Here is a 144,179-nt window from a genome sequence, read left to right on the forward strand (position 1 = left end):
TCTCACGATCACCCTCCTGTCCCACTCAAGTCTCATGATCACTCTCCTGTCTCACTCAACTGTCATAATCACCCTCCTGTCCCACTCAACTGTCATAATCACCCTCCTGTCCCACTCAAGTCTCACGATCACCCTCCTGTCCCACTCAAGTGTCATAATCACTCTCCTGTCCCACTCAAGCCTCACATTCACTATCCTGTCCCACTCAAGTCTCACGTTCACTCTCCTGTCCCACTCAAGTCTCACGATCACCCTCCTGTCCCACTCAAGTCTCATAATCACCCTTCTATCCCACTCAAGTCTCACAACCACTCTCCTGTCCCACTCAAGTCTCACAATCACTCTCCTGTCCCACTCAAGTCTCACGATCAACCTCCTATCCCACTCAAGTCTCATAATCACCCTTCTATCCCACTCAAGTCTCACGATCATCCTCCTGTCCCACTCAAGTCTCATGATCACTCTCCTATCCCAATCGAATCCCAAAATAACCGTCCTATCCCACTCAAATCCTACAATAACCCTCCTATCCCACTCAAGTCTCATGATCATCCTCCTATTCCACTGAAATCCCATAATAACTCTCCTATCCCATCATGTCTCACAATAACCGTCCTTTCCCACTGAAATCCCACAATAACCCTCCTATATACTAAATTCTCACGATTACCCTCCTGTCCCACTCAAGTCTCACGATTATTACTCTCCTATTCCACTCATGTCTCACGATTACCCTCCTATCCAAATCACCTCTCACGATCCTCGTCCTTTCCCTATCATATTTCACGATCATCCCACTATCCGAACCATGCCTCACGATCATTATCCCATCCCACACATCTCAGGATTAACCCCTATTCCACTCACCTCTCACGATCATCTTATCACACTCAACTCACGATCATCCTCCTATCCAACTCCTGTCTCACGATCATTCTATACCACACATGCCTCGCGATTACCATCCTATCCACTCAAATCTCAGATCATCCTGTTATTCCACTCATGTCTCACGATCACCCCTATCCAACTCATGTTTCACGATAATCCTCGTATCCCATTCATGTCTCACGTTCATCCCCCTATCCCACTCATGTCTCACGATCATCCTCCTATCCCACTCATATATCACGATACCCTCCTATCTCACTCACGTCTCACGAATATTCTCCTATCCCACTCAAGTCTCACGATTATCCTCATACCACACTCACGTCTCAAGATGACCCCCCTATCCAACTCATGGCTCACGATCATCCTCCTATCCAACACATGTCTCACGATCATCCTCCTATCCAACTCATGTCTCACGATCATCCTCCTATCCAACACATGTCTCACGATCATCCTCCTATCCAACTCATGTCTCACGATCATCCTCCTATCCAACACATGTCTCACGATCATCTTCCTATCCAACTCATGTCTCACAATCAATCAATACTGATCTGCATTTAGGGCAGGAATCAATCAATCAATCAATCAATCAATCAATCAATCAATCAATCAATCAATCAATACTGATCTGCATTTAGGGCAGTCGCCCAGGTGGCAGATTCCCTATCTGTTGCTTTCCTAGCCTTTTCCGAAATGATTTCAAAGAAATTGGAAATTTATCGAACGTCTCCCTTGGTAAGTTATTCCAATCCCTAACTCCCCTTCCTATAAATGAATATTTGCCCCAGTTTGTTCTCTTGAATTCCAACTTTATTTTCATATTGTGATCTTTCCTACTTTTATAAACGCCATTCAAACTTATTCGTCTACTAATGTCATTCCACGCCAACTCTCCGCTGACAGCTCGGAACATACCACTTAGTCGAGCAGCTCTTCTTCTTTCTCTCAATTCTTCCCAACCCAAACATTGCAACATTTTTGTAATGCTACTCTTTTGTCGGAAATCACTCAGAACAAATCGAGCTGCTTTTCTTTGGATTTTTTCCAGTTCTTGAATCAGGTAATCCTGGTGAGGGTCCCATACACTGGAACCATACTCTAGTTGGGGTCTTACCAGAGACTTATATGCCCTCTCCTTTACATCCTTACTACAACCCCTAAACACCCTCATAACCATGTGCAGAGATCTGTACCCTTTATTTACAATCCAATTTATGTGATTACCCCAGTGAAGATCTTTCCTTATATTAACACCTAGATACTTACAATGATCCCCAAAAGGAACTTTCACCCCATCAACGCAGTAATTAAAATTGAGAGGACTTTTCCTATTTGTGAAACTCACAACCTGACTTTTAACCCCGTTTATCATCATACCATTGCCTGCTGTCCATCTCACAACATTTTCGAGGTCACGTTGCAGTTGCTCACAATCTTGTAACTTATTTATCACTCTATAGAGAATAACATCATCTGCAAAAAGCCTTACCTCCGATTCCACTCCTTTACTCATATCATTGATATATATAAGAAAACCTAAAGGTCCGATAATACTGCCTTGAGGAATTCCCCTCTTAATTTTTACAGGGTCAGATAAAGCTTCACCTACCCTAATTCTCTGAGATCTATTTTCTAGAAATATAGCAACCATGGGCGCCCGCAGGATCTTTTCCAGGGGGGGGGGGTACATTAACAATTTTCTTGAATATAAAAACCAATATAACGTCAGCAACATTAAATTGTTTACAGAAACTTGCAGTTATAAATATGCTAGATGACTGTCAGTAATTTCAGTTTATGAAATAATCTGGTATGATATTAAACAATTGAACATCACCATCTTTAGAATTCCAGGGGGGGGGGCAAGTGCCCCCCTTGCCCCCCTTTGCGGGCGCCCATGATAGCAACCCATTCAGTCACTCTTTTGTCTAGTCCAATTGCACTCATTTTTGCCAGTAGTCTCCCATGATCCACCCTACCAAATGCTTTAGACAGGTCAATCGCGATACAGTCCATATGACCTCCAGAATCCAAGATATCTGCTATATCTTGCTGGAATCCTACAAGTTGAGCTTCAGTGGAATAACCTTTCCTAAAACCGAATTGCCTTCTATTGAACCAGTTATTAATTTCACAAACATGTCTAATATAATCAGAAAGAATGCCTTCCCAAAGCTTACATACAATGCATGTCAAACTTACTGGCCTGTAATTTTCAGCTTTATGTTTATCACCCTTTCCTTTATACACAGGGGCTACTATAGCAACTCTCCATTCATCTGGTATAGCTCCTCCGACCGAACAATAATCAAATAAGTACTTCAGATATGGTACTATATCCCAACCCATTGTCTTTAGTATATCCCCAGAAATCTGTTCAATTCCAGCCGCTTTTCTAGTTTTCAACTTTTGTATCTTATTGTAAATGTCATTGTTATCATATGTAAATTTTATTACTTCTTTGGCCTTAGTCTCCTCCTCTATCTCGACATTTTCCTTGTAACCAACAATCTTTACATACTGCTGACTGAATACTTCTGCCTTTTGAAGATCCTCACATACACACTCCCCTTGTTCATTAATTATTCCTGGAATGTCCTTCTTGGAACCTGTTTCTGCCTTAAAATACCTATACATACCCTTCCATTTTTCACTAAAATTCGTATGACTGCCAATTATGCTTGCCATCATGTTATCCTTAGCTGCCTTCTTTGCTAGATTCAATTTTCTAGTAAGTTCCTTCAATTTCTCCTTACTTCCACAGCCATTTCTGACTCTATTTCTTTCCAGTCTGCACCTCCTTCTTAGTCTCTTTATTTCTCTATTATAATAAGGTGGGTCTTTACCATTCCTTACCACCCTTAATGGTACAAACCTGTTTTCGCATTCCTCAACAATTTCTTTAAACCCATCCCAGAGTGTGTTTACATTATTATTTACCGTTTTCCACCGATCATAATTACTTTTTAGAAACTGCCTCTTGCCTGCTTTATCAGCCATATGGTACTGCCTAATAGTCCTACTTTTAAGACCTTCCTTTCTATCACATTTATTTTTAACCACCACAAAAACAGCTTCATGATCACTAATACCATCTATTACTTCAGTTTCCCTATAGAGCCCATCTGGTTTTATCAGCACGACATCCCGGATATTTTTCCCTCTGGTTGGTTCCATCACTTTCTGAATCAGCTGTCCTTCCCATATTAACTTATTTGCCATTTGTTGGTCATGCTTCCTGTCGTTCGCATTTCCTTCCCAATTTACATCTGGCAAATTCAGATCTCCCGCTACAATCACATTTCTTTCCATGTCGTTTCCCACATAGCTGACTATCCTATCAAATAATTCCGAATCCGCGTCAGTGCTACCCTTTCCCGATCTGTACACTCCAAATATATCAAGTTGCCTATTATCTTTAGAAATGAGCCTTACACCTAGAATTTCATGTGTCTCATCTTTAACTTTTTCGTAGCTTACAAATTCTTCTTTCACCAGAATGAACACTCCCCCTCCCACCCTTCCTATCCTATCGATACACACTCCAGTGCCGTGAGAAAATTTCTGCATCCATTATATCATTTCTCAGCCACGATTCAACTCCTATTACAATATCTGGTAAATATATATCCAATAAATTACTTAATTCTATTCCTTTCTTTACAATACTTCTACAGTTCAACACTAACAATTTTATGTCATCCCTACTTGATTTCCAGTTCCCTGTTCCCTGTTCCCTTATCACCGCTCCCTAGGCCATCCCGTTTCCCTGAATGTACCTGCCTATTACCCTTCCAAACAAATTTCCTAACTTATACGTACCACTGCGGTTTAAATGAAGGCCATCTGAGCGCAGATCCCTATCTCCTACCCACCCATTAGGATCTAGAAATTTCACTCCCAGTTTCCCACATACCCACTCCATAGTCTCATTTAAATCCCCAATCACCCTCCAGTCAGTATCCCTCCTACACAGTATTCCACTAATAACAATCTCCGCTTTCTTAAACTTCACCCGTGCTGCATTTACCAGATCCCACACATCTCCAACTATGTTGGTACTTATATCAGCTTGCCTTACGTTGTTGGTACCAACGTGAAACACTACCACCTTCTCCTTCCCCTCCTCCCTCTCTTCTACTTTCCTCAACATCTGCCTCAACCTAATTACTGGATAACACTCTACCCTGGTACCCTTTCCTCCGCACACTTTCCCCACGTGTCTAATGATGGAATCCCCCATGACCAGAGCCTCAACCCTACCCACCTCATTTGATCCCCTCCCCTCGTGGTCAGCCCTATCTTTCCTGATAGCTGCAGAAGCTACTTCCTCCTCCCTTTTCTCCTTCCCATGACCCTGTTTCACCTGTCTTTTCCTATCCTCTACTCTACGTTTTCCTTTCCTACCTTTTCCCTTCCTCCTACTTCCACACATCTCAGCAACAGTTCCCTGTCCCTCATCTTCCCTCTGTTGTTCTACCTGGAGTGACTCGTACCGATTTCGCACAGACACCTGTCCTGAATTCTGATGCTGAATAGAGCCCTTAGGCTGCAATCTCCTTCCCCTTAGAACATTAGACCACCTGTCTTCTACAACTCCTCCCTTTCCTTCCCCTCCCTCTTGTACACCTACTGTAACCTGTACATTGTTTGAGGGAATCCTATCTTCCTTCCTGTCTTCTGTGAGAATCCTAATTATCTCCCTCAAACTTTCCAACTCCTCCCTCATACCCCTCAATGCCTCGCTACACCCACAGTAAGTACACTCGCGCTCCTTAGCCATTCTTTACGGGGAATAAATGAAATTAAAAATAAAATAACTTATTTGCAAAAAATTATTGAACGGAGGGATATATTGTCTGGGATAGTACACAGCAATAAGGTAATTTAATATACGACTACACTACAATATTACTTAGTCGTGCTCTATTTTTTTTATCCTACAACCCCTGACAGGATAAAAACTGCTGTTAATTACTGAATATCGAAAGTAATAGCCTACACAAGAACTACACAATTCCAAACTGCAATTAAGCCTATTCTAATTACAACAACAGTATTTTAGTGAGAGTTTCTACGGATACCTCTACTACACCAGTACTACACAAATATTTTACAATAATAAAATAATCACACTAAATTCTAATAGGATATTACTCGTATACTACTGTACAGTACACTACAGCAATTTTAAACTACTTTCAGACGTATCCTAATTACGATACCGGTACCGAACCGTATGTCACTAAACTGAGCACAACAGAAATGAAATTTGCAAGAACTACTGTACTCAAAGATTACCAACGAAGCTAAATGCTTAGACAAATTATTATTAGTATTACGGTCTAATAGATACACACGAAAGATAACACACGAATATAGCAGGCAAGATACGGCACTATCTAAATGTACTGTATCTATACTGCAATGTATCTACACTACACTACACTGCGTTTGGTTAAATGCTTAAGTATCGAGAGGATTGCCGTACACGAAGAAAAACACGAATATAACTGGCAAGATACTATCTAATATATTATACCTTATCTTCACTACAATTCTACTGAAATGTGGTTATGTGATTATTACAGCTGGTGGATTACTATTATTTTCCCTACTCCACGGGACGGAGAATAAAAGTGTCCTTAATTAGGCCTACTGAAAAATACGGGTTGTCTACAGTAATTTCTCAAATATTTTTATCAAAACAACTACTACTCCAGGGACTTGAACTGCAATTACTGGGATATATGAACTTTATTATTATTAGCTAACCGCTCATAAATACTGAAAGATCGAGGGAGCGAAATATAAATTACGGATACTAACTACCTACTCAGAAGTACAAATGAATGGAATACAAGGTCAGCTGATTTTTATTTATATTTACTTGACTACACTACACCCTTTGTTCACGACTGTAGCCAACAATGCAATATTTCAACATGAGGAGCGACAATAATCAATAACAATACAACTGTTAACTATACCGTGTAATCTCTTAACTTCTTTTTAAATGGAAGTTTACAGGAAGTTTCCAACTCATGTCTCACGATCATCCCCCTATCCAACTCATGTCTCACGATCATCCTCCTGTCCCACTTATGTCTCACGATTATCCCCTTATCCCACTCATGTCTACGATCATCCTCCCATCCCACTCATGCGTCACGATGACCCTCCTATCCCACTCAAGTCTCGCGATCACGCTCCTATCCCGCTCAAGTCTCACGATCACCCTCCTATCCCGCTCAAGTCTCACGATCACCCTCCTATCCAAGTCAAGTCTCGCGATCACCCCACTCATGTCCCACGAACATCCTCCTATCCCACTCAAGTCTCACGAACATCCTCCTATCCCACTCAAGTCACACGATCATCTTCCTATCACACTCATGTCTCATCATCACCCTCCTAACCCCCTCATGTCTCACGATAATCCTACTATCCCACTCATGTCGCACGGTTACCCTCCTATACCACTCAAGTCATACGATCATGCTCCTATGCCAGTCAAGTCTCACGATTACACTCCTCTCCCAATCATGTCCACGATCACACTCCTATCCCTGTCAAGTCTCATGATTACCCTCCTATCCCACTCAAGCCCACAATCATCCCTCTGTCCCACTCAAGTCTCACGATTACACTTCAATCCCACTCACGTCTCACGATCACCCTCCTATCCCACTCCAGTCTCGCAATCGCCTATATCACTCAAGGCTCACGATAAATCTCCTATCCCACTCAAGTCTCACAATCACCCTCCTATCCGACTCCAGTCTCGCAATCGCCTATATCACTCAAGGCTCACGATAAATCTCCTATCCCACTCAAGTCTCACAATCACCCTCCTATCCCACTCCAGTCTCGCAATCGCCTATATCACTCAAGGCTCACGATAAATCTCCTATCCCACTCAAGTCTCACAATCACCCTCCTATCCGACTCCAGTCTCGCAATCGCCTATATCACTCAAGGCTCACGATAAATCTCCTATCGCACTCAAGTCTCACAATCACCCTCCTATCCGACTCCAGTCTCGCAATCGCCTATATCACTCAAGGCTCACGATAAATCTCCTATCCCACTCAAGTCTCACAATCACCCTCCTATCCCACTCCAGTCTCGCAATCGCCTATATCACTCAAGGCTCACGATAAATCTCCTATCGCACTCAAGTCTCACAATCACCCTCCTATCCCACTCCAGTCTCGCAATCGCCTATATCACTCAAGGCTCACGATAAATCTCCTATCCCACTCAAGTCTCACAATCACCCTCCTATCCCACTCCAGTCTCGCAATCGCCTATATCACTCAAGGCTCACGATAAATCTCCTATCCCACTCAAGTCTCACAATCACCCTCCTATCCCACTCCAGTCTCGCAATCGCCTATATCACTCAAGGCTCACGATAAATCTCCTATCCCACTCAAGTCTCACAATCACCCTCCTATCCCACTCCAGTCTCGCAATCGCCTATATCACTCAAGGCTCACGATAAATCTCCTATCCCACTCAAGTCTCACAATCACCCTCCTATCCCACTCAAGTCTCACAATCACCCTCCTATCCCACTCCAGTCTCGCAATCGCCTATATCACTCAAGGCTCACGATAAATCTCCTATCCCACTCAAGTCTCACAATCACCCTCCTATCCCACTCCAGTCTCGCAATCGCCTATATCACTCAAGGCTCACGATAAATCTCCTATCCCACTCAAGTCTCACAATCACCCTCCTATCCCACTCCAGTCTCGCAATCGCCTATATCACTCAAGGCTCACGATAAATCTCCTATCCCACTCAAGTCTCACAATCACCCTCCTATCCGACTCCAGTCTCGCAATCGCCTATATCACTCAAGGCTCACGATAAATCTCCTATCCCACTCAAGTCTCACAATCACCCTCCTATCCCACTCAAGTCTCACAATCACCCTCCTATCCCACTCCAGTCTCGCAATCGCCTATATCACTCAAGGCTCACGATAAATCTCCTATCCGACTCAAGTCTCACGGCGACGTTAACTTGTAGAGCGAGTCCTCCGCAATCTGTACTGGGTGCGCGGTAGCGATATGCTCACCACAGTTGTACTCCGGCGTCGCTAAGCAGCTCCGCATGTAGAGTGAGTCCCCCGTACTCCGTTTTGCGTGTGCAGTAGCGATTAGTGCACCACAGTTGTATTCTGGTGACGTTAACAAGTTCCGCTTGTAAATTGAGTCCTCCGGTCACCGTGTTGCGTGCGCGGTAGTGATTTGCGAACCACTGAAAGTATTTCGGACAGTAACAACAAGATAGAGAAGCTGTGTTTGTATCTAAACTGCATGAAGGAGCCCCAGAACCGATATATCATATATACAAATGAAATATTATTTTCATAATACATGTTTAGAATTTAAGCATACACGAAGTCGTGAGGTGTGTTAATAACAAATTTGCACTTACCCTGTAAACTGCTACCTCTGTACATCTCCTCTTTGATTGTGTTTATTAAGTTATGGGACATGTTTGTTTCACTTTCAAATGTTGAACTTTATTCTTAGAGGGCATTACATTTATTTCACAGGAAATATACCATCATGCTTTCTTTTATATACAAGAATATTCGGAAGAGAGTTACGATCTCTAGCCGATGACAGATTTGAAAACCTAAAAAACGCCAATATTTGAACTTGCAGTTGAATGAGGCCGCTGATACAGTGGTAAGTCCATCTCACTGCGGCCTTTGATCTGGACAAGGCGAAGATCCTTTCCCCAGAGCGAACGGCGGCCTTGCTCTCGTCTTGACGTAGTAAACACCCCGCGCGCTGCAACACACAGTTACACTTCATATCCTGTGGCTGCTACATGCATCACTGAACTCGAGGATGGCTGCTTACCTTGGAGGAGTTTTTTCTCCCATGATGACGGGAACATCCGTGGTGCTATAGCAGCCCATCATCTTCGTGACCCAGGAACGACACCTGTATCCCCAGAAACTGCTCTCTGAACTTATAGACTCGGCGTAGAAGGCTGGAGCTCTCGCGTGCGAGCAGCTGTCCGCTCCGCCTGTGGTACACAAACAGTCATTTCTATATCCTGGTCGAAATTCCAATGAATTTACAATTACAATAATTCCGGAAATGTATGCTACCGTCAGGGTAACTGCTGTCACATCCCGGCTGACTGGAACCTCCGTTCACGTAAAAGTCGACGTCGCCGACCGCTGCGTACACGCCCTTGACTCCGCTGTTTGTGTGGATTACGTCCACAAAGTCTGCATCGTCTGCACTCAGCCTACTCGTCTCTTGAGCAGCAACGAACAGAGGCTGCGCTGGGTCCAGACCTGTAAGTAACCAGTACCAGGAAATCACTCACCTTTGTTCATATGAGAAGCAATCACTAACACGAAACAGACTTGCAAAATTATTGCTTCCAAGCAAAGTTTTCATGTCACATTCATTATTTTCAAGACAACTAATTAAAATCAACCGATCAACCAATATTGATCTGCATTTAGGGCAGTCGCCCAGGTGGCATTTTCCCTATCTGCATTTTCCTAGCCTTTTCCTAAATGATTTCAAAGAAAGGGGAAATTTATTGAACGTCTCCCTTGGTAAGTTATTCCAATCCCTAACTCCCCTTCCTATAAATGAATATTTGCCGCAATTTGTCCTCTTGAATTCCAACTTTATCTTCATATTGTGATCTTTCCTACTTTTAAAGACACCACTCAAACTTATTCATCTACTAATGTCACTTCACGCCATCTGTCACTGACAGCTCGGAAAATACCATTTAGTCAAGCAGCTCGTCTCCTTTCTCCCAAGTCTTCCCAGCCCAAACTTTGCAACGCTACTCTTTTGTGGGAAATCGCCCAGGACAAATCGAGCTGCTTTTCTTTGGATTTTTCCAGTTCTTGAATCAACTAAACTTGGTGAGGGTCCCATACATTAGAACCATACTCTAGTTGCGGTCTTGCCAGAGACTTATATGCCCTCTCCTTTACAACCTAACTACAGCCCCTAAACACCCTCATAACCATGTGCAGAGATCTGTATTCTTTATTTACAATCCCATTTCAAAAATCAAAATCAAATCAAAATCTCTTTATTTGCAAATGAGGTGTCTACCTCGGTGGCAAATGGTACACTAAAATACATTATTGTCAAGAACTAAATGTTAAATTAACAAGAGAAGAAAATTTTCCTATAATAGAATATTATACAATTTATGCTAACAATACAATACAATTTATACAACATTTAAACACACAGCTCATCCTTAATAAATTTATATTGTTTACAAAGTTCTACTTATAATATCTCCTGTACTACTTACAAATATAGTCAACTGATATACAGTATGTGGAATTACTTCAATGATACTATACAACTGGTATAAGATTAAAATTTACATTGAATTTATTTACTTTTATTTTTTTTCTTTACTCATTCTGGAACCTAAGTAGCATAACGACCTGCTGCATCTTAACCAGAGCCCCTTTTGCAACCACTTTTCAGAGTTCCTGAAGGGCCTTCACAGCTACCGTAGCGGTCCCAGGGCCCTCGAAATCCGCACTGTACTTTACCCCTACAGGCAGTCCCCTACTTTGGCTGTCAAAACTCCTTAGACAAGGGGATGGAATTAATTTATTCACACACATTTTTTATTTACATTAACCTGCACTGGTCGAGTGCCCTCTTAACATTTCATTTATTTTCTCTGTTGCTGTTTATTCTCTTCTTGAATATCTGTACAGATTTTGGGAAAGGATCACACACTACCCCTGGTAAACTGTTCCACTTCTTCACACCCTTCCCAATGAATGAAAATTTACCCCAATCGCTTCTGCTAAAATTCCTTCTAATTTTATATTTGTGGTCAGTCTTGCCGATATAATTATTTTCCAACTGAAGCCTCTCACGGATATCTCCCCATGCTTCTTCTCTTGTATAGGCTCTATATAATCCTATAAGTCTAGTTTTCTCCCTTCTCTCACTTAAAGTTTCCCACCCTAGTTCCTTTAACATTTCTGACACACTACTCTTTCTCCTGAAATCCCCTGTTACAAATCTTGCTGCTTTCCTCTGCACACTATCTATTTCTTTTATTAGGTATTCTTGGTGAGGATCCCAAACACTGTTTGCATATTCCAATAATGGACGAACCATACTTACGTAACTTTTCTCTTTTAATTCTTTGTTGCATCCTTTAAGTAGCCTCATTATGACATGTAACGATCTGTATGCTTTCCCAACAATGTCATCAACATGACCCTTCCAGTGCAAATTACTTTCAAATCTTACACCTAAGTATTTGCGCTTGCCATCTTTTGGGATAACTACCTCATCCAAAGTATATTCAAATTCAGTTTTAAAGCTCCTGTTTGTAAAAGTTGTAACAGTTGATTTGCCTCCATTAACTTTCATATTATTTTCTTCAACCCATTGTTGGACACTCTCAAGGTCCCTTTGTAATTCTGAACAATCCTCAATGGTATTTATTTCCCTATAAACAATTATGTCATCTGCATACAACCTTATTTTTGATGTTAAGTTATTCCCTAAATCATTTGCATATATTAAGAAAAGTAACGGACCGATTATACTGCCCTGTGCAATTCCCTTCCAAACTTTCTCTTCCTGCGATACGTTATTTCCTACTTTGACTTTCTGAACCCTTGGATTTAGAAATGTTTTCACCCAACGTGTAACCCTTAGGTCCAATCCTATTCTCTCCAATTTCTTTAATAATATTCCATGTTCCACTCTATCAAAGGCTTTGGAAAGATCTATGGCTATGCAATCTAACTGACCTCCTGAATCTAACTGATCTGATATGTCCTGCTGAAATCCCACCAGTTGTGCCTCACAAGAACATTTCTTTCTAAATCCACACTGGCTCCTCATGAACCAATTTTTATCATCACATATCCCTCTGATGTACTTTGCTATTAAACTCTCCAGTATTTTACAAACTATACTGGTCAGGCTGATTGGTCTGTAGTTCTCTGGTTTCCTTTATAAATTGGTATTATTATAGATTCCTTCCATTCCTTTGGTATTACACTATTATTTATGACATAGTCAAAGAGAAATCTTAAATATATATATATTTTTTTGCTAGGGGCTTTACGTCGCACCGACACAGATAGGTCTTATGGCGACGATGGGACAGGAAAGGCCTAGGAGTTGGAAGGAAGCGGCCGTGGCCTTAATTAAGGTACAGCCCCAGCATTTGCCTGGTGTGAAAATGGGAAACCACGGAAAACCATCTTCAGGGCTGCCGATAGTGGGATTCGAACCTACTATCTCCCGGATGCAAGCTCACAGCCGCGCGCCTCTACGCGCACGGCCAACTCGCCCGGTAAATCTTAAATAAGGCACTATGTACCACCCCATTGTCTTTAATACCTCCCAGTAATTTGATCACTTCCTGCTGCTTTTCCTTGCTGAAGCAGTTGGATTTCTTTGAAAATATCTTCATTTGTGAATGAGAAGCTTCTTGTTTCCCTCTGTGTCTGTCCCTCTGTAACTTCTGTTTCGGTTTCCAACTCCTGATAATCATCTACTGAATCTCTAAATTCCCTACTAAAGACGTTTGCTTTCTCAGTATCTGTTAAATAGTGTTCACCCCCTTCTCCCACCATTGTAGGAATTTGGATTCCTTTTCCTTTTTGATTCCTGATATATGAATACAGCTTTTTCCATTTCCCTTTGTGGTCATTACCCTCTTGAAGTATGTCATTCATATAATTCTCTTTTGCTTCCTTTTTCACTCTATTCAGTTCCCTCATTAGCTGTTTTCTACTTTCTCTACTCTCCCTACCTTCTTTGATTTTCCTGTTTACTATTTTACATTTTCTTTTTAATTTTCTCATTTCCCTTGTATAATAAACAGGGTCTGAGGTCATTTTACCCTTCTTAACAGGTACAAATCTCTTCTCTCCTTCCCAAATGATTCCTTTAAATTTAGCCCAAAGTGTATCCACATTACTCCGTTCACTTATCCAACAACTGAATTGTGATTTAAGGTAAGTCCCAAATTCATCAACTTTAGTTTTTCTGTACAATTTCTTGTCTTGTGTAACCCTCTTTTTAAGCCTTTTTGGTACGAGTCCTACATCCATTATTACAGCCTTATGGTCTCCTATACCTTCAATTAAGTCAGTTTTATCAACAATTTCCCATGGTTTAACCAAGACTATATCTAGCAAGTTATTGAGACGAGTCGGTTCTTGTACTACTTGTGTAAATCCTCCCTCCCAAATTAACTTATTTGCCAGTTTCTGTTCATGGGCTTCACTTGCAGCTCCATTCCATTCAACTTCAGGCAAGTTTAGATCTCCCCCAATTATTACCATATCATTATTATTGTTTTTATGAGTATAATCTATTATTTTCTCAAAGATTTCCACGTCTCTTTCCTCTCTTCCAGGCCTGTACGTTCCTATAATTCCCACCTCCTTCATATTATCACAAACTAATTTTATCCCTAATATTTCATCCCTTTCATGGATAAGACTGTGTACCCTTCTGGAAATACTTCTCTGTTACCCACCCCTTTTCTTAACCACGATTCCACTCCTATCACCACATCAGTCTCATCAAGATTCCATCAATGTACCGAATTTTAATTGTTTATTTACTACACTCTGACAGTTTACCAAGAGCAATCTCAGACCCCCTTCCTTCCTAAAACTTGACTGTTGCAATTGGGTAACTTGAAATTCCTTACTTTTCTGAGTTTCATTTTCTAGTTGGCTGAGCCAGCTTGTAGTACAGCTGGCTCTTTCTACTAGTTTTCCTGGTCAGTATTAAAACTCAATGGAGTTGCCTTTTTGCAGTACATATCTTATGATTAATAAAATCTGGAACAATATTTGCTATCTTTTGTTTACCTGAATTGTTTAGATGTTGTGTAACAGTGTCTCTCGAAACTGCTGCTATCAATTACCTGTGTATTACGAAAATGTTTACAAATTTTAACCATAATTATCTGCATTAACTTTGTCCACTTCAATGTTCACACACGAGACTCTAATCAAATCATGCCTGTGTCGCACGTTCACTACAAAGATGTTAGTGTAAGTCAGCTTACCTAGTGTACATTTAAGTTCAGAAATAACATTCTTAGCGTCATTGTGAGCTACGTCGTCCGTCCCGCCGATGATCACTACTGCATCACGACTTCCGAGATTTCTTGCCGTCTGCTGCGTGTTTTCCAATACCTTCTTCATTGGGGCCCCAGGATAGATGACAGCCGATGTTGCAATATCTTTATTGTTCATTTTCTCCGCAATTCCCCTCGCCTGGCTATCACCAAATATAAGAATGTTCGACACTTTCGCCGGTGCACTGTGTGGGATTTTAGGCCTAACTTTGCCGCTTCTCGTAACGGATTTTGCGCTATACGTTTGACTGCTTCCCATACAGATACCTTGCGTATCGCTTATTTCCCTCAGGGCTGAAAATCTAATTTTGGTGTCAATTACATAGTTGTCCTTATTTAACTGTACCGGTACACTTTTCCTCCTAGAATCTGAAGCAACTTGACACCACGCGCTAGAATTCACGGAGCCACCTGTGTTCTGAGTGTTTACTGGTACCGGTACTTTCGATTTCAGTAAATTTATCTTCTCCTTTATAATCTCATTCTCCGCTTTTAATGCTTGTAAATCCTGTTGCAATAAAGAGAGAATTACAAGTACATTATCATTACTTCCATCCTCCAAGGAATGAGACGCCAGCGATTCGTTGACCGTTGTAGGCCTACATGGGCGCCCGCAGGATCTTTTCTAGGGGGGGCACATTAACAGTTTTCTTGAATATAAAACCAATATAACGTCAGCAACATTAAACTGTTTACAGAAATGTCCAGTTATAACAGATGCTAGATGACTGTCAGTAAGTTCAGTTCATGAAATAATCTGGTATGATATTAAACAATTGAACATCAACATTTTTAGAATTCCAGGGGGGGGGCAAGTCCCCCCCCCCTTTCCCCCCTTGCGGGCGCCCATGTGGGCCTAGGTTTGTTACCGCTATTCAAATTGCTCTCGCCACAGCTAACACGGGTCCAAGTATCTTAAATTTTAGCAAAACCAGCACTACATATACACTCAAAATGGTACCAAATTAAACACTTTTCACACTGGATACCATTCTTCACTCGCTTCTTGTTTACACCACACTTATTCCCGATTATTTCGCAAGAGAACCGTGAGCTATCTTCACTTACATCTTTCGCTGACGCCATCTTGATATCCAGTCATATCCATTTATGTGATTAGTGTTGAAGATTCAGAACGAACACATCGGTTATCAAGTTGAAGCACCGTCACCTGTAAGGCGCCGGAGACCTCCCTCCGTATGTCTCGTTTGTTAATCGCAAACCACTACCTCAGGCCGCGCCAGGCCCATCCGGCCCGCTACACATAGTGATGACGTCAGCCGTTTAGTGCATTGGTATGGAGGTACGAGTCTTGTTTTCGTGGTAGTTTGGTAGCACGTTGATGTTATTTCAACGTTATTAGAGGTGTTCGTTGGTTTTACCAAGTGATAATTGTATGAAAACGCATCAGTCAAAGATGTATTTTCAGCAGTAGTGTGTGTTAAATGCTATAGCATTGTAATTTCAGCAGCCTGGTGTTAGGAAGTATTGCTAGGTTATGTGAACTCACTGAGCTATTATAAATTGTATAAAGTGCTCTAAGGTTTAAGTGTGATTATTATTATTATTATTATTATTATTATTATTATTATTATTATTATTATTATTATTATTATTATTATTATTATGTATTAGTGTAGTGTATGCTCCTTTTTTTGCAAAATGGGACGAACGTGTAGTGTGCCTGGATGTACATCCAATTACCGTTCAAACAAGGAGGTGGCTATATCAACATTTGCGTTTCCTAGCGATAAGGAGAAGTGAGCTAAATGAATTCAAGCTATACATCGAGCTAATTTTGACCCCACTAAATATGCCTGTGTCTGTATTAAACATTTTTCTAAAAAGAAATCACATAATTCGAGTTGACACTGCAAGAAGACCAGACGGTTCCGTTTTAACTGTGCCTAGGGTAAAGCCAAACTTAACTGACGATGCTGTGACAACTATACTTCCTGGGTAGCCGTCATATTATGTCTCAACCAACACCTGCCGAACGAAAATCGCCAGAAGAAAGAAGAGAGGATATTTTTCAGGTTGACGAAGTAACCTTCAAGACGATGTGTTCAAATAAGTGCAATATATTGGTATTTTGGAGACAGTAACAGTATGCCTAGTGACCATTATACTACTTTTCAAATTGTAGCGCCGCGCTGAGTGGCTCAGACGGTTAAGGCGCTGGCCTTCTGACCCCAACTTGGCCGGTGGTATTTGAAGGTGCTCAGATACCACAGCCTCGTGTTGGTAGATTTACTGGCACGTAAGAGAACTCCCACGGGACTAAATTCCGTCACCTCGCCGTCTCCGAAAACCGTAAAAGCGTAGTTAGTGGGACGTAAAACAAATAACATTATTATCAAATTGTAGTAGAGAGCTACACGTCAACTGAGTTCTTGAAACCTGATTCAAAGATGCATTTTTAAACACTAGAAATGTTTTGATAATGAAAGTTGAAGAACCTGTGACAAGTGTGGGTGTGCGCAGTAGAGTGAACGAGTGTTGTGGCCAGTATCTGGCATATCATTGCGAATATTTTTTTTACCTGTTATTCATAAATAATTAATAACTATATGTGCTCAAATAAGTGTAATATAAGCACATTTTAGAGACAGCAACGGTTTGCCTAGTGACCGTCATACTACTTTTTCAAATCGTGGAAAGCTACACATTAACTCAGACCTTGATATCTGATTTAAAGATGCCTTTTTAAACAGCGGAAATCGTAGGGATGTTTCTTTCAATGTTTTGGTAATGAAAGTTGAAAAACCTGTGACAAGTGTGGCTGTGCGCTGCTCAGTTTATGAGTGTTGTGACCAAGATCTGTCATATTTTGGGAAATACCTTTTTAACAGTTATTCATAAATAATCAACAAAATCATGTGCTCAAACAAGCATACAAGAATAGAATTATTTTGAGAGAAAACAATTCGCCTAGTCATCATCAGCGTACAGTCCAGGTGAGTAGCCTTTTACCATACGTACAGCAAGATAAATTATTTGTGTATTCGTATGTATTCTTTTGATAGTGTTAATTCGATGTTATGTGTTTATAGGCCTATTATGGCATTTACTTTGTCACATTGTGTGAAAAAGTATCGTATCAGCAATATAGGAATTACACGCGACGACGGAGACTGAGAACTATACGTAAGGCTCTATAAGATGGGTATGCTTAGCCGCCATTTTGGTTCATACATGCTCAATGGGCCATGTGATCAAACTCTAGTTTCTCCTACGAGCCCTTGCTTCGTCACATTGAATTTATTGCTTTAATCACCGCGTGCAGGGACAAAATAGTGCTATATTGGTGTGGATATTTGTTACACAATGGTGAGTTGTTCTACACGTAATTGTAGTAATGTTTCTACTGCGGGATACAGGTTGTTTATATTCCCTTCTGGTGCATTATGCCTCCACTGCCTCTGGTACACCTTCTACTACAACTGCTGACCTAAACCTGCATCCATCTCCCACTGACATTACTACAGCCCTTAATTCAGTCACATTGATCATTCAATATTCAATTCTGTCCCCGAAGTCCGGCAATAGGAGTTCAACATCCAAACACCACAGTTACAATATTTGTCAAAACTAACTTCATGTCAGAAATAATTTGTTTAACGTTGGTGGTAGTAGAACAAATGCATTATTGAAAACAAGATCTGTGGTAGGCCTATATGAAGACAGGTTTTAAACTGTGAGCTTTCTGACTCAAGTTCTGAAACATTAATATTTTTTAAAATTTGTTGGGTGGTCTAAAGAAACCAAATTGTGAAGTTATAGAATTAATTTGTAACTGTGAGGTCTTCTAGAGGGACTATAAGCATTATATTGCAAAATGGTGCAAATCTTGTAACGGAGAAAATTTCGAATGATAAATGTACCAGTACACGTTTTTCAAAGTGCTGTAATTTAAACGAAAAAAATGTCAGACACTTCTTCAAAATTCGATCCTATGCTGTTGTGGACTTTAACAAGAATGTACGGAAACGAGGTAAAATGTATGGGACTGCTTCGGAAAAGAAGAGAAAAATGTAAACAAGGAATTAAATATTATTGTTTTGTAAATACTGTAATAAAAGGACACAGCAAATTTGTAAAATATTACTTAAATATATATATTTTTAATGTGCTGCCTGAGCAAGTTAACCAATGTTGCAACCCTTTGAAGTTTACTAAGGTGAGTTGTGTTGAGAAATCATACTGCTTCTCCTAAAACCAGAGCAATCTCTGTTAAAATAAATAAAAAAACTGTTAACTTTGCCAGAGTCAAACATTGCCAGTACTCTCCACAGCTCGTGGGTCACTCCCCTTACAAGTCACTGTTGATTATCAGTGCAATACTTCAAGTTGGGAGAGAAGATACAGCTATTGAAGTAGTTACTCTATTTCTATTTTCTTCCCGAATGTAAGTTATAACAACATAACATTTGTTTCATGAATGCTCGATTGAATAAACTAAAATCTTCTGTTCATTACAACTGCATAAGCTGATGAGATTCATAACACTCACCAAACATTAATTTTATTTTACACATAGAATGTCTTTTTTTAAATACTGGTAAATAAGAAAAGGGACCAAATTTTAGAAGAAATAAACAAAGAATTCCCGTTACTTGAGTGTGTTCATCTTCGTACATCACATTTCAGCGTTATTTTTGTTCGAAGAATATTTTTCTTATTATTTCGACAACATTGAAAATAACGCTGAATCAGTTTCACGCAAGTATGGAATACCGACCGAGATCATATGGTATCAAAATCTTCTATCACAATTTATATCTTTTCGACACTGACCGATTACCACATCAAATTCCACGATTTAAGAATGACTAGTCTATATCAATACCACGATGCCCCTCACTTCATTTGACGGTACCGCGGCGCATAGCTTACGAACAACCTATTCTACTTATCAATATAATAATAATAATAATAATAATAATAATAATAATAATAATAATAATAATAATAATAATAATAATAATAATAATAAAACCGATTTATTAGGAAGTTTTTCTCTGGTACCCAGTGAGAGTACATGTCTAGTTTGTTTGCTTATTAAAAGGCAAATTATCAACGACTTTGCTTTTACAATCACCGTCTCGAGTAAAAATTACACAATAATGTACGAAATATACTCATATTTATGTTAACTAACCGTTTGAGTAATACCGAGAATGAGTATTTTTACAGTTTGTTAGTTCAGCATTATTTTCTAGCGCGGAGAACAGTAAAAAAAGAGGGATATACAAGGCTGGGGCGGTCAACTGCCTTACCAACGAAGCGCAGGAATGAACCATAATGGCGGGCGAGCATACCTAGTCTTTAGAGAGCCCTAACTATACGCGTTACGTCACAACTATTGGTAGCAGGCCTCTATATATCAAGATGGCCGTGATCGAGGCGTGCTAAGCGAATGTTACTGTGAATGTAATTCATAAAGACATAACGTTATATTTAAGAATACTACACGTCTTTTCTTTAAAATTGATCACATCAGGAACAGCTGTTATGTATGGTATCTTCACGTGTGAGTGAGACCTCTCTTGGAATTGTTATCGTATAACACGTTTTTATGAAAATATAATGTGTTGCGAATTGTGTGAAAGTTCGCAGTTGCCAACAATGCTGAGAACTTGTGCGTACCACGGCGAAGACAGGAAGAAAATGTTAGTGTACGGTATATTTACTTGTATAGTTGTAAGTTCGTAAGAGGCAGGTTACCTTTATGAAAAACGAATATCCCTGTTGTGATTTGGACTTGGAACACTGTGGGGTATTTTATATGTTCATGTATTAATTTTGTATGATAATGTGTTTATTTATTGTTTTTTTAGTATGAGTGGGGATATTTGGAATTGTTTGGTTATGACACTGCTTCAAGATTGTTTGGTTGTTGTGAAAAATTAGTCTTAAAAACGTTTAAAGGTAAGATGAAATGTTTGTGGGACATACGGTGACACACGTGCCAGGTCGGGTAGGATGCTTCCAGGAGTTTCTGGTTGTATCATTTTGCATCAGTTTGGAAATTTCTCGATGCTACACAAGGTAGTTTGTCCGGGCCCTCGTTGGCTATAATAAAACTATTTGTGATTGGCGAACGAAGGGAAATGAGGGACGCTCATTGGTTGTTTCACGATTTCACCATTTCCGGCAGCGGAACTCTTGGCGAGAGCCAAGCTCTTCCAAGCCGTCTTGTAATTTTGACCGCTGAAGGGAGAGGTTGCCTTCTCCAGGTGATGGGGCCTATTGGCCCCCTCCGATAAGGTAAACACTTTGCTATTTCATTTTTCGGCTAGTAATCTCCAAATGTAGTGCCCCGTTTAATTTCTTTTTGCCGGAGCTTGCCCGTTTTTTCCTTCAGTTGCCAAACTGTTCTTAAAATGACAGCCTTTCCGGCAAGTCACATCACATTTGTTAAGAGAGAGTTCCCTTTTCTTTTGTTTTCTTAAATTGTGCTAAATGCAAAATGTTCAACTCCTTTCGGTAGTAAATGTAAATCGTGATTTTTCCCTTGAGACTGTCTCGTAGGTCTGCTTCATCTTAGCGTATTCACATTTAAGGACGGGCACCTTTTCTCAGAACTGTTTATGAGGAGGCTGCCTCCTAAATGAGCTCTGCACTAAGATAATGATTTTAAATGTTGTGTCTTCCTTTCTTCCGTGTATATTCTTTCTAACAGTGTAATGTGACTTAAATATTGCGCCATGAACAACGAGCTAGAGGGGCTGTATGCCCGACATCAGCGCTCCCTGCGGAAGGGCAGCCATGTTAACGGTTGTCAAAACAAAGCGAGTTGGCGCGAGAGCATGTGTTGAGATGACAGGGAAATTGTGATAGCAATTTAATTTCGTAAGTTTTCGTAAGTTTTGAAGAAGGGAAAGGATAAATTCTCGCTTTCAAGAATGCCAGCCGTATGCTCAGTGTACGGGTGTACTAAGCGGAGTAATAAAACCAAGGATATATCGTATTTTAAATAAGTATTACGAAATGATTGCCGAGATCACTTTTTGTAATTTCTGTTTGTAATTAAATCCATTTTAATGCTTACACAGCGGAAGTACTGATAGCCACGGTAATTATTTATCGGATCATATTCCAGTTTTCCTTTAAAGAACAAGGGATTGACGGAACAATGGGTTGTGAGGACGAAAAGGTATAAATGCTATTCCAACAAATACAGTCGCTTACGCTCTGTACATTTCGAAGATAAGTACATGTACGAAACAAATGACCAACGGCGGTTACTGGCAAATGCCGTTCTAACCCTATTCAATTTTCCTTGACATTTACAGAGAAAGAAAATAGAGCGCCTACCGCCAAGGAAACGTAACCACGAAAAGTCTCCTATTTCGGTCAAACGTACACCAAACATGGTAAATACAGCATTTTACTGCTATTTGTGAAATTTATGCAGCCTTTATTGTAGATGTCAGTTGCATTGGTATTTAAAACTAGGCTACACTTCATAATGGACAACTTTCAAGGTTAGCTTTCATCTAGTAATCCCAGTATGATATGGTAATCGGAAAAAAAATGATATGCCCCCTATATTGTAACAAATAAATAATTACATAAAACAATTATAGTGGTACAGAACTCATGGACCGCCTCTGTGGTGTAGTGATTAGCGTGAGTATAGCTGCCACCCCGGGGAGGCCTGGGTTCGATTCCTGGCCCTGCCCACGAAATTTGAAAAGTGGTACGAAGGCTGGAACGGGCTCCACTCAGCTTCGGGAGGTGGACTGAGTAGAGGTGGGTTCGACTCCCACCTCAGCCGTCCTCGAAATAGTTTTCCGTGGTTTACCACTTCTCCTCCAGGCAAATGCCGGGATGGTACCTAACTTAACGCCACGGCCGCTTCCTTGTCTATCCCTTCCAAACTTCCCAACCCCCCACGAGTTAGTGGTCGTCCTCCCCAGTTGTATCCCCCGACGCAAAGTCCCACACTCCAGAGCACTGTAGAAGTAGGATCCCTCGCTGAGTCCGAGGGAAAAACCAACCCTGGAAGGTAAACAGATAAATAAATAAATAAATAAATGAATAAATAAATAAATAAATAAATAAATAAATAAATAAATAAATAAATAAATAAATAAATAAATAAATAAATAAATAAAGACACTGCTCATGGCGAAGCAATGCCTTTTAAAATATGATCAGAATAAGGTTGTAAACTATTCTACCGAGCTCGATAGCTGCAGTCGCTTAAGTGCGGCCAGTATCCGGTATTCGGGAGATAGTAGGTTCGAACCCCACTGTCGGCAGCCCTGAAAATGGTTTTCCGTGGTTTCCCATTTTCACACCAGGCAAATGCTGGGGCTGTACCTTAATTAAGGCCACGGCCGCTTTCTTCCCACTTCTATCCCTTTCCTGTACCATCGTCGCCATAAGACCTACCTGTGTCGGTGCGACGTAAAGCAACTAGCAAAAAAAAAAAAAAAACTATTCTAGGTCGCTTTCATTTTAAGATTTTCTGTCATAAATATTTATGTCCACGGTTTTTATTGTAATTTACGCTTAACCACAACAACCAAGCAGGGTAACGCTCTCGTTCCGATCTCGAGGCCTATTCCAGGGGCGTATTCTCCTTGAATGCAAGGCATTCATTGCATGCGTTATGATAACACAAAGAACTGTCTGATATACGATTTTAAGTTGTTTCAAGTCAAATATTAACGATTTCATCTCTCAGAAGTTCAAAATGTCCGCGCAACTGTACTAGTTCCGTTGCTTTTCTACGTGTGGTGCTGGTGTAGTCTCGCCGTCTATTCTACTCTAGAAAGAAAGAGACAGCAGATGGAGGAGTTAAGGATGTAAGGCATTCAATCTGAAAATTGCATTCGGTGGCAGACGTAGTTCTGAAACCCTCCGAATGATGTCGCTGCAATTGAAACTTGGTCAGAATTTGTCACCCCATACCCGTGCTACCCTCTGTCATCTGTTAGCAACTTGGAGAAAGTCGGCATCTTTACAGCAAACGGGACCCACAGATTACCCCCGAGCGAGAACCCAACGTGACGAAACTGACCAATACCACTGGGGTGACTTACCTCCAGTTCCAGTGCTTGAGTTGTGGCTAAGTAGTGAGTTAATGCATTGTGTGTTTTGCTGATTAGTTAGGTCATTCTGTGTGTGCTATTCGTCGTTTTCGGTGTTTTATTATATTTTGCGCACATGTGGTATTAAGGATGGATGGGTCTAAAACGGATATAATTGTAAATCAGTTTGAAAAGCCATTTACTGGCCGTTCGTTTGATGAAAAGATTCAAATAGTTAAAGCCGGGTGACCTCTACCTTCCCTCGTAAATTTAAAAACAGAAAACAAGAATTGTGTACGCACGTTCAATCCAGAAACAGTAAAGCTGTTCGGCTCGAATTCACCTACATGTAATTAGAGTGAGTAGAATTGAAATTTACTTAATACATTGTGTTAACTGCATAGTTACTAGTTGCATGCCTCAGTGGAGATTCCAGGATACGCCACTGGCCTATTCGTATGTCAAAGTGCAACGGTTTCGAACTACCCTACAATCAGCTGATCGTGATGTTGGCCTCGTGCCGCGAAGTGATAAAGAGGCGGTATTCGCAGTCTATGATTTTTAATGCTTTAAAGCGGTCTTTAATTCTGCCCCAGTGATTCTAAAATGCGTATTTTCTACACTTTTCTCCATTCAAGAGCCACGGCCCATTGCTTGTGTGACCGCAGGAAACATGGCGGACGTTCGTTCTATTAGCTTCACCCAGGCAGCGCTGTTATTCTAGCTCATTGGCGATGAAACTTGAACATTCTGTGATATGTTCCTTCCTAAAGTTATGTAAAGTAGCATCATTGAATTTGAACCTTCTGGGTAATTTTTCGTAATTATTGTTGGAATTATTTGCCGTTTTAAACGTATAATTTTGTTTGATCACATTTGCGTGTTATTTCCATCTAAATTATTAAGTACGCCATTGATTTCGCTTCTTCAGCACTGCCAATACCTTTCACCGCCTGAGTATGGTCCTAGCCGCGTTCCACTATGGCCGTCATGTTGGTTACTATTCGTTGTTTTCTTGTGAAAACGTGCATGTGTTTTTTGCGTCTAAACATTTTTAGTCTGTCTTTATTATTATTATTATTATTATTATTATTATTATTATTATTATTATTATTATTATTATTATCATCATTTATCATTTCGTTCATTTGTGTTTGTATGTAACGAACTAGAGGTTACAGTCCCAAACGAAAATGTACCTGTTATGAAGAATAAAGCAGCACGTTTCACTCATTTTCCCAAGCTAATGATGAGTTCTGCTTTTGACTTTCTTGTTACACAGACTTACCGCAGGGCGTTTTATTGTTTATAAAGAACAAGCATAAAAGTGGACAGTAACCGATCGAACCTACATATGGTTATATCTTGGGTTAATAACGTTGAGTACGCGCTGCTTTTCTCCCCTAAATTAATGCGAGTAAAATACAAAACCTCGTCTAAAAATGTAGAACTGAATGTAATTTATAAAACCTACCCTTCTGCTAAATTATTTTAGCATTTTCATGCATATATTTTAAAATTTCAAAATTAAAATTGCTGGTAGATAATATTTAGATGCTGGAAGCAATGCATCTTTATAATTAAGTACTTAATACTTAAGTTATAATTAAGGAATTATTCCTCGACAATTTCCGTGAATGTGGGAAGCAGGTAACTAACAGATTTTTCTGGTCAATGCATTGATATTTGGGAAAACGTGGGCTATTTCTAAAGTAAAAATGATAAAATTTATAGTGTGGAAGAAAGGGTCTCAGGAAAGTCTTCCAAGGATAGTGCCAGAAGTGTCAAGAAAAAAACAAAATAAGAAAGCTGCTGTATTTATGGCCGTCGAGAGTTATGGATGTAAGGTCTATTATTATTATTATTATTATTGTACGTTTGTTGTCTCCATATTTGTATTAATGCATAACCATCATTTGTTGGGTGTATTGACGAGTAAGTCACTCAAGTTTTGACCGCGTAGATCCTACTTCAAACCTATTTCTCCTAACATTATATAGACCTGACTTACGAGTTATTTATTTTTGCGATTACAGGTGTTAATCATCTCACCTGTTATATTAATACAACTAACTACACGGTACAGATGTATCAAGTCTTTGCATTGCACTTGTTACGGAGTTATCCGTGGAAGTCAGAGGTGAAAGAAGGTGCGGGCTGGAATGGGTCTAACTACAAGTCCGAAAGATGAATTTAAAATTTAAATAAAGGTTATATTTTCAATAGACAACAACAACAATAGACAACAATAGACAACAATAGACAACAAGAGGTAACAAAAGTTGCGTTTATAAAAGTAGGAAAGATCACGATATGAAGATAAAGTTGGAATTCAAGAGGACAAACTGGGGCAAATATTCATTTATAGGAAGAGGAGTTAGGGATTGGAATAACTTACCAAGGGAGATGTTCAATAAATTTCCAATTTCTTTGAAATCATTTCGGAAAAGACTAGGAAAGCAACAGATAGGGAATCTGCCACCTGGGCGACTGCCCTAAATGCAGATCAGTATTGATTGATTGATTGAAGTTTACATGGAATTTGAAAACGTAACAAGTCAATCAGTTACAAGACCAGAAAAGCCAGGATTTAGAGACAAATTAATGATCTGGGCTTCAAGCCCCACCTTTTACAATCTCTGAGCTCTCAGCTCACAACCACAAATTACCCCTCATTACATGGAGCACTTGCTCCCACGTAGTAATGCCAAGCCTCCTAGAGGCACCTTTACAAACACCATAAAGAGCTGACCGCTCTCAATCTTTCAAGCCTATTAAAGGCCACAACAACTTTCGTATTGCCTGCCTCTCAAGGCACGCTTACAAATGGACAGGGGTACCTTGTACCCATTCTACTGGACCTTCAATTAAAAAAACGGTTAATTTAAGCGGCCCTAAATACAAAAGGAATGGAGGCGAGAACTTGCACTCCTACATGAAACTAGTTAAAACCTAAGTGGTGCTAGGCCAATTCAACAGGGGCTATTCCCACACTTGGGAGGTGACTCGTATAAGAAAAATTTAATACATTAGGAAAGAGAAGAAAAGCGTTTATGAAAACATAGTCACCTCAGATCAAAATGAAGGGGAAGTCAAGAGGGTAAGGCACTCTCTATCCCCGATTTATAGTTAAAGTAACATGAAAATTTTTCATCGAAATGGTATAGGTTACATCAAAACGGTTTCGGACCTTCCCCGAAGATTAAACTGCTGAGCTAGCAAGAAATTAAAGATGTTAAACGGCCATTACCTTTTTGAAGGGCTGCTGACTGATGAAAGAGGCGCCTCCCGCCTCCTGCTATTCTTCCATACACTAAGATGTTGTACGAGTGGCGGAGAGCCCGGAAAATCAGCAGTTTTTATACTCTCGGGGAAGATCCGAGACCTTTCATGAATGATAAAGACACACCCACAGTCGTTTATTGGGTAGCTTACAGTTACACATCGACATTGGTAAAGAAAGACGCTATTGGCTGAAAATTAATGACAGAAATTTACGATTGGCTAATTTCAAAACTGGTGGAAAGAAAAGATTTATATTGCCAACCTACAAATGAAAGAACGAAATTTAGTTATAGGAAAACTTATGAGTATAAAATATCTTCAAGAAAAGTTCCATCACTTCGCACCAGGGTGCATGATCATAGTTTTTGGTAGAGACATCTGTGAGAGAATGTCTACACTTCTTGATAATTAGTAAACAAAGAAAAATTCGAAATTAACACAGTGACATCTTCTGATAAACACTTGAATTAATTCAGTTTTAGGGTTCAGAGTTTCAGCTGTAGAGGAGTACTTTAAGGCGGAAAATTCAAATGTGCGGCGTATAGGTGTACCAACCGGTACAATAATAATAATAATAATAATAATAATAATAATAATAATAATAATAATAATAATAATAATAATAATAATAATAATAATCATAGAGCAGCAATAGGGTTCCCAAACACTTGGCGACACCACTTTTTTCTGCTGCGTTAGCACATGAGGTCATTGACCCCGTGACGATGACCACGTGCCCTTGTTTTAAACAAAGTCACGTGCTTTTTTTGAGAAGCTGTCAGCTGCCTTTTTTCTATACAGGAGAGCACCGTGTTGGCATCTTGACGGGGCTAAATCATCATGGATGACACCTTAGGCACGTGGGCGCGCGAAGGGCTTGACTTCGGGGGAGTATAGAGGGGTTTGAAGAGGCAGTCCTCTTTCCCCTATCTCCTTTTACTAAAACTAAGGGACGGGTGAGTGAGAGATGTGCTCTCCCTAGAGGTCCACCGCCGTAGCGATCTCTCTTCTAGAGAAAATATTGCTCTGGGGCTAAGACACGGCCGCCTCTTACGAGACAAGCAAGGGACACATTGTTTTACACTCGTGGGTGGGAGAGAATGCTTAGATAAGAATGTGCGCGCGCACCTCCCGCTATCTACTGCTCATCGATCTGCGCGCGCACATGCGATCGTTGCACGCTCTGTCGGAAGAAGTTTAGTACGATAGTCGATACATGCATCTTCGATAGGTGTGCGCGCGTACATGGGATTGCCGCACGCTCTGGCGGAAGAAGTTTAGTACGATAGTCGATGCATGCATCATCGATAGGTGATGCGTGCAAACTCAAGCGGTAGAAAACAAGAAACTTGCTGCTGCTATTTTCACAAGATTTTTAAACTTCGCTATTCTTAGTGTAGCTATCTCGACAAATTTTAACCTTATTGCTACAATGTTAAATACTCGATGCCGTTACCTACAACACGTGTTCAGATTACTAAAGAAGTGACTGAAGCATAACAAGGCTAGAATCGAACACTGTACTCGATGGCGTTATCTACAACATGTGTTCAGAACACTGACTGATGTGTTCAGATCACTAAACAAGTGATTTAAACACAACAAGACTAGAATCGAACACTGTACTCGATGTCGTTAACTACAAAATGTGTTCAGAACAGTTAGACCTCTCACCACAGGACCAGAGACGCGCTCTACGTGCATTTTGGACAGGCAAGCAGGTAAGTCATCGAACCCTCCCATGTCTACTTGATTTATCCATTCACTTAAGCCCCTATAGAGTATATTATATTACTTGACGCACGCACGCTGGCTTTTGGCACACGTGTTGTTGCGAATGCAGTGAGGCAGAGAGCGGCGTGACCACGCGAGGTGTTGTCACACAACACCATTAGCCTATTGTCTAGTGATTGATCTTGTTTTTGTGATGGAGTAACGTGAGGATGGTGACTACACTGATGATCGATGGTGACATTCCAGTAACCTTATGTTGTACCGGAGGTACACCCGTCCCGCGCATTTAAATTAAGAGCCTTGGAGAATGCCTTCTGAAATATAAACCTTGCACCAACGAGTACAAGAGGTTTGAACATTTCTCAACAGATGTCGTTACTATAAACTTATGTTGTGCCCTCTGGTCTAAAGATGAACTATTAAAATTCTACATACATTTTGTATGTTAATGTTTCCTAAACTGGAATGTTTAGTGTTTGTTTTGATGTTCAAAAGTCTCTTCCCGCTAATTTAAGGCGTTGGCTATTCAGAAACTTTGTACATTTATTTATTCACAATGACAAAAAAATCTGATATTTATTTGATTATCCAATGAGAATGGGGTGCCCAGAGTTTTCTGGAACCTTCCCCTGTGCTATAAAAGGTTGCCTTAGTGATCGCTCCAGTCCAGAGTGTGGAGGTCCACCAGCTCGAGGGAACGTTTCAAATCTTTAGTAATGTCACTATTTCCTAGAATGAAAATTTCAAACAAGCCGAAATCAGGGAATGGAGAGTGCGGTACCCTCTCAACTTGATTTTGAGGTGACTATGACTTTGTAAGCTTTTCTATCTTGTAATTTCTCTAAATTAAATATTTTTCTCCATCTAGTCACCTCCGTAGTACAGGCTTAGCCTCTGTAACGGCAAGCCATTAGAACAAATAGAGTTTTATGCATTTTAAGGAGCGCGAGTCACCAGTAATTTCACCTTTTGTTGGCCTTGTAGAATGGCTACTGGTTTTCCCTGTTAAAGATATCAGACGGGTGAGCATTTAAGACAGGTTGTGCCTTTGATAGGCCTGGAAAGAGTGAATTTTCGGAAATAGATTCCTAAGTGTAAATTTGTAGAGCAAATAAGCTCTTACTAGGGGTGAAACAATTGGGAGATTCATCTCCTTGACTTTTGTCAGAAAAGAGCACTAGTGCTCAGGTAAAAATTGTAATTGGGAACTTCAAGCCCAGCCTGTAAAATTGATATCTGATTATTTTAGACCTCTCTGAAAGAATTTTTCAAGCTTACGTTTGTAACTAATTTTTAATTACTCGGCAACGTATTAAGATTCGAAAAGAGGGAAAGGATAAGAAAGGAAATTACGCTTCAAATTTTAAAGTTTAATCCAGTCTCCATGCATTAATGCCCGCGCCTTCCTGTGATCGACGGTGACAAACATTATTCCCGGTTTTAATAGTATCGAATTCTTTCTTGTGTCAGCTGAATTATAACGACCGAATTGAGTTATTTGAGATTAGTCTGCAACTTCTTCAGTCTTCATATAGAAGAAGGACTTTGTACGGTGATTCGTATCGTTCATTTTAAGATCTGTCCTACTCCGTTTTTAAAAACCTTAATGAAAACAATTTACCTGTAATGCGAGGTATTGCGCCTGTTTTGAGGAAGAGCGGGATCTGGCTCGCCACCTGGCCGCCGAGACTGAAGCCGATCACGTGTAGTTGAGACAGCTTCATCTTGTGGGCCGCCATGACAGCATCGAGCACCTGGGCAGTACAGTTGCCCACAATGGTGGTACTGTAGGCAGCGTGCACGTAGCAGCCTGGGAGCGCCAGCGGCTGGTAGTCCACACTGATGATGTTGTAGTCTCCGTGCGACAGATATGCTGAAACAGACAACACGGTATACACTCATGGTGTTGTAGTCTCCGTGCGACAGATATGCTGAAACAGACAACACGGTATACACTCATGGTGTTGTAGTCTCCGTGCGACAGATATGCTGAAACAGACAACACGGTATACACTCATGGTGTTGTAGTCTCCGTGCGACAGATATGCTGAAACAGACAACACGGTATACACTCATGGTGTTGTAGTCTCCGTGCGACAGATATGCTGAAACAGACAACACGGTATACACTCATGGTGTTGTAGTCTCCGTGCGACAGATATGCTGAAACAGACAATACGGTATACACTCATGGTGTTGTAGTCTCCGTGCGACAGATATGCTGAAACAGACAACACGGTATACACTGATGATGTTGTAGTCTCCGTGCGACAGATATGCTGAAACAGACAACACGGTATACACTCATGGTGTTGTAGTCTCCGTGCGACAGATATGCTGAAACAGACAACACGGTATACACTCATGGTGTTGTAGTCTCCGTGCGACAGATATGCTGAAACAGACAACACGGTATACACTGATGATGTTGTAGTCTCCGTGCGACAGATATGCTGAAACAGACAACACGGTATACACTCATGGTGTTGTAGTCTCCGTGCGACAGATATGCTGAAACATACAACAACCGACTTGGAACGAGGGATGATCATCTGCGCACGCACCACAGGTGTTTAACAAACGGACATCAAGTCGCCTCGGCAGAACCATACTGGGCGCTCGACGGGCTACTGTGAGTCAGATCACCACCCGGCTGCATGTTGGGAGTCAGGAACCCATTTAAGGAGGCAACTGCACCGCATAGGCTTCATCAGCCGACCATCAACTCGTGTCACTTTGCTGACACCTCGACGCAGAGCTCAACGTCGTACATGGACCATGGAACAGTGGTGGCGTGTGGTATGATCCCATGTATCTCGAGCTGATGGGCGCGTGAGAGTGTGGCGTATGCTCCATGAAGCAATGGATCCAGCGTGTCAAAAAGATTGTGTCCAGGCGGGAGGTGGCTCAGTTCTGGTCTGGGCGGCGTTATCATGGTCATAATTAGGCCCCAGTGTCCAGCTGCACGTTATGTGGACCGTGTCTGGCCCTAGAGTACCCTGTTAGAGATACCATGTTTTAACAGGACAATGCGCCACGTCACCGCTCCGTGGTGGAATGCAGATGGTTGGAGGAGCACAGTAGTGAAGTTACGACCATGCATTGGCCCTCCAGATCCCCCGATCTTAATCAACTCGAGGATTCATGGGACGCTGCCGCTGCTGGCGTACAATTCATGCATCCCGCACCAACTATAGAAGACGAATTGTGGGCAGCAGTGCAAGATGCGCGGGCCCAGATACCTCCAGAATGCGTGCCTCGACGTAGTGCTGCCCGTCCCCGACATACAAGTACGCTTCTTGGCTGGTGAAATGCACTTAACATATACATGTCCGGATGTATTCTCTCTTCTCTGCTACACATCCTAGTGAAGTACTACTGTGATTTATCTTCTCTGCTACACTCGTAGTGAAGTACTACTGTGATCTCTCTTCTCTGCACACATCCTAGTGAAGTACTACTGTGATCTATCTTCTCTGCTACACTCCTAGTGAAGTACTACTGTGATCTATCTTCTCTGCTACACTCGTAGTGAAGTACTACTGTGATCTCTCTTCTCTGCACACATCCTAGTGAAGTACTACTGTGATCTATCTTCTCTGCTACACTCCTAGTGAAGTACTACTGTGATCTATCTTCTCTGCTACACTCGTAGTGAAGTACTACTGTGATCTCTCTTCCCTGCACACATCCTAGTGAAGTACTACTGTGATCTATCTTCTCTGCTACACTCGTAGTGAAGTACTACTGTGATCTATCTTCTCTGCTACACTCGTAGTGAAGTACTACTGTGATCTATCTTCTCTGCTACACTCGTAGTGAAGTACTACTGTGATCTATCTTCTCTGCTACACTCGTAGTGAAGTACCACTGTGATCTACCTCCTCTGCTACACATCCTAGTGAAGTACTACTGTGATCTATCTTCTCTGGTACACTCCTAGTGAAGTACTACTGTGATCTACCTCCTCTGCTACACATCCTAGTGAAGTACTACTGTGATCTATCTTCTCTGCTACACTCGTAGTGAAGTACTACTGTGATCTATTTTCTCTGCTACACTCGTAGTGAAGTACTACTGTGATCTATTTTCTCTGCTACACACGTAGTGAAGTACTACTGTGATCTATTTTCTCTGCTACACTCGTAGTGAAGTACTACTGTGATCTATCTTCTCTGCTACACTCGTAGTGAAGTACTACTGTGATCTATCTTCTCTGCTACACTCGTAGTGAAGTACCACTGTGATCTATCTCCTCTGCTACACATCCTAGTGAAGTACTACTGTGATCTATCTTCTCTGCTACACTCGTAGTGAAGTACTACTGTGATCTATCTTCTCTGCTACACTCGTAGTGAAGTACTACTGTGATCTACCTTCTCTGCTACACTCGTAGTGAAGTACTACTGTGATCTATCTTCTCTGCTACACTCGTAGTGAAGTACTACTGTGATCTATCTTCTCTGCTACACTCGTAGTGAAGTACTACTGTGATCTATCTTCTCTGCTACACACCCTAGTGAAGTACTACTGTGATCTATCTTCTCTGCTACACACCCTAGTGAAGTACTACTGTGATCTACCTTCTCTGCTACACTCGTAGTGAAGTACTACTGTGATCTATCTTCTCTGCTACACTCGTAGTGAAGTACTACTGTGATCTATCTTCTCTGCTACACTCGTAGTGAAGTACTACTGTGATCTATCTTCTCTGCTACACACCCTAGTGAAGTACTACTGTGATCTATCTTCTCTGCTACACACCCTAGTGAAGTACTACTGTGATCTATCTTCTCTGCTACACATCCTAGTGAAGTACTACTGTGATCTATCTTCTCTGCTACACATCCTAGTGAAGTACTACTGTGATCTATCTTCTCTGCTACACACCCTAGTGAAGTACTACTGTGATCTATCTTCTCTGCTACACATCCTAGTGAAGTACCACTGTGATCTATCTTCTCTGCTACACTCGTAGTGAAGTACTACTCTGATCTATCTTCTCTGCTACACACCCTAGTGAAGTACTACTGTGATCTATCTTCTCTGCTACACTCGTAGTGAAGTACCACTGTGATCTATCTTCTCTGCTACACACCCTAGTGAAGTACTACTGTGATCTATCTTCTCTGCTACACATCCTAGTGAAGTACCACTGTGATCTATCTTCTCTGCTACACTCGTAGTGAAGTACTACTCTGATCTATCTTCTCTGCTACACACCCTTGTGAAGTGCTACTGTTATGTCTCCTTAATACTCGTCCTGGTGAAGTACTAGTACTCACCTGGGCGGATCTCCTTGTTGGGTGAGTAGTCGCGGTGCCCCGTGTAGCCGTGGATCAGCACGATGGCGGGCTTGCCAGCAGAGAATGGAGCTCCGGTGATGCTCTCCATTTTGGAGACATCCAGACGATGAGGGTTGTGCTCGTTCTCTCTACACAAACAAGATGAGGCTCCTATTAACCGGAATATGGATAAAGTTCTCCTTTGACCTGTGAGTTGCAGGGAACCCCGCACAATGATGGCCGATAGATTGTCTAGACCCAGTTAAGCGTTGTTTTACAGTTTACAGTGCCAAGAATGAGGAAAAACCCGGAATAAATTAATAGGAGTATGACTCGGATCCAGTGGCGGCTACGTGCTACAAAAACAAGCTAAATACGCTGTTTTAAATCTGCATATTGCCATGATGAACAACGCATACTTAAAACTTGGTAATACTGCTACTACTACTACTACTACTACTACTAATAATAATAATAATAATAATAATAATAATAATAATAATAATACAACTTTTCTCACAATTTATAACTCAGAACAAACAAAAACAACATTAATTTGGAAGCAGATGAATTCTTCAACTGTCTACGAGATAAATAATTCATTGGAGAAATATTGTTTTTACTAACCTAATGGCGCAACTTACATCAGTGCAAATAGAATCGTGGGAATATAGATCCCCACTAAGAACACTAATTTAATTTCACTTTATATACACTGCAGTGGATAAATAATTTGATAAATCTTCGTATAAACTTGAGCACTAACACAATGACAGAAGAAACACGCACCAGTAATATAACTGCGAGATTAAAAACCGCACAAAGCAACTGAAAGTGCTGCCAACTGATTCATTGAGACCTCCGCTATTACCAGAGTAAATGTCCGGCTCCATGGCTAAATGGTTAGCGCGCTGGCCTTTGGTCATAGGGATCCCGGGTTCGATTCCCGGCAGGGTCTGGAATTTTAACCATCATTGGGTGTACGTGTTGTCGTCATCATCATTTCATCCTCATCACGACTCGCAGGTCGCCTACGGGCGTCAAACCAAAAGATCTGCCTCTCGCGAGTCGAACATGTCCTCGGATACTTCCGGCACTAAAAGCCATACGCTATTTCATTTCACCAGAGTAAATTACATTGTAATGCGGGATAACATTTAGGGTCAGTCAAAGATTCTTTGACTCACCTACGAATTCCTTGTTTTTGACACAAAAGGAAGATGGATATTTTAATAAGCATGTGTGAGATAGATTGCCTCCACTTACGCTTTACTTTCGAACCCAGACGATGCTACTCTCTAGTGGCAGATTCGCTTACCACGTTCAACATAAGCACGGCCGACTGGATCCCTCGCTGCGCTCCGGGTAGCAGGAGACATCGAGTAATTCTACCCCCTTGCGGGAGAGGAAGTAACTATAAACGGGATCAGTGAAAGTTGATCCCGGTTTACGGTATACTCCGCCGGCTAGGGGGAGTGTTGCAAGCTTGGCCGCGCCTGCGTATTGCTTCCTTCAGGCTACAGGCAAGGGCTCACTTCACATGAGCACGAGCCTTGTTCCCCGGGAGAACGGCGCTAGGTGTTCGACAGATCTCGTCCTGATTTGCACAAAACACAAATTCATATCGTACTCAAAACAACGAAAAGGCACCAGGATAATTGTACTGTACATGAATAATATTCCTTACAGTTCCAAGCTACGTGCTGGAGCCCGGTAGCACTGCTCGGATCATGTGTATGTTGAGTATTGGCCCGAAGGTTGGTTCGATGTTCAACAGCTCCGCCATCAGCTGTCGTAGAACATGAGGAGTGCTCAGAAGTGTGACACTAAAATTTCATTGAACAAGTGAATCAACCAAGGCCTATCTGGAGCAAATTGACGTTGGTTTGTATGGAACTGGTGGAAAGTGAAGGAGCACATAAGACTGTAGGTCTCGAAGGTGCCTGTTTCACTCTATAACCATTTTGGTATGTTGCATCTAGGAAAACGGGGAATGCGAATCAGTTAGTCCTTCCTCTTCCATGACAAAGACTATGCCAGCTTGTAAAAGTGAACATAGAGTTAAGTCTGTACAGTGCTCAGAGCACAAAAGGAATAATTTCCGATCATTTATGTCTTATTCAGGTTTGCCATAACGATTGGTGGTGATGGAAGTACAACCATCCTCTAATAACACTAATCGGGGAGAAAAATGGAAGGGGTCCGACACTTCAAAGAAAGACAAGAGCCTCCATGGGTAATACTGTCAGGGTAGGTCGGATAGGATAGATGAAAGTGAAGGAATGCCACAAGTCAGCTAACGGCCAACCCACCCTCCCAAGTTGAGAGCCCCTGAGGCTACATTTAGTCGCCTCTTACGACAGGCACCCACACAGGGACGACTATAATAAGAGAATTCTGGAGTTTAGACTTTTGTTGCTTACATGGAAATAGTGTTGTCTTAACACATGGTCATCGGTCCAAATCGACAAGGAAAATTGTGAAAATCGTAAAGGAAGGATCGCTTTAGAGATCAGAGTGTCTAAATGTGAAGGCCTAGGATATAGAAAGCTCATCAAATTGCTCAACATTGTTTGTTGTGATGTGCTGCCACTCATCTCAGATAGATGGGATTACTGCTGCCTGAACCAGCTGGGCAGTTAGATCTCTCTCTCCCTCTGGTTCGTGAATGTGCTGAACACGCTGGTATTCGATCCCTACTCTGAGCCACCGATTGGAATGAGCAGTGCTTAACGGAAAATTGTCCGGCTCCATGGCTAAATGGTTAGCGTGTTGGCCTTTGGTTACAGGGGTCTCGGGTTCGATTCCCGGCAGGGTCGTGGATTTTAACCTTCATTGGTTAATTTCCCTGGCACGGGAGCTGGGTGTATGTGTTGTCTTCATCATCATTTCATTCTCATCACGATGCGCAGGTCGCCTACGGGTGTCAAATCAAAAGACCTGCACCTGGCGAGCCGAACCCGACCTGGGATCTCCCGGCACTAAAAGCCATACGGCATTTGATTTCATTTCAACGGAAAATTCACGGCCGTCTGCGGCCTGGTCATTCCAGCTCGGGAAATTTGCACTGTTAGATGGGCAGTGTAGTAAGTTCGTTTAAAAGTGGGAAAATGTGTGAGTTTTCATTCGAGTGAGCATTTCATATGATAGCTTGCTTCCTACTCACATTGCTGACTTCAGCTGGAGGGTGAGTGTCTGCCATTATGATGAAAACTCCCGAACTGGATTGTGACTGGCAGTAGGCAAGTCGGCTTGCCATCATAATGAAAACTGCCAAACTGGATTGTGACTGACCTGTCATTACACTAAAAATTCCCTAACCCAGTCTTCGCATGGTGATTTCCCCGTCGCGTTTCTGGGGTAACGTTAAGAGCTATGCAATTTGACGTGTACTCTACTTAATCTAGAATTCCGTAGTGAAGCACGGATACATGAGCTAGTGAATCTATAAATATGTTTGAATGAATAAGCTCACGCACATTCGAAGGGTTAGGGTCAAACTAATGCCTACCCCGCACTCGACGTGTATAATGACTAAATTAAATTAAATCTCGCATCTTGTGTCTTAATATAGAGACAGACTAAATTATCACACGGTTTGTTTTTCTAAGGTAGATGGTGTGAAAAAGAAATTTCGACTGCATTTGCTACCGGAAAATATTGAACATTCCTTCCATTCGAAGAAACTGAGTAAAATATCTCGTCGTGAGATGGGCAGCGGACAAGCTTCACCTCATAGGGAACAATGATCATATTAACAAGGTCACTTGACTCGAGCCAAGCAGTGTTGGTCTGTCGCTGTCGAGTTGGCGTGGAGCTTGGGAAAGAAAGAAAGATAAAGTTGGAATTCAAGAGGACAGACAAGTAAGAGACGTGTTCGATCCATTTCCAAGTTCGTTGAAAATACTTAAGAAAAAACTATGTAAACAATAGATAGGTAATCTCCGACTTCGCTTGCAGTATACATGGCAACAGAAATTTAGTGGTTTGCTCTCTTCCTGAAAGTGTTTGCTCATCACCGGAACACCGGAGCTACTGGTATCGACTTCAGAACATAAAGTTGACGTAGCGACTCTACTTACTGAGTATAGAGATAGAAGCTGATGTTACTGTTCGGACATGCTGCAGCAGGGACGGTGCATCCTTTCACGTTGGGGATGAAGTCTCGAAATGACCCTGAAACTAAACGCAATCACAAATCAGGAACACGGTAGCACAAACATGTTGTTCACTATGTAAATGACTGTTGCTGTGTGTTAAAAATGAATTTTATAAACTTCGGTACCAAACAATGAGGAATAACATTTGCTTTGCTATCAAAATATGAAATTAATACACTGCGAAGGACCAAACACTTCCCCTTATGCTCCCAATAGCCATCTGTCATAGTGTTGCACAATGGCCTGTTGTTGTCTTAAGTGGTGCTAGTGATTATTGTTTTAAGACGAACACTGATCAGAGATAGGTCTGCCCGGTCACGAGGAGCGTGCTGTTAACCAAGGGAGGAGCCTGGTGCAAGTACTCAGCTAAGGGATCCGTGGTCGCCTCTTACAAGAGGCAGTGGGAGGGAGAGAGAAGTGGCTCGACGAGGAATTACTTAGAGAAAGTTTCATTATAACAAATTTGGAAATTTTATTGAATTCCTTTCTTTTTTGGATAGAAAATCTGAATGAATAACAAACAAAGAGCTCATTAGGTACCAATAGTGGGAAGGAGACAAGTACAAGAGCAGGATTTGCTCCGATCCGTTGCACAACATAGGAGTCTGCGGTCCAAATGTCACAGTCTAGCTCCGCAGAGGCATCCGTTTCATACGGCGCACTATTCATACACAGTGGCCCAGTTGTGGGCTTCACAATAAAACTGATAACCGAAACAGATACAACACCAGTAAACAGCCACAGCATTGCCCATGCTACGTGGTCTTGGTTGCACATAACAAGCCATGAAGGACGCGAAACACCTCCACCTGCACTCCTTATAGAAATTGTTAAAACCCTAAGAGGAACAAGAGCTACGAAATTCTCAAGTTTGAATAACTCTAGTCACCCAATGCAAGGGAAACAGCACAGGACCTTCGCTCTTTGTTCCCTTACATTACATATTCCCAGTAGGGAATAGAACCAGAGTCTTCACACTTCGCGCCAAAGGTTCTACATTGAAACCACCAGTTTAAAAATAACATTAATTACATTTTAAAATACGTTAAAATCTTCCCCTCAAACTATCCGCAGGAGCTCGGTAAATTCTGCCATTACGTTGTGCCGCTGGATCTTCCTCACGCCTCCTACGTCAAGTCGCACTCCCAAGCACTGGATCAATTCAGATAATACGGCCCTTAAGTGTCCTGATTTTATAGTCCCATGAGGGAAAGCTTCCAGAACACTCTGCTGATAAGGCTGCACTTCTGTACACACCCACGATTTAAATTAGCTTGAGAACATATTTCCAAGTATCTGATAGGTAGGAACCAGCAACTTCGGCGCAACAAAACAATCCTTAGAAACAGGTTTACCAATTCCAAAATAAACATTACTCCATCAAGTAGTTACAAATCGATCGTCTAGCCATCTAACAGTAGACGACAAAATCTGTGGAAGTTTACAAGTTCAAGTCTGTTGGTGCGCAGTTTAAATAGCCGGGGAAGGTGTACAGACCACCAACCACGTCAGAGGAACAGCTTTGGAATTAGCCAATCGCTTTACAGAAATACATACGTGAACTGGGCTGAGTTCATTTCTGTTTGTTAGTTCTGAATTCTTGAAGTCTAGAATACCAGCACCGAAGTAGTCCAAGTTCGGCCTGCAGTGCCCAGCGTTGACGGTAGGAGCGGCCGTTGCTGCCGATGCTTGTATGGGGACACTCGGTCCCTTTAGGTACCCTGCGATACCATCCTCCCAACACAGTGAGGGCCTGAAGCCGAGGTAATAACCCGAGACCAAATCGTAGGGTCCCGCCCAAAGATAGAGTGAGAGGTTGAGTCCTACCTCCCAGCATCTTCGCACGCTGAGAGACACATAGGAGATAGTTTTCTGGAGTCTTAGTCGGAACGAGGTGGGCCCATACCCCGCGGCGGCATCTCTCCTAGGTTTATTTCACATGGGCTCTGATGTAATGTTGCGCACTGTAACATGGCAATTTTGTGGTGAAAGTAACTGTTGTACAAAGATGCTATATTGTGCCGTTTCCATGTGGAACATGCGCCATAGCGCGAGTAAAAATAGCAAGCACGAGGTCCTGAAACATGGCGATTATCAACTACATACGTTGAATACGCGAAGAAGTGATCGTGAAGAGAGAGACTTTGCTTTCATCTTTAAGCGGAAAGACGTGTAAATACATGTAAATAATATTAAAATTAAGTTAGATGTAAAATGTATGAAATAAGACGAAACCAAAGATCGTACATACAAGAGCAATATCAAACATCGATAGTTGTTAATAAGGACGGTGGCGACACCTAGGTATCGATAGATGTAAGTAGGTACTTAAGATAAACTTCCACATCTAGTGCGTAATTCTGTTATTCCGTGTCTTGTTTTAAAACGAAAAGGCGGAATACAAAGCCTGGTCATTGTTCATTGTAAATTGAATGTGAAAAGAAGTTATTAGGTGATATGTACGCAGTAAATGAGTGCAAATAGTGTGAAATAACAACGAAATACTTAGAGTCGTACAAGGCAAAGCCATTACAAGGAAACCAACGCGATACAAAATAGAAATTGTCGGTATCTCGCAAATATCTACATATGATTGGAAGTATATGCATTGTTGGTTCAGTAGTGATTGTGTGTGTATTGAATAATCTAATGTTAGCCTTTTTCAGGTGTGATATGCACGAAAGTAAAATAACAATGTCAGAAAGATATCCAGGAAATCCAAGTACACAAGAGAGCATGGAGAGTTAAACGGATACAAGCAGGTCCAGATGAGATGATGGCGTGGTTACGAGGAAGGATAACCTAGGCCATGTGCTTTCCGATACCCTGGCCATCCAAGTCAGTAGTTTCACATTCTTCTTAATAATAATAATCCTTTTTTGCATTTTATTTTATGCAGCATTTATTTGCATTCTATTTTATTTACTAGTATCCTCAATGTAGATAGTAGTGTATATACAGTACATGTCCTGAAGTAGTTCGTCAAGACGTAATAATAATTCTACAATGAGCGACGTGATATTATGTTATTTGGCCTGTAGTAATTCATATACGCGTTTGGTGACACGGTATTCGAAATTCTATGGTATCATGTGAGCGAACGATTAGTTATGTCAGTAGGCGACTTCGGCATTGTTTATATTATGTTGTGGTATCGTGATTACTGACAAGGATCATATAAGAGAAATAGATCCGTCACTCCTATATAATAAAGTTCACCGACAAAACAGGTCATGGAAGCTATAGTGGCCCCTGTTTCTCCGCCAACATAAGGAAATAAATACCACGATAATACCTCGTAATAAACTTGATAATAACAGTTGTTACTTTGTTAAAATTTTACTTGTGATAGAGATAATGATTGCATTTCGGTACGAAAGTTGTATCTAAAGCTTCTCTCGTGTCTTTTACTTGAAAAGTAAATTGCTATTACCGTTTTTGTATGTTGGCAATCCTTTTATAACGCTAGCTTGTATCATTGTTCCACCGTTCACATTTTAATGTAAATTTGCATCTATTAAATAATAAATGCAACATTGATTACTGAAAATGTTAATGCAATTCATATAAAAACCCAAAACTCCCATACTTGCCTAAATCACGATCTAACATAACCTCATTCTTTCGCTCGTTCGTTCGTTGACCCTTCCCACGACTTTTATGTATGGGAATGGAAAATAGGAGAAGGAAAGGAAGAAGTAAAACACAGCATAATTCACACAGTTTATATTTTGAAATTATTTATTCCAAACAACAGGTACGAAGCACACGTTTACTCGCAACAGCTAGGTAGTTCAATGTGAAGTAAGTTCATGATAATACTATTTCTTCACACTAAGAACACGTATAATTATAATTTCACTCCATACTCTCAAAAAACTGGATCAAAAATCTCGTTCAATCCGAAAGAATCTCAACAAATTTTCGTCTAACAAGCACTATTACTTACCGTACGACCAAGTTCCCTTCGCGCGCAACGGTAACAGTGTTGTGTTTTGAATTTGCTGTACCACGCAACTGAGTGCGTAATGCCAACCACTGCCTTATAAATTAACCAACTAAAAGGGAATTTTAGTTTTTACTAGTTGGCTGAGATTGAGGGGCCCATCTCGGAACTGCTTGGGGCGCTCCATATGAAGTGTCACACCCCTGATTACTGAAAGGCACGAGCTTATGTATGCATATGTAACATGCGTTAGCATAGAATCTGAGCATCTTTATTGTGAAGTTAACACAGGTAACGCAGGTTAATGGATACGTGATTTAATATAAGTACGGAGACAGCGAACGTTGTAAATTCAAGGGTACGTTGTTCTTCGAATGATAATTGCATCAGGTTCACTATAATTACGAGAATGGTCATGAAGCAACGGCATATCGAGGTATCAATGAAGATGTTCTGCAGGTAAGTGATACAGATATAACGAAGTTACGAGTGTTGATGCTAATGTGAATCGACGTGAAATAAATATAATAATAATAATAGTAATAATAATGATGTGAGTGCCAAGTGTATTAAGTGCCTGCGATGGTGATAGTTATTGTGTTGATAAATAGTATAGTGTAGGGTGATATCTTGATATGCTATTGATGCGTGGGCGAGCTCACGTGAGGTTAAATGATTCAAATAGTGAAAGGTGCTGCGCCATGAGAATTATACAATAACGTGAGATAAGATAGTGAAAATTCATCCTAAATTCGTTGCGCAGAACTTGCTATTTAACTGTGTTATGTTACTGTGAATTTAGATCATGTAAATGGAGTTGTGATGTTCATGTACAAGTTAATGCTGAGATTGTAATACCCATGTGTAAGTGAATGTTAAGGTTGTAATATTCATACATGAGTGAATGCTAAGATTGTAATGTTCATATGTAAGTGTAGGCTAAGATGGTGATGTTGATGATTATTAATTGCGATGCGATGTCGGCCACGGTTGTTCAATCGATTACCACGACACTTCGGATGCCATATTCGGAATTTACGTTCGGTTATTAGGATTTTCAGTTGTTATGATAGCGATACGCTTGCGGCGTGTAGAAAGCATGTCACGCAAATAACTGCGAGGACACACGCCATGACATTGGTTAGGTTAGGTGTTTTACTTTATGGACATAGTAGTTAAGTTTAAGTAGTAGAGATATCATGTGATGCTTTGTTGACATTTGAATGTACATATTTATTGTTCTTACATGTGTTGTTTCTTATTATTCATTTCATGCAGTAGTATTGAGTTAATACGATCCTCGAAGGTATGTGCGAGGATGGGCATATAGCTATGTTTGCGTCAAGACGAGCTTCGTCAGGATGTCATCAGTTAGTTAGGATAGTGATGATTATTGATTTTATTTAGGATATGTATCACATAAAAAGGCATTATTATTAGCTGGACTTATTGACGCATGTAAAATTAAACTTATCCTAATGTAAACATTGCATGCAAATAACCAAGGGTACCCAAAACAATGAAAGTAACAAAGAGTATGATCAGATAGGTGATATATGCAAATAGAACAGGTTAAGAACGACATCTCGAAAATAATTATTAATTTCAAGGTTCAGGTATATTAATGAATAAATGTAAACATGTGTTCGTAATTTCGAATAGTCCTTGGAAAATGAAGATTAATTAACTCAAGATCACTGCATTATGTTGAAATAGGTCTAAATTAATTGAATTACGTCAGCCGTCTTAGTGTCATTATCAATGATTTCAAGTATCTAAAATTAAGATCACGCTTTGGTTTCGTCTTAGTTAGGTAGGATCACTTAAATCAATAAACAGAATTCAATCCAGAATATCTCCATCCTTTCATTATAAAATAGATGTAAACAACCTTACCTGTAAACTGAATTCAAACCTCAACGTCATATTGAAATATGAGTAACAAAGTTACGGTCGTTACATGCATGGTACAAATTATAAAAATAGATCATGCAAACTGAACAGCGGCGGACTGAAAACCTCAATGCAGAGACTCAGAAACTATGTCACCCGATAGTATTCCAAATCCGATTTTCCACCACAAATGCGACACGTACACATGTAAACACATTAGCTAGCTGCGACTCTCTGAAATCGCCCCACAACAAGAACCGAGTGCAGAGAGCTCCCAGTGCTAATCGACGGGGCCAAGACCCGTAAGGAAGCATCGTGTCACTTAACAGTGGGGCTCGACGCGACTGCATGAGTAGTATAATAAGCGGGTTCTGCCGCCGCCTCCGCCTCCGGGCTCCCAGGGGCCCCTCCGCCTCCGCCTCACGGGAGGCCCTCCCAGAGGCCTCCTCCGCCTCCGCCTCCCGAGGGGCCTTCCCAGAGGCCTCCTCCGCCTCCCGCGGGAAATTTGAATTTGTAAACAAAGCCACGTGCTTTTTGACAGCTGTCATCGACAACAACGCATCGCTAACCTCACTGCTGCCATCTTGACGGGCCTAAACCTCAGTGGTACCAACTTAACCTAACTAGCGCGAGATTTGAATAGGTAAACAAAGCCACGTGCATTTTTGACAACCACGTGTTTTTGACAGCTATCATCGACAACAACGCATCGCTAACTTCAGTGTTACCATCTTGACGGACCTAAACCTTAGTGGTACCAACTTAACCTAACTAGCGCTAGATTTGAATCGGTAAACAAATCCACGTGCTTTTTGACAGGTGACATCCGCCATCTTTAATCCATAGAGCATAGTGCTGCCCTCTTTAGCTACTTACATTTGAAATGTGGTGGCGGATAATTTGAAAAATGCTTTTTGATAGCAGCCATCTTTAATCGACAGAGCACCGTGCTGCACTCTGGTGACAGACAATTCCACGTGACAGCAGCCATCTTTAATCAAGAGAGCACAGGGCTGCACTCTATATGGTGGCGGCAAATTCTACATTCTCTTGTTTGGAAACAAACCTATGCGCTTTTTTGGACAGCTATCATCCGCCATCTTTAATCCAGAGAGTATCGTGCTGCAGCTACCATCCGTCATCTTTAATCTAGAGAGCACCGAGCTGCACTCTCTTGTTGAAATGTGGTGGCGGCAAATTCCACGTGCTCTTGTTTGGAAACAAATTCTACGTGCTCTTCAGCTGTCATCTACCATCCTTAATCAAGAGAGCACCGTGCTGCCCTCTTTGTGGTGGCGGATAATTTGAAAAATTCTTTTTGACAAGCAGCCATCTTTAATCCAGAGAGAACAGTGCTGCCCTCTTTAGCTACTTACCTTTGAGGCGGTTAATTTGAAAAATTCTATTTGACAAGCTGCCATCTTTAATAAAAAGAGCATCGTGCTGCTATCTTGCGTATAATTTTTACGTCACAGCTGTCATCCACCATCTTGCATTGCTAACCTTAGTGCTGCCCTCTTTAGCTACTTACCTTTAAAAAAAATCTATTTGACAAGCTGTCACCCGCCATCTTGCATCGCAAACCTCAGTGCTGCACTCTTTAGTTGAAATGTGGTAGCGGATAATTTGAAAAAAATCTTTTTTGACAAGCAGCCATCTTTGAGCACCGTGCTGCTATCTTTATCGTAGTAGCGAGCAATTTAATATCTAGATGCTTTTCTAACAGCTGTCATCCATCATCTTGCATCGCAAACCTCAGTGCTGCATTCTTTAGTTGAAATGTGGTGGCGGATAATTTGAAAAAATCTTTTTGACAAGCAGCCATCTTTAATCCAGAGAGAACAGTGCTGCCATCTTTAGCTACTGCCATCTCACATCGCTTACCTCGGTGCTGCACTCTTTAGTTGAAATATGGTGGCGGTAAATTCGAACAAGTTTAATCATACATCGGGGGAGCTAGAGTAAGCACGTGCTGCAGTGATGACGTCATCATGCATGTTTAGACTTGTCCGTTTTCTTAAGAGTAAGTCGGTGTAAAGGAATGTGGTGGCGGTAAATTCGAACAAGTTTAAACATGCATCGGGAAAGCTAGAGTAAGCACGTGCTGCAGTGATGACGTCATTGTGCATGTTTAGACCTGATCGTTTTTCTTAAGAGTAAGTCTGTAAAGCAATGCAATAAGTACAACATTTTTGAATGCGATCAAATATTTATTTACAAATGTACTACAACAGTGTTCGTTTTTGCTGCTAACAAGTTTGGTATGCTTCTTAACAACGTATGCTTCTGAAATGCCTCCTGCAACATTCAAATTAAACAAAACATTTAGAAATATATTATACTAAGTATGTTATGCTTTACAGAGAAGATCATATACTTCTTACCTTGTTGTTATTCCTTTTCGGAATCATCATCATGAGGTACTAGAGAAAGTTCATTCATACACTGTGTACAGTGTTCAATCCTCGGATTTGGTCCATCCCAATCATCATCACCATTTTCACCTCGATGCTTGTAATGTCGTTCACAAGTTCTGCATAAAGCTACTTCGATCGACATCTTACTGTGTAGAGGAAGGATATCCCAAAAATTATGTACGTAAGAGGCAGCGTACGTAGATAAAAATCCTGGTGGTAAGTATTGAATAAGATGTTTCGGCATCGACGATCTATGTTTATAGAACATCTTAATAGCCTCACTCACTCGTGTAAGATAAATAAGATGTTGCGTATGAGCATGCAAACAGCATGCACATTTGCAGTTGTGTTCCATAGTGTAAGATGTCGAAGCACACACTAATGAAAATGATAAAAATCTATTCTTATTTATAGTCTCGTAACAATATTCGTTAGCGGATGGTAAGTAACATCACTCATATGAATAATAAGACAATAGGCTGCTGTGTTAGCAGGAATGTTTTCAGATGTTTCAAATTCTAAACGAATATCAGCTGGAGATTCTTTTATAGATTCTTCATGATAAGAGCAGTCTATAACTACAATCGGTGCTTTATTTTTAAATTCTTGAGGTGTGAATAGCGGACGATCTTTTTTTCTGATAATACGATGATTGAAATTTACAAAACATGTCATAGAGCATCCCAAACTTATTTTTCTCAAAGTTCATGTGTATGTTTTCGTAGGGATACGTAATTCCGTTGAGATATAGTCTAACGTGTCTTAATATACAGTGATCAAACTGTGAGCTATCTTTTTCGTGATTGAATTTACGATTAGTTTGAAATCCAAAAAAATGTACAAGGGCTTCTCAGTAAAACGTGATGTTTTAACAGCCTATTCTTGTTTGTAGGTGGTAACACAGGATATTCATGCAGCTCCCAACTTCTAAAACGTATAGGTAATGGTGTATCATTTTCTACAATCTTGAGCAATCGAAGTTTTTCACGATCAGATAAGGTTACATGTGGAATCCGCCACAGTATACGATGCAGTGTTATTTTCGATTCTACTGGTGTTTCTACTGCTTTAAGAGAATTGTAATCACTTCGATCACGGATTAGAATAAGCTCTTGTTTTGCGTTGATTATAATACGTGTAAAGTCTTCTGCGAATCCAAAAATATGTTTCAGTGATAACATACCCGTAAAAGTTCCATCCTCATTAATCATCCAGTTGTTAGTAGCTTTTGGACACCATCCAGCCATCCGCAAAAGATTACTTTCTTCATCACAGAAAGAAGGGTAGAGTTTCATTGCACTTGTAATACCAACATTCTTCGTTCGATCTATTTCAACATTATTTACTTCATATCGCGCTTCAGAAAAGAGAAAAGCTAGAGCATGGTTGTTTAGATGTGAAGTGCTTGGTCCACTTCCATCCGACTTTTCTGGTCGTCCTTCAATATAGAGCTAGCTTTCGTGTGGTAAGGTGTATACATCTTGCAGATTAATAATAAAATGAATTTCATCATTGTTATTTAATCCAAACGTAAAAGGTTGATAGGAATGAAGCTCACTTCGTACTACACTTTCACGACTTTCTACTGTATTCGTAATGTCTAGCATTTCTTCCATTCTGTTGTAGTAGTGTATATCCTAAATCTTGGAGTATCTGCCTATGGGTATCTGTTAACTCGATGAGTCTCTGCACACATGTAGTATGTCTTCGGAATGTACACCGTGTTTTATAGATGGTTTTCATACTGGTATAAGATGTAGTTTGTAAGCTACGTACGCGTGCTGATCTAAATGAATAAGCTGATTATGTTTATTTACAAGTCTAAGAGTAATGTTGCTAACGTGTTTTACAGACACAGGATGATAAAGAACTACTGTTGGTTTCTCACAAATAGTATATCCACGTTCCTCTGTAACAATAAAGAGCAGGACGTGCGAAGGTTGTAGATCACTATTCAAGTCTGTAATAATATTACAAGTAATGTTCACATTATAATCATCGAAGAGTTTTATAGGTTGATCAGACTCGTAACGTACGTTCGGTAGGAGCTCCCTCGATGAAAATCCAAGCAGTGGTCCAATCGAATCAGGTTGTGATTTGAAGTCAATCTTAAATGATGATTCAATAACACATTTATGCGTAATGTTGCTTATAGTGATTGAGAACTTGTAATTATGATTACTAAAACTATCTTCCCCAAACTGATCAATTAACGTACTTTCAATATAGTCGTGAATATCGTCTACTGTATAACTACCTGAGGGTAGTGTTAGCACATACTCATCGTAATAGAACTTGTTTACACCATCACGCACATTATAGATTTTATTGTAGCTTTCAAACGAGACTAGTCCAAGACTATGCGGCTGATAACCAAGTTCGATTGGTGGATTAAAATAGACGGTTGTTTCAGGTCCTTCTCCACGTACAGCAAACGTTCTTTCACTGTTCGTCATCACGTAGACACTAATGCACTTTCTCTACTGTCTGGGTTTGATATAAGAACATAATACATAATCGTCCGCACATGCGTGTACTAAAGTTTTGCACACGGTTTTTATTGTAAACAATGTCTGCACTGCTTCCGAAATAACGTATGAGCTCAAAAGGAGGAGGTAAGTCTCCATAGCTATCAAAATACCATACTTTAGATTTACGTTTTACATAAGCAACGTAATGAGTTCCAGGTCCACGACTGTCGTCCAAGTTAATTACGGCACTTTCACGTTCACATGGGCGCGCTGGTAGTTGATCGCGCATATACACTCCTCGAAAATAATAAATTCCTAGTTGTTTAGCAAACGTAAAAACTTCATCATGCGTTAGAGCTCGATATGGCAGTGCATTCAGTGGACTTTTTTTGGAGAAATGTAGATACCAAGCCCTTTCTTGTATGGTGCTAGCTTCATGTTTACACCTTTGCCTCGTAACGCAATTGCCTCCGTCGTCTTGTTATGACGTTCACTCTCTTTCAACTGTTGTTTCGCTTCTTCTACAGCTTTGACAGTTCTCGCTACAGCACTAGCACCACCTAGCAATGACCCTAAAGCTGCTAAGCCAGCAAACGGCGCAGGAAGAAATCCTCCTCGTTTTGGCACAGGAATAATTCGAGCACGTTTACTAAATATTGCTCTGCACTTTGGAGAAATTCTCGCTCTTGCTGCGCGTAACGCTTTAGTAATAGCTACACGAGGATTGTATTCCCCTCGAATAGCTTTTTGCGCAGCCTTTATAACATCTTTCCATCCAACAGTTTTTACTTTCTTCTTCTTCTTCATGTCGTTTGGATATCGTTGTTTCACCATGCTGTACACGACTTTACTAGTCAAGAGCAAATCATAAACTAACCGTTGCCTCTTGTTTCGTTTAATATATATATTACTATTACGTACTTTATGATTCAGTTATCATGAAGATTATAAAGCAGCAAGACACACTACCTGTTACAGACATTGTACCACATCTCTTACCTAGTTCTAGTACAACTACAAGAAAACGTCATGGAACGTTGTTTCCTTTTACTGTTCGATGTATTATATCAGGTCCGTCGGGATGCGGTAAAACAAATCTTTTACTTACACTTATTACTTCTGTAAATGGTGTACGCTTCGAGAATATTTACGTTTTCGCAAAGTCACTCTATCAGCCGCTATATACTATTCTACAAACTGTAATGCACGATCTAGTTAAAGATGGAATAAGATATTTTAAATTTAATTCGCATGAGCAAGTACCATCACCAGACGATGTGCTTCCTAATTCTCTTATGATCTTTGATGATGTCGCAACAGAACAGCAAAACGTTATTCGTGCATTCTTTAGTATGGGTCGGCATAAATACGTTGATTGCATCTATTTGTGCCAAACCTATTCTCGTGTGCCTAAGCAGTTGATACGCGAAAACGCAAATGTTATTGTGCTTTTTCGGCAAGATGTGCGCAACATGCGGCATGTGTATAACGATCATGTTAACACTGATATGACATTCGATGACTTTAAACGTATGTGTGCTAAATGTTGGTCATTACACCGTTACAGCTTTTTAGTTATTGATAAAGAAAGTGATGTACAGCATGGACGATATCGCATGGGTTTCGATCATTTTATATGAATTAACACAGAATTACAGTAACTACTTGATTAAAAACCATCATCATGTTAACATCTAGCAAGGAGATCCCAAAACATATCATCCAAGCTCGAAACAATACTCGACGGAAATTTAAAGAGCTTAAACGTATTCAAGCAGACACGGATTTATTTTTAAAAACACAATTAAGTACACCACTCAAAGACATTTTTAATTCTACTTCATTACCGCAGTCTACTTCAAGTTTTGCTTCAATGCAAACATCATATCATAAAGAGAAGCATGAAGAAGAAAAGCATGAAGAAGATAAGGAAGAGAAGAAGCAGGATGTAGATCAAGAAGAGGAAGAGGAAGAAGAAGAAGAAGAAGAAGAACTTAATGATACATCACCATCTAAGCGTGTTGAGTTTTTAACTACAGATGTTATTGCTGAAACACCTACTACATCGACGCAAAATCTACCATCTTTGTCTGAGGTTATGATTACACCAGAGTATCGCAATCAGTTTAGAACTTTTATTCAAGATACCTATGGATCTCTCTTTGCACCTTATATAGAAAAACTTTTTACAGGACAAACTGACACTGCCTACGGTATTCGCTACGAAGATGACTGTTTCTGGATAGGAAATTCAAATGTTAAGATTAATAACAACAAACTCATTGTAAAAGGTGCTACCTATAAACCTATGAAAGGACTCTTAGAACTTCTTTTCTCACGAATACCTGACAAGGATATAATTTTACAAGATGATCTTAAAAAAAAGCAATACTTTTTGCTACTGACGCAACACGACGTAATTACAAGAGGACAGAAGCTGTAAATGCGAATAAGAGTTACAAGTATCGTGAGTTTATTTCTAAGCTGTTTCCGACTGCACGTAGTCTTGATGTTATCTACAAGCCTTTGTTGCCGTATGTGGATGTAAGATACTGGAATGACCCAAATTTACTCGTTGAACGATTACAACTTTTAAGAGCATCGCAAGAGGCCGGTCACACTGGTCACGGATCAGAAATTCTAGAAATAGAAAGTGAACTACGTTATGCCGGTATTATTTTGTAATGGCTCGTCAAGAGAAGATCTCACCTGTAAAGGTAAACATCGCACATGAGTTACATAAACCAGCACGTCGCACCTACTGTCGCAGACGCGTTATTACACGAGGAAAAGATGATCTCTGGCAAGCAGACTTAGTAGAAATGATTCCATATGCCTCTAGTAATAAGGGTTATAAGTATCTACTTACTGTTATCGATGTGTACTCGAAGTTTGCTTTTGCACAACCCGTGCGTTCTAAAACAGCAGCTCAAGTTAAAGAAGCATTTAAACATATTGTTGAAGAATCGAAACGCTCCCCAAGGCTTCTTCAAACTGATCAAGGTAAAGAGTTTTACAACAAGGATTTTTCTTCTTACCTCAAGTTACTTGACATTCAACACTACTCTACGTTCAGCAATCTCAAGGCAAGTGTTGTAGAACGCTTTAATCGTACACTCAAAACAATGATGTGGCGAGAATTTACAGCGCAAGGTTCATATCGTTGGATTGATCTGCTACCTAGACTTTTATCTACCTACAACGATACATCTCATCGCACTATCGGAACAAAGCCACGTCTTGTTACAAAGAATACACCTCATATAAATGCTATTCATCTTGTAATTAAAACAGCTGATCCACGTCGCCATCGCTTTAAAGAAGGTGATTTTGTTCGCATCAGCAAACACAAGTCTATCTTTGCAAAAGGATACACACCTAACTGGAGCACTGACATTTTTCAAATCAGAAGTGTTAAGTTTACTAATCCAGTTACGTATTTACTTCGCGATCTCAGAGGACAGCCTATTGAAGGAGGATTCTACATCGAAGAACTGCAGAAAACAAAATATCCTGATCACTATTTAGTTGAACGTGTTATTCGACGTCGTGGCAATAAACTGTATGTTAAATGGCTTGGTTTTAATAACAGCTTTAATTCATGGATTAATAAAAAGGATGTACTTTAAACCTTATGTGTGTTTTCTTTTAATCCTCTACCTCTCCTTTCTTCTAAGTCACTAGGACATGCTGCAGGATTAAACAACACCTGTAATATGATTTGACAATTCATATTTATTTTAGACTATATATACATTTTTATCCTTTGTTTATTTTACGGTCTTACTCACTCAGTTTTCGTTTTATTACACCAACAACGACAAGTGCTGCTATATTCTTCTGAGCAGCTAAAGCACTAGGTAATAACACACACACGCGCACGCAGCATAACTGTACGAAGCAGATTTTAACAGCTACACGACATACTCTATGCAGGCAGCATGTAACTACAAGTCAGGCGAACGTGTTCTAGGGCCGCAGGGGAGATGAAGCACGAAGAAAAGAAGATCAATCACTCTATTGATGAGTCCACGCCCAACATGCTTCCTCATCTTTTTCCCAGCACGTTTCTTCACCTTTTCCTTGTTTACTCTCTCCACAGCCATGATAAGTGTTTATAAGCGAAGACAACTCGTTAGATTTAGGTCCGTGATACAGTTTAATTAGTTGACATGTACGGCACTGTCTCACAGAAGGTCTTCTAGCTAAACTCACGTGTTCATGATGTAAACTACACGTTTGAAGCTCTGACAAAACAGGATCTTGAGTCCACTCACGAGGCACCTTATCCCAAATCTTCTTTAGAGCATTCGCAGCTACATTAACCAAAAATGCCTTTGGTAATGCATTTAACTCTTCTTCAGTAAAAGTGTTTAGTTTCTTTTTGCATGCATAAAACTTTACGATCGCCTTTTCAACTGCGTTACACTTAGTATCTGTTAGAAATGACATGATGTCTTTACTCTACAAATGTTTCTTTTACACTAAGGTTATTTCGACACTGCAGTTTACATATGTTGTTCACCTCCCAGCATGCACTGCAACACAACCAATCAAAGAGCATGCATACATGTTGTAAAGACTGTTTACTTGTTTCTCTACTATGCTCTTTCGGAAGAGGTTTAAATGATGTGCACCCCAATTCATGCATATCGATAATTTCACACGATGATGGTAGAAAATCACGCAACCATTCTTTCTTTTCACAACCCTTTAAAAGAACAAGATCTGCTCTTGACAAATGTGCATTCATCATTAAAGGTAGAAAACGATAAGGTATTCCTTTTTCTTCCAACTTCAAACCTAAATTGTTTTCAATCCACTGAGTCTGCTTTTTATCTTCATCTGTTTGCAAACAGTAAGGGAACGGTGGCCTAAATACTAAACTAACAAGTTTTGGTGCCCACAACACACTGCAATCTAACACAGCCACCTCTTTAAACACAAATTTGTTTCCGTTTACTTTAAAGCCTTGCACATCAACTATTAATGTTTTCGTCATGTTTGCACTCCACTCTCTATCACTGTTTCTCGAAGACTAAAGCTTTTAGTCAACGAACGGGTCTCAAGATGCACAATGACGTCATCACTGCAGCACGTGCTTACTCTAGCTTTCCCGATGCATGTTTAAACTTGTTCGAATTTACCGTCACCACATTCCTTTACACCGACTTACTCTTAAGAAAACGGACAAGTCTAAACATGCATGATGACGTCATCACTGCAGCACGTGCTTACTCTAGCTCCCCCGATGTATGATTAAACTTGTTCGAATTTTCCGCCACCACATTTCAATTAAAGAGTGCAGCATCGAGGTACGCGATGTAAGATGGCAGTGGCTAAAGATGGCAGCACTGTTCTCTCTGGATTAAAGATGGCTGCTTGTCAAAAAGATTTTTCAAATTATCCGCCACCACATTTCAACTAAAGAGTGCAGCACTGAGGTTTGCGATGCAAGATGATGGATGACAGCTGTTAGAAAAGCATCTAGATATTAAATTGCTCGCTACTACGATAAAGATAGCAGCACGGTGCTCAAAGATGGCTGCTTGTCAAAAAAGAATTTTTTCAAATTATCCGCTACCACATTTCAACTAAAGAGTGCAGCACTGAGGTTTGCGATGCAAGATGGCGGGTGACAGCTTGTCAAATAGATTTTTTCAAAGGTAAGTAGCTAAAGAGGGCAGCACTAAGGTTAGCAATGCAAGATGGTGGATGACAGCTGTGACGTAAAAATTACCCGCAAGACAGCAGCACGATGCTCTTTTTATTAAAGATGGCAGCTTGTCAAATATAATTTTTCAAATTAACCGCCTCAAAGGTAAGTAGCTAAAGAGGGCAGCACTGTTCTCTCTGGATTAAAGATGGCTGCTTGTCAAAAAAGAATTTTTCAAATTATCCGCCACCACGAAGAGGGCAGCACGGTGCTCTCTTGATTAAAGATGGTAGATGACAGCTGAAGAGCACGTAGAATTTGTTTCCAAACAAGAGCACGTGGAATTTGCCGCCACCATATTTCAACTAGAGAGTGCAGCACGGTGCTCTCTGGATTAAAGATGGCGGATGGTAGCTGCAGCACGATGCTCTCTGGATTAAAGATGGCGGATGATAGTTGTCAAAAAAAGCGCATATGTTTGTTTCCAAACAAGAGAATGTAGAATTTGCCGCCACCACATTTCAACTAGAGAGTGCAACACGATGCTCTCTTGATTAAAGATGGCGGATGGTAGCTGTCAAAAAAGCACGTGGCTTTGTTTCCAAACAAGAGCACGTGGAATTTGCCGCCACCACATAGAGTGCAGCCCTGTGCTCTCTTGATTAAAGGTGGCTGCTGTCACGTGGAATTGTCTGTCACCAGAGTGCAGCACGGTGCTCTCTCGATTAAAGATGGCTGCTATCAAAAAGCATTTTTCAAATTATCCGCCACCACATTTCAAATGTAAGTAGCTAAAGAGGGCAGCACTGTGCTCTATGGATTAAAGATGGCGGATGTCAGCTGTCAAAAAGCACGTGGATTTGTTTACCGATTCAAATCTAGCGCTAGTTAGGTTAAGTTGGTACCACTAAGGTTTAAGTCCGTCAAGATGGTAACGCTGAAGTTAGCGATGCGTTGTTGTCGATGATAGCTGTCAAAAAGCACGTGGTTGTCAAAAATGCACGTGGCTTTGTTTACCTCGCGCTAGTTAGGTTAAGTTGGTACTACTGAGGTTTAGGCCCGTCAAGATGGCAGTACTGAGGTTAGCGATGTGTTGTTGTCTGTCAAAAAGCACGTAGCTGTCAAAAAGCACGTGGCTTTGTTTACCTATTCAAATCTCGCGCTAGTTAGGTGAAGTTGGTACCACTGAGGTTTAGGCCCGTCAAGATGGCAGCAGTGAGGTTAACGATGCGTTGTTGTCGATGACAGCTGTCAAAAAGCACGTGGCTTTGTTTACAAATTCAAATTTCCCGCGGGAGGTGGAGGAGGCCTCTGGGAAGGCCCCTCGGGAGGCGGAGGCGGAGGAGGCCTCTGGGAGGGCAATATATATACGGCAGATCAAGGCTAGCGACTTTGGAGGGGGGGCAACACGGAGTTTGGAGGCAGGGGCGACTTGTGGCAGAATACGTAGAAATTAGAGATCGGAAGGTTTTTACACATGAATTATTACAACGAAACAAAAGTTACAACTTAAACCTGTGAATAAGTACTTGTTTACATACATAACTAGTTTAGATACATAATTTCTGATAACCAAAAGGAGCAGAAGGCCTCCTAATCTTTACATTCAATAATACTTCAACTTACACCGGTACTAATAAAATACACTAAGGAAAGGAAAGGAATATAATTAATTCAGCAATTTAATCACTTGGTGGCTTTTAAGAAACATGGAAGGGCGGATTCCGAGTGAGTGAGACTATATGTGACAATGAGCCGACCTAGCTGAACTATTTGTGTGTCGAATTACTTGAATGTTGAACAGGTCTTGTGAATATTATGTAAATACGGTAACTGTATATAAGCAAATTTTATGTAGAATATAACTGTATATTTTAATATTGTAATTTTAAGTGGGGATGGAGGCACATTCATGTATGTGGGGCTATGCCGTTCTCACTTCACCATCTGAGAATTGTAACTACAATGTCTGGTAATAATAATAATAATAATAATAATAATAATAATAATAATAATAATAATAATAAAGACTTTCACATAGGTTTTACTTGAGACAGGTGAACACGAAAAATCATTTCAGTCTATGGATTACTTACGAGAAGGGTGACAGGAGTGAGAAAATCCTAAATAATGCAAGGTCCATGTAATCTTGGGGCAGGCTGGCCCGCGGGAACAACTGATCTTCAACTGTTGAATTAGTGGGTTTTCGTCCACGATCGTACCATTTATACTCTCTTATGAGAGGCCTGAAGATTATTTCTAGCTTTCCTCCATAGATCCGTGATATACCCTGGCAAGAGCTCATTGACAGACCATTGATAGGCCATAGATTTGACAATGGAACGAACTTAAACATAAACTTGTGGGACTCATGAACGGCGAAATTAAAAGCTCAAGATAACCAATGCAAGGACGAGATTGACCTTCGTGATGGAAGGCAATAACGGCTGGCCGAAGATTTCGACTAACCCGCTCAGCGAGAAATGACTCTGGGTAGTAGGCTGAAGTAGTGAAATAGAGAGATAGAAACATAACTTACGAAATGGATTGGAAGTGAACTCCTTAGCGTTATCGGAAACAATATACTGACATGGTCTAAAATATGAGTTGTGACAAGAAATAGTAGTTTGTGCAGTGGCAAGCCTAGGAGCAAACTGCCATGAAAATCGAGTGAAACACACACAAGAATAAATTTTTGCCGTTTCCTTTAGATTGCGGTATGGTTCCCACATAATCAATATAGAATCGCTCCATTGGGCAAGCAGCCCTACTTTGATAGATAACGTGGGCAGACAAGTTTTCATTCTTTAATCTCGCCGTCCAGATGAATAGCTCCCGTATCTTCCCTCTGGTTTTAAGGATGCCCAGATGTCCCCCAAATGGGCTTTCATGGCAATATTTGAAGATCATAGTTAGCAGAATTGATGGAATAACAATTTTCATCTTTTGGTCGTGCCTTGATGGAGACAGTACATAAGGGACAACATATTCCCCAGAAGAAAGGGTTTCATTAATGGGAACCGGGACGGGGTCTTGACGTTAGTATTTAGCAATAACATAGGGGCACTCATAACAGTAGGAGTGGGGAGAGAAGAATGTGTCGCACCTCAAGTTAGAATGCGGAAATCCCCAATTCGTCCAGTACGACGTGGCCTAGCTTAGAGCCTGGTTGTCGGTCTCCATTTCAAACTTGACATGCTCTAGATAAAGAAGGAATTTTTCTAAGGCAAAGAGAACCGCGGGTCCCCTTAGTTCATATATGGCAGCTCTTGAGGTGACGAGGTACGAGACGCATAGGCGATGGGCCGCCTTCCGAGTTCAGATTCCTGTAGAAGTGGTGATGGTGGTGGTGATTATTGTTTTAAGAGAAAGTACAACTAGGCACCCATCGTCTTCCTGTAGAAGAACCGCAGTTACAGCAGTTGAAGACGCGTCGGTATGTACAATGAACTTCCTAGAAAATTCCGGCAAAGCCAAGACAGGGGCATTGCAGAGGGCTAATTTGAGATCCTCGAAAGCTGGTTGTTGAGAAGGACCCCATTCGAATTTGACACCTTTCCTGCGAAAAAGGATCAGAAGTGCCGCCCGGTTAGCGAAGTCTGAGACAGATTTTCTGTAGTAGTTTACCATACCGATGAATCTAGCACTACTTTTAACATCCTAGCGAGGATTGAAATAGGGATACCGTGAATTCTCGATTGGTCTATGGAAACTCCATCGGGGAAATTATTTGCCCCGAGAAGAACATTGATGGTTTATCAAAGGATACTTTTGACAATTTAACCGTGAAACCTGCTTTACGAAGGCGTTTGAGTGCTTCCTCTAGATGAGCTAGAGCTAGATACTCTTCAAACATCTCTGAGAAAATAACATCATCTAAATAATGGTAAATATATTCAGATAAGAGAAGACGTAAGAACCGCCGCGTCCGTGAGGTATCTGGTTACAGGCTTGGTTGAAACCGAGAAAAACATTAATGCAAGTCGGGAAGGAGTACTGACTGGAGAACAATCTTACTGGCCTGAAGCCGCCTTCTGGTTTTGGCACAAGAAATATAGGTGAAGAATATGCCGACTTAGAGGGGCGAATAAAACCATCGATCAATATTTTGTCGATCATTTCCTTGACGGCCTTCATCTTAGACGGAGACAATCTATAAGGAGGAGATCTTACGGGGATCTAATCCGTAACCTCTATCTTATATTCGATTAAGTCAGTATTTTCCGAAAATACATCGGAAAATGACTGACATATTTTACGAATGCTAGTAGCCTGATCCTCAGGTAGATGTCATCTCACTCTGATGATGATGATGATGATGATGATGCTTGTTTAAAGGGGCCTAACATCTAAGGAGAGCAAAATGGACATATGGAAATTACTATCAAACTTGAAAGCGCATGATTTCCTTTGAAGATCAAGCACAGGACCTTAACAAGACATAAAATATTCCCCTAATATTACAGGGCACGACAAATGTTTAGCAACAAATAACTTCAATTTATATTTAAAACACATTTTACACTGGAAGGAACATATTCGGGAAATTTTACAACAGAACTTAAATTTAGAATACCAGTCTTCTGAAATGATGGATATTATACTTCCAGAATCTAAGAGGACAGTGACCGGTTTATTGTTTATTTCAATTTTAATGAATGGGACAAATGAGAGACCATTTTAAGCATTATCTTGGACCTTCCAAGGACGCCTTTGATGACCTTGACAAGGCTGAACCTGGACTGGGAAGAGGACTCGCAGCGGGGCAAGAAGCTCTGAGTTACGATTCTTTGCCAGGTGTGTAAATTAATCACATTTAAAACAGTGTGTAGAAGAGGGAAGATCAATTTTTAGAACTGTTGATATTTAACAGAGGGCATTCATTCTTTAAATGGTCCGCAGACCCACAAGCAAAACACTTGCGCGGAGTGAACGTTTTACGAGGGGCTGGCCGAGAAATATTAGAGGAAGGTGGTGGGCCGCGCGCAACTCCCTGATTTCACTCCTCACAGACAATGCCTCGAATTGAGCACAAATACTAGCGGTAAGATGGAGAAATGGTCTGTACAACTTGACCCTCGGAATAGTGCAAGGCAAATACCCTAGTATAGAATTTGATATCCTGAATGAAATCCACTAGAATTTCATCTAGCCTTTGAACTTTGAAATAGTACTTCTGAATTACTGACGACAAGGCTCTCTCGGGGATAATACTAGCCAACAACTGTGCATGGAAAACTTCAATTGAACTTCTTTCTGATATCGCCTTGACTACCTTGTCTGATAAGACACCAGCTGTGTAGGGATAGATTATTTGTAATACTTGAGAATGTGACAGACCAAATACCAAGGCATGACCTTGGAATCCCACAAGAAATCTTAAGAAAGAAATGAAGTCATTGGTGGAATTGAGAGAAAATACAGGAATCCCTTTAAGCAATATTTCCAAAGGATGGGGTAAGCTGCTAAAGCCTGGGGATACAACTGGAGAGGCAGCTGGAGGCTGATGCAGCATTGCTAATGAAAAAATGTGGAATGTGTTGGTGCAATGCCGACAGTTTTGGCTCTCTGTTCAGATGGGGCAGAAGCTTGTTGTTGCTGAACCGACTCCCCACAATCTGAAGACTTATTAGGACCCTCTTCCGTATTCGTAGTTAATGGGTGGACATAATCACTCTTCCCACTAACAAACCCACACAACAATTGGTTCAATTTACTAGCCAGCTCAGAAATATGTTGGCACGAGGAGTTAGCCATTCTGGAATCTTCTTCGCTCAGCTTTAGAGACAACAGGTACCCCACTCTATTATAAAAGTGAAACAGCTTAGCCTGAACACGTTTAAGTTTGTTACCGGAGGGCTCACCTCATTCAAAAAAACTAACAACAGATGCAAAATCAGTAATATTGGTGGTGATCGTGGATAATGCCTCACCAACTTCCTTCTCTACATAAACAGGAGTACAAAGAGGTAAATGTAAAGAATCCTTCAATCTAGACGCATCTGCGGTAACCCTACCACCAGACTGAACCTTTCTAATTGCTAATTCATAAATAAGCTCTTCTTTGCGTAAATATCAAGGGGCAAGAACGTCTCTAGTGCTAGACATGATGAAAGAAATTCTGACAAAATTTAGAAAAATAGGAAAACCGAAAAATGTCTAGTGTTCAACCAAAATGTAGAGAAAACTTTCAAAGGGGCTTTGTCCAGGCCCATTCATCCACGCTCTGCTACCACTTTTTACGGGGATTCCGAGCCTCACAGAGGATTCAAAGAAAACTTTCAAAAGGGGCTTTGTCACAGTCGTGTTTGATGAAGCAAGGAGTGCGGAGTTGGCACAATACAGGAGCTGGCACTGTGGAATGGAAAGTAGAAATGCGAGTGGAGGGTTTTGGCAGCTCTCCTGGTGGCGGTAGTGGTGGTTAGGAGGAGTTGAAGTTAATCCTGGTCCACGTCCACTGGGTTCCATTGGGTGGGAAGAGATTGAAGCGATAAAAGAGATGCGGACGGAGCAAATAAGAGAAATGTTTCGAGAGCTATCTAAGGAGTTTAAGGAACTAAAGATGAGCATTAAGGAAGATGTGAGGAAGATAATGGAGGAGAAAGGGTGTAACAAAGATGAGATGGAAATATTGAAGCAGAAGGTAAGAGGTTTGGAGCAAGACCTGAGAGAGACGAAGCGATTAGTAGTGAGGGATGATCGGGAAGTTTCGAGGAAGGATATTTTCATATATGGTGTGCAACAAGAGGAAACGGAGACTAAAGTGGAACTAGTGTATAAAGTGGTGGAAGTAGTGCAGAATAGGATGATGATTAACTTTAGTGAAGTTGATATAGACGATGTGCACCGGGTTGGGAAAGTTAAGCGAAGGAGGCCCATTAGAGTGAAATTATTATCTACAATGATGACGGACATTGTGATAAGGAATGCGAGTAATTTAAAAGGTAAGAAAGTGTGGATAAGAAGGAAAATGAGCAGTGAAGTCATCAAGGAGAACAGAATCCTGAACAGGCATTTAAGGGAGGCAAAAAGCAAGGCCTTAAAGCATATACTAGAGGGCAGCAGCTGGGTGTTGGGGACGGCATATGGTCACGTATATGGGTGGTGGGCCGGCTAAAGAAATTAGATGAAGAACATCAACTTTAGCAGAAGGCGACCCCGACGGCAGAGGAAGAAGTGACGATGACCTAGAGGAGAGTGATATTACGGAAGTGAGCACACCAAGATCGGGAAGTGGTGAGTGCTGAATAGCAGTGTCAGCAAACCAGATGGTCGGTAATACAGAGACCTTGGTGAGCCAGGACAGCGCAGAGGTGAATGAATCAATAAATATGTCGCGAGTGGTGCAGAGTGAAGTGAAAGGGGTGAGTGAAGGCAATAGAAGACAGGGTAATGATTCAACCTCACCGAGTAAAGGGAAAACATAAAGGAAAGTGGAGAGAAGACAAGCGCTAAAAAGGGAAGCTCGATGTTTGAAAGATTTATGGGGAGGTGGTTCTGGTACGGAGAAAGGAAAGGAGGAGGATAATAAGAAAGAAAAGCAAGAGGAGAGAGATGGTGAAGGCTTGCAAGGAAGAGTGACAGGAAGTAGAGGTGGAAGCGGAGAAACACAGAAGCAGAGAAGGAGAGGGGGAGGGATGGATAACTAGACATGGCGATAGGGCTGTTGAATATTGAGGAGTTAATGGGGAAGCTAGGAAACAAAGAAATTGCAGAATTAGTAAAGGATTTTGAGATAATTGCCTTAGTGGAGACGTGGTTAGGGAAAGGGGTAGAAATAAAATGGGACGGGTGTAGAGTAGTCAACGTGATAAGGAAAAGTATGGGGAGGATGGGAAGAAACCCTGGGGTATAGCAGTTTTAGTAAGAAATGAGATAGCGGGGAGGGTATAGATGATACAGAGTGAGGTAGAGGGGGTGGTGTGGTTTAGAATTAAAATGGGAAGAGACGCAAAGGAGGCAATTTGTCTGGCCCTATTATATAATCATCCTAAAGATTCAGTTTATGCAAATAATCTTTTGGAGGAACTTATTGAAGAAGTACACACGAATAAGGGGCTGTATGTGGAAGATGGAATGTTTTTAATGGGGGATTGGAATGCAAGTGTGAGCAACAGAATACCAGATTATGGGAGAGAGGATACTGAAGTGAGAGGGTACAGAAGGAGTAAAGACAAAGGTATAAATAGTTATAGAGTAACACTGTTAGAGCTATGTGCCATAGAAAATTTATATACTTTAAACGGGTATATGAAGGGAGATAGTAAGAGGGAATTGACGTACATCACATCAAATGGAGGGAGTATAGTAGATATAGGAGTAAGCACAGAGATAGCGTTACGGAGAATGATAAGTTTTGAGCTGGTAGTATGTGCGGTAACAGAACACATGCCCATTACGATAAAACTTAGTGGTGAAGATGATGAAGAGAGGAGAGGGGTAGAAAAAGGGAGAGGTATAAGAAGGAGGGATGGAAGTATATCTGGAATGATACTACGAAAGAGAAAATGAGATTAGAGTTAAAAGAGGGGGGAGATAGTTTAAGGGTAAAAATTGAAAGGGCGTTGGAGGGAATGACATGGATAAGGTTCTAAAATTAATAGAACTCGTATGGAGGGTGGGAAAGAAAGTGAAAATACGAGAAGGGAGAAATAATAACAGAGTCACGGGGTGGTTTGATGAAGACTGGAGGAGGAAACGAGAGGTTATAATGGCAGCTCTAGCGGAGTTTAAGAAAGGAGGGGAACAAGGGAAGAGGGAGAAATATTGTAAATTAAGAGATTACAAGGAGTTATTGAAGGAGAAAAAAGGCTGGAAAGGGACGGAAGCAGAAAGAATAAACGGATATTGTAAGGAGAAGAGATTTGAGAGGATTTGCGAATTTATAAATAAAATAAAGAGAGCGAGAACAATGGGGAACGACACAAATGTAGGGGAAAATGAGTGGATAGGATATAGGAGGAGGAGAAAACTGGCGTAGGGAAATGGGCAAGACATATATCGTAAGAGAACTAGAAGTAGGAATACAGATATTAGATGAGGGGATAACAACCCATAAGGTAATTAGGGTGTTAAGTAAAGCAAGAACAAATGCAGCAGATGGTGTGAACGATATTACAAACAGGGTATGGAAAAAAGTGGGGACCAATGAATCGATGTTGAAGGTGATGGTTACATTTTTAACAGGATATTGGAAACGGCGAAATTTCCTAGCGAGTGGATGAAAGGGGTATTATGTCCAATTTATAATAATAAAGGGTCTAGAAGTGATCCTAATAATTATAGAGGAATAACACTCCTTGACTCTTTGCGCAGGTGAACACAGGGATCTTAGCGAATAGGATTAAGAATTGGGCAGAGCAGTATGGGAGGATATCGGAGTATCAGAATGGGTTTAGGAAAGAGAGGAACACGATGGATAATATGTGGATTTTGGATACTTTGATCACGAAGTATGTGAGGATTGCAGGGATGAGATTATATGTAGCAGCGATTGATTTAGAAAAAGCCTTTGATGCAGTGAGTCTGGAGGCGCTATTTACTAGATTAGGGGAGACAGGGATGTCGAAGGAAATGAGGGCGGCAATTTAAATAATATATGAGAAAGTACTGGTGACGATTAAATTACAGGGAGAAGTAAGTGTATTGAGTCGAAGGGGGGTGAGACAATGATGTAAGCTATAACCGATATTATTTTTATCGTTTATGAATAATATTTTAGAGATATGGAGGAGAGAGTTGGCAATGTCCTTGGATAGGGAAGTAGGAGGTACCGGGCTTGGTATTTGTAGATGATCTATTGATTTTGGCACTAACAGCAAGTGGGTTGCAAAGAGGGTTAGACGAGATAGTTCAATATACTAGAAGATGGTCACTCAAAGTAAATGTAAGGAAGACGCAGATGATGGTATGTAGGAAAAGGAGAGCCAGGAAAGAAAAGAAAATCTGGATTGGTAGAGCAGGAAGAAATCAGACCTGAAAAAAATGGAGTATTTAAATGTAATAATTAGTAATAAGGGTTTATGGAAAGAACAATGTAGGAGGGCCAAATTAAAGGGAAGGAGAGCATTTGCAGTAGTCGGGGTATTAGAAAACAAATTCCCCGGTATAAAGTATAAAATTCAGAAAATTGTGTTCCAATCACTGGTAAAAGGCAAAACGTTGTTTGGTGTAGAAGTATGGGGATTGGAGTAGGATAGGAAATAACTAAACCAGGTGGTGGCGAAATTTATCAAGATTATGATGGGCCTTCCAAACTACACTGCAAATGTGGGAGCTAGATGAGTGTGTAAAGGATCTACAGAGATGCAATAGCTAAGAGTGTAAATAAATATTGGATAAGAATGGAAGAAGGGAAGGGAGAGGAATTACTACAAGAAGCGTATAGGTTTCTGAAAAGTATGGAGAAGGAAGGATACTCGGTGAATAAGTGTAGAAAAGGTTACAAAATTTAAGGTTGGGGAGTTAGGTTGCGCGGGATGGGAAGGTCCAAATAATGGGCATGGAAAAGGGTAAAGGGAAGATTATTAGATATTAATAATGGAATGTAGGGAGAGAGACTCACTATCAGTATTAAACAAATTGGTGGAAGTAATGAACCCGAAAACGGAGTTTGAGGGCAGAGGAGATAAAAGAGGTTTATATTGGTGGGTAATGGGAGTCCCGAAAAGAGGGGACGGGTAGGACGAGAAAATAAGGACAGATGTATTTTGAGTGGGGAGAGTTGTCGGGCCTGCATATATTTAACAAATGCAGAGTTTTAGACGAAATCAAAAAGAAACTGCTGAATAAGAAAGAGATGGAAAATGTAGAAAAGAGTTATAAGATGGCAGCATGTTTGTGCAGGGAGTGGGAGAGAGGAACAAATATATCGAAATAATTAAATGCGGTTAGAGTCAGATATTTAAAGAAATTGAGGGAATAATAGGAAGAATGGAGATAGCAAAAATGAGACAAAAAGAGGAGAGAGATAAGGTGTGAAGAAGAGGAAATGGAAGAAAAGGAGTAGGGAGTGTTGGAGCTATGTTTAGAACAGGGGGTAGGAGGTGAGAGAAGCAGGGACAGATGAGGAGGAAGGTAGAAGAAGATAGGCGAAATGGCGATTTGAATCTGAAAATGAAATCTTAAGAGAAGGAGGTAGTAAGATTTAAATGAACGAGGGAAGCATCTTGTCCAGAGGAATGTTTATCCGTCCTGAGCAGGATGCTGCTAAGAAGAACGAGAGAGTTGTATTATATATAAGGATATGCACTATGAAGTGATTGTTACAGTATAGTGTAGTGCAGTAGTGTAGTGAATTCAGGGAGGAACAATTGGCAGAGAGTTAGTGAAAAGGGAGTAAGAGTGAGTAGGGAAAGGACGAATTGTTGTATATCTAGAGTAGTGACTAGGGAGATGCATTGAGCAAGACTTTGATGAATAGGGAGAGCATCTTGCTCAGAGGAATGGTTATCCTCCCTGAGCAAGATGATGGTCAGTAGATTGAGTGTTATATTATACACAATGTAGATATACTAAGAAGAGATTTATATATATTGGTACTTGAATGTATTAAGAGACGAGCAGGTAATATCTAGATAGGGGCAATGGTCCAACACTTTGTTAAAAGTAGGAATTAGGTAGGAGAAAGAAGGCTGAGAGTGTAACTGAAAAGAGATTGTATAAATATTAAGTTTGTGGTGCTGTTTAAGAAAATGAGCAATTAGTGAGTGGATTGTAGAATATAAGATGTAAATGATGTGGAAGAACTGTATGAAGATGGTGTAAACTAGTAGAGTAGTAAGGAAACTATTGGTATGTTTGTAAGTTCGGTTTTGTGAACTGTGGCGAGAGGACAAGGTGGTGGTGATAATTGTTTTAAGAGGAAGTACAACTAGGCAACCATCCTTTATATAACACTCATAAGAGGGAAAAATAGAAGGGATCCGACACTTCGAAAAATGAAGATATCGGTCAAAGAAAGACAAGGGCCACGAAGGGCGTGAAAATGAAAGACTCCCTAGCCCTCGCAAACCTAATAGCGTCGGGGTCGGAAAAGAACAAGAGTTGACCAAGGGAGGTCGGATATGATAGATGAAAGTGAGGAGCCTGGCACAAGTAAGTGGAAGCAATGTCAGGACTCAGCTAACGGGCCCGTGATCGCCAACCCACGCTCAAAAGTTCAGAGCCCCTGGGGCCCCTTTTAGTCGCCTCTTACGACAGGGAGGGGATACCGTGGGTGTTATTCTACCGCCCCCACCCACAGGGGGAAGAGGACGAGGAATGGTTGATGTGTATCCAGAGTAGTTGACTAGGTAGAGCAAGACTTTGATGAATGAAGAATGGTAATGGAATGTATTAAGAGACGAGCAGGTAATATCTTGATCGGGGGGAGAGTAAATGTAAAGAGATGTATAAATATTAAATTTATGCTGTAATTTAAGAAATTGAACAATTAGTGTGTGAACTGTAGAGTATAAGATGTAAATAATGTGGAAGAACTGTATGAAGACATCTAGAATAGTAGGTGAGGGAGTAAGAAGGAGTATGTAAGTGAGAAAGAGCAGACTGGAAGATACGTGATGGGGAATGCGAGATATAAGAGGTGAAAGGGTGGGGTGGGACTTACCCACCCCAAGGTAAAAAGGATTAAGCATGTCAGCACGTGGGGAAAGAGGAGAAGCAAAAATGGGTGCTGGCAGTATGAAAGTGAGTCGTATACAACAGGCTGGACAGAATATAAGAATGTGACGGGTCACATGATCGACAGATTTTCGCCTCATGTGATCTGTCACGCAAAGAATGGTAGGAAAACACATTGTCAGCAACTTGCCTGTGTGGTTCGGTATCTGACCAGACGAGGCAGGGCTTGTAGTGGTGTTTACGGATTGGGCGGGCAGTTTTTCTTACAGGGGAGATACCACGACCAGCCAGTTCTTTTAATTTGGTTAGGCAGTAGAATAAGCTGGTTAGGATGTTAGTGTAGCTTGTAGTTATGTGGTGCTGGATATCCGCGCATGTATGGGATGCTACAGACTAGATTTAATAGATGTAAATTTAGATATAGCGGCAGTATTAGCTTGTTATTACCTAACCGATGGGATATACTATGGTGGAAGTAATGATATGTATGTATGTATGTATGTATGTATGTATGTATGTATGTATGTATGTATGTATGTATGTATGTATGTATGTATGTATGTATGTATGTATGTATGTATGTAAAAGGGGCTTTGTCCAGGCTCATTCAGCCACGCTCTGCTACCACTTGTTATGGGTATTCCGAGCCTCACAGAGGATTCAGAGAAAAAATTCAAAAGTGTCTTTTTCCAGGCCCATTCAGCCACGCCCTGCTAGCACTTGCTATGAGTATTCTGAGCCTCACAGAGGATTCAGAGAAAACTTTCCAAAAAGACTTTGTCCAGGCCCATTCTGCCACGCCCTGCTACCACTTGTTATAGGTATTCCGAGCCTCACAGAGGATTCAGAGAAACCTTTCCAAAAAGGCTTTGTCCAGGCCCATTCTGCCACGCTCTGCTACCACTTGTTATAGGTATTCCGAGTCTTACAGAAGATTCCGAGAAACCTTTGAAAAGGGGGCTTTGTCCAGGCCTTTATTCTCACAGGTTGTCATGGCTGAAAGTAGTCTGGGAACCTAACTCTTCTGCCGGAGCGAGGTGTAGGTGCCAAGTCGCGGGACAGAGGAGCACTTTTAACTGTCGGTGATGCTGCGGCTGTGTCATTGTGGAGAGTGTTTTCTGGGCTGATGCAATGATCTTGAGTGACATTTTGTCCAGGTAAGGGTGTGTTATCAACCATGAGGAAAGCAGGTTTTATCCGATCAGGGCTGACGCGGACAGGGTAGTCTCTTATCGGTACAGTCAGTGTCCTATCACTTCGATCTAACACCCGATGTGGGCCAGTCATCACGTAGGTAGACATGAGTACAAGTGTTCAAGTCCCTCAAGATGAATGTGTCGTGATGCTGGCAAAGGGCGCAGTCGACTCATTTGTTGGCGGAGTCTGACTACGAAATTTGACGTGTCCTCGAGGCCATTGTTTGTAGTGACACAGAGCATTTCACCTGGAAGTCGAATTGGTTCCCCGTAGACTAGCTCTGCCGAGGAAGCGCCAAGATCTCTTTTGTGCGCACTTCGGACACCAAATAACACAATTGGTAAGGCTTGCAGCCAAGACATATCACGATGGCACATGATGGCTGCCTTGAGTTGACGGCGGAAACGTTCAACCATGCCATAGGCCCAAGGATGCCAGCTGGTTGTTCGGGAGCGTGAGGTTCCGGTGATAATCCCCAGGTTTCGGAACAACTGAGATTCGAACTGTCTGTCTTGGTCGGTCGTGATACGGTGTGGTGATCCAAAGCGAGAGATTCAGCATTCTACAAAAGCTTCAGCGACGTCTTCGGCTGTGATGCGTTCCAGTGGCCAGATTTCTGGCCAGCGGGTGAATCGATCCACTGCTGTCAGACAGTATCGGTAATTTCCAGCAGGAGGGGGTGGACCCATGATATCCAGACGGACGTATTGGAAGCGAGAGGACACTGGGGGTAAAGTTGCCAATTGGAGCGTTGTTATGCCGCGTGACCTTTGTCCCGTTAACAAGTCAACTCGTTAACGGCAGTAACTAGTAGTTACACAAATTAAATAGTTCATCAAAGAAACGGGAAGCGAGTACAGACACCACCTAAAATTAACAGGGAAGAACTTAGCAGAACTGGTGGAGAGGTGCCTCAACTGTACCTGGTATGAAAACACTAAAATTAAATAAAGAACAGCATGTCTTACCTTCAAAAGAAAAATATAATACCTTTATTTCAGGAAAACCAAATTAAATCAAATGCCTTAGCAGAGAAAACGTCCACCAAGTAAATGAAACTAATATTTAAAATAAGTTAAATGGCAAATTGGAAGGATTAAAATTCCTAACGTGATCGACCAACCAAAGGAGAAAATAATAAATCAATAATTAAACAGGCTAATTATTCCAGAAACACCAAATCTCACTGCAACTCGATAAATCAAGATTATTCTTTTTTGTTCTGAAAGGTAAAAGTTCCTTATTATTTATCCTTTTAGAATTTTACTTCAGTTACACAACATAACGACACCATTAATCACGGAGTTCTCCCCAAGGGAATCAGATACTAACTCCACATGTTACCATCAACGAAAAACGTACTACCACAAGGACCAAATGGAAAAATATAGATATATCCCACTTAGGATAGAGAAAAATTCAAAGGAAATGTTAAATGCCAAATAACATGCTCCAAAATTTCACAATAACAAGGCTCAAATCATACAAATTTATTGAATTCCCACCAACTGCTCAACAGTCCCCGAGAAAAAAATCATCATCACCAACAACAACCCATCGTCATGGCAGCGAACACACGCCATGAACATAAGCCATGGCCACTCAGTACAACCACAACAATGGTCAATACATCAAGGGGCAAAATCACAAATATACAAGAAAAAATGAGAGAACAAGGAAAGAAATAAAGACAGGGAAAATTCAATAAGATTTCAATCCTTTGCGAGGAGAACTCGCGTGGATCTTCCCCAAAGAAATTACATAGTGGGATAATTTCATAGCCATCATTAATAACATTACACTCTATCCATTCGACGTAACTGATAATAACTTACTTTCACCCAAAGTAAATGTAACATGATAATCATTACTATGCATACAGAACACGATTATCTGGTATAGATATCTATATATTTAACTTAGTTTTACAAGGAAACCCGAATGTGTTTAGAGACAAAATCAATCAAATTCAAAGCCGATACCTATTTAGGAGACCCAAAACGACTCAAGTCCGAATAATAGTTTTTCCCAAACTCATAGAGGGAGCAATGAAGATCAATTTCATTTAAGAACATGAAGAACTTCCCGGTTTTAGGAAGCTTGCAGAGACGCGTTAGCGTCAGTTTCCAATACTCACGACGAAAAAATCCATACGGTCTGGGGACGTTTCCAATAAGGTAAAAGTAAAAAAGATGCTATGAGGGCAAGACAGAGCCCTCTCACACAGATTATTTATCCATAATCCATAATGCGGGCCGAAATCTGGTCCTGCAGGAGACACCAAGCACGCCAGCGATCTATCACACTCCGACGACTAAACTGTAATGGCGGAACACGCCCGCTGGATGAGGAAGATGGAGAGCACTCGGAGCATGCGCTAGGCTCTGGGAATGACTAGGAAAAGTGGGGTAAGTTGGTTTGAAGGAAAATTAGAATAATAGGACAGAGATTAGCGCACAACTGGGAGAAGGTAAATGAACACGACACCACATGCCTGGCAGGCTCGTGCCCATGTGGGGCCAAACGAAGCGTTCTTATGCTCTGGCACCAGGATGACTTAGAGCGTGAGGAGATTCCAAAGCTAGTCTGCAAAAATGTGCAGTGATAAACGGTCTGGTCGACGCGTTGAAGTGTCGCAGAACAAAGTGATGTTGGTTCCTGGTATCCGAACTTGCTGCAACCGAAGTGCTGATTCGCGATTCAACAGATAAAGGAATTCTGCACCCCCTTTCTGTGATCGTGCCAAAGCGCAGAAGTCCACAGTGCTACTGGCAATTCCTTTGATGCGAGACAGTGCATCTGCGACTACGCTGGAGGAGCCTTCAATGTGCTGAATGTCCGTTGTGAACTGAGCGATGAACGATAACTGGTTCAGCTGCACAGGTGGAAATTTTCCGCGACCTTGCAGGAAGGCGTAAGTCAGGGGCTGAGGTCTGTACAAATTGTAAACGGCTGGGCTTCCAAAATGTGTCTGACGTGCTGCACTGCTTCATGAACTGCAAGCAACTCTCGGTAGTAGGCTGACCATTCGGTTTGCTTCGGAGTCAGTATCCTAGAGAAGAAGGCTAGAGGCTGCCAAGCATCATCCACGTATTGCTGGAGGCGGATGCATCTGTGAACAATCCCAATGGTGCTTGCGGATCGGGATGCGCTAGGAGGGTAGCTTGAGCGAGGCTTTCTTTACAGGCGGCAAAGATGCGTTTCATTTCTGGTGTCCAGGGTACCATTTGAGAGCTGCGTGAACTGGATACAGCTGCGTGGAGTGGGGCCTGGTACTGCGATGCTGAGGGAAGGAACCGGCGATGGAAATTGAGCATCCCAGGAAACGTCTGAGATCACGTATAGTTTTCGGGAGAGGAGAATTCTGCGTTCCGGTAGTGGTCGGGTCCCTGTGGCAGAGACTTCGTATCCGAGGAAGGTGACTCTCGGAGATGCTAAGACACTCTATGTAGCGTTGATGAGGATGCCATACTCAGAGGCGGTGGAAGAGAACTCGCAGGTGGCGCTAATGTTCTTCGGGACTGTTAGAGAAGACAAAGATGCCGTCGACATACGCAAACGTGAAATCCAAACCACGTAGTATTTCGTCTATGAATCACTGAAAGGTTTGACCAGCATTGCGTAGTCCGAAGGCCATGTAAGGGAACTCAAAGAGTCCGAAGGGCACTACGATTGCGGTCTTTGAAATGTCACTTGGGTTCACGGGAATCTGGGTGTAGGCCTTCACTAGGTCGATAACGGAGAAACTAGTGCATCCACGGAGCTGATGGCTGAAATAATGGAGATGCAGAGGTGGATTCTTGTCAGGTGGTCCGTGAGTTTAAGGCACGATAATCTCCATAGACCCGCCAGCCTCCGTCCTTCTTCGGTACCAAATGGAGCGGTGACGACCACGGACCCTCAATTTTGCGTTTGGATTACTTTATGTCTATTGAAGGTGGGTTTTGCTGTCTTATGAGCTTTCATTTGTAAGCATTTCTATAGGCTGGCATCACAAGACAAACTATTAGCTGCTGTCCCTACTGGCCCAGTTTCAATTTTCGGAACTGAAAAAGATTTAAGAATGGCAGGAGGGTTGGTACGTGCAGGTCACTTCCATTCGGGATGGGAACACAAGTTCATGTTCTTAGAGAGTATTGTAAACCGTGCAACGGCCACAGCTATTGGCTGAAATTGATAAATTTTGGTGTCAGTCCCTGCAGCACGAGGACAGCTCCACACTACTGTCACCAACTGTACTGGACAACCCATCTTTTATTTTCATAATTCATCAGAAAGTATTTTTGTAGTGATATGCTCGATTTGTGTACAGAATGGTAATTTTTCTAGTATCCTACAAACCAGGTGGTAAGAAAATGTTAGATTTTTCATATCAGTGTGTTGCCTTTTTAATTCAGGTAAAAGTTAAAAAGCTAATGTTTATCAAAACACCTTGAGGGCAGTTCCAAGAATGGATATGGTTATAACAGCATACTTGTCTATATGCTGGGAGTGACTCAAATAGAGTGGATACTCATCTACTGTTCATATTTAACATTCATTTACCTATTGGGTGCTTGGGATTTTCTGTTTCTTCAGACTGCAGAAAGTGTCCTATTGTCTCATTAGGGAAGAGAAAAGTCTGCTGAAGGTATCATGAGCTTTCCGTAGGCTGGGATTACAAGACAAGTATTGTGCTACTTCCTTGATACTTTTGTGGTTGGTATAGAAAAATGGTGCCCGGCTTATAGTGATGTTCCTGAGGGAGGATCCTAGTAGTATCCTGTGCTGTGGTTTATTTCCACTAATAAATTGCCATCTTACTTTGGAGATTGTTATTGTGAATTTAAGCTCACAGTTGCACAAAGTTGCTCAGTGTGAGGAAGTTGAGTATTCTGTGGCTGGCATTTTGAGGCCATTCTCAACACCAGGGCTAGTAGCTAGTCTAGGGTTCTACTTATCGGTACTATTTGCTTTCCATTGGATTTAACAGAGCTCATTAGCTTCTGCCTGTCGTGGAAACCACTTTTTACATTTTTCTGATCATTGTTGTCTTTGTTCCTTGATGACAGTATGCTGTCTGTCCCTGCGTTCAAGAAACACGTGTGTATTGCTTGCCCATGCTTGTGAATTGATTTTACTTTCTGGATTCTGTGCACACAGATTTTTAAATTCTTTTGGCTGCAGTTTATGTACTGTACCTACAAGTTGTGCCTCTATCCTGTGTCACATCTTGCAGTCAGAACATGAGACAGTGCTTTCGCATAATAATTGAGAGACTTCCAAATTTATGGTACAGCTCTGCATTGGAGGTCGGGCAATATTCATGGACTGAGAGACTTACATGAGAATTTCCTCTCTTATTTGGATCCTTCCCAGCTCACCATGGCGAGTGAGGGCCCTGCATTCAGGGCACACTACTGTGCTGAACTTAGGGCATTATTAGGGACTATTCCATACAAGAGAAGTCCGGCTCATTGGCTGGTTCAGAGGGTCCTGGAATGGGGGATTTTAATCGCGTCTGATTAATTCTTCTGGCCCAGGGACTGGGTGTTTGTGTTTATTCCAACACTTTACTCTTCATACTCAGACAGCACACTGCACTACCAACCACCAGAGAAACACACAATAGTGGTTACGTCCCTCCATATAGAGTTGGCGTTAGGAAGCCCATCCGGCCGTGAAACAGGGCCAAATCCACACGTGCAACACAGTTCGCACCCGCGACTGCACAGATGTGGGAAAAGCGGTAGAAGAAGAAGATGATTCTGTAGAAGAGAAGCATTGTTATCAAATTGTCAATTCTTGTTTGCATGGTTGGATAGGTGTTACACCGTGATAGTACTCACAAGGGAGATCTTCCAGGCATTATTTTCAGATTCAATACAAAATTAGCATGTGGGTGGCTGAGCTAATATTCGTTTCAAAAGTGGAAACAGTATGTGCCCAGATTAATATTTAATGTTGAAAGTAGTGAAAATAAACATGGGAGATAAGCCGTTGAGAGGGATGAGTTATAGTCTTACAGTTGGCTAAATATGACTGGCTCATAATTTACCACAGCATGGAGGACCCAGTACAGTAGGATTTGACTCGTGATGCTGAGCATGAATAGTATTAAATGTGTTATATTTGGTAGCACAACACACATGGCTAATTTATAAACACATCCTCAATTAGGACACAACATCTACACCTTATGCAGTATGTTTGCAATTTTTGTTGGGTTGATGTATCATCGTACGATGGTGCTGTGCTATTCATAACATCTGTCCATATGCTGCACATCTGAGCGGAAGAAAATGTTTGATAGTCGATCGACACTATTGCACAAGCTTCTGCTTGGAGCATCCCCCACACCTATTTCTCTTGGACATAAACAAAAAGCATTAGAAATTAGTCTGGGCATATTGCGGTTTTCACTTTTGGAATGTAGACTAGCTCAGGTACCAGCTTGAAAGAAATCTAACACTCTGAAGACTTCCTGTGTGAGTGTGGCTCTGCTCCCAGTCCCATGCTGCTCACACTGCCGTTAACAGCTCTGATAGGTGAGTAGCAATTGACTCTTTACCCACTGGGTTTACAGTGTGTTGTGGACCCCACAAAATTTTTATAAATATTCTGCCATAAAAATTAAAACAAAGGGTAAAGAAGAGATATGTCCTTTACGTTCCTCCCGTATTCTGGCGGCGTCTTCGCACTGCTACAAGCAGCTCCAGGAGATGTATAGCAATACACTCTTTACCCCCATTTTCACTGGGCACGTTTACTAACTGTTCACATGTTGCAGCCAAGAGCTGGATTTAGTGTGTGCGGGTCCCTAGGCTAAAGATGTGTTGCATCCCTCCCTCCCTCCCTCCCTCCTATATTCTGTGGTGTCTTCGCACTGCTACAAGCAGCTTCAGGAGATGTGACCTCGATAATATTGTGAGATGGACAGCAGGCAATGATATGTTGATAAACGGGGTTAAAAGTCAGGTTGTGAGTTTCACAAATAGGAAAAGTCCTCTCAGTTTTAATTACTGCGTTGATGGGGTGAAAGTTCCTTTTGGGGATCATTGTGAGTATCTAGGTGTTAATATAAGGAAAGATCTTCACTGGGGTAATCACATAAATGGGATTGTAAATAAAGGGTACAGATCTCTGCACATGGTTGTGAGGATGTTTAGGGGTTGTATAAAGGATGTAAAGGAGTAAGCATATTTGTCTCTGGTAAGACCCCAACTAGAGTATGGTTCCAGTGTATGGGACCCTCACCAGGATTACTTGATTCAAGAACTAGAAAAAATCCAAAGAAAAGCAGCTCGATTTGTTCTGAGTGATTTCCGACAAAAGAGTAGCGTTACAAAAATGTTGCAATGTTTGGGTTGGGAAGAATTGGGAGAAAGGAGACGAGCTGCTCGATTAAGTGGTATGTTCCGAGCTGTCAGCGGAGAGATGGCGTGGAATGACATTAGTAGACGAATAAGTTTGAGTGGCGTTTATAAAAGTAGGAAAGCTCACAATATGAAGATAAAGTTGGAATTCAAGAGGACAAATTGGGGCAAATATTCATTTATAGGAAGGGGAGTTAGGGTTTGGAATAACTTACCAAGGGAGACGTTCAATAAATTTCCCCTTTCTTTGAAATCATTTAGGAAAAGGCTAGGAAAACAGCAGATAGGGAATCTGCCACCTGGGCGACTGCCCTAAATGCTAAATGCAGATCAGGATTGATTGATTGATTGATTGATTGATTGATTGATTGATTGATTGATTGATTGATTGATTGATTGATTGATTGATTGATTGATTGATTGATTGATTGATTGATTGATAATAGAAGAAATGTCAAAACATTTATTATATCCCCAGGGCAAAACGACCATCGCTCGATTGGTGGTGCCATCGTGTGGAGAATTCGAAGGCTAGGTCTTCAGCTGAGGTCAGTTCTGTGTTGCGACTTAGATTCGCTGTGCTTCATTTTTGAGAAACTTCATACAAGAAAACGGTTTTTCAAGCCATCTTGATCTAAGGTACCGTAACTGATTGTTTTGTGTTCCACAGTGTCCTGGTGGCGCTTCCTTTCGCCCACACCATATGGCATTTAGTCATTGCGTTGCATTTTCTGTGACAGGAGCAAATGGGGCAAAACGATCAGGTGATCATACTTCTTCGTAACTTCCTCTTAAAACAATAATCAACACCACCGTCTCTCACCAAGACGGGTAGGGTTCGATTCTTGATTAATGCATTTGAGATTTTCGAGGTAAAATGTTTTGGATTGCACGTGAAGTCAAGTAAAGTACAAGCTTCCTTCCTTCCACTCAGAGAACCAAGGGGCTGTCGAGTTTTACCGACTTTGTTGCATTTCATTTCCCTGTTCACATTGTTTTGTTTCCACGATAAGTTTAGCGAAAGATATTCGCGCAGGTACAATCTGTCGTCGGCGGAAAGTCTAGAGCAATGGACAGGTAAGCAGCGCAGTCGTCGAGAGAACCGAGAACTTCACGTTGACTGGAGAATGAGCGGGCGAGAGCCTCATTACATCAGGCAACACGTAGTTGAAGTGCAATCATCATCTGGATTACAAAGCAAATTATACTCACTGTCCGCGAGGACATTTAACAATTCAGAAAAGAAATAAATTACGTAAGAAATCATTTACAGTGGCACATTCACACTTTGAATACGGTATTTAATATTTCAATAAATGTGAACGCTAGAAGGGAGTTAAGTTACAGTTTTGAAAAAGCATTGTTAAAGAAAATTGAATAAAGTACTTTACCTATTTAGAATCTGATAAAGGACCAACTCGTTACAAGTCGGACTCCTCTTTCTCACTGCTGCTGGATATCGCACAGACCATCCGACTCACAGAATCTCAGCTCTCCCATCACCACGTGATAGAAGATACGCCACATTACAGTTGTTATGTCCTGACTTCTACGCGCAACATATCCGTTTACCACGATCCACACCAACTCAGTGGAAGCGAATGGTCGTGCCTTCGCGAACGATGTTATTGAGGTTAGCGAACGGACGACGCCACAGAAGCTAGACATACAAAATGGCGGCTCAAGCACGAGGGCATGGGTTCTCAGCATTCTTCGGTTTGCATTAGCCAATGACAGCGCATCGATTCTTGCTTATTATTCCGACTGAAATCATGTGAGAAATTTTGGACATCGTGCATGTAGGATTGTATTATGCTATGACCTGTCTAACGATCTACTTTGATGTATCCGCGGAGGCGTTCTACGGTTGGTATCAACATGAGCACGTGCTTATGTTTACAGCACGACGGTGGTAGGTAGACATTTCAACATGCAGAATCGATCTACGTCACTTTTAATACGGCTAGGGAACACTTCATCTTTAACTCAGTGCCCTAGCCGTGACAACAAAGCAAAACTGGGCCTGACACCAAACTGGAAGTCGGCCTCCCTCACGTAGATCTCACCGCCACGGACGAGATAATCCTCCATTTGCTCCGCACCCACGGAGTTGCAGCCACCGACGCTACCAGGTTACTGGAAAACGGCCTACCAACGGACCAATTCCTGATAGAACTAGCCTCGCCACAAGACGTCCGCCAGGCGCTGATCAATGGAATATTCATCTCTGGAAAATATTTCACCACAGATCCATGCCCAGCACATCTGGAAAAAGAGTTCTAACGGAAACCGGGAACCCAGCCACCTCGCCAGCCACCACCAATAAGAACACCGCCATACATCCCACCTCCCCAGCCATCAACCCATCCGCTCACCACCTCAGTCACTACCATTACCACCACAATGGCTACCACTCCCGCCCGCAGCTCTCCCAATACTCCTATAACCACCACCACCATGGCCCACTCCTCCCCCATCATGATGTCCCCCACCACCCTCCCCAGTCCAACCCGGCCAACGACTGACGAAGAAATTCACAACAAGACCATGGAAACAAGCAGACCAAGTACACCAGCTCCCGAGTTCGAGACCAACAGAGCAACGCCACCGCCACCAGCACCAACAACAACAACCCCAGCTACGTCATCAGAGGCGTCAACCCAGCCATCCCAACAGAACTGGTAATACAAGAACTACGGCGAACGGGCCTTCAGCTGAATAAAGCCACCAGGATCCACAACTTTCATGATACGCCTCCAACCCCAGCTTCCCGAAGAAACCCAACGTCTCATACAACACGGGATCCAACTCTTCGGGAAGCACCACCGGGTGGAACCTTCACGATCCCCCCCTCAACAACCCACCCTCTCCCAACCTAACCCAACCCAAAACCAATCCCTCCCCCCCCCCACCCTTCCCAACTAACACACATCAAAACTCCCAGCTCCCTCTACTCCTACTCACCTCCTTAGCCAACATCACCTCCTTCTACCATCAAATCGCCCCACTATTCCTCCCGAACAACCGCACCACCATTAGAAGATAAGTCTATCAATGCAATCCAACTAATGTTTGTAAACTAATCTAATGTATGTAACACTGTAAGAAATCAATAAAAAGCAAAAGGACAGACACTGCACCTTAGCCAAGAGGCCAATCCCTCACATCACCAAACCATAAGCTCCCTCCGTATTAATCATCCAACACATCCAAATCCCCCAACCCCGCCAAATCTCCTGGCCAGAGAGAAGGCGTAACATTCTAGGTGGCCCGCCCCTTCCCTTCGGGAAGGGGAATGAAAACATCCCCCGTGGTCCTTGGTCGCATTATACGATCTGTGCCTGTGTCAGAGTGCAAACAGTGGGCTCATAAACAATGTGCTGATGACGATGAATTCATTTGTGATACTCCGAACAGAAAATAATTCGCACTAAGGCTGCTGTTAGCCGTGGGCAACTAGTGGCGCAAATAGTTGCTCCGGCGTGTCACGGACCATTGGATAAAATGGAGCCTATTAGCCGCGGGCGACTAGTAGCGCAAGTGAGCAACTGCTCTGGCGACTCGTAGTTGCGCAGATGCGTGACGGGGCATCGCCCGATGTAGCTGCGCGCGCACTCGAGCTTGTGCTCTCCACGCACATATTTCATTACGTTGTTGGTGGTAGAGTGACATGTGCAATACCATATTGTGATATTGAACATGGAATAAAGTAGCACAATAAATGAAGGAGATGACAAGTACAGCGAGTGGCTCACGTACCTATCCCACTGTCGGAAGCCTTCAAGATGGTTTTCCGTGGTTTCACATTTTCACACCAGGCAAATGCTGGGGCTCTACCTTAATTAAGGTCACTATCGCTTCCTTCCCACGCCTAGCCTTTTCCTATCCCATCGTCGTCATAAGACCTATCTGTGTTAGTGCGGCGATAAGCAGTTTGTCAAAAGAAAAAAAAGAAAGTCGAGTAAATTCTAAAGAATTAATATTTGAGGTTGAAAGAAAACCGACCATTTGAGATTCCAGTATTGAAACTTACAAAGTAGAAAACTGAATTTTTGGAAGATCATTTGAAAGAACTTCATTCCAGAAATCGACGATAAACCCCTGGACGAGAAGAGTGTTCTAGGTAATTTTTAAACTACTTGTAGAAAGGTGTAACAATAAAAATTCTACATCATTTAAATTTGTACCATTGTTTCTTTGTCTTACCACATTAGTGAATTATAGCTCAGATGGATTGGGTAAATAGAAGAGCAAATAACGTTTTGTAGACCTCAAGTTTTATTTAGAAAAATCTTAAATATTATCGACACAAGGTTTTTTCAGTATTGTATAAGAGAGAATACTTAACATTAATTCAAGTTGTACAATAAACATAAGTTGTTTGTTTTTACTTACTTATTTACTGCTAGTTACTAAAATTATTTTCATCCCAAAGTAAATATTTTTGCAGAAACAATTTTATGTAAAATAACATGTTTTCTAATTAGAATTATTTTAAACTAGCTGATGTACCCGTGCTTCGCTACGGGATTCTCAGAAAGACTGACTTTGTGGTTTTCCTAACTGAAATCAACTGAATCAACTGAAATCATTACAAAAACGTAAGTATGAATGTAGCGATTAAAAGTAATGCTATCATATAAAATACTCGATCAAATGGAAAGACGCACGTTTTATCACTTTTAACGAACAGTGCTGCGGTTAGATTGCGGTGCCAATCTAATAGTCCAAAGTTCGAGAGCTGGGATGACCAGTCCGCAGATTGCCATGAACACTCATCTGTCATTATTCCGCTAAATATGCACACTGTTCATTCCAATCAGTACCTCAGAGTAGGGATTGAATAGCCCGAATGCTATGATGATCCAGTGTGTTACGTACCAGTAGTATCAGAAAATTTATAAACCAGAGGAATGGTATGCTAAAGAAGAAAGTTATCTAACTCCCCAGCTACTTCCCTTCAATATTCAGGCAGGCTGTTACACTCTGTACGACTGGGCGAGTTGACCGTGTGGTTAGCGGTGCGCGGCTGTGACCTTGCATCCGAGAGATAGTGGATTCGAACCCCATTGTCGGCAGCTCTGAAGATGGTATTCCGTGGTTTCCCACTTTCACACCAGTCAAATGTTGGGCCTGTACCTTAAGGCCTAAGTCACTCCTAGCCCTTTCCTATCCCATCGTCGCCATAAAAACCTATCTATGTCGGTGCGACGGAAATCAAATTAAAAAAGTACTCTGTACGCAGCAGTAATCCTATCTACCGGAGATGAGGGGCAACAGAAGACACAAAGCACATCACGACAAACAATGGTCAATGTAATGTTATTGTTGATCAGTGTTATGGGCTTTCTATATTGTAGGCCTACACATTTAGTTTTCTTTCGACTCTGTGATTTGTAAAATATTTTATACCGTAAATAGTTTCTTATTCTCCGACTTTACATACCGATTTTCATTAAATACTGTTTACCCATTTTCTCGCTACTCGGCGCTGATATGGACTTAGTAACAAAAATTCAAATTCATGAATACCTTGGTGATCATAGCCAGTACGGTAACAATGTATAAGACATGAATAATAGGAAATTTAATACTATATAACCTTAGTTATCTAGCATTCATCGACTACACTTCTAATAAGAAATATTTGAGAATTACATTTTAGGCTTTCCCCTAAACTACCATTTCACTCAGCGTGAGTAAAATGTTTTATAGCCTAGATTGTAGCGGCTCATCCCCCGACTTCACATACCGATTTTCATTAGACCACTAATAACATAAATAGTTGAGAATTCAATTTTAGGCCTTCCCCTAAACTACCATTTCACTCAGCGTGAGTAAAATGATTTATAGCCTAGATTGCAGAGGCTCATCCCCCGACTTCACATACCGATTTTCATTAAATTCTCTTCAAGCGTTTTCTCGTGATGCGTGTACATACATACATACAGACAGACAGACAGAAATTACGGAAAAGTAAAAAGTGCATTTTCTTGTTACTATGGACATGACCGATACAGAAATGCCATTATTTTCAAATTCTGAGCAATGTACAGACAAAACTCTTATTTTATATATATAGATATATTTCGTTAGAAAGAAACAGCGCCGTGAATAACTAATGTAGCCTGTTTCACTGAAGTGAGGTCAACCTCGTCAGTTACTAATGATTAACTAAAATAATTTGTGATGAATTCCAATAACAAGATTTTTCAAAATTACGGTTAATTGTAAAATATTTATTATGAGAAACAAAGTAACGACTATGTCATGACTTACCTCAGAGCTTCTTCTGCTATGAAACGCTTCTTTAGTCCTGTATCTTATTTTATATGCCCAAGCAATTAGTAAAATGACGATTTCGACATGCGACAACTGAAAAAATTGGTTAGATCGTTAACCAATGTATAATCTCTAGTCAGTCGAGAAACCAACATAGGATGTTTTTGCATTTTCCTAACCTTCGGCTTTTCATTATGAATAGAAGAGCAAGGAAAAGTTCATCATAGAACACCTCTCTCTCTCTCTCTCTAACGACTGCTAATAGCGGCCTAAGCTTTAGAAAGATGATCCTTATGTTTTTTATTATTTTATGTGTTCTTGAAAACAATTATTCAACATTGTTTTTGCACTTTGTGATGAATAAATGGATAAACCCATTTCTGAATAATTTAATTTATATAATATTATGTTCCTCTGCACTCCCAACACCTCCTAGATAATAAGGCCTAACAACAGCGTGGTGACGTCACGCTATATTCCCAGAACGGTTGTGAGGCCTTATATCTAGGAGGTGTTGGCTCTCCCCAGATATTTAATACATTGTTCCAAACATGGCAAAGAGTAAATCTTGAAGCAAGTAGAAAGAGAGATCATATTGTCCCAGATCTCGGGGCAAAATTATCATCTCAATTACATTAGTAAATGGGTTTATTCTGTGTTGTATTTACGTCATACAATTCAAAAAAGGAACGGCTAATTTGCACCTAAACATATGTGTAATTGTCCTTAACGTACTGTGATGTTCATGCATTATCCGCATAAATTTAAGTTAGAGAGATCATTTTGCCCTGGTCTCCCAATGTTTGTTTATCAACATCAATACTCTCCACAGTTTAAACACTAATTACTTTTTTGACACGACAAAATAATTTTATATTTAGGCTGTTCCTGATGTTTATCACCGTGTTGATCATTTGCCTAACATAATCGATTGTGGAGTTTACACTCCGCCACTTCACCAGAAACCCGTAGGGAGAACATCTCGTCCATGAAGGCACGAGGTCTCACCTGAAAGAATTTTCGAAGGTCAAAGGTTGTATGGTATTCGTGCGTTAAATCAACAATTGTTAAATGAGCCGACCATCCACCGTACTAAAACTCCACGAGGAAGACGAAACTGGCAGTATTCACGTTATCCAGTCAAGTTTTACATTTTCTACTTTATGGTCCACAATTAAGATTTAACTTCAATGAACGGCTTCTAAAATTAAAAAAAAAAAAACAACAACAGAGAACTAGGCCAAATTGTAATATTGAGATTAAACAAACTAGTATTTCAAAAATATTTTACTATATTCATTTGGTTCTTCTTTTCATCCAAGTCATGATAAGTGACCAAATAACGTACATTATCACTGACTTCACAGTTAATGCAGGTGTTGTGAGCAATGGAACGCGATTGAATATACGGAAGCAGACAAAAATATCGTTCATGCAGAAATTCAGACGGACTTAACTTCAGGAAGAATATGTTTTATTCCAAGAATAGATGTAGCACCTGTGAATCCGGGTATATCACTCGTTCTTAAATGGAGTCAATTTCCTCTAAAATTTGCCTCATCTGTCACAATCAAGAAGTCAGCAGGATAAGCTGGGATAAGTCTTCCCACTCCAGTGTCCTGTACAGCTTTCTCCGAGCTACAATATAACTACAATACCTGTGTTGATTTCATTCGAATGCCCAATGAAACCTGGAAAGGGTAACATTTATTCGTGACACATATATTAATAGTTCATTTAGAATTTCCAGTTATTTTATAGACTGTCGCAGACAGGCTTACGTCCTAGTTATACACTGGCGGAAAGAAATATGCAAACATCATGAAATAAGGAATGTAGAATGCGGGAATTTCGGCAATTTTGTCGAGGTAACATATTTAATTGATTAAAGGTATAATAATAATTTCGTGTGGCTATTTCTAGCCGGGTGCAGCCCTTGTAAGGCAGACCCTCCGATAAGGGTGGGCGGCATCTGCCATGTGTAGGTAACTGCGTGTTATTGTGGTGAAGGATAGTGTTATGTGTGGTGTGTGAGTTGCAGGGATGTTGGGGACAGCACAAATACCCAGCCCCCAGGCCATTGGAATTAACCAATTAAGGTTAAAATCCCCGACCCGGCCGGGAATCGAACCCGGGACCCTCTGAACCGAAGGCCAGTACGCTGACCATTCAGCCAACGAGTCGGACATTAAAGGTACAAGATTACAGGTTAATATCCGCGCGAGAAAAGCCATTGCAAATGTGCCATGCTGGTCCATTAATAACCTGACTCTTGCATTGTGCCGTACAGGTCCTGGGATGGAGTTCCATGCCTGTTGCACTTGGTCGGACAGTGAATGCCGGTTGTGGATGTCTCATACGTGCTCGATTGTGGACAGATCGGGGATCGAGCAGGCTCTTTAGAACTGTGCCCTGGGGGCGCGCATTATCTTGTTTTAAAGCACCGCCGGGAATGCTGTTCCACCACCCACTACACAAACCGTAGGATCGGTGAAAACCGACAATTTACTAGTCGGGAACTGGATCCGGGTCTCTCTTAAGGAAGGCAAACCAAGACAGAAACTCAGTAGTGTAAAGAGGCGTTTATTAAAATTATCTTTGGGTTAAGGCAAAGCAAAAACAAAATAAAGAAAACACATAAATTACAGGAAGCAACAAATACACAACTCACGTGAGTGAGCGTGAAAGGATATTTGGTTTTTATGGACATCTCTTTCATTATTCATTTGAATCCACTTTTTGTCATATCGCAGACATGGTTGCCGCATACAGAAAGTACAATAATATGTTTTCCTTATTATTTCTCCTTCAAACAGCCCTCAAAACAATTAAATGAGAAAGGTGGAAAAGGTTACTTATCAGTCTCGAGTCGTAAAGACATTACTCTTTTGACAATCACCAAGGAAGAAATTTTATTTTTCCTGAGAGACTCCATGAATATGAGTATCGAGAAAGCGGCACATATCCCAAAGATTGTAAACCAAGGAAAACAAGGAGATTATAGCGACGTTGCCATGGCGACACAGAAATAAACGTGATCTCTGAGAACCAAACAAGAGTAACGGAGAAAGATCCCCATATAATAAAATGGACCCAAAGCATTTAACAAACGCGGGAACAAAACGCCCAAGCAAATAAGAAATACTGTGTCAGTAAGGGAAAGACACAATAGACAGTACAAACCCAACATTTACACAGTCGTTAGACCGACAGTCCAAGGTATCGAATAAAAAGATAAAACTGAGACACACTGTGGTAGATTTGCAGCAGCACAATTTAACATAGGCCTACACACAGGCATAAAATAAGAGAGTCCCCTCATGCACAAGCGAAGGGTCGCCCAATCCAACGGAATATCAAATCATATACGCTGTAGGATACATTCGTATCAGCAGGGGATGTGAAAACGAATAGAAGCTAAGCCAAAGGTGATACGCAGGAGGAGAACAGACATTACGCATCCAGCAAAATCAAGTCACTCATGCATGCACACGAAACGGGTTTGCAGTACCTTTTCCTCCTTACTCAGCATGAATAAAATAAGGAGAGTAAATTAAAAGAAGATCACATGGCCATGAAAATTAAGAAACAACCTAAAAGAGATCACAGAAACGCTAAGTTGCATTAGCCTTGGCAACATAAGAAAGGCCTGGTCATCCGTATGAGCCACCTATCTCCGAGATAGGTGGTATGTGAGCTACCGACACCGGTGCGCTTAAGCGCTCCTCTGCCGGTCATTTTTTTATCAGTAGTATATATGCGGTTTAAATAGTAAGTGTTTTGTTAATTTATGGTCTGAATGAAAGTTAAGATGGGGGGAGGGGTAATTTTTGAATTGTTCGTACTAAATTTGTTATATTTAACCGGGCGCTCGAATGTTTCTTTTCATGACTGGTTTGACACAGTGATGTTATCCGGGAATACGTCATATGGCTAGATTTAGCCTTGCCCAGTATTGCTTTTGAGATTGCAAAAGGCTATGCCGTATATTTGGCGCTAATTTATCAATGATAAATTTGATAGCAGGTGTTAAATTAGTGTATGCAGCATTTATGGTGCTCCCGCCTCGGTTTTCGTTTTCCAGTGCTTTTGGGTTGAGATGTGGTAGTTTGAGGCCAAGGTGTTGTATTTAAGGAGCGAGGTGTTAAATTTTTAGGAAGTGAGAACTTTTCATGTCTTTTACTGGGCGGGAAGTATAATAGTGGGGGGGGGGGGGGAGTTCGGTTAGGACTTGTTTTAGGATGTAGTGATGGTTGGGGCTAGGTTGTGTCTTCGTGAGTAAGTTTAGGAGTAAGAATTGGAGTAAGTTATATGTGCTTGGGTTTGCCTGGTATGCAGAGGCTAGGGAGGGTACGGGGTTCGATGGTGGAGTGACGTTGAGGGTAAGTAGAGATGGGGGAAGAGTGTTAGTGTTTTTTGGAGTCTGTAGTGCTTCCTTACTGCCTGTTTAAAATATGGGCAGCCAGGATACGAAGCTGCGTGACTGCCTTCACAGTTCGCGCATTTCGGGTGCTCCCCTGCATACAGAATGGTGGTGTGAGCCACCGCATCTGTTGCAACGGGCAGATTCTGTGCAGTTAGCAGCAGATTTATATAATTTCAGGCAGTTGAAGCATTGTGTAACTAGGGTGGGATGGGTAGGTGTGCGGGTTCGAGTTCGTGTGGCAGTATGTTGTGTTGTCTTTGGTGGTGACCTAGGAGAAGGTTTGGCTCGCCTTTTCCTGGTCTGTGTACTTGAGTTACGTGTGGTCAGATTGTTAGCTGTTTCCGTGGATAGTTCAGCTGCAATCCGGACTTCTGTTTGCGTTTGTGCTGGGGTTGGGGTGGTGCGGGGGTGGGGGGAATGGAGATGCTTGTGGGTGTGCTGGTGAGTAGTGAAGGGGGGTCAGTTTGGTCAGCGGAGTCTGCGGTAGGGGTATGGACAGTGGGGGAATCATTTTGATTAAGCAACATAAGAAAGGAATAATAAAGTACCTATTATGTAATACAGCGCAAAAGGTCAGATGTGCGGACAGAGAAAATTAAAGATCTCATCATAAATAAGAGTTCTGTGTACCACACGATACACATATCGCAGATACACCTCGCCATTTTCCTCTTGTTATAATTTGAATTTTTTTAAACAAAGAGGTTATAAAGACTAAGCTGGTCGAGAAGAACCAATCTAGGAAATTGAAATGGCACACAGTCGCCATCTGTCAAGTTAGGGAATAAGTTACACTTGAGTCAGAGAAACAATATTAGATTAACAAACAACCAGGCGTATGGCATAACCTCAGAGAAATAGAAAGATAAGATCATATGGGCAGTAACGAACAGCAGCATAACACACGGACGTACACGTCTGCAGTCAGGATCTGTCGGATAACCACGAGAGTGCTCCCCGACCAGAACTCCCGGTGTAGGTCCAGTGTGTTGACGCTGCAGTCACGATCTGTCGGATAACCACGAGAGTGCTCCCCGACCAGAACTCCCGGTGTAGGTCCAGTGTGTTGACGCTGCAGTCACGATCTGTCGGATAACCACGAGAGTGCTCCCCGACCAGAACTCCCGGTGTAGGTCCAGTGTGTTGACGCTGCAGTCACGATCTGTCGGATAACCACGAGAGTGCTCCCCGACCAGAACTCCCGGTGTAGGTCCAGTGTGTTGACGCTGCAGTCACGATCTGTCGGATAACCACGAGAGTGCTCCCCGACCAGAACCCCCGGTGTAGGTCCAGTGTGTTGACGCTGCAGACAGGCGCTCAACTGGCCTCCTTCTAACCAACACACTGCCATAATAGGCACCAAGGCAGAACCGGTTTTCATTGTAAAACACAATGGACCTCCACTCCATCCTCCAATGAGCTCTCGCTGAAGTCACAGACGGCGGTGGTTTGGGGTAAGTGGAATGCACGCCGCAGGGCGTCTGGCTCGAACAGTTCGTTGCGTCACTGTGGTACCAACTGCCGCTCGAATTGCTGCTGCGCCACAGCTGTACGCCGAATATGGCGGTCCTCCCTCTCGGTGGTGCCACGGGGACGTCCGGAGCCCGGTCTTCTTGCGAGCGTACCTTCTCGTGACCACTGCTGCAGCACGCATGTACAGTGGAGACATTTCTACCAAGTCGTTCAGCAATAGCGTGGAAGGGACATCCACCTTCACATAGCCCTATTATATGGCCTCATTCAACCGCAGTGAGCTGTTGATACTGGTCTCTTTGTTGTCGTAAAGCCATTCTTGACCCACTGACAGTCACTCCGTCCAATGTCACAGATAACTAACGCTCTTGCACAGTACAAACCTGATGTAAAAGGTCACGTGTCGCTACCAGCGCCACGCTAATACGATTTGCGGGAAATTTGAATCAACGTCACATCTCAGACGTGACGTACCAACGTTCGTTAATCCAGCACAGCCCCTTCTTGGTGTTTGGGTATTTTTTCCGCCAGTGTGTTATAAACGGCGAAAAAAAGATATTAAGGAGGAAGTGAAGATTAGTAAGAAGTAGAGTTAGGAATATTTGCGGGAGTAAGGAGACGTTGAAGGTGCTTACCAGGAGATAGAATATAGCGAAAAGGTCAGCGAAGGATAACATGATGGCAAACATAACTGACAGCCATATGAATTTTAGGGAGCAATGGATACTTTAAGGCAGAATCAGGTTCCAGGAAGGACATTCCAGTTATTATTAATGAACAAGGAGAGTGGACTTACAGGAGGCAGTTGAGTCACTCACTTATTTATTCTCTGATTTCATCATGTTTCATTTATAGTATCGAAGAATACTATTATTCCGATAATCACGATGGTACTCTGAGGAATAATATTGTATCTGAGTCTGTATTAACGTGTGAAACAAGGTGTCTTTTCCAGAATTGCGTGAGGTTCATTTCCACTTTTAGGCAGAAGTAAAGCTAGTTGATGTCCTTAGGAGATAGCCTGTGTTCTGAAAAGGTCAATGGAAACGCCATCGGGCGACACAATATGCCCTAAGAATGACATAGAAGGCTTAGAAAAAGCTACCTTAGATATCGCCATTAATGCTTTCACGGCCCGTACTTATACTCTAGAGGCTTTTGGGCTTATGCCGTGTCAAGAAAACACGGTGAAATTCTTTACGTTTCGCAGAAAACTCTGCTCTGCGTCCTCGGAAGAAATCTCGACTGACGACGAGAAAGGCTTCTTAAACCATGACACTTTGAATTTTTGACGTTATAATAGAAGTGGCTGTACTGGTTGGCAGATGGAACACTCACTTCAAAAAAACTAACTACAGACGCTAGTTCGGTGATAGTGGATAAAGCCTCATCAATTTCTTTCTCCTCAAACACTGGGATGCAAATAGGAAGTTCTAACGACTCTTTAAGTTTGGCAATATCTGCCACAACCGTGCCTCCAGATTGGACCTTTCCAATTAAAAGCTCGCCAGTAAATCTACTGACACGAGGCTGTCGCATTTGAGCACCTTCAAATTCCACCGGACTGAGTCAGAATCGAACCTGAGTCACTCAGTTCGGGGTAAATGTCTGTATTGTCATTATCATTGGTAAATTTCGCCACTATTAGTTGCCCCCTCTGTCGGGGCATTGTCCACCTTGAAGAACGCTATCTATCACACAAAAATTGAACCAACTAGTGCAAGATCACCAGATGTCACTACTAAATATGTTATTTTAAGGTTTCATAAACTGACTGGATTTCTCTTCAAGTATTTCAAGAAGTTAGGACTTTTCTCCCTAGAAGTAGCGATTCAAAAACTTTGGTCATGCACTCTGGTGCAAAGTGGACTTTCCTTATTTTTGATACTTCAAGGTTTTACACACTTCTTACTCATCCCGCCAGCTCGGCAGTCTGGCCAATCATAATTTTTGTGTATTTAATTTTCAGCCAATCATGGGGTTCTTGTAACCTTTTGTCTGTCCGCTAAAATGAGAGGGTGTGTCCGGATTTAGTCCAGAGCCTTCTCGAACCTTCCTCTCGGGTATAAAAGCTGACGCCTTTTCGAGTTAACTTGTCTATTGATCGTCGCATTACTGAGCGTGTTAAGAGAGGAGGTGGGGGTCCTCATTCTTCGGCAGGCAGAACACCAGACCAGGTAATGGCCACCAGTTGTCTATCTCTGTAGTTATCTCCGCAGACTGAACTCGAGGGGAAGGTTCCAATCTTTAACTATGTAACAGTCAATTTCCTAAAGTGTAAACTTTCTTCCTTCTCATGAAAATTTCATGTAAGCCCGCACCTTCTGTGTACAAGAAAAAGGGTGACAAACATAAAGCGGAAAATTTCAGGCAGTCAGTTTGACATGTATTACTGATTTGTTAGAGAGCAGTTCGGGTGTAGCGCAGCTTGTAGGACTATATTCAGGTCAAATGGACTGTACGGCTATTGACCTAGGGTAAATCATGGGAGATTACTGACAAAAACGAGGACTATTGGACTAGATAAAATGGTGGATACATTTCTAGAAAATATAACTCAGAGAATTGGAGTACAGGAGGTGAAGTGTCCCGCAGGTCAGTGTAACTGGACCTTCATGTTTCCTTATATAGAAATGAATCATAATATGAGTAAATAATTGGAATTTGAGATAGTTGCGGATAATGTTAGAAAAGTAAATGATTGTGAGCGACTACAGGGGGAGCTAGACAGCAGTCAGGGAAACGTCAGACACTTTTAACTTTGGGCTGGGAAGACTTCGGAGTAAGGAGAGGAGCTGCTCGACTAAGCGGTATGTTCCGAGCTGTCAGTGGAGAGATGACGTGGAATAAGATTTGTAGACAAATAAACTTGAGCAGGGGTTTTAAAAGTAGGAAAGGTCATAATATGAAGATAAAGTTGAAATTCAAGAGCACACATTAAAGGTCGAGCAGTAAATTATGAAGTTTGGTGAATGAGTGATCTCAGTACTATTGTGTCACGACATGCTGGTGGCGTATCCACGCGATGATTCCTGCCTTTCCTAAGTCCATCAACATAGTAGTTATTGTCGTCCCGGGTTCGATTCCTGCTAACCGCCTCACCCTCCACAGAGAGAAGTGCGTGCCTTGTTGATGGCTTCCAAAACATAGTGTTTGTCATGAGTTGCCCGCGCAGCTTTCACCAGCCCTGAAGGTGGTTTTCCGGGGATTCCCATTTTCACACCAGGCAAATGCTGGGGCTGTACCTTAATTGAGGACACGGCCGCTTCCTGTCCCATGCTCGCCAAAAGACCTGTCTGTGTCGATGGGACGTAAAGGAAATTGTTAAACGAAGTGTTGACGATGTATGAACATATCACAAGAAACATTTTCGAATGTTGCCGCTGTTTCAATTAACAACTTGTACAATCTACAACATTCAGTAATAATATTAATTTCATTATTATATTTTATATTTAATTACTCATTCCAGAGATAACTCTCGACACATTTTGATGGGTGGGTGAATAGCAATGATCGTCACGCAACATTGACTTGGCACTCAACATCGCAGGACGTCACTTCATTAGAGGCTCTCACTTTGTATACAGTTTACCCTCCTAATTCACAAAACATTCTCGTATTATTATTATTATTATTATTTTTCTACCGCTTTACCGACATGTGTGGGGTCGCAGGGGCGAACTGTGTCGCCCTTCCCTCTATAGAGGGATGTTGCGGCAGTTGGTAGTATAGTGTAAACACCCAGTCCCCAGGCCACAATAGTTAATCAGAGGCGACCCGGCCGGGAATGGAACCCGCTACCCTCTGAACCTCAACGCTGACTATTCAGCCAATCAACGATTACGAGATGTGGTGGTAGTGAGTGTTTTTTTTTTTTTTTTTTTTTTGCTTTACGTCGCACCGACACAGATAGGTCTTATGACGACGATGGGATAGGAAAGGCCTAGGAGTTGGAAGGAAACGGCCGTGGCCTTAATTAAGGTACAGCCCCAGCATTTGCCTGGTGTGAAAATGGGAAACCACGGAAAACCATCTTCAGGGCTGCCGATAGTGGGATTCGAACCTACTATCTCCCGGATGCAAGCTCACAGCCGCGCGCCTCTACGCGCACAGCCAACTCGCCCGGTGAGTGTTGTTTTAAGAGGAAGTACAACTAATCAGAGAGACAATATGGAAGGGATCCGAAACTTCGAAAAATGAAGGTATCGACCAAAGAAAGGCAAGGACCACGAAGGGCGTGAAGCCCTCGCAAACCTAATAGCGTCGGGGTCGGAAAAGAACATTCTTTCACGTCGCACCGACACAGACAGGTCTTATGGCGAGCATGGGACAGGAAGCGGCCTGATGCGAAAATGGGAAACCACGGAAAACCATCTTCAGGGCTCCCCACAGTGGGGTTCGAACCCACTATCTCCCGGATACAAGCTGATAGCTGCGCGCCTCTAACCGCACGGCCAACTCGCAACAAGAGTTGACCAAGGACGGTCGGATAGGATAGATGAAAGTGAGGGGCCTGGCACAAGTAAGTGGAAGCAATGCCAGGATTCAGCTAAGGGCCCCGTGGTCGCCAACCCACGCTCCAAAGTTCAGAGCCCCTGGGGCCCCTTTCAGTCGCCTCTTACAGGCAGGGGATACCGTGTGTGTTATTCTTTTTTTTTTTTGCTAGTTGTTTTACGTCGCACCGACACATATAGGTCTTACGGCGACGATGGGACAGGAAAGGGCTAGGAGTGGGAAGGAAGCGACCGTGGCCTTAATTAAGGTACAGCCCCAGCATTTGCCTGGTGTGAAAATGGGAAACCACGGAAAACCATTTTCAGGGCTGCCGACAGTGGGGTTCGAACCTACTATCTCCCGAATACTGGATACTGGCCGCACTTAAACGAGTGTGTTATTCTAGCGGCCCCACCGTCACGGGGATGCGAGAATGGAATAAAAAGATAAAAATATGACCAAAAACTAAAACTCATATGAAACATTACTTGAAAATGACAAAAAAAAACCGATAAAAGAGCCAAAATATGACAGCTCAGCTAATTCCTTCCTTTAGCGGAGATGCTATTTGTTGGCACTACTTTGACCATTTGAGAGGAATCTTCGTGTAAGTGTGACACAAACACCCAGTCCCCAGGCCAGGGATATTAATCATTTACAAGAAAAAATCCCTCACTCGGTCGGGAATCGACCCCGGTTCCGCCGGGTGACAAGCGGACGCTACACAGTCAATGGTATAATCAGGCCGAAGTACAACAGCCCGCTACATGTGCTAACTACAGACTATCTTACCGCGCCCTGCTATAAAACTTATCGTGCTCGTCGCTGAAAAGTTAATAAAATCACTACTGATCTGCATTTAGGGCAGTCGCCCAGGTGGCAGATTCCCTATCTGTTGTTTTCCTAGCCTTTTCTTAAATGATTGCAAAGAAACTGGAAATTTATTGAACATCTCCCTTGGTAAGTTATTCCAATCCCTAACTCCCCTTCCTATAAACAAATATTTGTCCCAATTTGTCCTCTTGAATTCCAACTTTATCTTCATATTGTGATCTTTCCTACTTTTAAAGACACCATCCAAACTTATTCGTCTACTGATGTCCACCCACGCCATCTCTCCACTGACAGCTCGGAACATACCACTTAGTCGAGCAGCTCGTCTCCTTTCTCCCAAGTCTTCCCAGCCCAAACTTTGCAACATTTTTGTAACGCTACTCTTTTGTAGGAAATCGCCCAGAACAAATCGAACTGCTTTTCTTTGGATATTTTCCAGTTCCTGAATCAAGTAATCCTGGTAAGGGTCCCATACACTGGAACCATACTCTAGTTGAGGTCTCACCAGAGAAAAATATGCTCTCTCGTTTACATCCTTACTACAACCCCTAAATACTCTCATATCGTCGCCATAAGACCTATCTGTGTCGGTGCGACGTAAAGCCCCTAGCAAAAAAAAAAAAAAAAAAAAAAAAATACTCTCATAACCATGTGCAGAGATCTGTACCCTTTATTTACAATTCCATTTATGTGATTATCCCAATGAAGATCCCTCCTCACACCAACACCCAGGCACCCACAATGATCCCCAAAGGGAACTCCCACCCCACCAACGCAGCAATTAAAACTGAGAGGACCCCTCCTATCTGTGAAACTCACAACCAGACCCTCATCCCCGTTTATCATCATACCATTGCCCACTGTCCATCTCACAACATTATCGAGGTCATTCTGCAGTCGCTCACAATCTTGTAACTTACAGTATTCATTACTCTGTACAGAACAACATCATCCGCAGAAAGCCCCATCTCTGATTCAACCTCCTTACACATATCATTGATATATATATAAGAAAACACAAAAGTCCAATAATACTGCCCTGAGGAATTCCCCTCTTAATTTTTACAGGGACAGATAAAGCCTCACCCACTCCAATTCTCCAAGTTCCACCCTCCAGAAACAGAGCCACCCACTCAGACACTCCCCCGTCTAGTCCAATTGTACTCACCCCTGCCAGCAGTCTCCCATGATCCACCCTATCAAATGCCCTAGACAGGTCAACCGTGATACAGTCCAATTCACCTCCCGAATCCAGGACATCTACCATATCTTGCTGGAATCCTACAAGTTGGGCTTCAGTGGAATAACCTTTCCTAAACCCAAACTGCCTGCTATCAAACCAGTTATTAATTTCACATAAAAATATAAATACCAATAAAGGTGATTTGTATTGAATAGGTGGATAAGAAATACTTATTATAATTGCTGTGAATAACATCATTCAGTACGGAACAACCATGAGGATAATGACCTGTAGGCCTATATGGTATGTTTCGAGCTGTCAGTGGTGAGTTGGCGTGGAATGATATAAGTAGAAGAATACGCTTGAGTGGAGCTTTTGAAAGTAGGAAAGATCATAACATGAAGATATAGTTGGGATTCAAGAGGACAGATTGAGGCAAATATTCATTTATAGGATGAGGAGTAAGGTATTGGAATAAATTATCAAGGGAAATGTTATACATTTCAAAGTTCATTGAAAATATTTAAGAAAATGCTATGTAAATCTGAGGTAAACAACTGACAGGGAATCTGCCAACCGGGCGACCACCCTAAATACAGGTCACTGACGACTGATTGACTTTCAACTGGCAGTCCACAGAAGTACACTCTCTTAATGGAATGTGACAAAGAAATACTCAGCAGTAAATGCAGGTTATGTTGTAAATTCTGTATTTTATAAATATTTGTGCCAGGCTATTATGGTCATATCCCTGTGTTTCGTTTTGTTCAAATCTCATATTCTACATCAGTGTCACTTTTGGACTTCAGTGTGATTTAAAAAATAATAATTTTGCTTTACGTTACACCGACATAGATAGGTCTAATGGCGATGATGGGATAGGAAAGGGCTAGGAATGGGAAGGAAGCAACAATGACCTTGATGACCAGCATTTGCCTGGGGTGAAAATGGGAAACCACAGAAAACCATCTTTAGAGCTGCCAACAGTAGGTTTTGAACCCACTTTCAATGTAATTAAAAACAGAAAGGAAAAACTGCATTACTGAGTACCGAACTGTTGATATCTTCTCCATGAAATTACATAATTTTCTTGTTATAAATTCTTCTAAATAACTTTTGATAATAAATGGATCGTAGGCCTACTACAGTTTTAAGCAAAATGAATGTAACCGAAATTGATAGCACTAACTTAGGTAGTAAAATACAGGCTTGTGGATAACTTAAACCAAAATTTAGGACTGTGTGAATAAAGCATAACTATTTACTTTATGCAAACAATCCTTTCAATAACTCAACAACTTCAAATGAGGGGTGGGCAATTTTATGCACATCACCTCAATTCAAAACTTGAGTCTTTCATGCACATTAAGAAGAATGCTGACGATCCTCAGTTCACTTTTCTGATATGTCAAGTCAGGAGCTGGATGAAATTCACAAACACAACAAAAATGAATGACTGAGAAAGCAACCAGCGTAACTGCTATTCTCAAGGAAGATATCTTTAAAAGACCAAGGATAAAACAAGAAGACAGGCTTGAGAAAGATAAAATCTGAAGGTAAAGGCACAAAAGTAGCCTACCTTGGAAAGAAATGAGGTTAAGGTCCTGTTCTGAGAGCAGAAATACTGAATGAATGAGAAAGTGGGCAGCAACCTCAATTATTTCACTTCAACAGAACATGGTCTCATAATCTACAAAAGTAAAGTCCCATAAATGCATTTTGAAATTATGATTACAGTTATAGTTTTAAATTATAAAAAAGAAATAACTTCTCTACTCCTTCATCAACAGTTTGTCCTGTATAGATTATTTTGTGTTTCTAAATTACATTTATGATCTCAAAACTTGGACACTAACTTACAGGCCTATCTCTAACATACACTAGAGAACAGAGAGTTGTTTCAGAGACTTAAAACTGAACCAATATTTATATAAACTGAGCACTTTATAGGGTAAGGCATCCTTTTTAAAAAAAGACACAACCAAAACTTCCCAAAAAATTATACAGCCTGATTTTTCAGAAAAGAAAAAAAAACAATTTATCCACATTATTTTATTTGAAAACTAAGGATGTTTCTTCAATGATTATAACATATGTTAAATGTCCAGAAAAAAACAACAACATAAAAATGAATTAGGTATAACTTACAAGTATATCATATATTCCAGCCTCCGTCTCATTTTTAAGACCTCAAGTTGCTGCCTACAAGTATCAACATGAAAATCACATTTGCATAATTTTTTTTTACACAAAACTGTATAATTTTCAGTACAAAATATAAATCACTTTTATTTTTTCTAGGCTAATTATAAGTATATCACTTCTTCTTCCTGCTGGCCTCTTTTCCAATTTATTGGGGTCAGTACTTGATGTGGATTTGGCTGAATTTTACAGCGGGCACCTCCTTCCTAATATCAACCCTACGTGGAGGGATGTAGTCGCTATTGGATATTACTGTAGTGGTTGGTAGTGCGGTGCGCTATATGTAGATGAAGAGAAGTGTATTAAGACAAACACAAACAAACAGTCGAGTCCGCAAGCCAGAAGAATTAATAATATATGGTTAAAATCCTCAGCCCAGCCAGGTATCGAACCTGGGGCCCTCTGAACCGAAGGCCCAGGATGCCTGACAATTCGCCCCCTGTGGGTGGGGGCAGTAGAATAACACCCATGGTATCCCCTGCCTGTCGTAAGCGGTGACTAAAAGGGGCCCCAGGGGCTCTGAACTTTGGAGCATGGGATGGCAACCACGGAGCGCTTAGTGGAGTTCTGGCATTGCTTCCACTTACTTGTGCCAGGCTCCTCACTTTCAACTACCTTTCCGACCTCCCTTGGTCAAATCTTGTTCTTTTCCGACCCCGATGGTATTAAAGCACTCGAGCCCTAGGCCTTTCGTGGCCCTTGTCTTCACTATTCGAAGTGTTGGATCCCTTCCAATTTTTTCCCTCTGATTAATGTTATATAGAGGATGGTTGTCTAGTTGTACCTCCTCTTAAAACAGTTATCACAACCACCTGCTTGACAATTCAGTCAAGGGGCTAAATAGGCCATATCACTGTGATTAATTAATTTAAAAAAATCCAAATTCTGACAAGCAGCTTATAAATCTTAGGCCTACCTAAATAACTATTTCTTAAATTACACGTTATACTCCATTCATTTGACTTTAGAATAACATCATATTTTATGATTTTGTATCATATTTAGGGCACCTTACCCTACCAGTCTTTTTCAAAAGGACAATATTAAATTAGGAACAGGCTCTGAAAGCATCACACTATGACTGATAGAATACTTGTCTGCAACAAGAGGGCGCCCATTGTAGATTTCATATTGCCCCAGATACGAGGTAATACATAAAGTGACATTTTCTACATTTTTCGAACAGGTAGGGCGATCAAACTCACACTATTCAGACCCGTTTTAAGAGGCTTTTCCATACGGTTGTAAGAGTTAGTGTGCTTGTGACACAAATCTGAACTTTTAAACGTTATTTGTTTCCAAGAGCAGCAGCTGGAACGGCTCTCATTTTCTACACAGTATTACGAAATGTTTTCTTGACTGCGAACAAGTAGTAAAACACAGAACAGAGAGAAATGCACACCCATCCGTGGGAAGATGGTTGTTGCTTGGTCAACTCTAGGAGACAAGTACTCACGTGCCAGTCGCGAGGAACAGAGCAGCAGTGCGACCTGGAACAGCATGGCTCACAGCAATGAGCTACACGGCACTGGCACGCACGACCCATCAACTCCCCCTACTTCACCACCTGTCTCTTGATAACGTCTCTTTGTCCCAAAGGTCCGGTGTTCCTTGCGTATGGCTTTTAGATGCAGGTCTTGACGCTCCGGCGTGATGAGGATGAAGACGACACATACACTCAGCCCGCGTGCCAGCGAAATTAACCAATGATGGTTACAATTCCCGACCCTGGCGGGGATCGAACCCGGGACCCCTGTGACCAAAGACCAGCACGCTAACCATGGAGCCGGACAGTTTTTGTAAAATAACATCCACATACGATGTGAACGTCACGGAGAGTCAATGCAATGGGAAAAGCGGCCCAGTGCAGAGCACATTGTGATCGCCCATCTGAACCAAATTAATCTCTTTCAAATCTATAAAAATAAATGGTGTGTGCCTTCCCGAGGTCTTGCAGGGCGAGCTCACGCCAGACCGGGAATGGAACCCGGGCCCCTCACACAGCCCCTGACTTTTAGGGCAAGTATAACAACTGATGGTTGAGTGACAAACAAAGACCATTATGGTACACTTTACGTGACTCAAGAGGCATAAAAGCGATGAGTGTTCTTTGTTTCTGACTTTATGACGGACATGACGAGCAGATGTAACCTCAGAAACTAATCCACCTATTTTGGAATGTCTTTCACCTTTTAAGTGGGCCATGTAGTGTACGCTTGGGGCCTAAACCGTCAGTCATAGGAGCCCACCAACTGTACCAAAAATTCGATTTTTCAGAAGAAAAAAATATTTTTCTTCATATCTCAAAAACGATTCGAGAAGGAATCGCCTCGCGCACACGTGGGCTGCCACAAGACGATGAATGATTTACGACACTTGCGCTATCACTGCATTGCTCGATAAAGCACGGAGACTGGCGTTAATGCCCCTTTCTAAATGTGACCACCAGCTACTGGCGGAAACAAAATCAAGTCGTTTACAATTCGTGAAATTAAAAATCGCGAGGAGAAAATAATTTCTCAGTTGACGGTCTGAAGGAAATGAATAAGGAAAGGGTATTGAGCATAGTCCTACTCCAACACGGAGCATGGAGGTGATATGGATGTTTGGAGAGTTGATGCTGAATAATAATGACATTTATTTCAAGAGTTCTGTTTATTATTAAATGAGCACTTCCCCAGTTCATATGTTACTCATGTATCCCATGTCTTTAAACAAATAGCCTATTTCACTGCTGAAACTGTGAGACAGACATTTTACCCTATAACGTTCTTGTCTTTTGTAACAATAAAGAAAATGCTCTGTGGATCAGGGACTAGGCAGGAGGTTTTATTCACCACAACAAACATCATCCGTTTGACAAAACGTTGTACAGGTCGGAGAAGGGTCGAGGGAGGACGGGCGTCTCTGGCGGGGGGCGGCCAAACGGCGCCTCGGGGTTCGTGTCGAAGTAGAAGGTGCCTTGTACACTGCAACACAAGACAACACAGTGGTGAGAGAGCACTCACTGTATCACAACACAGTGGTGTACACAACACATACCTGCTGGGCAGCGGGTCGTCCGTCACCAGTGGATGAGCTGGTCCATCCGCCGCGCACTGGCCGGCCTGGAACAAGTCCCAGGTGGGGCACGGGACCGCCTGGAAACTCCTCTCGGACCGAAGCGCTTCCGCATAGTAATAGTAGGCTCGACGATGGCTGCACACGCCTGAAACATTGATTCGCTTATTTCGACCCTAGGTGGGGTACAGGTCTTGTATTACAGTATTCAAAGCCGCAAACATGAGGTGAGTGTGCTCGGCACATGCCAACACTTGAACTTGAAGAAAGAGACAATGATTTACGGGATTTCATAAACTTTATTATATTTAAATATGCAACAAATTCATATTTTATTGAGAAAAGGTGGAGGAGAAGGGCTAATATCATACCACAAAGCAAAACCGAGAAATTTGGACATTGTACTGCCGTGGTAATGACATTTTCCAAGTGTTTTTAAGCAAAATGTTGGTTACGTGAATGACTGTAATATTTGTCTGGAATGGAAGATAATAATTGATTTTAAACAAACAAAGTCTCAAATCGGAGGTTGATTAAGAAATACCGTCGTTTCTAGCGAGAAATATGTATACGTATTTACGGGCTGTAAACAGGACTCCATTATGTTACATTCCGCTGCTCGCGCCGTCTTTTGTTTATTTCTTGAGATCTAGGGCTGGCACCGATGAATGGGAGCGCTATGTCTGTGAATTATCATTATCTTTGTTCATATGTCTAGCGCGGGTATTTTGTTGGAAGAACAATAGCATGATCCCTCGACCAATAACTCGTTTAATGAATCAGTTAGGGCACATGAAGTGACTGCCCTTCAAATTACATCGAATGAGAAAAAAAAAAAAAACCGACACCAAAGAACTTCAGTGAGCAAAGACATCACACACGACAGTGTTGGACAAACAAAACCCTTACGGAAGCGCTGCGACGTAGCAGAGATAGTAGTTGTAAGGCAGTAAAGTATGTGTTCTCTAAAATGTAATATTTCGTATTATTTCTCAACCAGCCTCCGATTTGAGACTTCATTTGAGTAAAAGTAATTATCTTCCATTTGTGACAAATATACAGTGATATTTCGTGGATCACAATATTTCACGTAACCGAAAATGTTATAGTATGGCAAACGCTATTAAGATAATTTACTGATATTTATTTCACCATAAAATTCCATTGAATAATATTTTAAGTTCTACATCATCAGTTACGTATTAGCACTTCAGCTTTGACCAGTTAGAAATATCCAGGCTTCATGACATGTTCTAATGCAAGGCTCTCTCGCGTTGTACTGTACCTCTAGGTTTTCAGCTTACGCAGGGTCGACAAACTTTTCTCTGTACAGGCTGTCATAACTGATAGGGTTCTTCCAAGTCCCACTTAGGCCCTAGCTCATTTTACAGCAGAAGCGATTTAATTTTAGGGCAGTCATTATACACCTTATTTATTATCATACGCTGACCTTGTGGCTTCATTAGGTTCCTGTCTAATTATAAGATGTATTAATGAAGAAAGCATTCCAAACATTGGAAAGTAACCATATTTTTACAACGACTTCCTACCAATGTACGATCTATTCTACTTGCTAGCCAAGATGTAAGTCACGATGCTGTGGCCTCCATGGCCGACAAAGTTGTACAAATAACACCACCTAGCCAGTTCACGCGCAGCACTGAAGTTGTTGCTCAATCATCCCATGACGAAAAATTTTCACGTCTTGAAAAGCAACCTTCTGAGATAAGTTGTATCCAAGAGCACCATCACGCAATAGATCCAAGTCATCCCTGGTACCGGTCGCCCGATCGCAACAGAGGGTTCTGGAGCTGATGTCTCCGTTCTACAATATACATCTATGGCGAACGCCTACTTAACCTTGAATTGGGCCTTCGGAGAAAATTTCCATGGCCACTTCTTCTAGCTCATGTACGCCAACCTATTGTTGGAGCTGATTTTTTGGGTTATTTTGGCCTCTTGTTAGATGTTAAGTCCAGTCTCAAGCACAGGCTTTATAAATACAAGGAGTCACAAATCAGTGCCCTTGATACAAGTGTCGGGATTTATTGAAGAAATTCACCAGATATAGTTTTTTAAATATACACTATAATACTATAATACAAAGGTCGGTAGCAGATGTTGGAGAACAAACGACACGGGTTCATGAACCACTGGCCGCCGCATTGTACTGGGAGGTGATCGCTTACATTGGTACAAGTTCCATCTTCTAATGAGAAATACTTGTAAAGTGACTTAATGTCCTTCATGCTTCCGGTGCTAATCACTTTTGATTTCGGATATTGAGCATTTGTATTTCACTCAACTACTAACTTTTTCATATGGCATTTAAGCTTTAATTTTGTTGTCTATATTTAAGAGCAACTAATTTAAAATCGAACAAACATTTAGGTACCGTTTGGCTAACTTTACATTTCTGGTTTCAGAATAACCCTGAACACAGAACAGCACTATGGCCAGGTTCTGTTTATGTTATGGTTGTCACTTTCCATAAAATGAATTACGGCTATGGTCATGTCGTGTGTGACGTGACCTGGACATAGAAGAGAACGAAGGATCTCCTCCCACCCTGTCATCGACAGTGTGGAATATTCGCTGAGCTCCATAACTAGAACAGTGTGGTTCTATATCATAGTTTGGTCTTCTATTTTCTCTGGATATTACGCCGTGATATTTCTGTTCTTTATTCGGCACTTGCTGCTGAGTGATTTGCTTCGTACATCTCTGCTGCAATAAAAATGGCTTTACATTTCATTGCTACTTCGTCTCATTATATTCAACCTTCCTCTTATGGTAAGGGAATGTATATTCTTTAGCTAAGAACTTGCTTAGATTCACTTTGTGAACTAAACCAGTGCCGCACGTCTCACAATCTCAAGAAGCTACCGTGCCTATGAATGGCACACAATGCTAATGTCAGGTTCACTCGTTGAAGAGCGGACATAGCCTACTTTTCGCAGAAGCACACTGATGAGATCAAGTTCAGTTGATGGCTCAAGCCTGAGATCTGCCTCATTTGTACATCGAAAATGTTTCTGAAATAAAACTCCTTTCCAGTTCATCTCACACATTAGTTATCATTCCGTTCTGTTGTCGCAAAGTAGCAGCTGGAAGAGTTTTACGGTGTTGTTCATCTCATCCTTGCAAATAAGTCATAAATCTTTAACTGGCGATTGTCATAAGGGACATAACGATGCCGTCGGCGTCATTGGAAACATCCCATTTCAGTTAAAATTTACTTAAACAGGGGAATCTTGATGGGGGAAAGCAGAAGTACGCGAGTTCGGTTCCTTTTCAGAAGTATCAAATTTAGAAGCGAGACTTCTACATTCTCTCAATCCTCGATATAAATTACTACGGCTACTAATAATAGTTTGGGCCAAGGGAGTTAGAGTTAGAACGCGCAGAGGCTGGAGGTGGGGTGGAAGACTGAACAGACTCAGGATGCCGACGGACTGAACTCTACCACACAAGGCAATGGTAGTTTAGACTCAGAGACGAGGACCTAGGTAACTTTGAGAGAGTTCAGCCCCGCGTGAACTGCATGAGGAATACAATGAACAGGAATCTCGCGTCTCTTAATATAGTACGATGACCAATACAGAAGTATTAAAACCCTAATATTTCGATACATTCATATCCTGGACGTGCTAGTAAAATAGGTTTGTAGAGGGATCTTCATAAAGCACGCCTCACGCGTGCGTGTTGTTTCACGTTGGTCATTAGAAAGCGCGTTATCTCGGGCTGTCAAGACATGCGTGTGTACTTACCTCGAGCCCACGTTAAACAATGACCCATCCCGCCTGTTTCACCAAACAGGGAACAAAGCCAAAGTCTCTCTTGTGTCAGGCACCTGCTATCCGATCTCCCTTGGCCAACTCTTGTTCTTTTCTGACCCCGACGGTATTAGCTTTGCTAATCCTCCGGAGTCTTTTATTTTCACATCCTTCGTGGCCCTTGTCATTCTTTGGCCGATACCTTCATTTTTCGAAGTGCCCGATCCCTTACATTTTTTACATGTAGAGGATGGTTGCCCAGTTGTTCTTCCTTTAATAACAATAATCACCACCAGCAGCTCTATAAAATGGTCCTCGATTTTCAACTGCACTGATTGCTTTCCTTGTTTAACCGATATAAGTTTACGTCGTGGATAACAGAACAAATTCTGAAGCTGATTTACCAGAGAAGGTCTTTTAAGAACAAAGATCGATTACGAAAAAGCCTTCGATACAGTCCGCCAGGATGAACTTCTGAACATTCTTCGAGAATTAGGACTTGATGGTGGGACATCCGTACTATTGGTAATGCCTACTGGAATAGGATTCCTGGCATAAGAGTTGATGGTCGTGTCTCGGAAGAAGTCTCAATTATGGAAGGAGTTCGACAAGGCTGTATTCTTTCATCCATGTATTCAACGTGTATTCAGAAAATATTTTTCAAGATGCTCTTTACGGAGAGACTCTAGGAGTTGTGGTTCACCATAAATAACATCAGGTATGCTGTTGACACTGTGCTACTTGCAACAAATCTCCGGGAACTATTTAATGCTGTCACTGAAGCGAGCAGCGCAATGGGCTTGAGGCTTCTTGTAAGGAGACCAAGGTAATCTCACAGCAGCAAAAGACCAGATCGCAAGAGTCGTAACATTTAAATACCTGCGATGTCACATCAATGACGACTGGGATCTTGCTCATGAGATGCGATGTAGAACTGAACAGGCCATAACTTCTTTTCAGAGACTTAGAAAACTTTTGACAAGCCGTGACCTTTCCGTTTCACTGCGGACACGACTACTCCGGTGCTACGTTTTCAGCATTCTGTTACACGGCGTTGAGGCATGGACACTAACTGAGATCATGTGCAAGAAACATTTGAAATGTGGACGTACCGAAGGACACTGAAGATACCTTGGACAGCTAAAATGGCCAACATAGAAGTTTTGCTCCGTATGAACAAAGAACCAGAAATTCTGACTACCATCAAGAGAAGGAAGCTAGAATACTTTGGTCATATGATGCGGAAAAGTAAATACCACATTCCGAAAGTAACACTCCAAGGGAAAACTAATGGAAAACGTGGTCCGGGGAGAAGTAGGACATCATGGCTCGGCAACTTGAGCCAGTGGTTTGGGGTGAGAAGGTTTGCTCTGCTCAGAACAAACAAGAAACCATGCTACTGATCGCCGACGTTCTGCGAGGACATGGCACATGAAGAAGAAGAAGAAGAAGAAGAAGAAGAAGAAATTTCAGTATGGGCCCGGTTTATCTACAGACTGACTCTCGAAAGATGAATCTCACATAAGTTACTTGTTTCTCCCGCATTAATCAATCAATCAATCAATCAATCAATCAATCAATCAATCAATCAATCAATCAATCAATCAATCAATCAATCAATCAATGACCAGTGATCTGCATTTAGGACAGTCGCCCAGGTGGCAGATTCTCTGTCTATTGTCTATGTAGTATTTTCTTAAATAATTGCAAAGAATTTGGAAATTTAATGAACATCTCCCTGTTCAAGTTATTCCAATCCCTAATTCCCCTTCCTATAAATGAATGTTTGCCCCAATTTGATCTCTTGAATTCGAATTTTATCTTCACACTAGCTGATGTACCCGTGCTTCGCTACGGGGTTCTCAGAAAGACTGACTTGGTGGTTTTCCTAACTGAATTCAACATAGGTCATTACAAAAACGTCAGTAGGAATGTAGTCATTAAAAGTAATGTTATCATATAAAATACTCAACCAAATGGAAAATTGCACATTTTCTCACTTTCAACGAACAGTACTACGGTGCCGATCTAACAGTCCAAAGTTTCAGAGCTGGAAGAACCAGGTCGCAGACTGCAGTGAACACTCCTCTGCCATTAGTCCATTAAATATGCACACCACTCAATCCAATCAGTGCCTCAGAATAGGGATTAAATAGCTCGAATGCTATGATGAACCAGTGTGTTATGTTCCAGTGGTATCGGAAAATTTATGAACCAGAGGAACGGCATGCTAAAGAAGAAATATATCTAACTCCCCAGCTACTTCCTGTTAATATTCAGGCAGGCTGTTGCACTCACTACGACCGGGCGAGTTGGCCGTGTGGTTAGGGGTGCGCAGCTGCGAGCTTGCATCCGGGAGATAGTGGATTCGAACCCCACTACCGGCATCCCTGAAGATGGTATTCCGTGGTTTCCCATTTTCACACCAGGCAAATGCAGGGACTGCACCTTAATTAATGGGAAAGTCCGCTTCCTTCACACTCCTACCCCTTTCCTATCCCATCGTCGCCGTAAGACCTATCTGTGTCAGTGCGACGTAAAGCAAATAAAGGAAATACTCGGTACGCAACAGCAATCCTATCTACCGGAGATGAATGGCAACAGAAGACAAAAAGCACATCACAACAAACAATGGTCAATGTAATGTTATGAGCTTTCCATATTGTAGGCCTTCACAGTTAGTTTTTTTTCGACTCTGTGATGTGAAAATTATTCATAGCGTAGACTGTAGTTCCTTATTCTCCGACTTTACATACCGATTTTCATTCAATTCTCTTTACCCATTTTCTCATGACTCGGCGCTGATATGTACTTAGAAACAAAAATCTAAATTCATGAATATCTTTGTGATCTTAGCCGGTACGGTAACAATATGCAAGGCATTAATGATCGGAAATTTAATACTATATAACTTTAGTTATGTAGTATTTATCAATACGACCTCTAATAACAAATATTTGACAATTACATTTTAGGCCTTCCCCTAAACTACCATTTCTCTCAGCGTGAATGAAATTATTTATGGCGTAGATTATACCGACTTATTCTCCGACTTTGCATACCTATTTTCTTTAAGATAGAACCACTAATAACATAAATATTTGCGAATTAAATTTTAGTCCTTCCCCGAAACTACCATTTCACTCCGCATGAATACAATTATTATTTATGACCTAGATTGTAGCGGCTTATTCCCCGACTTTGCATACCGATTTTCATTAACTTCTCTTCAGCCGTTTTCTCGTGATGCTTATACAGACAGACAGACAGACAGACAGACAGACAGACAGACAGACAGACAGACAGACAGACAGACAGACAGACAGACAGACAGACAGACAGACAGACAGACAGACAGACAGACAGACAGACAGACAGACAGACAGACAGACAGACAGACAGACAGACAGACAGACAGACAGACAGACATTACGGAAAAATAAAAAGTGCATTTCCTTATTACTGTGGACATGACTGATACATAAATACCATTCTTTTTAAATTCTGAGCAATGTACAGACAAAACTCTTATTTTATATATACAGATTGTGATCTTTGCCGCCTCTGTGGTGTAGTGGTTAGCGTGATTAGCTGCTACCCCCGGAGGTCCGGGTTCGATTCCCGGCAATGCCACGAAAATTTGAAAAGTGGTACGAGGGCTGGAACGGGGTCCACTCAGCCTTGGGAGGTCAACTGAGTAGAGGTGGGTTCGATTCCCACCTCAGCCATCCTCGAAGTGGTTTTCCGTGGTTTCCCACTTCTCCTCCAGGCGAATGCCGGGATGGTACCTAACTTAAGGCCACGGCCGCTTCCTTGCCTATCCCTTCCAATCTTCCCATCCCTCCACAAGGCCCCTGTTCAGCATGGCAGTTGAGGCCGCCTGGGCGAGGTACTGGTAATTCTCCCCAGTTGTATCCCCCGACCAAGAGTCTGAAGCTCCAGGACACTGCCCTTGAGGTGGTAGAGGTGGGATCCCTCGCTGAGTCCGAGGGAAAAGCCGAACCTGGAGGGTAAACTGATGATGATGATGATGATGATGATGATGATGATTGTGATCTTTCCTACTTTTAAAGACACCACTCAAACTTATTCGTTATTCGTCTACTGATGTCCTCCCACGCCATCTCTCTACTGACAGCTCGGAACATACCACTTAGTCGAACAGCTCGTCTCCTTTCTCCCAAGTCTTCCCAACCCAAACTTTGCAACATTTTTGTAACGCTACTCTTTTGTCGGAAATCACCCAGAACAAATCGAGCTACTTTCCTTTTGATTTTTTCCAGTTCTTGAATAAGGTAATCCTGGTGAGGGTCCCATACACTGGAACTAGTTGGGGTCTTACCAGAAACGTATATGTCCTCTCCTTTACATCCTTACAACAACCCCTAAATAGCCTCATAACCATGTGCAGAGATCTGTACCCTTTATCTATTATGGCATTTGAGTGATTACCCCAATGAAGATCTTCCCTTATATTAACACCAAGGTACTTACAATGATCCCTGTACCGGGCGGTACACCTCCACGCCGCTAATTCAAAAGGTGCGCCAGTTGAAACTCCTCTGCTGGAGGAAACCTGAACTTTATTGACGGTATTAATTTTCTACTTTCTCAGAAGATGTCACTACCTGTAAATTTCGGAGTTTTAGAACTGTGTCATTTTTGATGTGTTTTTGTTTTGCTTGAAGTAAGAAGTGTGAACTTTTTCTTCTAGAGGACACTACTGAAGAACTACAATAGTGCACCCTAGTGCGAAGAAAAAGAACTGTTCTTTGGAGAAATTTTTATTTCAAAAGTTTGTTTCTTGTTAAATTTCCTTCTGTTATGGTTTTAGTTGGCTGTATACCCCTCTCTTTCTCCTTGTTTTGTATTCAACCAATCCCGAATTTCTTAACTTAATTTTCCACCAATAATGTGTTTTTCTTCATCTTGCGTAGGGGTTTCTCTTTATTCTCCAATAAAGTGATTGTGGGCGGGTGTTCTCATTCCCCTAACGCCTAGAACCTTCCGCGAGAGTATATAAACTGCTGATTTTAGGGTCTCTGCGCCACTTCTGTTCCATCTTTCAGTGTGTAAAGTACATAGCAGGGGGCGGAAGCGCCTCTTTCTTCGGCAGCGGTCAACAACAAGGTAATGGCCAATTAATAACTTCTTTCTTTACTAGCTCAGCAGTTTAACTCTCGGGGCGGGTCCGAAGTTTTTCCGTTATGTAACCTTCCTTAAAAATGTAAAGAATCTGGTATCTATTTTACCTTTTAAACTACGTATTGGGATAGAGAGTGCTTAACCCTCTCGATCTCCCACTCATATTGTTTTGAGGTGAACTTTTTTCTCAACCTATTCTTCCTTAACATTATGTAAATTTGTTTCTTTTCTAAAGTCACCTCCGTAGTATGGGATTAGCCCTTGCATCAGTGGCCTAAGAGCCAAATTAGGTTTTAAAAACAAAGTGTATTAGGAGTGCCGATCGCCTCCTCTCAAATTGTTATTTTGGAGGTCATGTAATCAACCTTCTTTTCATTTAATAGACCTCAGTAGGTTGGGTATTTTACCCCTGTGTCTATGTCCAGTGAGGACAACTCGAAGGTGGAGTTTGGTGTGGCCTTTGAGAGGCTTAAAGTTGAGAGCGAGTGGCTCTTTTTGAAAATTGAGTGTTGTATGCCTCGTGGAGGCTTTTCAGTGTAATTTGGAGCAAGGGCTCCTAGGCATGAATGGGGTTTTCTGCCCCTCTGTTGAAACTTGTGTTTGGGGTAAAACTGAGCTGATTGCCCAAGCATTGTGAAGTCAGGGCGCGAAGCCCAAATCCTGTAAATATTGTAACTACCCTTTTAACTTGCTACTTTGTACCTGCCATGCTTGTTATTTCCTTATTTTGAAAAGAAAATATAACCTTGTTAAATTTTAAATTAATTTTACTTTCGTAGCTTGAGACCCGTTCACACCCGCACCTTCTTTCACCTCTACCTACCACGGAAAGCTCCGTAACAAGTGGTAGCAGAGCGTGGTTGAATGGGTCTCATTTTAGCCCCTTTTGACGGCTAAATATTGTTCTGTTCCGAACTCTAACCATTTTCTCAGTTGCTGGAATATTTTGAGGTTTTCAAAATTGATCTGTCACCATGCCCGGCCCTCGCGATGTTCTCCATCTTAACTATTTGCGCAAGGAGGAGTTAATCTATGAATTGACTATCAGAAATGTACAATCTGGAGGCACGGTTGCAGTAGACACAAACAAGCTTAGAGAGTCCCTAGATTTGCCCATTTCCATCCCCAATTTGGGAGAGAAAGAAATTGACGACTCTCTTTCCACGATCACGGAGAATATTACTGGGCTAGCTTCTGTAGTTAGTTTTTTTGATGAAAATGATCCTTCTCCTAATCAAATTAAGCGTGTGCAAGCTAGGCTGTTTCATTTTTCAAATAGAGTTAACGATCTGTTGTCTCTAAAGTTGAATGACGTTCAGAAGAAGGAAGCTAGTACGCTGCTTGAAAATATGTCTGAATTATCTAGCAAGGTCACTCAATTGTTAACTGGGGAAGTTCCTCCCAAAACTGATCAACCCGCCACGATGAATGCTGGGAGCGAGGAAGAGCCCCCTAAGGGAGAAGTCAAAAGGATAACCGTTGCTGCTCAAACTATCTCTGCCCCATTAGACAACGAGTCTGAACGTCGTAACTCATTGACTAATGTACGTTCTGAATTAACTTCTTTGCCACTTAAACCTTTACCGACTATGTCACCCGGGTTTAGCAGCTTGCCTCATCCATTGGCAATGTTGCTCAGAGGTATCTCTAAGTTTTCCGTTAATACCACCAGTGAAGTAATTTCATTTTTAAGATTTCTAGTTGAATTTCAGGATCATGCCCTTGTGTTTTCTCTTTCTCCATGTCAAATTTTGCAAATTATCTATCCTTATGCAATTGGTATTCTCTCTGACAAAATAGTAAGAGCCATAGCCGAACAGTCATCTATTGAAGATTTTCATGCACACCTGCTTGCAAATTTTATTCCCGCCCGCGCGAGGTCATCTCTGATTCAGAAGTACTATTATCGTGTACAGCGTTTGGATGAAAACCTGGCTGACTTCATCCAAGATATTAAATTCTATACTAGGGTGTCTGCTCTTCACTTTCCGGAGGATCAGATTGTACAGGCTATTGTAGAGGGAATTTCACCTCCCTATAGGTCATATTTGTGTTTCGCGGCGTGCCCGCAAACTTTCTCTGAACTTGAAGCATTGGCCGTCTCAGCAGAAGGAGTTAGATACGCCGATTCTTTGCGTGTAGCGAAAGAACCCCCGCCTTCCTTTAGTAATACTCGGCCTCCACCTCGCCGATCAGTCACCCCTCGTAAATGTTATGCTTGTGGGTCGCCTGACCACCTGCGCAATAAGTGTCCACTGATCAAGTCGAGTGGGACAAGGAATGGGGCTGGTTCATCACAAGGCTGTTTTAAATGTGGGGCTTTCTCACATATCGCCAAGAATTGCCCAAACTCAAATAGCACCCCCTCCTGCTCAACTTCTGGTGCAAATTCCACCTATGCCAATAATAAAAAGTGACTAGTGGCTTCGGCTGAGTCGACTAATCCATCTTCCCGAGACTCAGCCCCTGGTAAACAGGTTGTAAATTCAGGGAACGAGCAGTCTTCAAATTCATCTTTTGAATGCCCTAAAGAATGTCTTAGGATTGCGGCGGATACCCCCGCACCTATTACTTTTCTTAAGATTGAGTTAAATAACGAGCCTATAACCGCTCTATTAGATTCAGGTAGTGTTTGTTCAATTATTTCGGACCAATGGTATTCAAAATTTAAGTCTGTTTGTAAACTACCTGACTATGTCTCCTCTCCTGTTCAATATGTTTCGGCTAATTCATCCCCATTAGAAATTCTAGGTTCCTTACTGGTCAAAATTCGTATTTTTAAATTTACATGGAAAACCAAACTGTTTGTGGCTAAGCACTTGTCTTGCCCCATCATACTGGGAGCGGACTTCATTTCTCACACTGGTCTTGTGCTCGATCTTCAGAGTAAGTCGTGCACATTCAAATTTGCGTCCAAATGTAAAATTCCCTTGTTAAAGTGTAATTCTGTGTCATGTTCATCTATTTCGCCTACCCAGGATGAGATGTTGTTAGACCTTAGACATCTACCTGAGGAGCAGGCTGATAGTATTCGTAAATTATGTCAGTCATTTCCAGAGGTGTTCTCTGATACTCTTGGTGTTACTGACCTTATTGAATACAAAATTGAGGTCACGGATTCGATTCCTGTCCGTTTTCCACCATATAGGCTATCTCCACCTAAAATGAAGGCATTGAAAGAAATCATCGATCAAATGTTGAAGGATGGTATTATTAGGCCCTCTAAGTTGGCGTATTCTTCGCCTATTTTTCTAGTCCCGAAACCCCAAGGAGGCTTCAGGCCTGTCATTGATTATAGGGCTCTCAATCGGAAGGTGGTGTTACAATCTGTGCCACTTCCCGACCTTCATTCTTGTTTTTCATGGTTCCGTAAGGCCAAGTTCTTTACTATCTTGGACCTGAATCAGGCCTATAATCAAATTCCCCTTGCCGAAGAGTCTAAACACCTCACAGCGTTTGCCACGGACTGGAACTTATACGAATACAACCGCGTGCCTTTCGGGCTCCCCACGGGAGCAGCTGTACTCACTAGGCTACTAGATAGAGTCTTCTCCGACATCAAATTTGAGTACTTATATCACTACTTGGATGATGTAGTCGTATTTTCAGAGACTTTTGAAGAACATCTAGATCATCTGCGAGAAGTTCTCAATCGCCTTCGTAAGGCTGGGTTAACTGTTAAGTTGTCCAAGGTTGCCTTTGCTAAGCCCTCTATGTCATTCCTAGGGCATATTGTATCACCTGATGGTGTAGCAGTCGATCATTCTAGAACACAGGCCATCCGTGATTTTAAACCTCCCAAGGACATTAAAGGTATCGCCAGGTTCATTGGTATGGTGAATTTCTTCAGGAAGTTTATTCCTAACTTCGCTAATAGAGCGGCGCCCTTAAACCTTCTTCGTAGGAAAGGCATCAAATTCGAGTGGGGACCTTCTCAACAAGCCGCTTTTGAAGATCTTAAATTAGCTCTCTGTAATGCCCCTGTACTTGCTATGCCTGATTTCTCGAAGAAATTCATCGTCCAAACCGACGCGTCGTCGTCAGCAGTAGCTGCAGTCCTTCTTCAAGAGACTGAACTAGGGAGGCGACCCATCGCCTATGCATCTAGGACTCTATCGGCTCAAGAAGCCAAGTATTCCATCTATGAGCTCGAAGGTTTGGCAGTCTTATTCGCCTTAGAGAAGTTCCGTCTCTATCTGGAACACGTCAAATTTGACCTGGAGACAGATAATCAAGCCTTAAGCTGGGTCTTAGGTAGGCCGCGTCGTACTGGTCGTATAGCCCGTTGGGCCATCCGTATTTCTGCCTTCCAATTCGATGTCAGGCATATCAGAGGTACCGAAAATATTGTTGCTGATGGACTCAGCCGTATGTTTTCCAACGACGTCGAGACCCATGAACCGGTCGATAGTTCATCACCTTCCGAGTCCATACTATCTGATGTTAATGCCATCTTAACAGATGTTCCCATGCTCTTTAGGGATATCGAGAAATACCAACGTGAAGATCCGACGCTGGCTCCGATAACGGAAACCCTTTCTTCTGGGGAACATGTCGTCCCTTATGTTCTGAGGAATGGTGTTCTATGTTGCCCCTCGAGGCATGATAAGATGATGAAAGTTGTCGTTCCAGCTGTTCTTGTACCTATGATCTTCAGTATTATCATGAGACCCCATTAGGAGGGCATCTTGGAATCTTTAAAACTCGTGAGAAGATTCGTGAAATGTTCATCTGGAAAGGCATGGACGGTGAAATCCGTGAACTAGTGAAGGCTTGCAAACCCTGTTTGCTCAGTAAACCAACCATGTCCACCAAGGTAGGCCTTTTGTCTTCTCATCAAGCGTCGCGCCCCATGGAACGCCTGTATATTGATTATGTAGGACCCTTCCCCCAGTCTAAGGGAAATGCTAACAAGTTTATCTTGGTATGCGTAGACGGCTTTACTAGATTTTCCTGATTATTTCCGACTAAGCTGGCTACCGTTCAGTCTACCATTACTTGCTTAAATTCTATTTTTGCCTCTTTTGGTCCGTGCCAATATATTGGGTCTGATAATGCTAAGGCGTTCACATCTAATCTTTTTCGTAAATTCTGTTTCGACTTGTCCATCTCTCATGTAACTACTTCTGCTTATTACCCTCAACCATCTCTGGCTGAACGGGTTAACCGTAATCTCAGGTCCGCGCTTATTGCCTATCATCATGAAGATCATTCCAGGTGGGATACGTCCCTGCATTGGTTAGCTTTTGCTTTGAATTCGGCGGTTCATGAATCACATAAATTTACTCCAGCCTCTTTGATGTTCAAGTTTGTTCCCAACACGCCGCTCTCTAACCTCTGGTCTCTGAGTGACATTCTACCCGAGACAATAGATCCGGATATCATTAAAGATCTTTGGAAGAAGGCTAAAGCCAATCTTAAAGTCTCTCATGAAAAGGTTAGGGAAAGGTATGATCGTGGACGGAGACCCACCCCTTTGAAAATAGGTGACCAAGTTATGGTCAAGAATTTTGTTCCCGCGGGAAACGAGAACAAGCTTATTTGGAAATGTATAGAAATTTAGAGCATTATCTTTGAGTAATAAGAAATTCCAATAGATATTCATACGTCTTAGAAAGCTTAAAATGAAAGAATTTTATATGTATTCTGCCCGATTAATGTTGTCTTCTTATTGCATGGACACCGGAGACATGATGATGCACGCTTAAACTGATGGAAGAAAACTGCCCGAGATGCTTTAGCTCAAGCCAGACTGCCTACACCAATGCCCAGCTATGACGTAAAGAGGACCAAGGCTGATTGCTCAGAGATGTCATAAGAAGCGAGCGGGAACTAGCAGCTGACAGTCGAGACGAGATAAGTAATAAGTTTGCAAAATACCAGTTGAAGGTTATTTGTAGTTGTTGAAATATAATAGTAGGAGTGCATATTTGCCTACAAATAAATTATATGTGCCAGTAAGTGAATACCAGTGCTAGATTTTAAGAAATTAACCGCAAGCATGTGCCAGTTTGAGTTATAGTTATACCGTGCTCGTAAGATGATTTTAGGTTATTGTAAACACATACGGAATGTGAATATCGTTGTTTATGTGCCAATCTACTCGGAAAGATCATTTAGTGTTCATTGTGATAGTTCGTTGCTTGCCGTGCGGTACACTACCTCGGTCGTGAGTGTCAGTTGAGTGCGGCATTGGTGACTAATTGTGCTTAGTGAGTGTGTGGTGAGGGAGTAGTAAGCCATGGCTGCCGCTTGTGGAGGGCCATTGGCGGTTACAGGGGCTAAATTAATAGTGGAAAGTGGAATTGAGCTTCCCATGGAAGAGGAATCCATGTCTGATACCTCTATCAATACTGAGCAACAGCAGGTATCCCATTCAACTAAGAGTGATCAGCGACGTCTCAATACCGAAGTATCACCTCGTTCCAATGATGAACAACCTAACCACCAACCAGCAGTGCAACAAGAAGTACCTACACCGGAGTATTATAACAGGTTTCATCATGGGCCATATTTCGTATTTGTAGAATCTACGACCGATCAGAACGTTGGTAGTTTACATCCCGTGGCCCTTGGTCGCCGTTTCTATGAACAACAGTTAAATGTCAAATTCATTCAGCGTAAAGGCCGAAACCGAATACAGGTGACCTTCCACACTGCTGCGCAAGCCAATGCTTTTTTGAACAATTCCATCTTAGAAACTTTGAAAATTAAAGCCTATATTCCCTCCTCCCACGTTCTGCGAGTGGGAATAATACGCAGGGTTTATAAGGGTATCTCAAATGAGGACATTCTCCAGCATCTTGAATCTGTGGCTCCAGTTAAATCCGTGCAAAGGCTAAATCGTAGAATTGTTCAAGACGGTGAAACAAAGTATCTCCCTACTGGCTCCATTAAGATAGTGTTTCGTGCGCAAATGCTCCCTCAACAGGTTGCTTTATATAAAGTTTATATGGAGGTTGAGCCTTTCATTTTCTCTCCTATCCGCTGCCGGAAATGTCAGCGATATGGACACACTATCAGACAATGTCAGGCAAAAAATTCCCGATGTGGCAAATGTTCCCAACAACATGAAACTAATACCTGTACTGAACAATTCCTGCAATGTGTATTTTGCAAGAAAGACCATATTACGGGCTCCCAGGATTGTCCTGAGCATAAATATCAAGTCACAATTAAACGGCTTACGAGTACGGAATATCTGTCATTTCCGGAGGCAAAGGCTAGAACAGCGCTTCCAGTGTATTACTCAGACCAACAAATTTCCCCCCTTACCAACAGATCCTCAATCTCCACCCACAAAAATCCCACGAAAGCGCAAGTTTACCCAAGTTATTTTACAATCTCCACCCCCACACCCGAGCCTGGATACGATAAGCAGGGATATTTAGCCATTCTTAGGAGTGAGCAAGCCGCTTTAGAACGTCCTACTTCATCATCGAGTACAATGAACAAGTGTTACATACACAACCTTCGGCACAACAACGTGAGCAGCGAACTCCTTTGGCCCTCCAAGCCACAGGTTCTATCTCTACGAAGGAATACCTCCAACATGAAATTCAACGTATCCTAGCGATGTTAATTCAACATTTAGGTCACGAGCCACAACTAAGTAATGTACTCTATAAATTGAGGGATCATATTATGAATATTACTACATGATCATATTATTGCAATGGAACTGTAGAAGTGTCATTCCCAAGCTACAAGAATTACATCTCTTAATATATGCGACGCTGACTAATCTTATCTTTCTGCAGGAAACGTGGTTTCAAACACATTTTTCCTTTCGATTACGAGGTTATCACGTCATACGCCATGATGGTAACGGTTATGATGGTGTAGCCACGTGCATTCAGAAGACTTTAAGTTATACCACGCTAACTCTACAATATCTTATCCCACATACTTATGCGGTAGGGCTAGTCTATAATAACATTTCCTTTCTAAATATATATTGCCCCCCTCAAATTTATATCACCCAAGGACAATGGGCACAATTTTTTGAACAATTTACACACTTTCAGCATCTCTTAGTTGTCGGCGACTTCTATTGTCACCACACCGAATGGGGGTGTACAACTGATACAATAAAAGGATCAAATTTACTAGTCATGTCAAATAATCACGACCTTTTTATTTTAAATGATGGCTCACCAACACCGACCGGATCCCCACCAAACGCGGTGGACCTCACGCTGTGTCGTATGAATATGGTTCCTATCACCACGTGGCATACCTTAGCAGACAGTTACACCAGCGATCATTTTCCCATCATTATAACGCATGGTAATAGCCCATCTGTCTCCAAATCCTACGCCTCACACATAGTAAGTAACGTACGTTCACACAAAAATTTCAATACCCAAACTTATCAAGCATATATTAATCATATTCTGCAGCATGAATGTGGCACCCCTATCACTTTTACAACTTTGGTTACCTATTTGACCCATTACTTAAATATGTTTCACCCGTGCAGGCCTATCAAAGCATCGAGTCCTCCCCCGGTTCACGAAATTAAATGGTGGGATAAAGAATGTCATGAACTCATAATAAGAGGAAACAGTTATTTCAGCAATATCGTCAATCCATGATACAACATCATTACTTACTATTACGCAAGCATATCGCAAAACCAAGGCTCATTTCTAACACCAAGAAACGTAAGGCTTGGCAATCTTTTATTTCATCTTTAACCCCTCAGCTACCTGCCGCGAAATTCTGGAATGTTATTCGTATGATAACAAGAACGTTTCAATATCAACCTCAATATTCTTTTCCTCGAACGGTTTTAGAAGGATTTCTCCAAGCAATCACCCCAGACTCAGCAATTCCTCCCTTTCTACTCTCATCATCTGGTGATTTTCGACAATTTACTATTTTGTTTAAAGCAATCACCTATAATGAACTTCAATCTGTCCTATCTAATGTCAACAGTTCCGCGCCAGGACCAGTTGCTATCACGTATATTATGTTGAAATCACTTCCTTCGCAAGCGCAAGTTTATTTACTACAATACTATAATGATATTCTTACGTCTCTACAAGTGCCAATACACTGGAACAACTTTTTTATAACCCCATATTAAAACCCACCAAACGACCGAATGCACCCGAAAATTTTCGAGGAATTGTATTAGGATCATGTATATGTAAAATATTTTGCGAAATCCTAATGAAGAGAATTGCGTGGATTTTAGAATATTATTCCTTGTTCCCTAAGTACCAATTTGCCTTCATGCGCGGCCCTAGTACACAAGAACCTCTTACCATCCTGATACTTGATATTTTATTAGCTAAATGGCGGAAGCAATCTACTATTGCAGTTTTTTTTGGCATCAAAGGTGCTTATGATTCAGTTTTATTACATATATTATGGGAGAAATTGTCTACTTATGGCTTTCCCTACCATTTCATTTCTATTTTACACCAATTATTCACCAGCATCAAATTGACAGCATCAAATTGACAGCATCAAATTGACAGCCGGCATACTTCACAGGGTTTACCACAGGGATCCATACTGTTGGAATCTTGTTTTCTCCCTATATGAAGGATCTAGAATCTATTGTAACGCCGTATGCCCGGATATTAGCTTTTGCTCATGATTATGTCATTTATTGTTCACATCATAACATTGATAATTGCAGAAACACAATATCCCACGTTCTGAGTCTTGTTTTTCGGTGGCTAATGTCTCATGGCCTTCATCTTTCTTTGCATAAGTGTGCGGCAATGGTTTTCACTAACAAAAGAGTTTTTGATAAAAGTCCTATTATTTTCGATGATTACAGCGTCCCCTTCTCCCCTCAACATTTATATTTAGGCATATACATAGATCAAAGGTTAACACGGAATCATCAAATTCTGCGTTTAACTAGACAGTCAGATCGCTATATCAACATTTTGAAAACAGTAACGAAACGTACGTGGGGAGCTGATCCCTTGTCAGCGTTACAGTTATACCATTCGCTCTACCTTAGATTATAGTGCACACATAATAGATTTAGCTTCCAAACAAAATCTTTTAACATTAGATCGAATACAATTTTCCGCATTATGTATAAGTGTTGGTGCTCTCAAAACAACACCGACTAACGCTCTGCTACTTGAAGCCACAGAAGAGCCTCTTCATATTCGACGGTTAAAAATTGCGAAAAATTTCTGCTTAAGCACATTAGTAGATCGAACTCTATTATACACAGACTGACAGAGCAAATGCAACACCAAGAAGGAGTGGTTCGAAAGGGATGAAAGTTGGGGAAAAAACAGAGACGGCACGGACGAATAATTGATGATTATTTCAAACCGATATGCAGGTTACACAATGCGCACGGCATCGACTCAGTAGGATGTAGGACCACAGCGAGCGGCGATGCACGCAGAAACTCGTCGAGGTACAGAGTCAATAAGAGTGCGGATGGTGTCCTGAGGGATGGTTCTCCATTCTCTGTCAACCATTTGCCACAGTTGGTCGTCCGTACGAGGCTGGGGCAGAGTTTGCAAACGGCGTCCAATGAGATCCCACACGTGTTCGATTGGTGAGAGATCCGGAGAGTACGCTGGCCACGGAAGCATCTGTACACCTCGTAGAGCCTGTTGGGAGATGCGAGCAGTGTGTGGGCGGGCATTATCCTGCTGAAACAGAGCATTGGGCAGCCCCTGAAGGTACGGGAGTGCCACCGGCCGCTGCACATGCTGCACGTAGCGGTGGGCATTTAACGTGCCTTGAATACGCACTAGAGGTGACGTGGAATCATACGCAATAGCGCCCCAAACCATGATGCCGCGATGTCTAGCGGTAGGGCGCTCCACAGTTACTGCCGGATTTGACCTTTCTCCACACCGACGCCACACTCGTCTGCGGTGACTATCACTGACAGAACAGAAGCGTGACTCATCGGAGAACACGACGTTCCGCCATTCCCTCATCCAAGTCGCTCTAGCCCGTCACCATGCCAGGCGTGCACGTCTATGCTGTGGAGTCAATGGCAGTCTTCTGAGCGGACGCCGGGAGTGCAGGCCTCCTTCAACCAATCGACGGGAAATTGTTCTGGTCGATATTGGAACAGCCGGGGTGTCTTGCACATGCTGAAGAATGGCGGTTGACGTGGCGTGCGGGGCTGCCACCGCTTGGCACCGGATGCGCCGATCCTCGCGTGCTGACGTCACTTGGGCTGCGCCTGGACCCCTCGCACGTGCCACATGTCCCTGCGCCAACCATCTTCGCCACAGGCGCTGCACCGTGGACACATCCCTATGGGTATCGGCTGCGATTTGACGAAGCGACCAACCTGCCCTTCTCAGCCCAATAACCATACCCGTCGTAAAGTCGTCTGTCTGCTGGAAATGCCTCCGTTGACGGCGGCCTGGCATTCTTAGCTATACACGTGTCCTGTGGCACACGACAACACGTTCTACAATGACTGTCGGCTGAGAAATCACGGTACGAAGTGGGCCATTCGCCAACGCCGTGTCCCATTTATCGTTCGCTACGTGCGCAGCACAGCGGCGCATTTCACATCATGAGCATACTTTAGTGACGTCAGTCTACCCTGCAATTGGCATAAAGTTCTGACCACTCCTTCTTGGTGTTGCATTTGCTCTGTCAGTCAGTGTATACGGCATACTTCGAAATGCAAAATATTCACGATTCCATACTACGAACACTGCGTTTCATCATGTACTCATACATTTATGACATTTCCATATTCGTCCATCCATAATTGTAGCTTCTTCTTGTCCACCTACCCAATCTTCACGTGAAATTAACTCGCAAACTCTTCCTCATAAGAGATTTAAAGGTTTATTACATTCCCAAGATTATCATATATTTACCGATGGGGAAAAATCGTCTACTGGCGTAGGGGCAGCATTCTTTGATCCCCAAACACACACAAGTTTTAAATACCCGTTGCCGAATAGCCTAACTATATTTACAGCGGAACTTTATGCAATATACCAAGCTCTTTTATATGTTCAACGACTGAGTTCCCGAAAAATAAATATTTTTAGCGATTCCCAAAGTGTGCTTCAGGCTCTGCAGTCCTTTTCACAAATTTACAATGTGTATGTATACGAGGTTAAATACCTTCTTTTTCAACTCGAGAAGTCTGGCTTTTCTATAACGTTACTTTGGATAAAAGGACATAGTAATCACGTAGGTAATGATACAGCCGATTTAGCAGCCAAAGAGGCAAGTACTGATGTCGCACATTTATTGCAAATTAAAATCCCGGTTTCCGATTTCTTCTCACGTATTAAAAGGGATGCTCATCAAGCATGGAATACACTATGGCGACTTTCTGCCGGTACGAAGGGACATCACTATTATCAATTGCAGCCTACCATTCCGAAACAACCATGGTTTGTCAATGGTACGTACATGCGACGTCATATTATTAATACTATAATATTACGCTTTAATCATTCGCTAACCCCTGTTTATCAACATCGGTTTCGCATAGAAAATAGCCCATCTTGTTCTTGTGGATACAATAATGGAGACAGTGATCATTTATTTTTTCAATCCCCAATATGCGCCTCAACAGAGACTCTTAATGCGGAAATTAATCAGTCTTCACGTACCTTTGCCCACGCGAGTTTCAGTTTTGCTATTCTAACCTTCACCACAAATCATCACTATTCTTAACGATTATCTTGATTCCACTCAAATACGATTGTAATTACGCTACAGACATTCAGTTGTTTCACGAATGCATGGAAGTGACACTTCTATAAGTTGCAAGGGCGTTCCCCACATCCCTTTTTTGTAGGTCATATAGCGTTTCCTTCTATTACATGCTATCAAGTATTTTATGTTTCTAAAGACTACTAGTGATGCGTGTGTAACCTAAAAGTGAATTAAGTGCAATATTAAGAACGGCTTGTGTCTGGGAAACAGAATTACAGAGTAACCTGGATATTGCAAAGACCAGATCGGCAGACATGGCCACTATGACTGTATTATAAGAAGAAATAGATTAAATATTGGGAATTAGTGGTTGATAAGAAGAATATGTCATCGAGGGAATTGTAAACCGTAACAAAGAGGTTGTTTAGAAGAAATGAGATGAGAATTTATATATGCAGATGAGTCTGGAAGAAGAGATATATGGGAATTATGAAGTAATAATAGTATTGGGAAATATTAATTGTTCGTTGTGTAAGCAATGGTTTGAAGATGTTGTGTTAGACGTAAGCAGCGAAGTTAGGTCATGCTCATATGAATATAAAGTACAGTGATTGGTTGTATATCATGAGAGATAACTGAATCTCATACTTTATGGAATAGATATAGGGATATGAAGGAACAAACGTTACACAATGTGAATATGGATTGGTAAATCGAATTATAACGTAATATTGGCACAGCGGTAAATGATATAAAAGATTATTTTAATTGCAGTAGCACATAAATATGTAATCGTATAGCATGATTTTCATAGTTTGAACTGAAAGGTTATTCTATTAATGGCACTTATTGATAAAAATATTTGATTTCTTCTGGCACGTACAAAAGAATACGATAATATTTTACTTGGTAGCAATATGGACATAGGTGTAATGACATTTTGAAACCATACTTAGGAAACTTATAGTTTATCTCGTGTCTCGAAAAAGTTACTACAAAAATCCAAACAAACCAAATATGAAGAAACACTACTCCCTCCTGAAATAAAGATTCAATCCTCATTTGCCCCATGAAATATTTGTAAAACAATAAAATGAGATGATTCAACAAAGTGATGATGATGATGATGATGCTTGTTGTTTAAAGGGGCCTAACATCGAAGGTCATCGGCCCTTCCAACAAAGTAATAACGACAAGTTGTGAATGAAAGGTTATAATTTACCCAGTTTCAACAATGTTAATGGAAATCTTTTATGTACGTAGTCAAGTTAAATAAGTAACGTAACTGCATTTTCTTTTCTCATTAGAACTTCAGTCTATGTCACGCAACATTAGTACCATGGTTACCGCTTGCATCGGCAATATCTACGCGCGGTATGACTGTCCTATGTTTATTTTTCTCGCAGACGACTTGCACGACTCGCCGATGCTGCCAACCACTGTACTTAGGAACTAAATGGTACTGAGCCCTGGACCACAATTACATTTGTTGAGCCGTGGACCACAATTACATTTGTTTTCACATAGGTTAGGTTAGGTTAGGTTAGGTTAGGTTAGGTTAGGTTAGCCCTGGACTATGTTTATTTTTCTCGCAGACGACTCGCACGACTTAGCCCTGGACCACAATGACGTTTCTCTTCACATTAATACACCACGGCATTCTATGTCGCTTACTGGTCACGAAATGATAGGATTGATAGAAGCAAAGCCTACTACTTCTTTTTTCGTACATAGCGCATCCAGTGCATCTGGCCATTGTTGATACAGAAAACATATCTATTAATAATTATATTGACATGGCATCGTACGATGGATGTGTTATTAATGTAACAAGTTTTTCAGCGAATTACAAGAACAACTTCAAGGATTTACTTCAATTCTATGTACGTCACAATTTGATTTCAAATAGCAGAGTATGTGAATGGTGTGGCCATCACGTCAAATTATTAGTGAATGAGAAGGTCAATCGTGTTGTTTTTTCGTGTCGTCGCCTAACCTCCACTACATTAAGGTTGGTTCCATTTACATACATTCTTCTTCTCTATTATATATTGTTTATCATTCACGTTACATTTCGTTGTGATTTTTTTCTTCCGGTGTCGGGAACGCTACGTACTACTAATAATTAGGCCTCTATTTCTTTTTTATATTCAATCACAAGTCGCGCGGATTTAAGTCTCTATTTCGTATTCATATTTAAGCATAACTAGCGCTATCTCTGGTTTCAAGTGTTTAGAATCGTAATTACTGCATCGAAACGTCTCAACTATTTCATCACGTTGTTATATAATCGTGGCTGGCGTTGGCACGAATGGACTCTGCATCGCCTGAAGATTTGCCCTATGAAATGTCACTACCATAGTTCAACATAGCCAGATATTCTTACTCTTATTTGTTTCATATGGTTGTTCTTTGACATTGCCTCACTCTTAGGTCTTTTCATCGCGTAAGTTGGTCATAACTTCTGTCTGTATTGAATTATGTTAATGACATTTCAGTGGACTAGCCTTCAACCAATGGCAGTGTCCATTCGCCCACCGTCAGCCATGATTACTATGATACAAACTTGCGTGACAAGGTCTGAACTTTTACCCTTTTCTCTACCGCCCTCAATATGGTTTTATTTTATTTGATGTCATATTAGCATGCTCATAAACTAGATTTAGGATATTCTGTGTTTTATTACTGAGAATAGGTAATAATATGTAGTCATAAGGTAGCATAAGTGCTAATAGTATTAATTTATAAGGTATGAGCGATATCATGGATAATTGCTTGGTTTTGCGGGGTTGAATGATTAATATGCGGATATCTTTACTCTTCAATGGAACCTGCGATCGCAATATTATATATATATTGAGGACTAAGTTGATATATTTTTACCCTGAATAGCTAGCTGGAACATACACTTCCAACCACCGTACATGACTTACGCAATTAACCCCCGTTCTTGAGAAGATTAATGAAATAATGATAGGTGGAAGGGTGTAGTATGGATGGTCACACAATGTTACCATAGCAAGAGTGCAGACTGTGATATAAGGTATGGATGCTCACACAATGTTACCATAGCAAGAGTGCAGGCTGTGATATAAGGTATGGATGCTCACACAATGTTACCATAGCAAGAGTGCAGGCTGTGATATAAGGTATGTATGGTCAGACAATATTGCCATAGCAAGAGTGCAGGCAGTGATATAAGGTATGGATGGTGAGACAATGTTGCCATAGCAAGAGTGCAGGCAGTGATCTAAGGTATGTATGGTCAGACAATATTGCCATAGCAAGAGTGCAGGCAGTGATCTAAGGTATGGATGGTGAGACAATGTTGCCATAGCGACAGAAATGACACGATGGTAAGTTATGCTGGAAGTAACCATTTTCAGGGTGTCAAAATTTGAGAATCGGTAGTGATGTTTTTCGGTGTTGCTGAGGGTTGTACAACGTTTTGCGATTATTTTCTTTGAATTTCACGGTAGGTGCCAATTCATAGAGTTCATGATGGATGGTTTTGTCGTGTTGTTGTTTTCCACGGCTCCAATGTAGGTTCTTGTGATATGAGGACATGGGCTATTGTAGTCCATCCACCCTAGAGCTGGGTGAGATGCATTATCGCACTTTAGTCTCATCGACCTGATATCATATCGAAGGAGGTGCCGGAATTAGTCCAAGGGAAAATCGTAGGTGTGACATGGGTTCTTTTATTTTTTGCGCTGTGTGTAAGTTATGTAGATTATGGGGTGCAAGATTAGGATTGTTCAAGTTAGTTTCTTATTGATTATTAGCGTTATAAAGTAAACTTGTTGAGTGATGTTATGAAATAAAGAAATAGTGTTGGTAATTATGACAATGTGTTCCGCTTTTTAGACGAAGAAAACTTAGAGCATAAATAATATTTGATCAATATTTTCGTCAAAGCCATGATTCTGGTAAACAGGTCCGAATGATAACAAAATGTAATTAAATAGTTAGGGAGTTTAAAGAAACCTTTCGTTCGGGATAGGTAAAATTTATTTTTAATTAGGATTATGAGACTACTTCATTTATTGATTTATTAAATTCAGTTTAATCGTATTTTTAGAATTAGCTTAAAACCAAGTGACTAAGTTGAAAATGCATTCTGGAAATCTTGGTCTTATTTTCTGGGAAATTTCAACTTATTAACGTAACGATTAAGGGGACAAAGGGACTTTACTGTCTCAAGTGTTGTGAGCGCTTATTGTTGTTGAGCATCAGATGTGCTGTGGAAACCTTGGTCATCAACTACTGTAACGCAATTGTATTTAGCCTTCTGCTGAGAAGTTGGATGGACATGGGGTCATCAATCTCAGTGACCTAGATTAGGGCCATCTGCCATTATAGTATCATTTTCCTTGCGGTCTTCATCTACAACGACTTTAACGTAAATCATTAAATCCATGACATAGCTGCAGGTCACATCGATTCAATTAAGGGTCCATGCCGTACAACCACTGTGTGGCACACACCGATTGGACTGCCTTAGTTATACCCCGAGTTCAGAGCTCGTGTTACGGGGGCTGGATCTTGGGGTTCTCCAAACTTTGCTTATTTCATTCATAAATTAGGACGGTGGTTTCTAGTAAGAATGCCCGTCAGGCAATTGAATTAAGGTCTTGAAAGCCAGCGTCTCTCATCATCGTTATCATTGTTATTTTTTATTAAAGGGACAAGACTGAGTTCGTCATTTAAAGCTGGTAAAACGTCACAAGTTTTTTTTCGACTTCATCGGCAATGATAAATAAAATATACATTTCTTTTAACTGGAGTCCTCTCATTGTAGTTTAAATCACTGAAATCCGCCTCTTAGCTCCAGATGACCAAAGAGAAAGATCTCATGCCGATTCTCTAGTAGGTGAGGAAGGTAGGTATCCTACGAAGGACCTTAAAGGTTTCGATACATGGGCGCCCGCAGGATCTTTTCCAGGCAGAGGGGGCATATTAACAATTTTCTTGAATATAAAAACCAAGATAACGTCAGCAACATTAAATTGTTCCGGTTATAACAGATGACTGTCAGTAAGTTGAGTTTATGAAATATTCTGGAATGATATTAAACAATTGAATATCAATCTTTTTAGAATTACAGGGGGCGGGCAAGCGCCCTCCCCTTTGCGGGCGCCCATGGATCAAAAGGTATTTAAAAATTAAATTTTAGGCACCTTCCCCTAAACTACTACTTCATCCAGGGTGAATAAAAAAAGTCTATAACCCAGACTGTAGCACATTATTCTCAAAGTTTACCAACCGATTCCTCGTCGTTGGGTGTAGATATGGACTTACGGAAAAGAAAGCTAAATTGGTTATCATTATCATAGCAGGTACGGTAAAAATGCATAAGACATAAATGATCGGAAATATAATCCTATATAACATTAATTATGTAGTACTTATCGATAGGACCGTCAATAATATAAATATTTGAGAATTAAATTTTAGACCTTCTCCTAAACTACCACTTTACTCAGCGTGAATATAATTATGCATAGCCTAGATTGTAGCGCATCATACCCCGACTTTATATGCATAGCCTAGATTGTAGTGCATCTCTCCCCGACTTTATATGTATAGCCTAGATCTTAGCGCATCTTTCCCCGACTTTATATATATAGCCTAGATTGTAGCGCATCATTCCCCGACTTTATATGTATAGCCTAATTTGTAGCGCATCTTTCCCCGACTTTATATGTATAGCCTAGATTGTAGCGCATCTTTCCCCGAATTTATATGTATAGCCTAGATTGTAGCGCATCATTCCCCGACTTTACATATAGTCTAGATTGTAGCGCATCATTCCCCGACTTTATATGTATAGCCTAGATTGCAGTACACCTTTCCCCGACTTTGTATGCATAGCCTGGATTGTAGTGCATCCTTCCCCGACTTTATATATAGCCTAGATTGTAGCGCATCTTTCCCCGACTTTATATGTATAGTCTAGATTGTAGCGCATCATTCCCCGACTTTATATGTATAGCCTAGATTGCAGTACACCTTTCCCCGACATTATATGTATAGTCTAGATTGTAGCACATCATTCCCCCGACTTTATATGTATAGCCTACATTGTAGCACATCATTCCCAGACTTTATATGTATAGCCTAGATTGTAGCGCACCTTTCCCCGACTTTATATGTATAGCCTAGATTGCAGTGTATCTTTCCCCGACTTTATATGTATAGCCTAGATTGTAGCGGACCTTTCCCCGACTTTATATGTATAGCCTAGATTGTAGTGCATCTTTCCCCGACTTTATATATAGTCTAGATTGTAGCGCATCATTCCCCGACTTTATATGTATAGCCTAGATTGTAGCGCATCATTCCCCGACTTTATATGTATAGTCTAGATTGTAGCGCATCATTCCCGACTTTATATGTATAGTCTAGATTGTAGCGCATCATTCCTCGACTTTATATGTATAGACTAGATTGTAGCGCATCATTCCCCGACTTTATATGTAAAGTCTAGATTGTAGCGCATCTTTCCCCGACTTTATATGTATAGCCTAGATTGTAGTGCATCTTTCCGCGACTTTATATGTATAGCCTAGATTGTAGCGCATCATTCCCCGGCTTTATATGTATAGCCCAGATTGTAGCGAATCATTCCCCGACTTTATATGTATAGCCTAGATTGTAGCGCATCTTTCCCCGACTTTATATGTATAGCCTAGATTGTAGCGCATCTTTCCCCGACTTTATATGTATAGCCTAGATTGTAGCGAATCTTTCCCCGACTTTATATGTATAGCCTAGATTCTAGCGCATCTTTCCCCAACTTTATATGTATAGCCTACATTGTAGCGCATCTTTCCCCGACTATATATGTATAATCTAGATTGTAGCGCATCATTCTCCGACTTTATATGTATAGCCTAGATTGTAGCGCATCTTTCCCCCACTTTTTATGTATAGTCTAGATTGTAGTGCATCTTTCCCCGACTTTATATGTATAGCCTAGATTGTAGCGCATCTTTCCCCGACTTTATGTGTATAGCCTAGATTCTAGCGCATCTTTCCCCAACTTTATATGTATAGCCTACATTGTAGCGCATCCTTCCCCGACTATATATGTATAACATAGATTGTAGCGCATCTTTCCCCCACTTTATATGTATAGTCTAGATTGTAGCGCATCATTCCCCGACTTTATATGTATAGCCTAGTTTGTAGCGCATCTTTCTCCGACCTTATATGTATAGCCTAGATTTTAGTGCATCCTTCCCCGACCTTATATGTATAGCCTAGATTGCAGTACACCTTTCCCCGACTTTGTATGCATAGCCTGGATTGTAGTGCATCCTTCCCCGACTTTATATATAGCCTAGATTGTAGCGCATCTTTCCCCGACTTTATATGTATAGTCTAGATTGTAGCGCATCATTCCCCGACTTTATATGTATAGCCTAGATTGCAGTACACCTTTCCCCGACATTATATGTATAGTCTAGATTGTAGCACATCATTCCCCCGACTTTATATGTATAGCCTACATTGTAGCACATCATTCCCAGACTTTATATGTATAGCCTAGATTGTAGCGCACCTTTCCCCGACTTTATATGTATAGCCTAGATTGCAGTGTATCTTTCCCCGACTTTATATGTATAGCCTAGATTGTAGCGGACCTTTCCCCGACTTTATATGTATAGCCTAGATTGTAGTGCATCTTTCCCCGACTTTATATATAGTCTAGATTGTAGCGCATCATTCCCCGACTTTATATGTATAGCCTAGATTGTAGCGCATCATTCCCCGACTTTATATGTATAGTCTAGATTGTAGCGCATCATTCCCGACTTTATATGTATAGTCTAGATTGTAGCGCATCATTCCTCGACTTTATATGTATAGACTAGATTGTAGCGCATCATTCCCCGACTTTATATGTAAAGTCTAGATTGTAGCGCATCTTTCCCCGACTTTATATGTATAGCCTAGATTGTAGTGCATCTTTCCGCGACTTTATATGTATAGCCTAGATTGTAGCGCATCATTCCCCGGCTTTATATGTATAGCCCAGATTGTAGCGAATCATTCCCCGACTTTATATGTATAGCCTAGATTGTAGCGCATCTTTCCCCGACTTTATATGTATAGCCTAGATTGTAGCGCATCTTTCCCCGACTTTATATGTATAGCCTAGATTGTAGCGAATCTTTCCCCGACTTTATATGTATAGCCTAGATTCTAGCGCATCTTTCCCCAACTTTATATGTATAGCCTACATTGTAGCGCATCTTTCCCCGACTATATATGTATAATCTAGATTGTAGCGCATCATTCTCCGACTTTATATGTATAGCCTAGATTGTAGCGCATCTTTCCCCCACTTTTTATGTATAGTCTAGATTGTAGTGCATCTTTCCCCGACTTTATATGTATAGCCTAGATTGTAGCGCATCTTTCCCCGACTTTATGTGTATAGCCTAGATTCTAGCGCATCTTTCCCCAACTTTATATGTATAGCCTACATTGTAGCGCATCCTTCCCCGACTATATATGTATAACATAGATTGTAGCGCATCTTTCCCCCACTTTATATGTATAGTCTAGATTGTAGCGCATCATTCCCCGACTTTATATGTATAGCCTAGTTTGTAGCGCATCTTTCTCCGACCTTATATGTATAGCCTAGATTTTAGTGCATCCTTCCCCGACCTTATATGTATAGCCTAGATTTTAGTGCATCTTTCCCCGATTTTATATATATAAAATAGATTGTAGCGCATCTTTCCCCGGCTTTATATGTATAGCCCACATTGTAGCGCATCATTCCCCGAACTTATATGTATAGTCTAGATTGTAGCGCATCATTCCCCGACTTTATATGTATAGCCTAGATTGTAGCGCATAATTCCCCGACTTTATATGTATAGTCTAGATTGTAGCGTATCTTTCCCCGACTTTATATGTATAGTCTAGATTGTAGCGCATCATTCCCCGACTTTATATGTACTGCCTAGATTGCAGTACATCTTTCCCCGAATTTATATGTATAGCCTAGATTGTAGTGCATCCTTCCCCGAATTTATATATAGTCTAGATTGTAGCGCATCATTCCCCGTCTTTATATGTATAGCCTAGATTGTAGCGCATCATTACCCGACTTTATATGTATAGCCTAGATTGTAGCGCATCTTTCCCCGACTTTATATGTATAGCCTAGATTGTAGCGCATCTTTTCCCGACTTTATATGTATAGCCTAGAATGTAGCGCACGTTTCCCCGACTTTATATGTATAGCCTAGATTGCAGTGCATCTTTCCCCGACTTTATATGTATAGCCTAGATTGTAGCGGATCTTTCCCCGACTTTATATGTATAGCCTACATTGTAGTGCACCTTTACCCGACTTTATATATAGTCTAGATTGTAGCGCATCATTCCCCGACTTGATATGTATAGCCTAGATTGTAGCGCATCATTCCCTGTCTTTATATGTACAGTCTAGCTTGTAGCTCATCATTCCCGATTTATATGTACAGGCTAGATTGTAGCGCATCATTCCCCGACTTTATATGTATAGTCTAGATTGTAGCGCATCATTCCCCGAGTTTATATGAATAGCCTGGATTGTAGCGCATCATTCCCCGACTATACGTATCGTCTAGATTGTAGCGCATCATTCCCCGACTTTATATGTATAGCCTAGATTGCAGTACATCTTTCCCCCACCTTATATATATAGTCTAGATTGTAGCGCATCATTCCCCGACTTCATATGTATAGCCTAGATTGTAGCGCATCTTTCCCCGACTTTATATGTATAGCCTAGATTGTAGCGCACCTTTCCCCGAATTTATATGTATAGCCTAGATTGTAGCGGATCTTTATCCGACTTTATATGTATAGCCTAGATTGTAGCGCATCATTCCCCGACTTTATATGTATAGCCTACATTGTAGCGCATCATTCCCCGACTTTATATGTATAGTCTAGATTGTAGCGCATCATTCCCCGACTTTATATGTAAAGTCTAGATTGTAGCGCACCTTTCCCCGAATTTATATGTATAGCCAAGATTGTAGCGGATCTTTATCCGACTTTATATGTATAGCCTAGTATGTAGCGCATCATTCCCCGACTTTATATGTATAGTCTAGATTGTAGCTCATCATTCCCGACTTTATATGTACAGTCTAGATTGTAGCGCATCATTCCTCGACTTTATCTGTATAGACTAGATTGTAGCGCATCATTCCCCGACTTTATATGTAAAGTCTAGATTGTAGCGCATCTTTCCCCGACTTTATATGTATAGCCTAGATTGTAGTGCATCTTTCCGCGACTTTATATGTATAGCCTAGATTGTAGCGCATCATTCCCCGGCTTTATATGTATAGCCTAGATTGTAGCGCATCTTTCCCCCACTTTATATGTATAGTCTAGATTGTAGCGAATCTTTTACCGACTTTATATGTATAGTCTAGATTGTAGCGTATCTTTCCCCGACTTTATATGTATAGCCTAGATTGTAGCGCATCTTTCCGCGACTTTATATGTACAGCCTAGATTGTAGCGAATCTTTCCCCGACTTTATATGTATAGCCTAGATTCTAGCGCATCTTTCCCCAACTTTATATGTATAGCCTACATTGTAGCGCATCTTTCCCCGACTATATATGTATAATCTAGATTGTAGCGCATCATTCTCCGACTTTATATGTATAGCATAGATTGTAGCGCATCTTTCCCCCACTTTTTATGTATAGTCTAGATTGTAGTGCATCTTTCCCCGACTTTATATGTATAGCCTAGATTGTAGCGCATCTTTCCCCGACTTTATGTGTATAGCCTAGATTATAGCGCATCTTTCCCCAACTTTATATGTATAGCCTACATTGTAGCGCATCCTTCCCCGACTATATATGTATAACATAGATTGTAGCGCATCTTTCCCCCACTTTATATGTATAGTCTAGATTGTAGCGCATCATTCCCCGACTTTATATGTATAGCCTAGTTTGTAGCGCATCTTTCTCCGACTTTATATGTATAGCCTAGATTTTAGTGCATCCTTCCCCGACCTTATATGTATAGCCTAGATTTTAGTGCTTCTTTCCCCGATTTTATATATATAAAATAGATTGTAGCGCATCTTTCCCCGGCTTGATATGTATAGCCCACATTGTAGCGCATCATTCCCCGAACTTATATGTATAGTCTAGATTGTAGCGCATCATTCCCCGACTTTATATGTATAGCCTAGATTGTAGCGCATAATTCCCCGACTTTATATGTATAGTCTAGATTGTAGCGTATCTTTCCCCGACTTTATATGTATAGTCTAGATTGTAGCGCATCATTCCCCGACTTTATATGTACTGCCTAGATTGCAGTACATCTTTCCCCGAATTTATATGTATAGCCTAGATTGTAGTGCATCCTTCCCCGAATTTATATATAGTCTAGATTGTAGCGCATCATTCCCCGTCTTTATATGTATAGCCTAGATTGTAGCGCATCATTACCCGACTTTATATGTATAGCCTAGATTGTAGCGCATCTTTCCCCGACTTTATATGTATAGCCTAGATTGTAGCGCATCTTTTCCCGACTTTATATGTATAGCCTAGAATGTAGCGCACGTTTCCCCGACTTTATATGTATAGCCTAGATTGCAGTGCATCTTTCCCCGACTTTATATGTATAGCCTAGATTGTAGCGGATCTTTCCCCGACTTTATATGTATAGCCTACATTGTAGTGCATCTTTACCCGAATTTATATATAGTCTAGATTGTAGCGCATCATTCCCCGACTTGATATGTATAGCCTAGATTGTAGCGCATCATTCCCTGTCTTTATATGTACAGTCTAGCTTGTAGCTCATCATTCCCGATTTATATGTACAGGCTAGATTGTAGCGCATCATTCCCCGACTTTATATGTATAGTCTAGATTGTAGCGCATCATTCCCCGACTTTATATGTATAGCCTAGATTGCAGTACATCTTTCCCCCACCTTATATATATAGTCTAGATTGTAGCGCATCATTCCCCGACTTCATATGTATAGCCTAGATTGTAGCGCATCGTTCCCCGACTTTATATGTATAGCCTAGATTGTAGCGCACCTTTCCCCGAATTTATAGGTATAGCCTAGATTGTAGCGGATCTTTATCCGACTTTATATGTATAGCCTAGATTGTAGCGCATCATTCCCCGACTTTATATGTATAGCCTACATTGTAGCGCATCATTCCCCGACTTTATATGTATAGTCTAGATTGTAGCGCATCATTCCCCGACTTTATATGTATAGCCTAGATTGTAGCGCATCTTTCCCCGGCTTTATATGTATAGCCTAGATTGTAGCGCATCCTTCCCCGACTTTACATGTATAGCCTAGATTGTAGCGCACCTTTCCACGACTTTATATGTATAGCCTAGATTGTAGCACAATTTTCCCCGACTTTATATGTATAGCCTACATTGTAGCGCATCTTTCCCCGACTATATATGTATAGTCCAGATTGTAGCGCATCATTCCCCGACGTTATATGTATAGCCTAGATTGTAGCGCATCTTTCCCCCACTCAATATGTATAGTCTAGATTGTAGCGCATCATTCGCCGACTTTATATGTATAGCTTAGATTGTAGCGCATCATTCCCCCACTTTATATGTATAGTCTAGATTGTAGCGCAAAATTCCCCGACTTTATATGTATAGAATAGATTGTAGCTCATTTTTCCACGACTTTATATGTATAGCCTACACTGTAGCGCATCATTCCCCGAACTTACATGTACAGTCTAGATTGTAGCACATCATTCCCCGACTTTATATGTATATCTTAGATTGTAGCGCATCATTCCCCCACTTTATATGTATAGTCTACATTGTAGCGCAAAATTCCCCGACTTCATATGTATAGCCTAGTTTGTAGCGCATCTTTCTCCGACTTTATATGTATAGCCTAGACTTTAGTGCATCCTTCTCCGACTTTATATGTATAGCCTACATTTTAGTGCATCTTTCCCCGACTTGATATGTATAGTCTAGATTGTAGCGCATCATTCCCCGACTTTATGTGTATAGTCTAGATTGTAGCGCATCATTCCCCGACTTTATACGTATACCCCAGATTACAGTACACCTTTCCCCGACTTTATATGCATAGCCTAGATTGCAGTGCACCTTTCCCCGACTTTATATGTATAGTCTAGATTTTAGTGCATCTTTCCCCGAGTTTATATATATAGCCTATATTGTAGCACATCAATCCCCGAGTGTATATGTATAGCCTAGATTGTAGCGCATCATTCCCCGAATTTATATGTATAGTGTAGATTGTAGCGCATCTTTCCCCGACTTTCTATGTGTAGCCTAGATTGTAGCGCATCTTTCCCCGACTTTATATGTATAGCCTACATAGTAGCGCACCTTTCCCCGACTTAATATGTATAGTCTAGATTGTAGCGCATCATTCCCCGACTTTATATGTATAGCTTAGATTGTAGCGCATCTTTCTCTGACTTTATATGTATAACCTAGATTTTAGTGCATCTTTCCCAGACTTTATATGTATAGAATAGATTGTAGCTCATTTTTCCACGACATTATATGTATAGCCTACACTGTAGCGCATCATTCCCCGAACTTACATGTATAGTCTAGATTATAGCGCATCATTCCCCGACTTTATATGTATAGCTTAGATTGTAGCGCATCATTCCCCCACTTTATATGTATAGTCTAGATTGTAGCGCAAAATTCCCCGACTTTATATGTATAGCCTAGTTTGTAGCGCATCTTTCTCCGACTTTATATGTATAGCCTAGACTTTAGTGCATCCTTCTCCGACTTTATATGTATAGCCTACATTTTAGTGCATCTTTCCCCGACTTTATATGTATAGTCTAGATTGTAGCGCATCATTCCCCGACTTTATGTGTATAGTCTAGATTGTAGCGCATCATTCCCCGACTTTATATGTATACCGTAGATTACAGTACACCTTTCCCCGACTTTATATGCATAGCCTAGATTGCAGTGCACCTTTCCCCGACTTTATATGTATACCCTAGATTTTAGTGCATCTTTCCCCGAGTTTATATGTATAGCCTATATTGTAGCACATCATTCCCCGAGTGTATATGTATAGCCTAGATTGTAGCGCATCATTCCCCGAATTTATATGTATAGTGTAGATTGTAGCGCATATTTCCCCGACTTTCTATGTGTAGCCTAGATTGTAGCGCATCTTTCCCCGACTTTATAAGTATAGCCTACATAGTAGCGCACCTTTCCCCGACTTTATATGTATAGTCTAGATTGTAGCGCATCATTCCCCAACTTTATATGTATAGCTTAGGTTGTAGCGCATCTTCCCCCACCTTATATGTATAGTCTAGATTGTAGCGCATCTTTCCCCGACTTTATATGTATAGCCTAGTTTGTAGCGCATCTTTCTCCGACTTTATACGTATAGCCTAGACTTTAGTGCATCCTTCTCCGACTTTATATGTATAGCCTAGATTTTAGTGCATCTTTCCCCGAATTTATATATATAGAATAGATTGTAGCGCATCTTTCCCCGACTTTATATGTATAGCCTACATTGTAGCGCATCATTCCCCGACTTTATGTGTATAGTCTAGATTGTAGCGCATCATTCCCGACTTTATATGTATAGCCTAGATTACAGTACATCTTTCCCCGACTTTATATGCATAGCCTAGATTGCAGTGCATCTGTCCCCGACTTGATATGTATAGCCTAGATTTTAGTGCATCTTTCCCCGAGTTTATATGTATAGCCTATATTGTAGCGCATCATTCCCCGACTTTATATGTATAGCCTAGATTGTAGCGCATCATCATTCCGACTTTATATGTATAGTGTAGATTGTAACGCATCTTTCCCCGACTTTATATGTATAGCCTAGATTGTAGGGCATCTTTCCCTGACTTTATTTGTATAGCCTACATTGTAGCGCATCTTTCCCCGAATTTATATGAATAGTCTAGATTGTAGCGCATCATTCCCCGAATTTATATGTATAGCTTAGATTGTAGCGCATCTTTCCCCACTTTATATGTATAGTCTAGATTGTAGCGCATCATTCCCCGACTTTATATGTATAGCCTAGATTGTAGCGCATCTTTCTTTGACTTTATATGTATAGCCTAGACTTTAGTGCATCCTTCTCCGACTTTATATGTATAGCCTATATTTTAGTGTATCTTTCCCCGACTTTATATATAGAATAGATTGTAGCGCATCTTTCACCGACTTTATATGTATAGCCTACATTGTAGCGCATCATTCCCCGACATTATATCTATAGCCTAGATTGTAGCGCATCTTTCCCCGACTTTATATATAGTGTAGAATGTAGCGCATATTTCCCCGACATTATATGTACAGTCTAGATTGTAGCGCATCATTCCCCAACTTTACAAATAGCTTAGATTGTAGCGCATCATTCCCCGAATCTATATGTATAGTGTAGATTGTAGCGCATCTTTCCCCGACTTTCTATGTGCAGCCTAGATTGTAGCGCATCTTTCCCCGACTTTATATGTATAGCCTACATAGTAGCGCACCTTTCCCCGACTTAATTTGTATAGTCTAGGTTGTAGCGCATCATTCCCCGACTTTATATGTATAGCTTAGATTGTAGCGCATCTTTCTCTGCCTTTATATGTATAACCTAGATTTTAGTGCATCTTTCCCAGACTTTATATGTATAGAATAGATTGTAGCTCATTTTTCCACGACTTTATATGTATAGCCTACACTGTGGCGCATCATTCCCCGAACTTACATGTATAGTCTAGATTTAGCGCATCATTCCCCGACTTTATATGTATAGCTTAGATTGTAGCGCATCATTCCCCCACTTTATATGTATAGTCTAGATTGTAGCGCAAAATTCTCCGACTTTATATGTATAGCCTAGTTTGTAGCGCATCTTTCTCCGACTTTAAATGTATAGCCTAGACTTTAGTGCATCCTTCTCCGACTTTATATGTATAGCCTACATTTTAGTGTATCTTTCCCCGACTTTATATGTATAGTCTAGATTGTAGCGCATCATTCCCCGACTTTATGTGTATAGTCTAGATTGTAGCGCATCATTCCCCGACTTTATATGTATACCCTAGATTACAGTACATCTTTCCCCGACTTTATATGCATAGCCTAGATTGCAGTGCACCTTTCCCCGACTTTATATGTATACCCTAGATTTTAGTGCATCTTTCCCCGAGTTTATATGTATAGCCTATATTGTAGCACATCATTCCCCGAGTGTATATGTATAGCCTAGATTGTAGCGCATCATTCCCCGAATTTATATGTATAGTGTAGATTGTAGCGCATCTTTCCCCGACTTTCTATGTGTAGCCTAGATTGTAGCGCATCTTTCCCCGACTTTATATGTATAGCCTACATAGTAGCGCACCTTTCCCCGACTTTATATGTATAGTCTAGATTGTAGCGCATCATTCCCCAACTTTATATGTATACCTTAGGTTGTAGCGCATCTTCCCCCCCCCCATATATGTATAGTCTAGATTGTAGCGCATCTTTCCCCGACTTTATATGTATAGCCTAGTTTGTAGCGCATCTTTCTCCGACTTTATACGTATAGCCTAGACTTTAGTGCATCCTTCTCCGACTTTATATGTATAGCCTAGATTTTAGTGTATCTTTCCCCGACTTTATATATAGAATAGATTGTAGCGCATCTTTCACCGACTTTATATGTATAGCCTACATTGTAACGCATCATTCCCCGACTTTATGTGTATAGTCTAGATTGTAGCGCATCATTCCCGACTTTATATGTATAGCCTAGATTACAGTACATCTTTCCCCGACTTTATATGCATAGCCTAGATTGCAGTGCATCTGCCCCGACTTGATATGTATAGCTTAGATTTTAGTGCATCTTTCCCCGAGTTTATATGTATAGCCTATATTGTAGCGCATCATTCCCCGACTTTATATGTATAGCCTAGATTGTAGCGCATCATCATTCCGACTTTATATGTATAGTGTAGATTGTAACGCATCTTTCCCCGACTTTATATGTATAGCCTAGGTTGTAGGGCATCTTTCCCTGACTTTATTTGTATAGCCTACATTATAGCGCATCTTTCCCCGACTTGATATGAATAGTCTAGATTGTAGCGCATCATTCCCCGAATTTATATGTATAGCTTAGATTGTAGCGCATCTTTCCCCACTTTATATGTATAGTCTAGATTGTAGCGCATCATTCCCCGACTTTATATGTATAGCCTAGATTGTAGCGCATCTTTCTTTGACTTTATATGTATAGCCTAGACTTTAGTGCATCCTTCTCCGACTTTATATGTATAGCCTAGATTTTAGTGTATCTTTCCCCGACTTTATATATAGAATAGATTGTAGCGCATCTTTCACCGACTTTATATGTATAGCCTACATTGTAGCGCATCATTCCCCGACATTATATCTATAGCCTAGATTGTAGCGCATCTTTCCCCGACATTATATATAGTCTAGATTGTAGCGCATCATTCCCCGACATTATATGTATAGAATAGATTGTAGCTCATTTTTCCACGACTTTATATGTATAGCCTACACTGTAGCGCATCATTCCCCGAACTTACATGTACAGTCTAGATTGTAGCGCATCATTCCCCGACTTTATATGTATAGCTTAGATTGTAGCGCATCATTCCCCCACTTTATATGTATAGTCTAGATTGTAGCGCAAAATTCCCCGACTTCATATGTATAGCCTAGTTTGTAGCGCATCTTTCTCCGACTTTATATGCATAGCCTAGACTTTAGTGCATCCTTCTCCGACTTTATATGTATAGCCTACATTTTAGTGCATCTTTCCCCGACTTTATATGTATAGTCTAGATTGTAGCGCATCATTCCCCGACTTTATGTGTATAGTCTAGATTGTAGCGCATCATTCCCCGACTTTATATGTATACCCTAGATTACAGTACACCTTTCCCCGACTTTATATGCATAGCCTAGATTGCAGTGCACCTTTCCCCGACTTTATATGTATAGTCTAGATTTTAGTGCATCTTTCCCCGAGTTTATATATATAGCCTATATTGTAGCACATCAATCCCCGAGTGTATATGTATAGCCTAGATTGTAGCGCATCATTCCCCGAATTTATATGTATAGTGTAGATTGTAGCGCATCTTTCCCCGACTTTCTATGTGTAGCCTAGATTGTAGAGCATCTTTCCCCGACTTTATATGTATAGCCTACATAGTAGCGCACCTTTCCCCGACTTAATATGTATAGTCTAGAATGTAGCGCATCATTCCCCGACTTTATATGTATAGCTTAGATTGTAGCGCATCTTTCTCTGACTTTATATGTATAACCTAGATTTTAGTGCATCTTTCCCAGACTTTATATCTATAGAATAGATTGTAGCTCATTTTTCCACGACTTTATATGTATAGCCTACACTGTAGCGCATCATTCCCCGAACTTACATGTATAGTCTAGATTGTAGCGCATCATTCCCCGACTTTATATGTATAGCTTAGATTGTAGCGCATCATTCCCCCACTTTATATGTATAGTCTAGATTGTAGCGCAAAATTCCCCGACTTTATATGTATAGCCTAGTTTGTAGCGCATCTTTCTCCGACTTTATATGTATAGCCTAGACTTTAGTGCATCCTTCTCCGATTTTATATGTATAGCCTACATTTTAGTGCATCTTTCCCCGACTTTATATGTATAGTCTAGATTGTAGCGCATCATTCCCCGACTTTATGTGTATAGTCTAGATTGTAGCGCATCATTCCCCGACTTTATATGTATACCCTAGATTACAGTACACCTTTCCCCGACTTTATATGCATAGCCTAGATTGCAGTGCACCTTTCCCCGACTTTATATGTATACCCTAGATTTTGGTGCATCTTTCCCCGAGTTTATATGTATAGCCTATATTGTAGCACATCATTCCCCGAGTGTATATGTATAGCCTAGATTGTAGCGCATCATTCCCCGAATTTATATGTATAGTGCAGATTGTAGCGCATCTTTCCCCGACTTTCTATGCGTAGCCTAGATTGTAGCGCATCTTTCCCCGACTTTATATGTATAGCCTACATAGTAGCGCACCTTTCCCCGACTTTATATGTATAGACTAGATTGTAGCGCATCATTCCCCAACTTTATATGTATAGCTTAGGTTGTAGCGCATCTTCCCCCACCTTATATGTATAGTCTAGATTGTAGCGCATCTTTCCCCGACTTTATATGTATAGCCTAGTTTGTAGCGCATCATTCCCCGACTTTATATGTATAGCCTAGATTGTAGCGCATCATCATTCCGACTTTATATGTATAGTGTAGATTGTAACGCATCTTTCCCCGACTTTATATGTATAGCCTAGATTGTAGGGCATCTTTCTCTGACTTTATTTGTATAGCCTACATTGTAGCGCATCTTTCCCCGACTTTATATGAATAGTCTCGATTGTAGCGCATCATTCCCCGAATTTATATGTATAGCTTAGATTGTAGCGCATCTTTCCCCACTTTATATGTATAGTCTAGATTGTAGCGCATCATTCCCCGACTTTATATGTATAGCCTAGATTGTAGCGCATCTTTCTTTGACTTTATATGTATAGCCTAGACTTTAGTGCATCCTTCTCCGACTTTATATGTATAGCCTAGATTTTAGTGTATCTTTCCCCGACTTTATATATAGAATAGATTGTAGCGCATCTTTCACCGACTTTATATGTATAGCCTACATTGTAGCGCATCATTCCCCGACATTATATCTATAGCCTAGATTGTAGCGCATCTTTCCCCGACTTAATATATAGTCTAGATTGTAGCGCATCATTCCCCGACATTATATGTACAGTCTAGATTGTAGCGCATCATTCCCCGACTTTACAAATAGCTTAGATTGTAGCGCATCATTCCCCGAATTTATATGTATAGTGTAGATTGTAGCGCATCTTTCCCCGACTTTCTATGTGTAGCCTAGATTGTAGCGCATCTTTCCCCGACTTTATATGTATAGCCTACATAGTAGCGCACCTTTCCCCGACTTAATATGTATAGTCTAGGTTGTAGCGCATCATTCCCCGACTTTATATGTATAGCTTAGATTGTAGCGCATCTTTCTCTGACTTTATATGTATAACCTAGATTTTAGTGCATCTTTCCCAGACTTTATATGTATAGAATAGATTGTAGCTCATTTTTCCACGACTTTATATGTATAGCCTACACTGTAGCGCATCATTCCCCGAACTTACATGTATAGTCTAGATTGTAGCGCATCATTCCCCGACTTTATATGTATACCCTAGATTACAGTACACCTTTCCCCGACTTTATATGCATAGCCTAGATTGCAGTGCACCTTTCCCCGACTTTATATGTATAGCCTAGATTTTAGTGCATCTTTCCCCGAGTTTATATGTATAGCCTATATTGTAGCACATCATTCCCCGAATGTATATGTATAGCCTAGATTGTAGCGCATCATTCCCCGAATTTATATGTATAGTGTAGATTGTAGCGCATCTTTCCCCGACTTTCTATGTGTAGCCTAGATTGTAGCGCATCTTTCCCCGACTTTATATGTATAGCCTACATAGTAGCGCACCTTTCCCCGACTTTATATGTATAGTCTGGATTGTAGCGCATCATTCCCCAACTTTATATGTATAGCTTAGGTTGTAGCGCATCTTCCCCCACTTTATATGTATAGTCTAGATTGTAGCGCATCATTCCCCGACTTTATATGTATAGCCTAGTTTGTAGCGCATCTTTCTCCGACTTTACACGTATAGCCTAGACTTTAGTGCATCCTTCTCCGACTTTATATGTATAGCCTAGATTTTAGTGCAACTTTCCCCGACTTTATATATATAGAATAGATTGTAGCGCATCTTTCCCCGACTTTATATGTATAGCCTACATTGTAGCGCATCATTCCCCGACTTTATATGTATAGATAGATTGTAGCGCATCATTACCCGAACTTATATGTATAGTCTAGATTGTAGCGCATCATTCCCCGAATTTATGTGTATAGCCTAGATTGTAGCGCATCTTTCCCCGACTTTATTTGTATAGCCTACATTGTAGCGCATCATTCCCCGACTTTATATGAATAGTCTAGATTGTAGCGCATCATTCCCCGACTTTATATGTATAGCTTACATTGTAGCGCATCATTCCCCACTTTATATGTATAGTCTAGATTGTAGCGCATCATTCCCCGACTTTCTATGTGTAGCCTAGATTGTAGCGCATCTTTCCCCGACTTTATATGTATAGCCTACATAGTAGCGCACCTTTCCCCGACTTTATATGTATAGTCTGGATTGTAGCGCATCATTCCCCAACTTTATATGTATAGCTTAGGTTGTAGCGCATCTTCCCCCACTTTATATGTATAGTCTAGATTGTAGCGCATCATTCCCCGACTTTATATGTATAGCCTAGTTTGTAGCGCATCTTTCTCCGACTTTATACGTATAGCCTAGACTTTAGTGCATCCTTCTCCGACTTTATATGTATAGCCTAGATTTTAGTGCATCTTTCCCCGAATTTATATATATAGAATAGATTGTAGCGCATCTTTCCCCGACTTTATATGTATAGCCTACATTGTAGCGCATCATTCCCCGACATTATGTGTATAGTCTAGATTGTAGCGCATCATTCCCGACTTTATATGTATAGCCTGGATTACAGTACATCTTTCCCCGACTTTATATGCATAGCCTAGATTGCAGTGCATCTGTCCCCGACTTGATATGTATAGCCTAGATTTTAGTGCATCTTTCCCCGAGTTTATATGTATATCCTATATTGTAGCGCATCATTCCCCGACTTTATATGTATAGCCTAGATTGTAGCGCATCATCATTCCGACTTTATATGTATAGTGTAGATTGTAACGCATCTTTCCCCGACTTTATATGTATAGCCTAGATTGTAGGGCATCTTTCCCTGACTTTATTTGTATAGCCTACATTGTAGCGCATCTTTCCCCGACTTTATATGAATAGTCTACATTGTAGCGCATCATTCCCCGAATTTATATGTATAGCTTAGATTGTAGCGCATCTTTCCCCACTTTATATGTATAGTCTAGATTGTAGCGCATCATTCCCCGACTTTATATGTATAGCCTAGATTGTAGCGCATATTTCTTTGACTTTATATGTATAGCCTAGACTTTAGTGCATCCTTCTCCGACTTTATATGTATAGCCTAGATTTTAGTGTATCTTTCCCCGACTTTATATATAGAATAGATTGTAGCGCATCTTTCACCGACTTTATATGTATAGCCTACATTGTAGCGCATCATTCCTCGACATTATATCTATAGCCTAGATTGAACGCGCATCTTTCCCCGACTTTATATATAGTCTAGATTGTAGCGCATCATTCCTCGACATTATATGTACAGTCTAGATTGTAGCGCATCATTCCCCGACTTTACAAATAGCTTACATTGTAGCGCATCATTCCCCGACTTGATATGTAT

At 41.2% G+C, this 144,179-nt stretch overlaps 1 protein-coding gene across 1 annotated transcript; it reads right to left on the bottom strand.

The window, feature by feature from the left end:
• Positions 1-9,422: 9,422 nt before the first annotated feature.
• LOC136880974 (phospholipase A1) lies at positions 9,423-98,573 on the bottom strand. The gene is made up of 7 exons (XM_067153541.2): positions 98,475-98,573; positions 38,488-38,587; positions 34,406-34,554; positions 30,742-30,993; positions 10,037-10,228; positions 9,783-9,951; positions 9,423-9,710 (listed from the first exon to the last, which is right to left on the bottom strand). The coding sequence occupies exons 1-7, from the start codon at positions 98,518-98,520 to the stop codon at positions 9,617-9,619; spliced, it is 1,002 nt and encodes a 333-aa protein (XP_067009642.2). The 5' UTR covers positions 98,521-98,573; the 3' UTR covers positions 9,423-9,616.
• Positions 98,574-144,179: the final 45,606 nt, after the last annotated feature.

Source organism: Anabrus simplex, chromosome 9, assembly GCF_040414725.1.
Source record: "Anabrus simplex isolate iqAnaSimp1 chromosome 9, ASM4041472v1, whole genome shotgun sequence".
Classification (NCBI taxonomy): Eukaryota; Metazoa; Arthropoda; class Insecta; order Orthoptera; family Tettigoniidae; genus Anabrus; species Anabrus simplex.

Excerpts from the sequence above, each read along its gene's own strand:
- LOC136880974 (XM_067153541.2), bottom strand. The coding sequence starts at position 98,520 with ATGCTGTTCCAGGTCGCACTGCTGCTCTGTTCCTCGCGACTGGCAC. Across the intron at positions 38,588-98,474 it reads CTGTTCCTCGCGACTGGCAC|TTTCAGGGTCATTTCGAGAC; the intron begins GTGAGTACTTGT and ends GATTGCGTTTAG. Across the intron at positions 9,711-9,782 it reads GGAGAAAAAACTCCTCCAAG|CGCGCGGGGTGTTTACTACG; the intron begins GTAAGCAGCCAT and ends TGTGTGTTGCAG.